This window comes from Salvelinus fontinalis, chromosome 30 (assembly GCF_029448725.1).
Source record: "Salvelinus fontinalis isolate EN_2023a chromosome 30, ASM2944872v1, whole genome shotgun sequence".
In the NCBI taxonomy this organism is placed as follows: Eukaryota; Metazoa; Chordata; class Actinopteri; order Salmoniformes; family Salmonidae; genus Salvelinus; species Salvelinus fontinalis.
In genome coordinates this window covers 8,967,036-9,092,550 of record NC_074694.1, presented here as the reverse complement: position 1 = coordinate 9,092,550, position 125,515 = coordinate 8,967,036, and the positions used below count along the sequence as shown (strand labels likewise).

The following is a 125,515-nucleotide window of genomic DNA, read 5'->3' as shown; positions in this document are numbered from 1 at the left end:
AACTGTATATATGATATGAGTAATGTAAGATATGTAAATATTATTAAAGTGGCATTGTTTAAAGTGACTAGTGATCCATTTATTGAAGTGGCCAGTTATTGAGTCTCAGTGTAGGCAGCAGCCTCTCTGAGTTAGTGATTGCTGTTTAGCAGTCTGATGGCCTTGAGATTGAGAGACTGAAAAACAGCAATCTCAGCTATGATGCACCTGTATTGACCTCGCCCTTCTGGATGGTAGCAGTGTGAACAGGCAGTGGCTCGCGTGGTTGTTGTCCTTGATGATCTTTTCGGCCTTCCTGTGACATCGGGTGCTATAGGTGTCATGGAGGGCAGGTAGTTGGCCCCCGGTGATGCGTTGTGCAGACCGCACCATACTCTGGAGCGCCTTGCGGTTGAGGGCGGTGCAGGTGCTGTACTAGGTGGTGATACAGCCCGACAGGATGCTCTCTATTGTGCATCTGTAAAAGTTTGTCAGGGTTTTGGGTGACAAGCCAAATTTCTTCAGCCTCCTGAGGTTTAACAGGCACTGTTGCGCCTTCTTCACCACACTGTCTGTGTGGGTTGGCCATTTCAGTTTGTCTGTGATGTGTACGCCAAGGAACTTAAAACTTTCCACCTTCTCCACTGCTGTCCCTTCGATGTGGATAGGGGGGGGGGGGGGCTCCCTCTGCTGTTTCCTGGAGGCCACAATCGTCTCCTTTGTTTTGTTGACATTGAGTGAGAGGTGGTTTTCCTGACACCACACTTCTATTGCCCTCACCTCCTCCCTGTAGGCTGTCTCGTCGTTGTTGGTAGTCCCAGCCCACTACTGTTGTGTCGTGTGCAAACTCGAGGATTGAGTTGGAGGCGTGCACGGCCACGCAGTCGTGGGTGAAAAAGGAGTGCAGGAGGGGGCTGAGCACGCACCCTTGTGGGGCCCCAGTGTTGAGGGTCAGCAAAGTGGAGAAGTTGTTCCTTCATCCACCTGGAGGCAGTCCGTCAGAAAGTCCAGAACCCAATTGCACAGGGCGGGGTTGAGACCCAATGCCTCCAGCATGACGATGAGCTTGGAGGGTACTATGGTGTTGAATGCTGAGCTTTAGTCAGTCAATGAACAGCATTCTTACATAGGTATTCGTCTTGTCCAGATGGGATAGGGAAGTGTGCAGTGTGATGGCGATTGTATCCTCTGTGGACCTGTTGGGGCGGTATGCAAACTGAGGTGGGTCTAGGGTGGCCGATACGGTGGAGGTGATATGATCCTTAGACAGTCTCTCATAGCACTTCATGATGACATAAGTGAATGCTACGGGACAGTAGTCATTTAGTTCAGTTATCTTTGCCTTCTTGTGCACAGGAACAATGGTGGCCATCTTGAAGCATGCTGAGACAGCAGACTGGGATAGGGAGCGATTGAATGTCTGTAAACACACCAGCCTGCTGGTCTGCGCATGCTCTGAGGACGCGGCTAGGGATGCCGTCTGGGCCAGCAGCCTTGCGAGGGTTAACACGTTTAAATGTTTTACTCACGTCGGCCACAGAGAGGGTGGGGCGCAGTCGTTGTTAGCGGGTCGCGACGGTGGCACTCTATTATCCTCAAAGCGGGCAAAGAAGGTGTTTAGTTTGTATTGAAGCGTGATATCGGTGTCCGCGGCGTGGCTGGTTCTCTTTTTGTATTCTGTCATTTCCTGTAGACCCTGCTACATACGTCTCGTGTCTGAGCCGTTGAATTGCAACTCAACTTTGTCCCTGTACCGGCATTTCGCTTGGTTTGATTGTCTTGCGGAGGAAATGTCTACATTGTTTATATTCAGCCATATTCCCAGATCTCTTTCCATGGTTAAATGCGGTGGTTCGCGCTTTCAGTTTTGCATGAATGCCGCCATCCATCCACGGTTTCTGGTTAGGGAAGGTTTTAATACTACATTCCACTACATTAATACTACATTCATACTTCATTCCACTACATTAATACCACATTCCACTACATTAATACTACATTCCGCTACATTCATACTACATTCCACTACATTAATACCACATTCCACTACATTAATACTACATTCCGCTACATTAATACTACATTCATACTACATTCCACTACATTCATACTACATTCCACTACATTCATACTACATTCCACTACATTAATACTACATTCATACTACATTCCACTACATTAATACTACATTCATACTACATTCCACTACATTAATACTACATTCCACTACATTAATACTACATTCCACTACATTAATACTACATTACACTACATTCATACTACATTCCACTACATTATTACTACATTCCACTACATTAATACTACATTCCTCTACATTAATACTACATTCCACTACATTAATACTACATTCCACTACATTAATACTACATTCCTAAAGAAAATAACATACTTTTTACTCCATACATTTTCCCTCACAACCAAAAGTATTGGTTACATTTTGAATGTTTAGCAGACAGTAAAATTGTTCAATTCACACTCTTATCAAGAGAACATCCCTGGTCGTCCCTACTGCCTCTGATCTGGCTGTCACGGCCTGACCTTAAAGATCCTTTTTTTGTCTCTATTTGGTTTGGTCAGGGTGTGATTTGGGGTGGGTATTCTATGTTCTTTAGTTCTATTATTTGTATTTCTATGTTTTGGCCGGGTAGGGTTCTCAATCAGGGACAGCTGTCCATCGTTGTCTCTGATTGAGAACCATACTTTGGTAGCCCTTTTTCCCCACCTGTCTTTGTGGGAGGTTAACTTGGTTTGTGGCACATAGCCCTTTAGCTTCACGGTTGTTTTGGATTGTTTATTGTTTTTGTCGGCGTCATAATAAATAAAGGAATATGTACGCTCACCACGCTGCACCTTGGTCTACTTCTGTTGACGGCCGTGACACTGGCATACTTCCTAAAGATAAATGCTTCGTTTGTAAATTATGTCTGAGTGTTAGAGTGTGCCCCTGGCAATCCATAATATTAAAAAAATATATATATCATGCCGTCTGATTTGCCTAATATAAGGAATGTGAAATTATTTATACTATTACTTTTACTTTGAATACTTAAGTATAATTTAGCAATTACATTTACTTTTTATACTTAAGTATATTTAAAACCTAATACTTTTAGACTTTCACTAAAGTTGTATTTTACTGTGTGACTTTCACTTTTACTTGAGTTGTTTTCAAATAAAGGTATCTTTACTTTTACTCAAGTATGACAATTGTGTACTTTTTCCACCACTGATTTCCAGGCAACCATCTGAATAGGAACTGAAAACCTTGACAACTTGTCTTTCATCTGTCATGCTTAAGTAGAGAAAATAGGCTACACAAGAAGGGACCATCAATCAATCAAATGTATTAAATAAAGGCGTTGTCACAAAGTGCTTTACAGACACCCAGCTTAAAATCCAAAAGAGCAAGCAACGCAGAGGCAAAAGCACATCCTACTTTGTCAACAGGGGTCCGGGACATGCTAGCACGACCGGTGAAAACAGGTAAGGGGTCCGGGACATGCTAGCACGACCGGTGAAAACAGGTCAGTGGTCCGAGACATGCTAGCACGACCGGTGAAAACAGGTCAGTGGTCCGGGACATGCTAGCACGACCGGTGAAAACAGGTCAGTGGTCCGGGACATGCTAGCACGACCGGTGAAAACAGGTCAGTGGTCCGAGACATGCTAGCACGACCGGTGAAAACAGGTCAGTGGTCCGGGACTTGCTAGCACGACCGGTGAAAACAGGTCAGTGGTCCGAGACATGCTAGTACGACCGGTGAAAACAGGTCAGTGGTCCGAGACATGCTAGCACGACCGGTGAAAACAGGTCAGTGGTCCGTGACATGCTAGCACGACCGGTGAAAACAGGTCAGTGGTCCGTGACATCATGCTGGTGCGACCGGTGAAATCATCTCAGGGGTCCGGGACATTTTTTTATTTTTTATTTATCTAGGCAAGTCAGTTAAGAACAAATTCTTATTTTCAATGACGGCCTAGGAACAGTGGGTTAACTGCCTTGTTCAGGGGCAGAATTACATAGTTTTACCTTGTTAGCTCGGGGATTCGATCTCGCAAACTTTCAGTTACTGGCCCAACGCTCTAACCACTAGGCTACCCGCCGACATGCTAGCACGATCGGTGAAATTAGGTCAGGGAAGGGACCATCAATCAATATGTGGACAGGAACAGCCAGGAATCATAAGGCCAGGTTGGGAACAGGAACAGCCAGAAATCATCAGACCAGGTTGTCAGCGCTATTGAGTTCTGTAAAAATGCACATATTCGAAGAGTCCGTAATTTGTTTTCTAATGATTATGATCTTTTCATTGAACAAGTTCAATGTAACAATTTGATCACAATTTTTACGTCAGAGCGCCTTCCACATACCTCAAGCTACCTTGAGAGGAACGTACATCTACCTCAACAAGGACTATCCCGAAGCTGTGTGCCAGAAGAGGAAAGAATTTATCCCAGCCATGAAAGCTGTCAGAGTGCTTGGGGACATTGCTTATGTAACGTGTATGCTGGGAGTCGGGAAGCAAGTTCATGGAGTGCAAATTGAATAATAAATAGAACATAATACAAAAAGAAGAAACACGAAAAGCGTACAGACTTGAAACACAGAGTTTCAGAGGGAAAGAACCAAAGGGAGTGATAGTTATAGGGAAGGTAATCAGGAAGGTGATGGAGTCCAGGTGAGTCTCATGAGGCGCTGGTGTGCGTAACGATGGTGACAGGTGTGCGTAATAATAAGCAGACTGGCGACCTCGAGCGCCGGAGACAGTACACCCTCCCTGAAGCACGGCCCCAGCCGCAGGACACCGATCAGAGGGATGGTCCCGGGGACCAGACCGTTCGCTTCTGCTGAGGTGCGGGAGCCTGACGAGCCGGTTGAGGCATGGGAGCCTGACGAGCTAGCTGAGGCATCCTCGGTAGCCTTGGCCACAGATGCTTGACGGACCAACCAAGTCTTGTAACCTCGACGAGCCGGCTGTGGCATGGAAGCCCAACGAGCCGGCTGAGGCATCCCCAGTAGCGAAACACAGACGTCACCTACAAAACAAAAAACAACTCCATGATGCTCCCCTTTGGTGAGGCGTTATTCTGTAACACGTACGCTGGGAGTTGGGAAGCAGGGAGTGAAAATGTAATAATAAATAGAACAAGGACCACGAAAAGCACACAAACAAGGACCACGAAAAGCGCACAAACAAGGACCACGAAAAGCGCACAAACAAAGACCACGAAAAGCACACAGACAAGGACCACGAAAAGCACACAGACATGAAACACATAAACAGAGTCAATGACACCTAGGGCGCCCTGCTCCCGATCATCCCCCCCTGGCGCTCGAGGACACCAGGCTCCCTGCTCCCGCTCATCCCCCCCTGGCGCTCGAGGGCACCAGGCGCCCTGCTCCCGCTCATCCCCCGTGGCACTCGAGGGCACTAGGCTCCCTGCTCCCGCTCATCCCCCGCGGCACTCGAGGGCACCAGGCGCCCTGCTCACGCTCATCCCCCTGGCGCTCGAGGGCACCAGGCTCCCTGCTCCCACTCTTTCCCCCTGGCGCTCGAGGGCACCAGGCTCCCTGCTCCCGCTCATCCCCCCCGGCACTCGAGGGCACCAGGCTCCCCGCTCCCGCTCATCCCCCCTGGCGCTCGAGGGCACCAGGTTCCCTGCTCCCGCTCACCCCCCCCCCTGCTCCCGCTCACCCCCCCCCCTGCTCCCGCTCACCCCCCCCCCCCCGGCGCTCGAGGGCACCAGGCTCCCTGCTCCCACTCTTCCCCCAGGAGGAAAAAAAAGAACTGAAAAAAATGTGCCCTCACCTCACCTTCTTTGTGAGTCTGGCCAGAAGACTTCATCCACTTCACATGCGATGTTGTCTTGAGCTAGGCAGCGTGGGAAGTATGGCCTGGAGTACCATATCCAGGCCTGGCATGACCCCTGATCCATGTCTCCACAAGCCTCCTCCATTGCCTGTAGAAGAGGTATGCGTTGGTGAGACTGGCGATCATACACCTTCCAACACCATGCAGAGAAGAATTCTTCAATAGGACTCAAGAACGGAGAGTATGGGGGAGATTGAGTGCGATGAGAAGTGGGTGACCTATGAACCAACTGCAGACCACAACAGCCTGGTGGAAACTACTCTGGCCCCTGGTCATTAGGGATTAGTCTGTTGTGGAGGGTGTCCATAAATGTGATATTGTGTGCAGTGTTGTATGGGCCTAGGATTGCATGATGGTGAAGGACGCCGTTTTGACTAATAGCTGCACACATTGTTATGTTGCCACCAAGTTGTCCCGGGACGTTGATGATGGCACGGTGTCCATCGATCAGGGGTCATGATATTTCTGCCGCGGCCCCTTGTTTTTGCAAGGTTGAAAACGACCTTGTCCACATACACTGCTCAAAAAAATAAAGGGAACACTTAAACAACACAATGTAACTCCAAGTCAATCACACTTCTGTGAAATCAAACTGTCCACTTAGGAAGCAACACTGATTGACAATACATTTCACATACTGTTGTGCAAATGGAATAGACAAAAGGTGGAAATTATAGGCAATTAGCAAGACAACCCCAAAAAAGGAGTGATTCTGCAGGTGGTGACCACAGACCACTTCTCAGTTCCTATGCTTCCTGGCTGATGTTTTGGTCACTTTTGAATGCTGGCGGTGCTTTCACTCTAGTGGTAGCATGAGACAGAGTCTACAACCCACACAAGCGGCTCAGGTAGTGCAGCTCATCCAGGATGGCACATCAATGCGAGCTGTGGCAAGAAGGTTTGCTGTGTCTGTCAGCGTAGTGTCCAGAGCATGGAGGCGCTACCAGGAGACAGGCCAGTACATCAGGAGATGTGGAGGAGGCCGTAGGAGGGCAACAACCCAGCAGCAGGACCGCTACCTCCGCCTTTGTGCAATGAGGAGCACTGCCAGAGCCCTGCAAAATGACCTCCAGCAGGCCACAAATGTGCATGTGTCTGCTCAAACGGTCAGAAACAGACTCCATGAGGGTGGTATGAGGGCCCGACGTCCACAGGTGGGGGTTGTGCTTACAGCCCAACACCGTGCAGGACGTTTGGCATTTGCCAAAGAACACCAAGATTGGCATGTGACATGTGACAGAGTCTGGAGACGCCGTGGAGAACGTTCTGCTGCCTGCAACATCCTCCAGCATGACCGGTTTGGCGGTGGGTCAGTCATGGTGTGGGGTGGCATTTCTTTGTGGGGCCGCACAGCCCTCCATGTGCTCGCCAGAGGTAGCCTGACTGCCCTTAGGTACCGAGATGAGATCCTCAGAGCCCTTGTGAGACCATATGCTGACACATGCACATTTGTGGCCTGCTGGAGGTCATTTTGCAGGGCTCTGGCAGTGCTCCTCATTGCACAAAGGCGGAGGTAGCGGTCCTGCTGCTGGGTTGTTGCCCCCCTACGGCCTCCTCCACGTCTCCTGATGTACTGGCCTGTCTCCTGGTAGCGCCTCCCTGCTCTGGACACTACGCTGACAGACACAGCAAACCTTCTTGCCACAGCTCGCATTGATGTGCCATCCTGGATGAACTGCACTACCTGAGCCACTTGTGTGGGTTGTAGACTCTGTCTCATGCTACCACTAGAGTGAAAGCACCGCCAGCATTCAAAAGTGACCAAAACATCAGCCAGGAAGCATAGGAAGCAGAATCACTCCTTTTTTGGGGTTGTCTTGCTAATTGCCTATAATTTCCACCTTTTGTCTATTCCATTTGCACAACAGTATGTGAAATTTATTGTCAATCAGTGTTGCTTCCTAAGTGGACAGTTTGATTTCACAGAAGTGTGATTGACTTGGAGTTACATTGTGTTGTTTAAGTGTTCGCTTTATTTTTTTGAGCAGTGTATATTAGCTCATGATGCACTGCATCTGCTTCAAGCTCCATGACTCTCTGAAAGAGACAAGACAATGTAGCACTGTAGGAAAAGACAGGGATCAGTCAATATGATGTAGTACCATACACTTCCAGAAGCAGTACCAATGATAGGATAGTATAGCTTACCTGCACATATTCATATCTCAGTTGTTTAACACGGTCTGAGTTTCTTTCGAAGGGGACTCTGTACAGCTGCTTCATCCTAATTCTATTGTGTTTCAGTAGACGAGACCGTGCAGAGAGACTCACTCTGTTGACGTTTTGGAATATGGTGTTATCTACCATTTTGTGGTCCTGCAGTTCTCTGAGTCTGATGCAGTTATTTGCATTGACCATATTTACAATGTGGGTCTCCTGCTCTGAGGTGAACAGTCGACCTCTTCCACCAGATACTGGTTTTCTTGCAGCTGTGTAAAAACATTTGAATGGTTTCAGTGATCCTTCTCATTATGAACGTACAGTACATACAACTATACCAGTTAGACTACAGCACTTAGTTATTTACCGGTTCTCATTTTGAAATATTTGGATAAATACCTGCAACAGTATAGCGGCTCAGATTTGGTTGAACCCGTTGCCCAGCCTCCCTCATGCTCATCCCATGGTTGACAACATGGTCAACCACAGACACTGTGATTTCATCACTTATTGTGTTCCTGACTCCCTCTTCCCCTTCCTACTTCCTCCTCCCTCTTACTTCTTCACCTCCTCTTCCTCCTGTAGTTCTCACCCCTCTTACTCTGTTCAATATTGGCCTCCATTGTTGTTCAAACCAAATGTTTACCTATGGCCTATTTATAGTGCTGAAGCTCTGATTTGTAACTGAACTCAGTATCTAAAAGTGTTTTGACATGAGTCAATGTGGAAAGGCAATTGGCGAAATAGTGTAGCAACGTAGAGACCAATGTTCACAGTTTTGCCACAAGTGTGATATAAAATTACAACCTGAGTGTAAAGCAGAGAATGTGCATTCAGTTTGGCAACACTTGGTAAATGCATTGGCTACAAGTCTTAATGGTTTCAGAGATAATGCTTCAATAATCACTATTAGTGTTTCAGCATTCAGGAAAAAAACTGTAATCAGCACAACAGTTTTCAGCTTTGCTAACATAATTGCAAAAGGGTTTTCTAATGATCAATTAGCTAATCCAAGTTTATAATTTTAAAAGGCTAACACAATGTGCCATTGGAACACAGGAGTGATGGTTGCTGATAATGGGCCTCTGTACACCTATGTAGAAATTCCATTTAAAAATCAGCCGTTTACAGCTACAATAGTCATTTACAACATTAACAATGTCTGCACTGTATTTCTGATCAATTTGATGTTATTTTAAATGGACAAAAAAAAAAAAAAGATTTTCTTTCAAAAACAAGGACATTTCTAAGTGACGCAACACTTTTGAACGGTAGTGTATATACCATAGAGGTAGGCTTCAGAACCAAGTGCACAATTAGTTTGTGCATCACTATTTTGAACTGTGATCAGTCGTCTTGAATGAATTGACCTTTTCCAAAAACTTATCAGTCATTCTGATTGTCTTTTTCGTCTACTTTTCTTTTCTTCCTAGAGTTTGTTGTCCTGCGTCTCATCACCCTTTATTGACTTGTCTTTTTTTCTTCCATTGGCTTTTTCAGCCCCTCTTATCTCCTTTTCTACTGTCTGTGGTTTATCTTGAAGTACTCAATGTGCAGTGGTGCTTTGCATTTCTCACAGGCATAGGTAGTGTGTTTGTCACAATGCCGACATCTCTGGAACCGGTGCATTGCGTTGATTGGCCAGTGAGAAGCTGTCATATCTTACCTGATCTTCAACAGTAGCAGCCAGTAGAGATCTCCTTCCGTGGCTTAGTGGTTTCGGGCCAAACTTTTGCATAAGAGACTGTGCCACTATCCGTGAAGAGGTGAGCAGGTCAATGGTCCTTCCCATAACGTCTCTGTAAAGTAAATGGCTGTTTACGAGTGCACTGTTAAGAGACCATGCAAAGATGGGCCACCACCACTTCTTAGACCAGATTGAGACATGGTATCTTGAAACCTGTAGGTCGTGAAGGTCAACACCACCCATGTGCTCAATGAGTCGGTCGATGCATTTTGGTTGTGGGACTTTGTCAAAGACACTTGTTCCATCTCTAGCCAGCGGTCTCAATGTAATTCTCCTCCATGTTTGTTTGTTACCACTGTGACAATGTTAATGTCTTTCCAATGGACCAGCAACTTGTCTCCTTGGGTCAGAACCTCAGAAGTTCCACGGGGTAACTTCATGAAGTCTTTCTCTGGCTTGAATGGGACATCAAAACAGACAATTTTGTTCCTCGTCGTTCCAGACTTCCCATATACTCTTTTTGTCATTACATCGACGGGGTGCAAGCGAAGTGAAGAGGTTAGGTCATAAAGGAACTTGCAACCTTGAGGCACCTGAGATTGCTCTGCAACACAGAGAACAACACTGGGTCCCTGACTCAACCAAGTCTCAGGGAGGAGAGTTTGGGATCCACCATATGGCTCCATGTGATACATGTAACCACTGGATGAGGCAAGGCTCCATAGCTTGTAACCAAACCGGATTGGTTAACCTCTTATGAATTACTATGGCCGACATGGATGTAAGCATCAGATCATGCTCTCATCCACTGACAGCCATTCCTGAAATGGCATGACTGATTGAGCTGGGAGAAGACGGGCCTAACCTTAAAAAAACAAACAAAACATTGGGTCGTCAGTGATCTTTGTGTTGTCAACCACATAAACTGAGGTCGTTATTTTATCAAATCGATTTCTCCAGATTTGCATCTGAAACGCTTTCATTGTGTACATCACTGTCAAGTGACCAGTACATGTGTCTTCTAGGAACAGAGATGTACCCAGATGGGACGAGGATCCCATAGAATGTAAGGAGCTCATCCATACTCAGATACAACTGCTTGTCCATTTTGTTCTGGATGGAGTAGAGGTTGGACATTTCAACGGTGATCTCAGTTAGGGTGGGTGGATACAAATAGTAGGAAAACATCCATTGGGTTGGGGCATTATAAAAAAAAAAATGGCCATAACTGATTATTATTATTATTTTTTTTACAGTCACTATTGTGACTGATGGGATCCATTGATGATCAATGGAAAAACTGTTATGGTTTAAGGAGATGGCTAAAGGAGTGGCTAATACAATGCCTTGCAAAAGTATTCATCCCTCTTGGTGTTTTTCCTAATTTGTTGCATTACAACATGTCATTTAAATTGATTTTTATTTGGATTTCATGTAATGGACACACACAAAAGAACCTGTTTAAAAAAAATCTAGAACATTAAAAACTGAAAAGTGGTGCGTGCATATCTATTCACCCCCTTTGCTATGAAGCCCCTAAATAAGATCTGATGCAACCAATTACCTTCAGAGTCACATCATTTGTTAAAAAAAGTCCACATGTGTGCAATCTAAGTGTCACATGATCTGTCACATGATATCAGTAAATACACACACCTGTTCTGAAAGGCCCAAAAATGCTAAGGGGGGTGAATACTTTCGCAAGCCACTGTATCCGATGCACTACTGGGGCCTTGACATCTTTAAGTTCAACTCAGCAACGTTCAGGAGATCCTGAAACACTTTATTCTTCTCCTGGGCCTGTACCGATGAAACATCCCGAAGCCTACATTTGTGGCTGACCCTGGCCATAACCCATTCTCAGAGAGCGTCTCAGGGAGAGTTGGGATATTTCCAATTCACACATACACACTTGTACATGTGTGAAATATGACAAATATAAGCACCTACCTAACTATTGTTTTATTTTTTTATTATAGTGTTCTACTCTGTTCTACTTTACTCAGCTCGGTTCTGCTCTGTTCTCCGGCTCTGTTTCCTCATTTTTGGCAACACCCTGTGACTCATATCCAGCTCCTAGAAGTTCAACATGGGATGCATCCCAAGCGGCACCCACCTGCCTATAAAGTTCACTACTTATGACCAGGGCCCATACGGTTCTGGTCAAAAGTAGTGTACTATATAGGGAATAAAGTGCCATTTGTGATGCAGTCATTGTGTACCCTTAACTCCCCCTTACGCAAAGCCTGCTGTTGGCTAACTTTGGCAAATGATACCATTATATCAGAAACAGTACTATAAACATTCAGTGGCCAGTTTATTAGGTACACCCATCGAATACCGAATCGGACTCCCACTTTGCCTCCAGAACAGCGTGAATTATTTGGGGCATGGATTCTACAAGGTGTGGCATTCAAAGGCTGTTCAATTGGTTTCAAGGGACCTAACGTGAGCCAGGAAAACCCGTTTCTGAAATACTAGATCTGCCACCCCTGGCACCGATGATCATACCACGTTCTTAAGTCACTTAGGTTACTCGTTTTTCCCATTATAACGTTTAATCCAACAGTAACTGAATGTCTCTATGCCTGTCTGACTGTTTTATATAGCAAGCCACGTGACTCGCTGTCTGTAGGAGCGATCCATTTTCGTGAATGGGGTGGTGTACCTAATAAACTGGCCAGTGAGTATTCACATGAAATCCACATGATGAAATTCATATGAAGTACAGTATTGATGCCCCAGAAAACAACATAAATATAGAGATTTTATGTGGACCAACAAAATAATGATTTATATCCTATATGTTTCTCATCAGCATTTATGTAGTGTTTTCTTGAGTATAATTCGACTTCTGATAATTTTGTCATGAGCAAACAGTATTATCAATGACGCAATACATTGCCTAGGCAGGGCACTGCAGGGCAGGGCAAACTAACCCGACTATCTGTAGTCGTGAAATACTGGCACAAACACACAGCACAAGTAAAATCATAGATTCATCTGCTGCTACCTTACATTATCCTAGAAACAAATACTACAGCCTATGTGTCTTTATAGTGTGTTATGGTCTGTACAGTTACTCTGTCACGTTTTACCCCCCATACAACACATTCGCACAAAACAGCACTGTGTCGTGAATAGTGAATTCCAACCACTGACAGACATTCTCTCTGATGAAGCAGACATTGTGGAACGGGGGCCTTTTTGGCATCTGCAAGACGTGAATACAGAGGCATATTCAGGTTGCATTGCTGGATTACAAAATGACTGTCTAAAACTGTTATTTCGCTCGTCGTGACAAGTCATTTCAGTAGTCGGTTTCACAAGGCTTCTTCTGCTCCAGGTGTATCTATTCAAGCGAGACACTTCACATGTTGTTTCGCAAGTTATGCAATTCAATTCAGGAAGACTCCTGAACATCTAATCAAATGGCTACCCAGACTATTTGCATTTCCCCCCCCCTTCTACGCTGCTGCTACTCTCGGTTTATTATCTATGCATAGTCACTTTAATAACTCTACCTACATATACATAATTACCTAGACATCGGAACCCCCGCACATTGACTCTGTACCGATACCCCGTGTATATAGCCTCCACATTGACTCTGTACCAGTACACCCTGTATATAGCCTCCACGTTGACTCTGTACCTGTACCCCCTGTATATAGCCTCCACATTGACTCTGTACCTGTACCCCCTGTATATAGCGTCCACATTGACTCTGTACCGGTACCCCCTGTATATAGCCTCCACATTGACTCTGTACCGGTACCCCCTGTATATAGCCTCCACATTGACTCTGTACCGGTACCCCCCTGTATATAGCCTCCACATTGACTCTGTACCGGTACCCCCTGTATATAGCCTCCACATTGACTCTGTACCGGTACCCCCTGTATATAGCCTCCACATTGACTCTGTACCAGTACCCCTTTGTATATAGCCTCCACATTGACTCTGTACCGGTACCCCCTGTATATAGCCTCCACATTGACTCTGTACCGGTACCCCCTGTATATAGCCTCCACATTGACTCTGTACCAGTACCCCCTGTATATAGCCTCCACATTGACTCTGTACCAGTACCCCCTTGTATATAGCCTCCACATTGACTCTGTACCGGTACCCCCTGTATATAGCCTCCACATTGACTCTGTACCGGTACCCCCTGTATATAGCCTCCACATTGACTCTGTACCGGTACCCCCTGTATATAGCCTCCACATTGACTCTGTACCAGTACACCCTGTATATAGCCTCCACATTGACTCTGTACCAGTACCCCTTTGTATATAGCCTCCACATTGACTCTGTACCGGTACCCCCTGTATATAGCCTCCACATTGACTCTGTACCAGTACCCCCTGTATATAGCCTCCACATTGACTCTGTACCGGTACCCCCTGTATATAGCCTCCACATTGACTCTGTACCGGTACCCCCTGTATATAGCCTCCACATTGACTCTGTACCTGTACCCCCTGTATATAGCCTCCACATTGACTCTGTACCGGTACACCCTGTATATAGCCTCCACATTGACTCTGTACCGGTACACCCTGTATATAGCCCCGCTATTGTTATTTTACTGCTGCTCTGTAAATATTTGTTATTCTTATCTCTTAATTCAAATACAATTTGAATTCAATTGAACTTTATTTATCCCACCAGGGGCAATTCCCACTGCACACCCTCATACCAGCATTATGCTCCATTTGCCATTGTGAGTGTTCATCACATCCAGATTGAATGTGGAGCTGAATTGTGCAACATACCGTGAGAAGAGAGGCATGGCGATAAGACAGGAGAGAGACACAGCTGATCCTAGCATCCTGCTCCCCGTTTCAGATTCCACTGTACCCTCTAATGCCCAGTCAACAGACTGTGAGAAGAGGGGCATACAGATAGGAGAGAGAGACACACAGCTGCATACAGGGATCGGCAGCCAGATGCTGAGAGGAAAGAACATTCCAGACTCTCCACCAATGCCACTATACTCTGCCAGGCCCGGACACACACACGGATATAAAACACACGCACGCATATACACACACACACACACACAAACACCCACACTATGCAGTGCACTACTGTTGACCAGGGCCCATGATGCACTGCCATGCGGTTCTCTTGACCAGATCTTTTCCACATCCTGGACTGGCATTCATTACTCTACTGGACTTCCTGACCTGACTTTACTTCCTGTGGCATAGCCCTGCAGACTACACAAAGGTCTGGATGTGTGTGTGTGTGTCATAAATGTATACAGCCTATCAGGAGCATTGGATGGTCATGGTTAACCATCTGGTACTGATCGATATAGAGCATCGGCAATGCCAAGGAGGAGCTTGGTACTTTAATGCCTTCAAATCAAAATCACCTTTCATTTGTCACATGCGCTGAATACAACAGTGAAATGCTTAGTCACAAGCCCTTAACCAACAATGCAGTCCAAGAAAGTGTTTGTGTGTCTGTGTATGTGCGTGTGTGTGTGTGTATGTGTGTGTGTGTGATCATAGATCAGCCAGCTCTGATAACCACGTTAATGGTTGACTTCCATCCTAGTAATACTGTAGGTTGCTCTTTGGATCTGTGCTCTGGTAAACAGACTGCCAATAACCTAGAGCTATTTTCAAGTGACATGCTCCAAACACATTGGTAAATTTGCTGTGGCTGGCTGGGTCACATGGGCTGGCAGATGACTGGGTCATAGTCATTTGGCGTCAAATGGAAAAAAGCGTACTGAAACACGGAAGAAAGCGGACTGAAAACAGGGCAGTACTAGCTACCTCAACTTCTCCAATAAGAAACACTTTTTGGGTTTTCTGTTGCAAAGTGTTTCGCTTCGGGGTGCACTAATGAATACGACCCAGCCTTGAACATGAACACACTACTGATGTGTAGAGTCCCTGTTAGTCATTAGTAGTTTGCTGTCACTGTTGCAGAGGTTCCTTCAAACTATCAACCACAGCTGGCTTTAGAAAATGGTAACTCTGACCCCGTGGTAACTCTGATCCCGCGGTGACGTTGACCCTGTGAGTCAGTAGCAGCAGGCTACAGTCAGGCGTGATCAGGCCAACCCAACTCAGGAGTCATGACACAAAGAGTATAGTGAGAGCTGGCTGTGTGCGTGTCAACAGTCACCTCACCCAAAAAAGCCAGGGAGGAGCATTCTTACTTAAATACAATTAAACTGCAATTACCAGTAAACAACACGTTTGACATGTTCCATGAAACGAGAGATAAGAGGTAACAATGTACTATTATTAAAATGATTTATTAGTGGAGTTAGAATAGGTGCTGACATGTCTCTTATGACGTCAGAGTACTACAAAGACTCTATGACAGCCTTGGCTACATACTCTTATGTTCCCACCATGGCATTGACTTTGGACGAGTTCATTGGACAGGACAGAATACGTCTATCAAATATGTAAAAAATAAATAAATAAGTAAAACAACTGTTCTAATTTACTCAAACACACTTAAATATCATCATGGCAACGTAGTTATCAGAACACTTTACCTGGGTGCTGATAGAGGTATGACTGTGTCACAAATGGACCCATATTCCCTATGGTTCCTGGTCAAACGTAGTGCACTATATAGGGAATAGGTTGCCATTTGGAATGCAACTATAGTCAGCACTTTCTGCAGTGTGATAGTGAGTGTTATTTGCCAGTCAGTCTAGTGTGGGAAATTACTGTTTGCCCTCCACACGTTAGTATAATGTTTGCTTAGGAAGTCTCGTCAAATCTCGGAGGATACCCTCACAGTGTAGCTGACACACACATGCACGCTTGCACAGGGAAAAATATTTACTGGGGTAAAATGCTGATAGACCAGAAACACAGCAGTTTAAAGTTCATAATACAAGGGACAGTGTAACATGAACAGTTCTGTAGATATAATCAGTTCTGTAGATAGTAGATAGCATCAGGTCTGTATAACATCAGTTCTGTAGATAGTAGATAGCATCAGGTCTGTATAACATCAGTTCAGGAGATAGTAGATAGCATCAGGTCTGTATAACATCAGTTCATTAGATAGCATCAGATCTATAGATAGCATCAGTTCAGGAGATAGTATCAGATCTATAGATAGCATCAGGTCTGTATAACATCAGTTCAGGAGATTGTAGATAGCATCAGATCTATAGATAGCATCAGGTCTGTATAACATCAGTTCAGGAGATAGTATCAGATCTATAGATAGCATCAGGTCTGTATAACATCAGTTCAGGAGATAGTAGATAGTATCAGATCTATAGATAGCATCAGGTCTGTATAACATCAGTTCAGGAGATAGTATCAGATCTATAGATAGCATCAGGTCTGTATAACATCAGTTCAGGAGATTGTAGATAGCATCAGATCTATAGATAGCATCAGGTCTGTATAACATCAGTTCAGGAGATAGTATCAGATCTATAGATAGCATCAGGTCTGTATAACATCAGTTCAGGAGATTGTAGATAGCATCAGATCTATAGATAGCATCAGGTCTGTATAACATCAGTTCAGGAGATAGTATCAGATCTATAGATAGCATCAGGTCTGTATAACATCAGTTCAGGAGATTGTAGATAGCATCAGATCTATAGATAGCATCAGGTCTGTATAACATCAGTTCAGGAGATAGTATCAGATCTATAGATAGCATCAGGTCTGTATAACATCAGTTCAGGAGATAGTATCAGATCTATAGATAGCATCAGGTCTGTATAACATCCGGTCTGTGGAAAGTAGATAGCATCAATAAGGCCTTACAAAAGCTTTTACCAAACCATTTGTTTTTAGTCCACCCTAACAAGCAGACGTGTGTAAAGAGCTTGGCCAGTGTATTTCAGGGGCCCAGCGTAGGGCTGTCGGCCCATTGGTTTGTTTAGTGGCGGTTGCTAAGCAGTGCTCACCAAGCAGGATATGTACAGTCACCGTGTGTGTGTTTTGGTGGTGACAAGTCCCTGAGGCACACTGGCATTTCCTTTTAACTCAACTACAGTATACTACACCAGACTGAACCCTACAGTATACTACACCAGACTGAACCCTACAGTATACTATACCAGCCTGAACCCCACAGTATACTATACCAGCCTGAACCCCACAGTATACTATACCAGCCTGAACCCCACAGTATACTATACCAGACTGAACCCCACAGTATACTACACCAGACTGAACCCTACAGTATACTACACCAGACTGAACCCCAACCCTACAGTATACTACACCAGACTGAACCCTACAGTATACTATACCAGGCTGAACCCTACAGTATACTACACCAGGCTGAACCCTACAGTATACTACACCAGACTGAACCCTACAGTATACTACACCAGACTGAACCCTACAGTATACTACACCAGGCTGAACCCTACAGTATACTACACCAGGCTGAACCCTACAGTATACTACACCAAGCTGAACCCTACAGTATACTACACCAGACTGGACCCTACAGTATACTACACCAGCCTGAACCCTACAGTATACTACACCAGACTGAACCCTACAGTATACTATACCAGACTGAACCCCAACCCTACAGTATACTATACCAGCCTGAACCCTACAGTATACTACACCAGGCTGAACCCTACAGTATACTATACCAGGCTGAACCCTACAGTATACTACACCAGACTGAACCCTACAGTATACTACACCAGCCTGAACCCTACAGTATACTATACCAGACTGAACCCTACAGTATACTACACCAGACTGAACCCTACAGTATACTACACCAGACTGAACCCTACAGTATACTACACCAGCCTGAACCCTACAGTATACTACACCAGACTGAACCCTACAGTATACTACACCAGACTGAACCCTACAGTATACTATACCAGGCTGAACCCTACAGTATACTATACCAGGCTGAACCCTACAGTATACTACACCAGACTGAACCCTACAGTATACTACACCAGCCTGAACCCTACAGTATACTACACCAGACTGAACCCTACAGTATACTATACCAGGCTGAACCCTACAGTATACTACACCAGACTGAACCCTACAGTATACTATACCAGACTGAACCCCAACCCTACAGTATACTATACCAGCCTGAACCCTACAGTATACTATACCAGACTGAACCCCAAAATACCAGATGACGCACGCGAGCATGTTGATTTTGTCCATCCACACCCAGACTCAATCTGAACACGCTGGTTGAAATATCAAAATGAACTCTTTACTATATTCATTTGGAGACAGGTGTGAAACATTCATGGCCATTTAGCTAGCTAGCTGTTGCTAGCTAATTTGTCCTGGGATATAAACATTGGGTTGTTATTTTACCTGAAATGCACAAGGTCCTCTACACTGACAATTAATCCACAGATAAAAGGATGAATGTAGTTAGTTTCTAGTAATCTCTCCTCCTTCAGGCTTCTTCTTCTTCTGTGGACTTTATGGCGGTTGGCAACCAACTTTAAGGTGCATTACCACCACCAAATGGACTGTGGACCTCAGTTCATCTGTCAATCACCCACGTGGGTATATGCTCCTAAAAACCAATGAGGAGATGGGAGAGGAGGGACTTGCAGCTCGTCAAGCTGCACAAATAGAACCAAGTTTTATTTTAGCTCCTGGCTACACAGACGCTCGTTGACGCGCGCGAGCAGTGTGGGTGCAATGATTGAATAACATGTATGTGTACATTTTTGGCAACGCTCGCGTCGCTAAATTAATTTACACGTGTTCAGCATGTAACTCTCAAGTGAATAAAATACTACACCGGACTGGGGGACATTTGTTATCAAGTAATTTTCCTCGGCTTATAAAGGAGTAATATTGGCCCTAGTGCATTAGTCTGATGGATTTATTCACAAAAATATATATTTAAATTGTGATTTATCAGGAAGTGCTGCAGCACTCTCAGCACCCCTACTTCCCGCGGTTTCAAAGCCAGGCAATTTACTCTTCCAGTTGAGTCAACATACGTTTCTGTTATAGTCCAAGGCAGCCATTCCTCTGCTACAGGACATTCACATGACACTCCCAAATATCTTATCAAATCAGCACTGCCGAAGGTAATCTTACAGTGAGCATGGAAACTCTGAACAGGCACATAGTCCTAAATAATCATTTTGGACCAAAAGCAATAGTAGTAACGCTCCGAGAGAAAGTACTGTACATTTATTTATGTAGGAGTATTGCGGTAATTATAGGGTCTATTCATGCAACGAACACATTCTGCAAAAACATTTTTTTCCAAATGTTGTGCATGAAAAGACCCTATCAATCCACACACGCACCCGACAGACTATGGTGGGATGAGAGAAGGCAAAGCAATAAGTTAAAGAACACTCCGTTCCAGATGTTATAGTAGTTTAGGTTTTTGGCGAGGTGGACTCAGCCAGGTCGTCCAAGATTGATGTCGAAATTGGACGTTTGGGAAATGCCTTCAAAACCAGCCGCTGGGCGGTAACAGTGAGCGCTATTAGCATCAAGTAGGCTTGGGTTTTGCTTGGGCATCTGGACAGGGGTAATCTCCTGACTTAGAACATGCAACCTTCTTATCCAATCACAGTAAAAAGAAAAACACTAAATAAAAGTAATTCACACAGAACTACTTTGAATGATCAATCCTATGACTCTTGATCAAAAGGTTTAAACCCTGTAGTGGAATTATTATAATTTTTTTTAACCCCATCCTAAACCTTAACCATTTGGACTGAGTGCCTAAACTTACATCTTTAACCTCGATATTTGACGTTTGGAGAAATGGAACGATACAGTGCAGCAGGTGCATTTCTCTAAATCAAATGTATTTATAAAAGCCCTTTTTTCATCAGCCAATGTCACAAAGTGCTATACAGAGACCCAGCCTAAAACCCCAAACAGCAAGCAATGCAGATGTATGAGCATGGTGGCTAGGAAAAGCACCCTAGAAAGGCAGGAACTTAGGAAGAAACCTAGAGAGGAACCAGGCTCTGAGGGGTGGCCAGTCCTCTTCTGGCTGTGCCGGGTGGAGATTATAACAGAACATGGCCAAGATGTTTAAACATTCATAGATGACCAGCATGGTCAAATAATAATAATCACAGTGGTTGTAGAGGGTGCAACAGGTCAGCACCTCAGGAGTAAGTGTCAGTTGGCTTTCATAGCGGATCATTCAGAGTTAGCGACAGTAGGTGAGGTAGAGAGTTGAAAAACAGCAGGTCTGGGACAAGGTAGCACGTCTGGTGAACAGGTCCATAGCCGCAGGCAGAACAGTTAAAACTGCAGCAGCGGCACGTCCAGGTGGACTAGGGACAGCAAGGAGTCATCAGGCCAGGTAGTCCTGAGGCTCAGGTCCTCCGAGAGGAGAGAGAATTAGAGGGTGCATACTTAAATTCACACAGGACAGCAGATAAGACAGGAGAAATACTCCAGATTTAACAGACTGACTCAGCCCCCCCGACACAAACTATTGCAGCATAAATACCGGAGGCTGAGACAAGAGGGGTCGGGAGACACTGTGGTCCCACCCGACGATACTCCCGGACAGGGCCAACCAAGCAGGATATAACCCCACCCACCTCACCAAAGCACAGCCCACACACCACAATGACATCTGCTAAACACTTGTATGTGACCAATACAATTTGATTTAAAAAAACAAACACTTTGAAATTTGACGTAAGGAGAACGTCTTAATTCTGCAGTGAGACAGCTTGTTGGGTGTACTCTCCCTCATCCTCTTCAGTATGCAGACTGCACCACCTGCTGGTGTGAGGGTACCATGGTCCTGGTAACAGTCGACAAACGTTTCAATAGTAATAATATCATCAGAATGATATCACACAAGGTTTATTAATAAGAGACTAACACATTAAGGATTTTGGAAAGTAGGACTTATTTAATGTAATTATTGCAAACGTTTAAAAAAAAAGTGATGCTCGGTAAGAAAAAAAACTAAGTAATTCACAGTTGGAATGATTTAGAAATCCATTCAATTATCAAAACACCACTTTATAAGACAGCCCTCTCTGGGCATGGAAATGATTGTTTAGTATTTACCACCATAGATAAAATGTACAAAATAAAAATCGCTCATTTTCCAAAGCAATTCAAAGAATTCAATCATTTTTGTTTCAATATGAACCCTTTTCTTTTACAGATGAATACATTTATGCCTGGTCCCAGATCTGTGGTCTCCTACAGCCTGGTCCCTGATCTGTGGTCTCCTACAGCCTGGTCCCTGATCTGTGGTCTCCTACAGCCTGGTCCCTGATCTGTGGTCTCCTACAGCCTGGTCCCTGATCTGTGGTCTCCTACAGCCTGGTCCCTGATCTGTGGTCTCCTACAGCCTGGTCCCTGATCTGTGGTCTCCTACAGCCTGGTCCCTGATCTGTGGTCTCCTACAGCCTGGTCCCTGATCTGTGGTCTCCTACAGCCTGGTCCCTGATCTGTGGTCTCCTACAGCCTGGTCCCTGATCTGTTTACCAACTCCATTGCCAAGTCAAAGATGGCATGACAAATCCATAAGGAGTAGGTAAGACAGCAGAAACAGACCGGCACCCAGGCTAACAGACAAGGCACCCAGGCTAACAGACCGGCACCCAGGCTAACAGACCGGCACCCAGGCTAACAGACCGGCACCCAGGCTAACAGACCGGCACCCAGGCTAACAGACCGGCACCCAGGCTAGTGTAACAATATAAAAAAAGGTTCCGTCAGTAACAAAAAGCAATTGGAGAAATAAGAACCCTAAAATGCAATTCTTCAAACCAATCCGGCACCAGCAGTACTAAGCAAGATGATTGGATGGGAGGATAGGTTAGTGTTGCTCAGTACATCTCCATAAGAGCAAGTGCACAGGAAGCCACACTAGTAAACACAGCAGGATATCAATGAAGTGCACAGGAAGCCACACTAGTAAACACAGCAGGATATCAATGAAGTGCACAGGAAGCCACACTAGTAAACACAGCAGGATATCAATGAAGTGCACAGGAAGCCACACTAGTAAACACAGCAGGATATCAATGAAGTGCACAGGAAGCCACACTAGTAAACACAGCAGGATATCAATGAAGTGCACAGGAAGCCACACTAGTAAACACAGCAGGATATCAATGAAGTGCACAGGAAGCCACACTAGTAAACACAGCAGGATATCAATGAAGTGCACAGGAAGCCACACTAGTAAACACAGCAGGATATCAATGAAGTGCACAGGAAGCCACACTAGTAAACACAGCAGGATATCAATGAAGTGCACAGGAAGCCACACTAGTAAACACAGCAGGATATCAATGAAGTGCACAGGAAGCCACACTAGTAAACACAGCAGGATATCAATGAAGTGCACAGGAACATCCTACTTATCTAGGTAGTGCACATTCATCCTGTACAAACAATTGAAAGCATTGGATCATTGGTGTAAGCATAGGAGTCTCCTCCATTTTCCTTACGCTAGTCAGTCCCTTTAAAATCCATGAAGGGAAGTGAACAAGTGCACACTTAGGGAAGCATGTGAAAGAATTGGGACATAGACAACAGCTACAAGCTGACGCTGAAGTACACACACACACACACACACATCAGTCACACTCCTCTGAATAAGTGCTGGGACCAGAGTTACTCTCCAATGGCCATGTAAGTCTATTGCTTAAAATGTTAACTAGAACCAACTGCATTCAGTCCTCTACTATGGGTGGACTTCACCGACAGTGTCAAAGGTCTCAGCCTAGTCCACTGAATATTGACTCACTTAGCACAGAAACCATAGCTGCCTGGCACTCACTAGTCACTCCTTAGTCTAGACCGGGCACACGGACCACTTAAGTATCATGTGTACGGCAGTAAACTTTGACAACTATCAGTGCTGACACTGACACGGTCTGTAGTAAAAACTAAAATCAACTGGTCCATATTATGTGGAAGTAAACTTGTCAAAAATATATGTATGTCTCAAATCAAAAACATTATTTGGCTCCAGTTATTACTGGCAGTAATGTAGACGAATATGCGGAAAGAGCCATGTTGCCATTCCTGAGGTACAGCCAAAGCATTTCTGTGTGGTACCACACTGTTGGACAAACTACCACACACTTCTTAAATCATGAAAAAGAGCATGTCTCTTCACTTGGCGGTTTGAGCGAGTTCAACCCAGCCTAATCTCAGAGTATGGTAATGGAGAGAGAGTATTAGGCCAAGTCCCAATTCTCCACCCTTCTCCCAAAGTGAGCATTTCCAGACTACACCGTCATGCATTTAACAAATGGTGGAAACTCCCTTCAACCAATGCTTACATCAACCTAATGCTTTTAAATCCATGACGGGAGTGTGAAAGTGAAGACTTTGGCAGAAGGGTGGACAATCATGACGAAGTCACAAGAACATTTATTTAGGCACTAAATTTGTATTTCCCCCCTTTTCCATCCTCTTTGTAAACAGTTGCTCCCATCTGGGTCCTATTCACTAAGGTACCAAATGGGAAGAAAAACAAGGAGGGACTATCTGAACTTGTCCAATAAGAAACGATTGTTTAAGTTTTCCATTGAAAAACATTTTTGTTACAGCGTGGCCTAATAGGACCCTGTAAAGGGTTCCATTACAAACCAGAGAGGCAGCAGCTGAGCTCAGCAGTCACTCTTCAGACTAGTATTAGAGAGAGTGGTTTAAAAGTGGCGTTGCAATGAGAAAACCTCACTATTCCATTATTGCTAGCTATGCCTGCACCATTAAAAACACCAGATTACTCCACTCTGCCTAGTTTAACTGTTATACTAGGACCAAATTCAACCTCAATTCTGGCTTTCTTTATATGTACAAGTGAAGGGCGTAACGGGGTTAGTGGGTGCATGCCTTGAAAAGCATCCAAAAGAATTATAAACATTATCACAATCCGGCAAAAAGTCCATAATTGTTACAAATAGAGAATCCAATACAAGAACAAGAGTAATCCATCCACAATACAAATAATTCAGATAACCCAAGATTCAGATAATCCATGATTGAAAAACAGATGGAGGAGGAAGGTCAGAAGATGCTGCAGGATTCTCCCTGTTCTGGAATGTTGTCATCACTAAAGGGGAGTGTTCCATGGGACACGGAGGGGGTAGAAGGAGACACGGAGGGGCAGGTGGACAGAGACTAAACATCCAGACAGACACAGAGACAGTCAAACAGACATATGCAGGTTTCTGAAGTGGCATTTTTGGGGTGGAGGAAGGGGCTATCCAGAATCGGGTTCAAGGCACGAAACACCCCGCAAATTAGTGAAATGGGGAGGGACTATCTAATCTTGTCCAATAAGAAATGTTTATTTTTGTTTTCCGTTGCAAAAGGGAAGTTTTTCAAACGTGTGCCCTGGATATCCAGGTTCCCCCGGGAGTAGAGGGGTGTCAAACTCATTCAAACGTGTGCCCTGGATATCCAGGTTCCCCCAGGAGTAGAGGGGTGTCAAACTCATTCCACTGAGGGCCCAGTGTCTGTGGGTTTTTGTTTTTTTCTTTCAATTAAGACCTAGACATCCAGGTGAGGGGAGTTCTTTACTAATTAGTGACCTTAATTCATCAATCAAGTACAAGGGTGGAGCGAAAATCCATTGTGGAATGAGTTTGACACATGTGGAGAATAGAGGAATCCAGATTCCCTTCTCAAAGCCTGCTGGTCAATATCCTGGTCCCAGATCCGTTTGTGATTTTCCTACTCCGGTCACGGTTCTGCACGACGATTCCATAAGGAGTTGACAAGAGAGCAGAAAGGGACTGACGCCAAGCCCGGCTGGTCAGTGTTCTGGGAGGGTTGGTAAGAGACCAGCGGCTCAGCTGCTCTTGAACAGCTCAATGCAGCCCTGCAGCAGAGACATGTTGTTCTGTTTTAAGAGAGAACAGAGACATCAGCATCATATCCATAACAACAGACATTTCACAAGGATTACAACACAATATACACACACCACGAACACATAACATGAACCACTACTAGGTTTTGGCGGACTGTCATACCGGGATATTCGATAATACCGGCACTGAACTGGGGTTCTGTTTTCAAACCCCACTGAGACTGTAAAACGAACGTTAGCAACGCTAACAAGTACATGTAAAATCCCATAGACTTTTTTTTTTTTTTTTTTACTCATTCAAACAGAATGCTAAGGAGCGCATTGTGAACATTTTACTGTCTCTGACCTAAACAAGTAACTAAAAACTGCTAGTCACAGATAGCTGCATGAGTAGATAACAAATATTAGACAGGAAGGCTCTTGATCCAGGAGGGAATACTCGGCTGTTACCTAGCAACGCTTGAATTTGGAAGAAGCTAACCACTTAGATAGCTAACTAGCTACTAAATTAGCAAGCCAACTGCAGAACATTTATCACATGTAAGACAGGTAACTTAATAGTTATAAGATATCCAACTGGCTAACATTTATTTGTGAATTCCCTACTGTAACTAGATCACCTGGAGCATGATGCACAACAGTGACCGACTCACAAGACTCAGGTCTCGTGTCGTTGTGTGCTTGTCAGCAAATACCACGTGATTGAGGACTACCAGGAAGCTTCATAATATAAACCATTATGTAATAGGTGAAATGAAGAAGGACGAAGATCTTTATCTCCTAACCTATTGCACAAGTTTACCGCGGGTACTGTATTTACTTTAAAAGTAGGTAAAACAAATATTCAAACGTATTAAAAAAAACTTTATTTTATTGTTTCAACAGTATTGGAAAAACTATCCCATGTCTCTTCCCTAATACCCAGTATATGGTACATACAAGTTATACCGCACAAGCCTAATCACAGCCACATAACATGGACCTCTAGCAAGGCAGTTGAACCCCGACAACAACTGCTCTCTGGACGGCGATGAAGTGGACGTAGATGAAGGCAGTCAGATGGGTTAAATGAGGAAGACATTTCGGGTTGAATGCATTCACTTGTGCAACTCACTAGGTATCCCGTTTCCAACAAAAAATGTAGAGTGTTGTGCTTAGGCCTGGTCTAGCAGGTAACACCACCTGCAGCGTGCACATGCATATAGTTGAAGTCGGAAGATTATACACACTTTAGCCAAATACATTTAAAAACTCCGTTTTTCACAATTCCTGACATTTAATCCTAGTAAAATTTCCCTGTCTTAGATCAGTTAGGATCACCACTTTATTTTAAGAATGTGAAATGTCAGAATAATTGGAGAGAGAATGATTTATTTCAGTTTTTATTTCTTTTATCACATTCCCAGTGTGTCAGAAGTTTACATACACTCAATTAGTATTTGGTAGCATTGCCTTTAAATTGTTTAACTTGGGTCAAACGTGTCGGGTAGCCTTCCACAAGCTTCCCACAATAAGTTGGGTGAATTTTAGCCCATTCCTCCTGACAGAGCTGGTGTAACTGAGTCAGGTTTGTAAGCCTCCTTGCTCACACATGCTTTTTCAGTTCTGCCCACAAAATGTTCTATAGGATTGAGGTCAGGGCTTTGTGATGGCCAATCCAATACCTTGACTTTGTTGTCCTTAAGCCATTTTGCCACAACTTTGGAAGTGTGCTTTGGGGTCATTGTCCATTTGGAAGACCCATTTACGACCAAGCTTTAACTTCCTGACTGACGTCTTGAGATGTTGCTTCAATATATCCACATAAATTTCCTACCTCATGATGCCATCTATTTTGTGAAGTGCACCAGTCCCTCCTGTAGCAAAGCACCCCCACAACATGTGGCTTGCAAGCCTCCCCTTTTTCCTCCAAACATAATGATGGTTATTACGGCCAAACAGTTCTATTTTTGTTTCATCGGACCAGAGGACATTTCTCCATGTGCGGTTGCAAACCGTAGTCTGGCTTTTTTATGAAGGTTTAGGAGCAGTGGCTTCTTCCTTGCTGAACGGCCTTTCAGGTTATGTCGATATAGGACTTGTTTTACTGTGGATATAGATACTTTTCTACCCGTTTCCTCCAGCATCTTCACAAGGTCCTTTGCTGTTGTTCTGGAATTGATTTGCACTTTTCGCACCAAAGTACGTTCATCTCTAGGAGAATGAACGCGTCTCCTTCCTGAGCGGTATGACAGCTGTCTGGTCCCATGGTGTTTATATTTGCGTACTATTGTTTGTACAGATGAACGTGGTACCTTCAGGCGTTTGGAAATTGCTCCCAAGGATGAACCAGACTTGAAGGTCTACAATTTTTTCTGAGGTCTTGGCTGATTTATTTTGATTTTCCCATGATGTCAAGCAAAGAGGCACTGAGTTTGAAGGTAGGCCTTGAAATACATCCACAGGTACACCTCCAATTGACTCAAATTATGTCAATTTGCCTATCAGAAGCTTCTAAAGACATAACATCATTTTCTGGAATTTTCCAAGCTGTTTAAAGGCACAGTCTACTTAGTGTATGTAAACGTCTGACCAACTGGAATTGTGATACGGTGAATTATAAGTGAAATAATCTGTCTGTAAACAATTGTTGGAAAAATGAATTGTGTTATGCACAAAGTAGATGTCCTAACCGACTTTCCAAAACTATAGTTTGTTAACAAGAAATTTGTGGAGATGTTGAAAAATGAGTTTTAATGACTTCAACCTAAGTATGTAAACTTCCGACTTCAACTGTATATACGCACACACACACACGATATTGTGGAATTGAATCTCTCGGAATCTCCCCCCCCAATACATATAAAATACAGAAAGAAAAAAGGACAAGGCTAGAGTCTCCAGTCTGACTCACCTTAGCATGCTTAATCTCCAGTTCAGCCATCTCTATTAGATTCTTCCGGAAAGCCACCACTCTCCTGCCCTTAAAACTGGTCAGCTCTGAGAAGAGAACACCATGCTGTTAACTCACTGTACTGTATTACGTTACAACATGTTTGCCCCAAACATACAGCCACACTGTCTAAAAAAAGCATCTGGATACAATAGGTACAGTTTTCTCCTTGCAGAACTCCACCCGGTGAGAAACGTCTGTGCTCACATACTCCCAAAAGGACCTTTGACTTAAAAACTAGATGAAATAAAAACAACAGTTTCGACTGGGAAGCAGAGCGACAGGCTTTACACACACACACACACCTCTTTTTCCCGACTCAGAAAGCGTGTTAAACTTCTGCAGACACTGTTGTTGGTGCTCCTCGGCTGGAGGAACGCCTTTACTCTTCAGCCGGGCCTTGTCCAGAGCCTTGTTACTGTTCTCATAGTCTGCCAGGGCCCTGGCCCGCCTGTACAAAAGGTCCTGACACACACACACACACACACACACACACACACACACACACACACACACACACACACACACACACACACACACACACACACACACACACACACACACACACACACACACACACGTTAGTAGGGTAGGGTGGTATGCAGATGTTCATAGCGTTTCTGTGCCATACCGGGGTTGACGGTATTACCAAATGTGCACACAACGGGGGTTATTTCAGAACAAATGTTTTTTTCTTATTTTTTTTGTGCGGGGGGGGGGGCAAAAAAAGAAAACATTACGCAACAAAGATGTTGATCCAGGAGGGGGGTGAATGTCTCTGCTGTAACCAAGAAGATTGATCTTGACATCTAGCCAACTTAGCTAGCAAGTTGACAAACCAAATACATAGCTGGAGTCCTGAGCTGGATCTCATTTATTTGACACATCTTAGGATTTCTATACTTAACTTATGGTTATAAGCAGAAATATCACTGATCTAGTGGTTTTCTATATGTGGTGACAATAAGCCTGTTATTTTCTATCCTTGAAAGAAGTAATGTAAATAACATGCACGCCTATCGTGTTTCCAGGTAATGTAAGTAACATGCACGCCTATCGTGTTTCCAGGTAATGTAAGTAACATGCACGCCTATCGTGTTTCCAGGTAATGTAAGTAACATGCACCCCTATCGTGTTTCCAGGTAATGTAAGTAACATGCACGCCTATCGTGTTTCCAGGTAATGTAAATAACATGCACGCCTATCGTGTTTCCAGGTAATGTAAGTAACATGCACCCCTATCGTGTTTCCAGGTAATGTAAGTAACATGCACGCCTATCGTGTTTCCAGGTGCATTTAGAATAAAACTATTCAATAGAATGAAATAAACTCCAGCACTCTGTTGGTCTTGGACGCTCCACCAACAGTTCGATGGATCTCATAGCAACGATTCAACGGTCAATAGAAGCTCATGGGGGTTTTGGAGAGAGAGAGAAACAGACTGGCAGACAAGAGGTGGCTCACCTTGGCTGCCTGGATGTCCCTCATGTAGTACCGGAGTAGCTCTGTGAGCTTCAGCTCCTGGTCCGACGCCACTCTACCCTCCACTTTCTACAGGCAGGACCAGACGGTTAGATAGAAATACAAATCTGTGTTCTATGACGTCACTCTACCCTCCACTTTCTACAGGCAGGACCAGACGGTTAGATAGAAATACAAATCTGTGTTCTATGACGTCACTCAACCCTCCACTTTGTACTGGCAGGACCAGCTCTGGAACCAACAGGACCCTGAACAGCTTCTACCCCCGTCATAAGACTGCTAGTTAGTTAAATAGTTAACCAATAGCTACCCGGACTATCTGCACTGACCCCCTTTTTGCACTAACTTTGTTGACACATCAGATACGCTGCTGCTACTGCCTATTATCTATCCTGCTGCCTCGTCACTTTACCCCTGGCTATATGTACATATCCACCTCAATGACCTCGTACCCCTGCAGATCGACTCTACTGGTACCCTGTGAATATAGCTAAGTTAACATGAGGAATAAATACACAGTGATTCATGTTATCTTTCCATTATTTCTCTCTGCATTGTTGTGAAGGGCCTGTAAGTAAGCATTTCACTGTTAGTCTACACCTGCTGTTAAGAAGCCTGTGACAGATACAGTTGGATTTGAGATGGGACACTACCACCATGCTCAGACACATACAAAATAACACCCTAGCCTTTCGTGAATGAACACTCGCACTTGACTTTGCATTACTAGCCGATGGCTACTTTGAGGAAAAATGTACTTCCTTCTGACTGAGAAATGTGGTAGTCTCACCTAGATATCTGAAGATGAATACACTAACTTTAAGTCGCTCTGGATAAGAGCATCTGCTATATGACTAAACATTTTAAATGTTAAAAAAAAGAAGCAAAAGCACACACAAGTGTTTAAATGTATTGCTGACATCACAAAATGAATGTTGATGGAAATGGACACTAAAGGGATGATATAAAAGAGAATTAAAATAGTAAATAGTTGAGGAGTGCTGAAGAACAGCACTGTGGTTCTTACCCGGAGTTTCTCAAACAGGTCCGCTAACTTCTCAAAGTGCCTGAAGGGGGACACACAAACCCATCAATAGTTGAGCAAACATTCTTTTTCTGGTTTGTTTTTTCCCTGATATTGGGTTAGAGATGAAAAACCATTAATTTAGTAACCTGTTGTTGGCTTGAGGTAACTACGGCCCCGTTCATAAACTTAGAGCTGTAATATATTTATATTGTTTACTCACTTTTTAAGTGCTGTGTTATCATCGACAGAGAGACTGTTCAAAGTAGAAGAGATGTGGATGTAATCGTCAGCAACATCTGACACAAAGACAGAAGACAAGATAATCAACACCCAGTATGGGTAACATAGTGGAAGAAGTTGCACCACATATCCTGCTCGTCATCTATGAACGTTCCAACGTCTTCAAACTATCATGTACTCTTAAAATCTCTACCCGGTACAGCCAGAAGAGGACTGGCCACCCCTCGGAGCCTGGTTCCTCTCTACCCGGTACAGCCAGAAGAGGACTGGCCACCCCTCGGAGCCTGGTTCCTCTCTACCCGGTACAGCCAAAAGAGGACTGGCCACCCCTCGGAGCCTGGTTCCTCTCTACCCGGTACAGCCATAAGAGGACTGGCCACCCCTCGGAGCCTGGTTCCTCTCTACCCGGTACAGCCAAAAGAGGACTGGCCACCCCTCGGAGCCTGGTTCCTCTCTACCCGGTACAGCCAAAAGAGGACTGGCCACCCCTCGGAGCCTGGTTCCTCTCTACCCGGTACAGCTAGAAGAGGACTGGCCACCCCTCGGAGCCTGGTTCCTCTCTACCCGGTACAGCCAGAAGAGGACAGGCCACCCCTCAGCCTTGCTCTTTGGGGTTTTAGGCTAGGTATCTTTAAAAGCACTTTGTGACAACTGCTGATGTAATAAAAGGGCTTTATAAAAATAAATGAGGGGGGAGGACACTGTTCTTATCAATAACACAAGAAAGCAAAGAGATATTTCCAATTCATATTTGACAACAGATGTTTGTTGGTGTTGCTATCATAGTCCTACTTTTGTGGGAGCGGGTCATCTTCTCTGCCCTGGCAGTGGAGTCTTTGATCTTGGACGAATAATCAAGCAGGAAGGTCTTCTCCTGCTCAAAGAAATCATCGACTTCCTGCAAGAAAAATAATGTAAAAAGCAAGGGTTGGAACTGGTTCAGGAAACAGAACCAAAAACAGGAAAATAAACGACATTTTTCAAGGAACAGAAAAACGGAACAGGGAAAGAAAGTGATCAATACTGTTCTAGAACAGAACCGTTATTTTAAAAGCATGTAGTCCCACAAAAGAAACGGTAACAAAGCGCCTATGCAAAGCCCTCACTGTCACTCAGAAACGTATTCCAGCAAGCTGGAAATCCTGGTTAGACTTCCTGCCCCACCCCCCCAAGGTCTAAGATTACTGTACTGTCGTTAGAATCGGGAGAAAGATTTGGATTAACGTTAGGCCTAGTTATCACATTTCACGTTGGATTTGTTAACTACAAAAAGGTAAGACGTGTTTTTCATTCTGGTGTCACTCTGCATGTTAGCGTGCTAGCTCAAAGAACATTCAAAGTTCCTTCATAGAAGCCACTCCTCCGTAGGTATACCTCTATGGAGCTAATTCATATAATGATGTCATAACAAGATACCCAGCGCTTCAAGCCTGCTCCTCAACCCTTCAGTCACATCTTGCACCATAGGTTACACTTGTCTGTCCATCACGCATGTAAACAACTAACTTGCTCTATCTACACTGATTGGTGAAGTTATTTAATGAGCTAAATGTTGTTGTTTTTTTAAACTGTTGATTTCACATGTTAAAAAGGAACAATATAAACCAGTACTTTGTTTTGGTTGGAACCGGTTCACAACTTTATTTTGCTGGTCGGGGGAAATAAATTGTGTGGTTCTGTTCAGAAGAAAAAGTTCCAACCAGCATCAACCTTCTGCCTAAGAGACACACATACAAAGTCATATGTTCATTGTGGATATGAAGGGCCCTGCTCGGCTGAACCGTGACGTTCTGGGTCTCTTTCAAAGAGTCTGCCGCTCTAATGCATCGTACGGTTTTCCTCTATCTAGTTTTTAAATGCACAGCAGACCTGACAAAATGGATTTCCACAGAAATCCACAGTAAAAGCATTGGGCTTGTTTAACATTGCAGCTGATAGCGCAGGCGACTACTACAAATCACCTTAAGTTAAAAAAAGCATTTACCCACAATGCATCATGGATTTGATGCTCTCGAACAGAGCTATTGTGTGATATGAGGAAGCCACACCCACCTTTATTCCTGAGATGATGACTTCGTCAGCACTCTTCACCATGTTCTTAAAGAAACTCCCAAACGTCTCCTTGGCACTTTTCCTCCGTACGCTCAGCTACACGGACCAATCACAGGAAGGGAAAGGATTTATTCAGAGACATGACTCAGCTAATGACAACAGTACAAGTTCGCAATGTAACATTGATTATGTGAACTGCAACAGTTCCTCTTGTAGAGCTCTTTTTGTTACAAATAGGAATGAAGAGGATTCATTTATAACACAATAAGCGTCACACTGAACATGCCTGTATAACAATTCCCAAACGGACGAACAGAAAACCATCTCAGCTGACTAACAGCTCCCCTGACAGAGAGAAAGCATCTCTCCCTCCTACAGTACCATCCCCCATCTCCCCGTATCCTCCTCTCTCCCTCCTACAGTACCGTCCTCCATCTCTCCCCCAATCCTTCTCTCTCCCTCCTACACTACCGTCACCCATCTCCCCCCATCCTCCTCTCTCCCTCCTACAGTACCGTCCCCCATCTCTCCCCCAATCCTCCTCTCTCCCTCCTACAGTACCATCCCCCATCTCCCCCCCCAATCCTTCTCTCTCCCTCCTACAGTACCGTCACCCATCTCCCCCCATCCTCCTCTCTCCCTCCTACAGTACCGTCCCCCATCTCTCCCCCAATCCTCCTCTCTCCCTCCTACAGTACCATCCCCCATCTCCCCCCCCAATCCTCCTCTCCCCCTCCTACAGTACCGTCCTCCATCTCTCCCTACTTCCCCCATCTCTCCCTCCTACAGTACCGTCCCCCATCTCTCCCTCCTACAGTACTGACCAGAGAGTAGTGTTCAGTAGGCACAAAACTATCTGAACTGTCCAATAACAAAACGTTCCTTTTCCATTGCAAAATGTTTTGCTACGGCGTGCTCTAATGAACGACGACCCCGGCAGCAAACCAGGAAGTCAGTAATACTGGAGAGTATGCAGTCTGTCTTCTCGGATTCCTTCTCCAAGTGTCAAACTCACATCCTGGTCATACTCCAGGAATATCTGGAAGTTTCTGTCCTTGCTCAGGATGGGGTGAGAAGATAGACGCTGCAGGAATACTTCGTGGACTTGAACAGTCTTCTTGAATACAGCCAGGTACTCACTGGAAGAGAGACGGTAGACAGACTATTACCAACTGACAGAGCGCACAGACTGAGACACACAGATTGAGATCACCAGAATCTTTACCACAGGAATCGTTAAGCACAAGCTTCAAGAGAAACATATATTTTTATTTTAAAAAATTGCCAATTAAGCTTTGGACACAATGACAAGAGTGGAAACTCACGCCTCTAACTCCTGCTTCATCTTGGTGTATTCCTCCTTGGTCATGGTGGCTTCGCCCTCTCCCAGTTTATGCATCTTCTCCCTGGGGCTCTCAAAGTCTGGCTTCGGGGGGGCTGGAGGGATCTGTACAGATAGGGAGGCGAGTGGATGAAGTTTCTGGTAAGATTTCTTACACCAGCTACCAGCAACCTATTGCCACCCACAGACATAATCCCTGTATGCAGAGCTGTAATAAAACTCAGTTGATAAGAGTCGATGCTATTAAAATCATGTGAGCAGACACTACAGAGTCCTCTGCACGTTCCCCTTCATCAAATAACATTTACATCAGTGGAGGTTGCTGAGGGAAGGACGGCTCATCATCCTCACCATCATCATCTGGAACGGAGTGAATGGAATGGCATCAAACACATGGGAACCACGTGTTAAATATATGTGATACCATTCCACTTCAGTCATTACCGCGAGCCCGTCCTCCCCAATTAAGGTGCCACCAACCTCCTATGATTTACATTATTATTCTACCTTTATTTCAACAAGGAACACAGACTGAGACCAAGGTCTCTTTTACAGCTGGGCCCTGCGTATACATGTTTACACATACAGTTTGGGTACAATGAATAAAAAACTAAACAAGACAAACAAAATGATCACAGATAACGCAAAAAAATACAGCAACAGATTACATGTACACAGGTTATTCCCCTAACAGCACAAGAACTTGCATTACCCGAAACAGTTACAAGCAATACAAAAATAAAAATCCTCCAATAAATATTTAAAATGAGCAACAGGGGGACAAGAGTCTCAAGTTTAAGTTTAGTCTGCAGGCTAAAAGCATGGATTACACTTGAGGCTCATGCGATTTCCACAGAGTTGGGTATGGCTGCCTATTCCTGTTATGCTCCTTGCCTACGCTCCTTGCCATAGGCAAGGAAAAGGCAGACATACCCAACTCTGTGGAAATCACATGTGCCTCAAGTGTAATCCATGTTGAGTCCTGGTTTTAGGAATTATAATTCTAATATTGATGAGTGATGATAAATAAGAAGGTAGCTTATTCAGAAGTGCTTTATAGACAAACACGAGAGCATGTAGTTCTCGTCTCACGGACAGCGAAGTCCAACCCACATTATGATATAAAACACAGTGGTGAGTTCTGTAGCTAGCACCCGTAATAAACCTAAGTGCGCAATGATAAGTAGCATCCAGCGATTTAAGTGTTGATGCCGTAGCATGCATGTAAATAATGTCACCATAATCTATAACAGACATAAAAGTAGCTTGCACAATTTGTCTTCTATTTGTAGAGGACAAACATGTCCTGTTTCTATAGAGGAAGCATAGATTGAATAATTAGCTGTTTACAAAGTTCGTCAATATGCATTATAAAAGACAGTTTATCATCCAACCATATCCCCAAGTATTTATATGCAGAGACCTGATTAATTTGACAACCATCGTAAGTGCAAGTGTATTTTCAGCCAACGTTTTGAACCTATTAAAAATCATAAAATGTGTTTTCTTTGGATTTAAAACAAGTTTCAGCTGTATAAAAGACCCTTGTAATATCTTAAAATCTGTCTCCAATAGTGATAATGCCTGGTCAGCCGTTGAAGCGATAGAGTACATGACAGTGTCATCAGCATAAAAATGAATTTGACACTTTCTTATCTCATCACCAATATTGGTAATGTAGAGAGTGAACAGTAATGGACCAAGTATAGAACCTTGTGGGACCCCTTTAACCAACTCCAATGGCTCCGACTGGATGCCGTCGACTCTAACAGCCTGACTTCTATCTTTTAGATAGTCATGAAAACAACGACAGGCATCCAATCCCAGTCCTATTGACGACAGCTTATCCAAAAGTAGCGCAAGGTCTACAGTGACAACAGCTTTAGATAAATCTATGAACAAGGCGGCACGGTACTTTCTATTATCTAGGGCATTAGTAATATAATTTACAACACGTACAGTGGCCGTAATAGTACTGTGTTTAGGTCTAAAGCCAGATTGATCACTAGAAAGAGTATTGTTAACAGTTAAAAAATATTGTATTTGGCTATTCACCAATGACTCTAGAATTTTAAATTTTAGCCAAACAGAAGAGCTTAGAGATGGGTCGATAATTATCCAATTCACTACCATCACCTCCCTTGAGGAGAGGTAAAACAAAAGCTGTTTTCCAAGATTTAGGAATCTTTCCTACGACAAATGTTTGATTAAAGATATGCGTCACTACACCAGCAATAATAGGTGCCGCACACTTAAGTAAATATGGATCCAGATTGTCAGCACCTAATGATTTCTTAGAATCTATAGCAAACAGTGCAGATAAGACCTCATCTTTTGTGACTTTTTGAAAATTAAAAACCGGCTTACTGTTTTCACATCAGCTGAAGGCCGAGGGACTGAAACAATAGACCGGTCAGGACCACGTTGGCCATTTTTTTCTTTCAAAAAGAAAACCAGCAGAAATAAAATGCTTATTAAAAACATCGCAAATTTTAGTTCGGTCAATGATGATCCCAGATTCCGATCACAGACAGTGAACTTGTGACATGACAGTCAACTATAAATAAGTGGTGTGTGTTCCGTAGACCAGCGATTCTCAACTGGTGGGTCACGACCTGCTTTAAATGGGTCACGGGTGTCTGAGAAAATGAAAATAAATACAAAACACAAATGTTTTACTTTTTTATAAAAAAATTGAGATTTTTTTTCTCCATTAAAAATTATATATATATATATATATATATATATAACTCAGCAAAAAAAAGAAATGTCCTCTCACGGTCAACTGCGTTTATTTTCAGCAAACTTAACATGTGTACCTGTCCCGCAGGTGTGATGCTCGGATGTACCGATCCTGTGCAGGTCTGCCACTGCGAGGACGATCAGCTGTCTGTCCTGTCTCCCTGTAGCACTGTCTTAGGCGCCTCACAGTACGGACATTGCAATTTATTGCCCTGGCCACATCTGCAGTCCTCATGCCTCCTTGCAGCATGCCTAAGGCACGTTACACAGATGAGCAGGGAGCCTGGGCATCTTTATTTTGGTGTTTTTCAGAGTCAGCAGAAATACCTCTTTAGTGTCCTAAGTTTCCATAACTGTGACCTTAATTGCCTACCCTCTGTAAGCTGTGTCTTAACGACCGTTCCACGGGTGCATGTTCATGAATTGTTTATGGTTCATTGAACAAGCGTGGGAAACAGTGTTTAAACCCTTTACAGAGATCTGTGAAGTTATTATTTTTTTTTTTTTTTTAAACAAATTATCTATGAAAGACAGGGTCCCGAAAAAGGAACGTTTCTTTTTTTGGTGAGTTTATATAATATATATTTCCTCCGACACATTGGTGCGGCTGGCTTCCGGGTTAAGCGGGTGGGTGTTAAAACTTCTTAGAACTAGGGGGCGCAGTTTTCACTTTTGGCTAAAAAGGCGTACCCATTTGAAACTGCCTATTTCTCAGTCCCCGAAACTATAATATGCATATAATAGTCCGATTAGGATAGAGAACACCCTGAAGTTTCCAAAACTGTAAATTTTTTGTCTGAGTTAAACAGAACTGATATTGCAGGCGAAAACCTGAGAAAAATCAAACCAGGAAGTGGCCCTGTTTTTGAGACCTCTCTGTTCCCATGCATTCCTATTGCCCATATAAAGGGATATCAATAAGACTTATTTTTCTATGTCTTCCCTAAGGTGTCAACAGCCTTTAGATATAGTTTCAGGCTTTTATTTTGAAGAATGATCGTGAAAGGGCACATTGCGTAAGTGGATAGGTGGGGGCTCAGTGATTTTTGCGCAAAAGTGAAAGGCAGCCATTGTTTCTCTCGATCCTAGTGAAAAGCCAACTGTCCCAGTTGATTTATTATCGAATAGATATTTGAAAAACACCCTGAAGTTGGATCAAAAACAACGTTTGACATGTTTCTGTGGACATTATGGATATAATTTGTAATTTTTTTCCGGAGTTGTCACGAACGCTTTTTCCGGTGGATTCCTGGGCATAGCGCAGCAAACAAACTGAGGTATTTGGATATAAAAAATATCTTTATGGAACAAAAGGAACATTTGCTGTCTAACTGGGAGTCTCGTGAGTGAAACCATCCGAAGATCATCAAAGGTAAACGATTAATTTGATTGCTTTTCTGATTTTTGTGACCAAGTTACCTGACGCTAGGTGTTCTTATTGTTTTGTCGAGCGATCGATATATTTACACAAATGCAAGTATTGCTTGCGCTGTAAAGCATAATTTCAAAATCTGAGACGACAGGTGGATTAACAAAAGGCTAAACTGTGTTTTGCAATATTGCACTTGGGATTTCATGAAATTATATTTTATTATATACCGTTCGCACTAGGCTACGCTAGTCAGTGTTTCTGATGACAAATATCCCGGATCCGGGATGGGTAGTCCAGAAAGGTCGCATAACTTGACCGTCGCCTCTCCAGAGCCCGTTGGGGAGTTGCAGCGATGAGACAAGATCGAAAAAGGGGTGTAAAAAACAATAAATAAATAAATACTCTAGTCTGAATTTAAACCCAGAAGTGTAAAAAATTATAATTAATGACCTTAATATAGAGCTATTAGCAACACCATTTTGGTAGATTTTTGTGGTTTCAAACCAGTGAGTTTAACATTCTTCAAGGATATTGACAAAATGGTATCGTTGACAAGGGGCAGGAATGTTGTTCCCTTGTCATATAGTTGCTACATGTAATATCAATATAGGATCAGAAACCGTTTTCCAGATTGTATTTTGGCAAACATTTTTTGCGATGTGAATATTGGGTCGCGACAGACAACCTGGTTAAATTTGGGTCCCGAGGCAAAAACCAGTTGAGAACCACTAATGTAGACTACTCAAGTCCCTCCCAATGAGACCAGCAGTCTCAAACCAGTGTGTGTGTGTGTGTTTGGTGGATTTAACAGGACACTCACAATGAGCCCCGCATAGTCTTCAGTTTCAACCAGCGTGTCATGGAGCCAGATAAAGTCCTCATGTTGCCTAGGAACAGAGAAGTCTGGCTTCTGGAAGGAGCTCAAGGTGGTCTGGTGAGACAGACAGACAAGACAATTCAAGTCAATTAAAGTGCATTAACAAAAAACAAAAAACACACACAGAACAAAAATATAAAAGCAGCATGTAAAGTGTTGGTCCCATGTTTCATGTTGCTCTCGAATGGAGCAGTGGTCTAAGGCACTGCATCTCAGTGCTAGAGGCGTCACTACAGACCCTGGTTCGATTCCAGGCTCTATCACAACCAGCCATGATTGGAGGCCCATAGGGCGCCGCACAATTTGCCCAGCGTCGTCATTGTAAATAAGAATTTGTTCTTAACTGACTTGCCTAGTTAAATAAAATAAATGTTCCATTCACACAGAAAAACTTATTTCTCTAAAATTTTGCACACGAATGTGTTTACATCCTGTTAGTGAGCATTTCTCCTTTGCCAAGATAATCCATCCACCTGACAGGTGTGGAATATCAAGAAGCTAATTAAACAATACACCGGTGCACCTTATGCGTGGATCAATAAAAGAAAAAAAAAATCTGCAGTTTTGTCACACAACACAATGCCACAGACGTCTCAAAATTTGAGGGACGTCATTTTAGAGAATTTAGCAGTAAGTCCAACCGGCCTCAACAGCAGACCACTTGTATGGCATTGAATCGGAGAGCGGTTTGCTGATGTCAACGTTGTGAACAGAGTGCCCCATGGTGGCGTTGGGGTTATGGCATGGGCAGACATAAACTATGGACAACGAACACAATTGCATTTTATCAATGGCAATTTGAACGCAGAAAAATACCACGACCAGATCCTGAGGTCCATCGTAAGACCCATTTTTTTTTTTAAAGATATCTGTGACCAACAGATGCATATCTGTATTCCCAGTAATGTGAAATCCATAGATTAGGACCTAATGAATTTATTTCAATTCCTCATATGAACTGTAACTCAGTAAAATGTATGAAATTGTGTTGCATGTTGCGTTTATATTTTTGTTCAGTATACTTCAGATCAAATAAATCAGAGGGATAAAAACAGTTAAATATTGTTTAATACATACCTTGGTGTGGACAGTGAACTTGACTTTGTCTCGTTCACAGAGTGCATCGGGAATATCGATGAGTAGAGAAGCGTCGTTGTTTAGGTCCACAGACACAGAGTGGGCCTAAAAGAGGGGAACAGAAATCAAGGACAAGGTTTCACATCTACCAGTTGGCAGAATAATTCATCTGTGAAATATGTTCCATTTGCTTGTGTGTGAGACAGAAATTCAACTGAATATCTCTCATCTATTCAAGATGAGGGATTTCACAGGAAGGGAATGCTGTCTGTTAGGCTATGTGAGGCCTGGACAACAAGTGGCCTAGACCCTACCTATGAGACATGGGAGTAGATTACAGCAGACTATGTCTCAGGGCTACCTAGTCCAAACTCCATAACACAATCTTGAAAACCTTACTGTTGACTACCCATGCACTATTGAATGTGACTGTAGACAGTACAGGACAGAGTGGAGAGAGGTGAATACGGGTAGGTCTAACAAAGGAAAGCTTTCTTTCACTTTAGAGTGGATTACCAGTAACTCCCATTACTCTTCACTGAATTCAAAGTCCTGTGATATGTGACTCATACTTTTGCAGAATAACTCCAGCTGTTTTCCCAAAACAAGTCAGTCAGAGTTTCCAAGAGTCTGCTAGCGTACATTTCTACTAGCCTGGTCCCAGATCTGTTGGTTCCATCTTACCACTCCCTATGGTTATTATTGTCAAGGCTAAATTTCTCCCATCTGAACAACTGTTTTTGTTTGAGTGGGTGAAACCTAATTTGATTTGAGAAACATAGATCATGAACTTGATACAGATGTTATGATTCAGAGATACAGGCTAGTACCGTGTGAATGATCCACAGCCTGTTTATAGTTTCACCATACCACTGCCCGAACTCTGATACTCAGCTTTGCAAAGTCAACAGAAATCAAAGGAGTGGAAGTTTCCTCTTTAAAGTTTCACAGGAAATGAAAAATAGGGGGGAAAAAACAAAAAAAACATGGCCTTTCAAATTCCAAGCAACTCCATATGTAAGCCATCTGAGTTCTTCTTTCATTGGCCAGGACAATATGCTTTGCACATAACATTGTGATGGATTGTGCACCAAAGAATATGCAATGCAAAAAATAACCTGTTAGTGCCACGTTGCAAGTCCCCCAAAGGCAATGGTTAGCTCACTGGTCTGTGCACCATACTCGAAAAATCAACAGCCATCTAGCCACATATCATTCCAAATATAGTGATTGGGAGGAAACTGACGGAGCATAAATTGAACCAGCAAGCCTGGTCTGACATTATTGAAGAAGCCAATGCACTGCCATAAAAGCCCAGCTTTTTGTAGAGCCTACATTATCAAGCATTTTATGTCAAAACTAAAGTAGCCTGAATTGGTGACAATACAATAACGCATAATATTGAGAAAATAACATTCAGTGATAAAGTAGCTAGCTAAACCAATACCAAAGAAAATAGAATGCTTTCTATACCATCTCTGCTAATAATACTAACGTTTATGCAGTGGAGGGAAAAGTACTCAATTCTCATACTTGAGTAAAAGTGAAGATACTTTTGTAGAAAATGACTCAAGTAAAAGTCACCCAGCAAAATACTACTTGAGAAAGTCTAAAAGTATTTGGTTTTTAAATATATTTAAGTATCAGAAGTAAATGGAAATGCTAAAATGTACTTAACAAAAGTAAAAAATATAAATAATTTAAAATTCCTTTTATTAAGTAAGCCAGACAGCACAATTTGTTTTTATTGACAGATAACCAGGGGCATGCTCCAAAACTCAGACATAATTTACAAACGAAACATTTGTGATTAGTGAGTCAAGTCAACAAGAACAGAGGCACTAGGGATGACCACATGTTCTCTTGATAAGTGTGTGAATTGGACCATTTTCCCGTCAAAGTGTAACGTTAATGAGTACTTTTGGGTGTCAGGGAAAGTGTATGGAGTAAGAAGTACATTATTCTCTTTAAAAATGTAGTGAAGTATAAGTATCCCAACAATATAAATAGTAAAGTACAGATACCCCCCAAAAAGTGGAGCGCAAAATAGACCCTAGCCTTAAGTTAAGTAGTACTTTCAGTACGTTCAAGTATTTTTACTTAAAACTTTACACCACTGCGTTTAGCACTACAGCATGGGGCGGCAAGTAGCCTAGTGGTTAGAGCGTTGGGCCAGTAACCGAAAGATTGCTGGAACGAATCACAAGGTTAAAAAATAAAAGATGTCGTCGTTCTGCCCATGAACAAGGCAGGTTCCCCCGTAGGCCGTCAATGTAAATAAGACTTTGTTCTTAACTGGCTTGCCTAGTTAAATGAAGGTTCAATTTAAAAACAAATGTACGTTATAGTTAAGTTAGCTAACGTACTAGTGTTTCAGTTCATTAGCTAGTCCACTAAAGTTATCATAGATAGCCGATTGTATGAATAACGTTAGCTAGCTAAGTAATGTACCGTTGAAGAAAGTGAGCGTCTCATAAACTTCCTAGCTAGCTAAATTGTCTTATCTAACTACAGCTAGCAACGTTTCGTTAATCAAATAGCTAACGATACGACGTTATTCACGTACATCGCTCATAACTTACCTTTTCTTTTTCGCTATCATCAATGGTAGATGTCATTATTATTATTATTTTTAAATACAATAAAAACCCGTACAGATCGTGCGCTGCAAATCTATATTAGCTAGCTTCTGAAAACACACCCCGTTTCGCTCCAACTGTCCCATAACAGATACATCCCGCCCACTGATTCGCACTGATGTTTGTGATTGGACAACGTTCTGAACGTCAATCAAAATAGTTCGTTGCTTTTTTTGTTGATTCAACGCACGTGGCATTTAGAACATACCGATACAACAATTAAACATCCTAAATTATTACTTATTTTAAAAAGGAACTGTATATGGCCACGGAATATGTGCACTTTTCAAACAAGCTTATTTTTGGGGGGGCTGCTTCCAGCTACAATACCAACGTTAACTTTGGTTCCATGTCATAAAAACACGGACCAGTTTCAAAGACACACCTTCAAAGGAATTACTGGACTTGTAGTTTTCATATTCTGTCCCACACAGGATTTACGTGAGAAAAAATACAAGCCCCGGCAACCTCTCGCTCTCCGGTCAAAAAGTTGTAACAAACATGGCGCGACTTTTGGGAGAGGTGACTACTATCATCTAACTTAATTCGTTATTTTCTGTCTTCATTAATTATTTAATGTAACCAAAACATAACCTAGGCGTTGCTGTCTTGAGTCACTTTAAATACCTAGCCGTAAACGCAGAGATAGAGCACACAGTGAAAGTTGTAGGATATATTTATTTAACTAGCTAACGTTAGCTAGCTAGAATGCGTTTACATCAGCTGTTGAGATGTGCCCAGCGTGTTGAGGAGTCATCTAGGGTTGTCAGTGGACTCTTCTCCCATTGTACCCGGACCTCCGTGAATACTTTCTCCACCTCCAATGTCTCTCCAGCTCGCAAGAAAAGCAGCCCATACAGTTCGGTGGACAGCGGACGCTACTCCTCACTCTTCAAGTCAGTTGTGTCCCACAGAGTCAGTGCTCAAACTCCCGACATCCTAGAGGAGCAAGATGCTCAAATCTACGGACCTGTGATAAAATCCCCAACACCATCCAAAGTGCCTAAAATCCTCCACCCGTTGCTCAACCAAGACAGGGTATTTGAATTTGGCGAAACTGAGCTTGGAGGGGCTCCAGCCAGAATTATCCTACGGAGGGGTCAGGACAGGGGCTCAGTGCCCAGTGTGACCCGTATCCTACAAGAGACTATGTCCCCGGAGCAACAGTTTTACCTGGAGAGATGGAGGAGGAAGATGATAGCTCAACTGGGAGAGGATGGCTTTAAGGAATACAGTCAGAGTAAGCAGGCAGAACCCTCTGATTCTAAAGTTTTTTTTAAGGCTCTAAAATATGAATGTTCTGCAAATGAGGATATGATACACACACACACACACACACAAACACACACAGTCATTCAAATGACCCAAATGTTTCTATGTTAGATCTCTTCAGGCAAGGGAAGCTTTTCCATACGGCCGTGGAGAGTGTTCTCCCGTTGACAACAAAGGAGGTACCGGGGGAAGATCCTGAGGAGGCACCAGAGGTACCATCGTCGGTAGAGGGATACATGGAAAGTGTACGCCATGTACTGGAGGACGTTAGGGGAGTGAGAGCCATCGAGAGCCGTGTACAGCATGAAAAACTAGGCTATCTGGGGATTGTGGACTGTGTGGCTCTCTACAGGTAAGGATGGTGATGATGGCCACGTTCCAGGCTAACTACATTGCAGACCACTAATAGATGTCTCTCTCAACAACTTGATAGGTGTTCAACATGTCAGCTAACCACATCACATGATGTAGTAATCTGATGTAATTCATTGTCTGCAATGTAGTCGACTCAATCTCTACCTGACCAGTCAGTTTATTTGGCCAAATCACACTTTTATTCATTCTCTCCACTTGTGTGATTTTATTTATTTGATTTAACTAGGCAAGTCAGTTAAGAACATTTTCTTATTTAAAATGACGGTCTTGAAGAAAGGCCTACTGTGGAGATGGGGGGCTTGCATTACAAATTAAAATATAGGACAAAACACACATCACGACAAGGTAGACCACAACACTACATAAAGAGAGACCTAGGACAACAACATAGCATGGCAGCAACACATGACAACACAGCATGGCAGCAACACCACATGACAACAACATGGCAGCAGCACAACATGGAAGCCGCACAAAACATGGTACAAACATTATTTGGCACAGACAACAGCCCAAAGGCAATAATGTAGAGCCAACTATACATAATGCGATGCAGCCACAACTGTCAGTAAAAGTGTCCATGATTGAGTTTTTGAATGAAGAGATTGAGATTAAACGGTCCAGTTTGAGTGTTTGTTGCAGCTCGTTCCAGTCGCTAGCTGCAGCGAACTTAAAAGAGGAGCGACCCAGGAATGTGTGTGCTTTGGGGACATTTAACAGAATGTGACTGGCAGAACAGGTGTTGTATGTGGAGGATGAGGGCTGCAGTAGGTATCTTAGATAGGGGGGAGTGAGGCCATAGAGGGTTTTATAAATAAGCATCAACCAGTGGGTGTATACAGAGATGACCAGTTTACAGAGTATAGAGTGCAGTGATGTGTCCTATAAGGAGCATTAGTGGCAAATCTGATGGCGGAATGATAAAGAACATCTAGCTGCTCGAGAGCACCCTTACCTGCCGATCTATAAATTATGTCTCCGTAATCTACTATGGGTAGCCAGATAAAGCCTAGTCCTGGACTATAAAACGTGCATGCTCAATGGAGAATCTAAATGGGAAGGGCCCTGGACTAGTTTTACATCTGTTTCTGGGAAACTGTCTCCTAAAGCTCAGCCTTCCTTCCTCAGGGGTGTGCTGTGTGTGATCGATTGGAAGACATCGGAGAGGTCTAAACCTTTCCTCAGCAACACCTACGACAACCCTCTACAGGTGGCAGCCTACGTTGGGGCCTTAAACAACGACGTGAACTACAACTACCAGGTAGGTATGATTTGAGCGAGACCCCCAGTGATGTAGTGGTAAAAAAAAATAGGTGGGTAAACGTTGACCGCAGTTCGTGGTGAGTTACAGTAACGCTCCCAGGAACTTTCAATGTATTTTTCAGCAGAAGATGGGTAATCGCTCACGGAAAATACAAAAGCTGCATAAATGTCCTTTACCCGTGTTTACCCTCCACTACACTACCACTGGAGATGGTATTACTATACTCTCTCAGCCTGTTCTAATTCGCTTTCTACCATTCCTCCTTGGCCCTAACCCTGCAATGTTTGCAGTTCTGGGTAGTTATAATTGCAAGCTTTGAAGGTTCTGGGTAGGTATAATTGCAAGCTTTGAAGGTTCTGGGTAGGTATAATTGCAAGTTTTGAAGGTTCTGGGTAGGTATAAGCAGTGTAGTGAAGGAGCTTCTAGTTCTTTAGGTTCTGGGTAGGTATAAGCAGTGTAGTGAAGGAGCTTCTAGTTCTTTAGGTTCTGGGTAGTTATAAGCAGTGTAGTGAAGGAGCTTCTAGTTCTTTAGGTTCTGGGTAGTTATAAGCAGTGTAGTGAAGGAGCTTCTAGTTCTTTAGGTTCTGGGTAGTTATAAGCAGTGTAGTGAAGGAGCTTCTAGTTCTTTAGGTTCTGGGTAGTTATAAGCAGTGTAGTGAAGGAGCTTCTAGTTCTTTAGGTTCTGGGTAGTTATAAGCAGTGTAGTGAAGGAGCTTCTAGTTCTTTAGGTTCTGGGTAGGTATAAGCAGTATAGTGAAAGAACTTCCAGTATTGCTGCCACCTTACAGATTTGCAAACGTCCAAGAGTTAGGGCCAAGGGGGAGGGGCAGGGAGCAAATTGGGACTGGCTGACTCCCTGTCTCCGACCATGAAACATGACCATATCTCTTTCCTACATGCTAAACTATGTGCTTGATTTCCTACATGGCTTACCCCCCCCCCCCCCCCCCCCCCCTTGTCCCTGCAGGTTGAGAATGGACTGATCGTGGTGGCCTATAAAGATGGTTCCCCAGCCCATCCTCATACACTGAGCTCAGAGCAGGTGCTACAGTACTGGGAGAGATGGCTGGTACGACTGGAGGAGTACACCGAGAGGAGGTGAAGGAATGGTGTCTTTGCTGCTTGATGTATCAGATGGACCTAGAAGTACTCTCACCCCCAGAAACAGAAAGTGCTTGGCTTTTCTGACACTCAGTCACATTTGACTGGTGACTTGGACAAACAAGTGTCACAGTCTGCTCAGAAACAGACAATTTAGCATGTTTTTCTCTGACCTGTGACTGTCTTTTTGCGTCATTGCCCGATTTTTTTAGCTTGACAAGTTTGAAAATAGTTCTTATTTTAGTGTAGAGTTGTGTTTACCTCAAGGTTGTATTCAAGCTAGAAAATGCATCGCTGACCCTTACACTGTGTTGAGAATGTTAAATTGTTGTACAGTACAACATTTTGTCTCGTCTAAACCTTTTGAGTTGTTTTGCTTTTAAAGTATAAAACATCACTTCTGAGGAAATCAAACCACTAGGTGGCAGCATCAGCCTGTGAAGTTCAGCAATCAACAAAGGTGAAACGAGACATAGTTTCTATTTTTAGTTTTATACAATAAAATGATTCAAAAGAAAAAGCACCCTCCATTTCAGTTATTGAATTAACATTTACCAATCAGATCTCTAAACACAACACTGATAAAAATGTTATAGCTAAGAATACATTTGAATGTTTTCCTTTGTGGTGTTCTACTGTAAACGACACAGCTTACACTAAAAATGAGCATGGACGAGCACAACTTAATATTTGCTAGTGTAAAAGACATTTGAATCATGTGCATTGATAAGATGCATATAAAAGCATAATATTTAATGACTGTTCAAAGTAATATTGGGTCAAAGTTCATCCTCTTGCAATGATATATACAGTTTTTATTTTATTTCACCTTTATTTAACCAGGTAGGCTAGTTCAGAACAAGTTCTCATTTACAACTGCGACCTGGCCAAGATTAAGCATAGCAGTGTGAACAGACAACAACACAGAGTTACACATGGAATAAAGAATAAACAAGCCAATAACACAGTAGAAAAAAATTAAGTCTATATACAGTGTGTGCAAAAGGCTTGAGGAGGTAGGCAATAAATAGGCCATAGTAGTGAAGAATTACAATTTAGCAGATTAACACTGGAGTAATAAATGAGCAGACGATGTGTAAGTAGAGATACTGGTGTGAAAAAGAGCAGAAAAGTAAATAAAAACACTATGGGGATGAGATAGGTAGATTGGATGGGCTATTTACAGATGGACTATGTACAGCTGCAGCGATTGGTTAGCTGATGTTTAAAGTTGGTGAAGGAAATATAAGTCTTCAGCGATTTTTGCAATTCGTTCGAGTCACTGGCAGCAGATAATTGGAAAGAAAGGCGGCCAAATGAGGTGTTGGCTTTGGGGATGATCAGTGAGATATACAGTGGGGCAAAAAAGTATTTAGTCAGCCACCAATTGTGCAAGTTCTCCCACTTAAAAAGATGAGAGAGGCCTGTAATTTTCATCATAGGTACACTTCAACTATGACAGACAAAATGAGGGGACAAAAATCCAGAAAATCACATTGTAGGATTTTTAATGAATTTATTTGCAAATTATGGTGGAACATAAGTATTTGGTCACCTACAAACAAGCAAGATTTCTGGCTCTCACAGACCTGTAACTTCTTCTTTAAGAGGCTCCTCTGTCCTCCACTCGTTACCTGTATTAATGGCACCTGTTTGAACTTGTTATCAGTATAAAAGACACCTGTCCACAACCTCAAACAGTCACACTCCAAACTCCACTATGGCCAAGACCAAAGAGCTGTCAAAGGACACCAGAAACAAAATTGTAGACCTGCACCAGGCTGGGAAGTCTGAATCTGCAATAGGTAAGCAGCTTGGTTTGAAGAAATCAACTGTGGGAGCAATTATTAGGAAATGGAAGACATACAAGACCACTGATAATCTCCCTCGATCTGGGGCTCCACGCAAGATCTCACCCCGTGGAATCAAAATGATCACAAGAACGTTGAGCAAAAATCCCAGAACCACACGGGGGGACCTAGTGAATGACCTGCAGAGAGCTGGGACCAAAGTAACAAAGCCTACCATCAGTAACACACTACGCCACCAGGAACTCAAATCCTGCAGTGCCAGACGTGTCCCCCTGCTTAAGCCAGTACATGTCCAGGCCCGTCTGAAGTTTGCTAGAGAGCATTTGGATGATCCAGAAGAAGATTGGGAGAATGTCATATGGTCAGATGAAAGCAAAATATAACTTTTTGGTAAAAACTCAACTCGTCGTGTTTGGAGGACAAAGAATGCTGAGTTGCATCCAAAGAACACCATACCTACCGTGAAGCATGGGGGTGGAAACATCATGCTTTGGGGCTGTTTCTCTGCAAAGGGACCAGGACGACTGATCCGTGTAAAGGAAAGAATGAATGGGGCCATGTATCGTGAGATTTTGAGTGAAAACCTCCTTCCATCAGCAAGGGCATTGAAGATGAAACGTGGCTGGGTCTTTCAGCATGACAATGATCCCAAACACACCGCCCGGGCAACGAAGGAGTGGCTTTGTAAGAAGCATTTCAAGGTCCTGGAGTGGCCTAGCCAGTCTCCAGATCTCAACCCCATAGAAAATCTTTGGAGGGAGTTGAAAGTCCGTGTTGCCCAGCAACAGCCCCAAAACAACACTGGTCTAGACGAGATCTGCATGGAGGAATGGGCCAAAATACCAGCAACAGTGTGTGAAAACCTTGTGAAGACTTACAGAAAATGTTTGACCTCTGTCATTGCCAACAAAGGGTATATAACAAAGTATTGAGAAACTTTTGTTATTGACCAAATACTTATTTTCCACCATAATTTGCAAATAAATTCATTAAAAATCCTACAATGTGATTTTCTAGATTTTTTTTCTTCTCATTTTGTCTGTCATAGTTGAAGTGTACCTATTATGAGAATTACAGGCCTCTCTCATCTTTTTAAGTGGGAGAACTTGCACAGCTGGTGGCTGACTAAATACTTTTTTGCCCCACTATACCTGCTGGAACGTGTGCTACGGGTGGGTGTTGTTATCGTGACCAGTGAGCTGAGATAAGGCGGAGCTTTACCTAGCATAGACTTATAGATGACCTGGAGCCAGTGGGTCTGGCGAATAATATGTAGCGAGGGCCAGCCGACTAGAGCATACAGGTCGCAGTTGTGGGTGATATAAGGTGATTTGTTAACAAAACGGATGGTACTGTGATAACTCAGCAAACTGGATGCAGTCTGTGTATTGGAAGCTATTTTCTAGATGACATCGCCGAAGTCGAGGATCGGTAGGATAGTCAGTTTTACTAGGGTAAGTAGTGAAGGAGGCTTTGTTGTGAAATAGAAAGCTGATTTTGGATTGGAGATGTTTAATATGAGTCTGGTAGGAGAGTTTACAGTCTAGCCAGACACCTAGGTATTTATAGCTGTCCACATATTCTAGGTCGGAACCGTCCAGGGTGGTGATGCTAGTCGGACGGGCTGGTGCGGGCAGCGAACGGTTGAAAAGCATGCATTTGGTTTTACTTGTATTTAAGAGCAGTCGGAGGCCACGGAAGGAGTGTTGTATGGCATTGAAGCTCGTTTGGAGGTTAGTTAGCACAGTGTCCAAGGAAGGGCCAGAAGTATACAGAATGGTGTCGTCTGCGTAGAGGTGGATCAGGGAATCGCCCGCAGCAAGAGCGACATCATTGATATATACAGAGAAAAGAGTCGGCCCGAGAATTGAACCCTGTGCTACGCCCATAGAGACTGCCAGAAGTCCGGACAACATGCCCTCCGATTTGACACACTGCACTCTGTCTGCAAAGTAGTTGGTGAACCAGGCGAGGCAGTCATTAGGGAACCCAGGCTGTTGAGTCTGCCGATAAGAATGTGGTGATTGACAGAGTCTAAAGCCTTGGCCAGGTCGATGAAGACGGCTGTACAGTAATGTCTCTTCTCGATGGCGGTTATGATATCGTTTTGTAACTTGAGCGTGGCTGAGGTGCACCTGTGACCGGGTGAACGTGTGCTACGGGTGGGTGTTGTTATCGTGAGCTGAGATAAGATTTAGTTGAAGTCGGAAGTTTACATATACCTTAGCCAAATACATTTAAACTCAGTTTCACAATTTCTGACATTTAATCCTTGTAAAAATTCCGTCTTAGGTCAGTTAGGATAACCACTTCATTTTAAGAATGTGAAATGTCAGAGTAATAGTAGAGAGAATGATTTATTTCAGCTTTTATTATTTTCATCACATTCCCAGTGGGTCAGAAGTTTACATGCACTCAATTAGTATTTGGTAGCATTGCCTTTAAATTGTTTAACTTGGGTCAAACTTTTCGGGTAGCCTTCCACAAGCTTCCCACAATAAGTTGGGTGAATTTTGGCCCATTCCTCCTGACAAAGCTGGTGTAGCTGAGTCAGGTTTGTAGGCCAACTTGCTCACACAGGCTTTTTCAGTTCTGCCCACAAATGTTCTATGGGATTGAGGTCAGGGCTTTGTGATGGTCACTCCAATACCTTGACTTTGTTGTCCTTAAGCCATTTTGCCACAACTTTGGAAGTATGCTTGGGGTCATTGTCCATTTGGAAGACCCTTTTGCAACCAAGCTTTAACTTCCTGACTGATGTCTTGAGATGTTGCTTCAATATATCAACACAATTTTCCTCCCTCATGATGCCATCTATTATGTGAAGTGCACCAGTCCCTCCTGCAGCAAAGCACCCCCACAACATGATGCTGCCACCCCCGTGCTTCACGGTTGGGATGGTGTTCTTCAGCTTGCAAGCGTCCCCTTTTTCCTCCAAACATAATGATGGTCATTATGACCAACAGTTCTATTTTTGTTTCATCAGACCAGAGAACATTTCTCCAAAAAGTACAATCTTTGTCCCCATGTGCAGTTGCAAACCGTAGTCTGGCTTTTTTTATGGAGGTTTAGGAGCGGTGGCTTCTTCCTTGCTGAGCGGCCTTTCAGGTTATGTTGATATAGGACTTGTTTTACTGTGGATATAGATACTTTTGTACCTGTTTCCTCCAGCATCTTCACAAGGCCCTTTGCTGTTGTGCTAGAATTGATTTGCACTTTTCGCACCATAGTACTTTCATCTCTAGGAGACAGAACGCGTCTCCTTCCTGAGCGGTATGACGGATGCGTGGTCCCATGGTGTTTATACTTGGGTACTTTTGTTTGTACAGATGAACGTGGTACCTACAGGCGTTTGGAAATTGCTCCCAAGGATGAACCAGACTTGTGGAGGTCTACAATTTATTTATGAGGTCTTGGATGATTTCTTTTGATTTTCCCATGATGTCAAGCAAAGATGCACTGAGTTTAAAGGTAGGCCTTGAAATACATCCACAGGTACACCTCCAATTGACTCAAATGATGTAAATTAGCCTAACAGAAGCTTCTAAAGCCATGACATCATTTTCTGGAATTTTCCAAGCTGTTTAAAGGCACAGTTAACTTTGTGTATGTAAACTTTTGACCCACTGGAATTGTGATACAGGAAATTATAAGTGAAATATTCTGTAAACAATTGTTGAAAAAAGGACTTGTGTCATGCACAAAGTAGATGTCCTAACTGACTTGCCAAAACTATAGTTTGTTAACAGGAAAATGTGCGGAGTGGTTAAAAAACTAGTTTTAATGACTAACTTCCGACTTCAACTATATATATGATCTTTCCATACACTTGCTTTTTATGTGGATCGAGTAGCTTTTATTGTCAACATTGATCTCTATGCAAGACCTTAGTTGCAAACTGTTAAAGGGGAACCATGCAGCCCTGTATTGAGGGTCTTTAATAAAGGCTAGAACTAGCTAACACTAATAATGGAACTGGTACCATGCAGCCCTGTATTGAGGGTCCTCAGTAAAGCCCAGGCTGGTGAAGAGACTGTAGGACAGTGTGTTCTCCTCTATGAAGCAGTACACTGAGTAGCCCTGAGCATAGAGCCTCCTGGACATGCTGCTGACCAGGGCTTTGGCCAGCCCCTGTCCTCTGTGCTCCGGCAGGGTGTACAGGATACCTGGGACAGGGTACGAACCATAGTTTTGGTAATTATTTTCAGAGGGGAACATGTCATATGTATAAAAGCACCCCTTGGTTCTGTTCAGGTGAGAGTTGTGTAGATGGTACATACCCATGACACTGGAGGGCTAGGTCAGAACCCTGGCTATGGGCTGCTGGCTGTCTGGATCCAGCACACAGCAGGATGGGTAGTTCTGGATCCTGTTCATCCCGACACTGTGCTCCGCGTTCCCGACCTTCCGGGTTTTGTTGACTAGATCACTGTGAGATTCATCCGGGGAGGATATCCTTTATTCAATTTCACTGTGGAATCGCCCATAGTCTAACCAGCTGGCTAAACCTTGTAATAATCATGGGTGAGTTACCAATACATGAAGGGCACGTGCCCAGGGGTCCTGACCTCCAGGGGGCTCCCATTGATCTTGTTAGTCACTTACTCAGATATCATATGAACATGGCATAAGTCATGGCATAATATGTAGAATTGCAGGAAATTTGCTTTAAAACTGAAAAAAAAATAACTCCACTACAAAATTGAGTAACTAAGAATAGAAAATGTAGCACCCTGTGTTTGTGGCTAAGTCCATCGCACCTGGAAGGTGGGATGAATCATGGAGCGTCATCATGTGACACATAGCCACTTTCATTCTCTGGCACCTTTCTCTCAGAATCCATCACCATATCCTCATTACTGGTGCCTGGAATAGGAGACGGCTGTACTGTTGGCAGACTACAGCTTTCATGTCATGTTGCAGAGTGTTTAGAGTAAACTGTTCCTTGCAAAACGTTGTGCTATGATGTGGGACTGATGAAAACACCCCAGATCCCAGCGGTCTATAGACAACCTGAACCCAGGGTCTGTATCTATCACCCAGATCCCAGCGGTCTAGAGACCACCAGACACCAGGGTCTGTATCTATCACCCCAGATCCCAGGGTCTAGAGACCACCAGACACCAGGGTCTGTATCTATCACCCCAGATCCCAGGGTCTAGAGACCACCAGACACCAGGGTCTGTATCTATCACCCCAGATCCCAGTGGTCTATAGACAACCTGACACCAGGGTCTGTATCTATCACCCCAGATCCCAGCGGTCTATAGACAACCTGAACCCAGGGTCTGTATCTATCACCCCAGATCCCAGGGTCTAGAGACCACCAGACACCAGGGTCTGTATCTATCACCCCAGATCCCAGTGGTCTATAGACAACCTGACACCAGGGTCTGTATCTATCACCCCAGATCCCAGCGGTCTATAGACAACCTGAACCCAGGGTCTGTATCTATCACCCCAGATCCCAGCGGTCTAGAGACCACCAGACACCAGGGTCTGTATCTATCACCCCAGATCCCAGGGTCTAGAGACCACCAGACACCAGGGTCTGTATCTATCACCCCAGATCCCAGTGGTCTATAGACAACCTGAACCCAGGGTCTGTATCTATCACCCCAGATCCCAGCGGTCTATAGACAACCTGAACCCAGGGTCTGTATCTATCACCCCAGATCCCAGTGGTCTAAAGACCACCAGACACCAGGGTCCTTATATATAAAGCACCTTACAATAGGCGTGCTGATCTAGGATCAGGTTCTACCTGTTCATAATAATCTGATTATCATGCACAACCTTGATGCATACGCCAGGTCTTACATTACTTGTACAATAGGCCTTTTTCTTACTTCAATGGGACTTCCTGGATAAAGCAATAAGTTAAATAAATTGAAAATAATTGGGAGCTCACTATCCCACTGTGCGGCAGCAGGGCAAGACTGAGTTTAGGGGGTAGTGCTAGTCCAGGCTGTCGGTGAGTTCCTCCGCTATGTTAGTCCACTCTTAGAAAAAGCATACTTATCTGTTCTGAGAGTGTAAAGGAACTCGCACTAGCGACCTGGACCATAGCGTGCATTTTAATATGTCTTGTTCTAGTTTCATGTAGTTGCCTGCTCACATTATGGTTTGTAGAGAATGACATTAAAACCCCTTCATGTGAGGTAGACTGATTTAAATATTTCATGAATCAAATGTTATGAAAAAAAGTTACAAAAATTGTAAAGGTAAAATACCTATCACATGACACATTTAGTAATGACTGCATTTGCTTTCCAAGCTACGTTTTAACTGCGATTGTATTTTGACATTTTCGAAAGGCAAACTGACAGCTGCAACCAAATATAGACATATAATTCATAGATGGTAGTTCTCATTCAAGTCAAGACTGTCAGACATTTTGTGTCTTTATCTGTCGTGGCCTAGTACAGTCTTTTTTACTAGCTAGGTCCATCTACTTTAAGTGCTGCCTGTCTTCCCAGTGGCCTGCTAACCTGCGGACTACCCATCAGTCCCTTGACTTTTTGATGTCTGTCTTTGATTCATTTCTTTCCAACTCTCTTTCCGCTCCTTGCCTCTTTTGACCTCACCCTTTCCCAATCCCTTCCCACTCACAAGGCAGGCAAGTCGCTTGCCTCTCATCTTTACTGGAGGCTGTTTGCCTAATAATCTCACTGCCTAATAATAGTCTCTGATCACAGCTTTGTTTCCTTTCCTGTGTCTCTTTCCTCCAACTCAACCACTCAGCCCCTACCCAGATGGTCATGTTGTTTCCTTCTCTGTCTCTTTCCTCCAACTCAACCACTCAGCCCCTACCCAGATGGTCATGCGCCATCATCGCTCTCTCCCTCCCACTACTCTCTCCTCTTCTATCCTGTCATCTCCCTTCTGCTAAATCCTGATTCTGCCTCTTTAACCCTACTCTCCTCCCTTTCCACATCCTATGACTCGCACTGTCCTCTTTCCTCTCGGTCGTCCCCTCCTGCTCTGTGGCTGAGCTGCCTCTAACCCTAGGAAACTATTTTCCACCTTCTCCTCCCTCCTTAATCCACCACCTCCTCCCCCTCCATCCTCCCTCTCTGCGGATGACTTTCAACCACAGGCTAGGGTGGGGGGGTTATAAATTGTGGTATTTTTGTTCAGTGGAGAAACCATTGAGGACAGGGAAGAATGACCTTCTATTTTCCAGCATAACTATGATTTGTTTTCTTTGAATAAAGATATTTTTCACCCCCTGATTTGCTTTGGGGTCTGTGTTATTGAAGAATAACATCCAATGTTAACAGTATCTTAAATAGTCCTCCTTCTCACCTCAACCCCCCTTCTCACCTCAACTCACCTTAACTTGCACTTTCCCTTTCTAGCTCTGACTCTGATGGCTACTTTGAGGGAAAATTGTATTTCTATGCCTGTGATATGTGGTTGTCCCACCGAGCTATCTTAAGATGAATGCACTAACTGTAAGTCGCTCTGGCGTCTGCTAAATGACAAACGTAAATTGCTAGCGTACCCATGAGTTTAACCAAAGATTATGGATATACTGACAAGATACATGTCTCTCCGCCCTTCAAATGGGAGTTGTTGTCCACAAAGCGACACGTAGAGCTGTCTAGCTCTCGCCTATAATTTCTTTGGGTTGGTGGATACATTTCATTATTGTAATCATTTTTAAAATATTCCATAAGGGTTGATCTCAACCGCCTGTATTCCATGGAGATAGACGCTATGCTACTAGCCTCATGCCATGAATATGCATAGCCATCTCGAGACAGCTCTGATATAAAGTGGGTGTTTTTTTCTCAAAGTTGCCGGGATGTCACGTGTCCTACTTATATCAGTACACTCAAAACAACTTAAGCATTGTGAAACTTTGAAAGATAACTATTCTTTCATTTTAATTTCTGCACAAACAATTATGTGCCACTGACTCGCCCATGGATTGATGTTTCAGCATTGTCTCAATGCTGGGGCGGCAGGTAGCCTAGTGGTTAGAGCATTGGATTAGTAACCCGAAAGGTTAGAAGATCGAAATCCCCGAACCGACAAGGTAAAAATCTGTCATTCTGCTCCTAAACAAGGCAGTTAACCCACTGTTCCTAGGCCGTCATTGAAAATAAGAATTTGTTCTTAACTGACTTGCCTAGTTAACCACTGTGAAGAAGCTTGCCATTTGGAGACAGTCAACAGCACAACAAATTGAGTGATTTGGTTACTTTGTATGACCATATTAACCTACTCTGTCGTGCAATAGGCCTAATCCTGCTGTGTCTCATTTCAGCCTGTGCGTGGGTGCTAGTTATGTTCACCATTGTTTTGCTCACAAATGAAGATTCTGAACTCGGATGAACTGCCGGTTGCTGAAAGAATTATGCTGTCACATTTACAGAAAAGTTTAAAAGTATGCTTGGCTGTAAGCCTAATATTCCATATTTTTGCTGTGCCTTTGCAGCCTACATGTCACGCCCTGACCTTAGAGATCCTTTTTATGTCTCTATTTTGGTTTGGTCAGGGCGTGAGTTGGGGTGGGCATTCTACGTTTTGTGTTTTACGTTTTCTATTTCTGTGTGTTTTGGCCGAGTGTGGTTCTCAACCAGAGGCTATCATTGTCTATCATTGTCTCTGATTGAGAACCATACTGAGGTTTCCTTTTCCCACATGTGTTTTGTGGGTAGTTGTTTTCTGTTTTTTTTTTGTGTGTCTGCACCAGACAGAACTGTTTCGGTTTCATTCGGTCTCTTTGTTGTTTTTGTTATTCAGTGTTCAGTTTTATTAATAAATCATGAACACTTACCACGCTGCGCTTTGGTCCACTTCTTCATGCAACGGTGACCGTTACACTAAAGGCACAAAGTGGGCTATCAGCGATTCAACCAGGAATTGTCTTTTGGCATTGTGCTGGGAGAGGACAGTTCTTGGTTGAACCGAAGGTGGTCGCCTCTGTCTTTCGTCTGTTTTCCGATATGGTCATGTGGGAACATTAACGCTATGAATGTGTGTAGTAATTTAACCTTAAAAAAAAAATTAATAATCTGGCTGATATGAACCTTATGTTTCAAATACAGTACTGTAAGTGATGGGTGTTAATGTTTACAGCAAACGTCGGGGCTCTTAACAAAAGTGCCCGTCAGAAGATCCTATCGTTAAGCAGTTACACGGAACCCAAACCGGCTGCGCGCGTGCGCCATCGTGCTCTATCGTGCATACATTTATTTTGTCCCCGTACACCAAACACGATCACGACACGCAGGTTAAAATATCAAAACAAACTGAACCAATGACATTAATTTGGGGACAGGTTGAAAAGCATTAAACATGTAAGGCAATTTAGCTAGTTAGCTTGCACTTGCTAGCTAATTTGTCCTATTTAGCTTGCTTGCTGTTGCTAGCTAATTTGTCCTGGGATATAAACATTGAGTTGTTATTTTACCTGAAATGCACAAGATCCTCTACTCCGACAATTAATCCACACACAAAACGGCCAATCGAATCGTTTCTAGTCATCTCTCCTCCTTCCAGGCTTTTTCATCTTTGAACTTATATGGTGATTGGCATCTAAACTTTCATAGTATTACCACGACAACCAGACAACCGGCAAAACAGTTAGTCTTTCAATCACCCACGTGGGTATAACCAATGAGGAGATGGGAGAGGCAGGACTTTCAGCGCGATCTGCGTCAGAAATAGAAAAGAGTTCTATTTTGGCTCTTGGCATCGCAGACGCTCACTGGCGCGCGAGCAGTGTGGGTGCAATAATTGAATAACATGGATTTCTAAATTTATTTTGCGACGCGCACGCGACGTGTCCGGTCTGGTCAACATGTTAGCATCTATGAGGGGTAGAAGTGGGCTAACTTTCCAGTGCCTAACTATACAACCTTATGAATCATACTTTGTTTTCACTGTGCTGTAGGTGTCTGGATTCCTGCGTAGTATCAACAGAAGTAAACCAAGCACGTTGGAAATAGTTGTCGACAGCTGGTCTGATTTTAAGGTTATTTCTTTGCAGACCAGATACAAAGGTAAGATTCATGGTGTCATAAGGTACACGAGTTTGGCATATGTCACATTTTGTAATTGTCTAGATTCTGTCATATCAAGTTTGTCATATCACTTCAATAAAAAGCCCTTTATGAATACATTTAGTCTTCATTATTAGAACAAACGGGACAGAGTTCATGAAAAAAATATATCTTTCTTCTGCATGGATGAAGAGAACTTGAAAATAACGGTGACTGAAGAAAATGCAGTTGACTGGAGCACATCATTTCCTCATCGGGGGAAAGAGTAACTAACTTGTCAATGCATTTCATTTAGGCAGTGCAGTTATTTTTTTGTGACATCACCATGCAGTAAATTAGTTAATAGACCAACAGGAAAGTTCCAAACCACTCTGCCAGTAACAGCTAATCTTCCGTTTTCCCCTCCCAACTCAGACCACTCCGCCATTCCTAACAAAATTCTTGCTTGACAAATTGTTCTCAGAATCTATTTTGTTTCTATTTTACCATTTTAATTGAAAACCATCACTGTAAAGTACTTAATTGTTACCCAGAAATGACTTCGACACTGAGATAAAAACAGCTGCGTTGGATGACAATGCTAGAATTCAATGACAGGTTCAACCAATGATTGAATTCTAACAGTGAGGAGGCAACAGCAACTCTTGACTTTCCTTGTCTTAGAGTAATCCTTTATATTAGTGTGAGGGATAAACAGGTGCCAAATACTTACAATACCGGTCAAAGAGCAACAAACTGAAGCAATAAGCTCGTTCATAAGAAAACACGAAAGCATGCCAACCTTATTACCCGCCTCTGTCAGACAAACAAAATGACAGGTGCTTAAATAGAAAATATCCATGAGAATCAGTTTCACATCAGGATACTCAGTTAACATTAAACTGCGCAAATTTTAATCCACACACATTATCAATCAATCAATCAAGTTTATTTTATATAGCCCTTCGTGCATCAGCTAATATCTCGAAGTGCTGTACAGAAACTCAGCCTAAAACAACAAACAGCAAGCAATGCAGGTGTAGAAGCACGTTATCCTTAGCACACATTCAATCAAAGTGCTAATCCATGTTTTGAGCATTATAAACTGGGTGGTTCGAGCCCAGAATGCTGATTGGCTGAGAGCCGTGGTATACTACGGGTATGACAAACCATTTAAGTTAGTAGCTAGTTTATAATAGCAATAAGGCACCTCGGGGCTTCCAGTAGAGCACAGAGCTGATCAGTCGCATCTTTTTAGCTCCGCTACAAATTTGAAATAAATCCTGAAATAAGTTCACCCTTAAGCTTAATGTACCAGGAAAGGCAGTAATAGTTTATTAGCTTCCAAAACCCACAATGCCGACAAAGAAGAGTCACACCAAAAAGGCAGACTGAACGAGTGAAAGTTTAGAGTCTGAGGACGAAGGGGCCGTGCAAGCTTCATGTGCTAGTGGTGGAAGCAAGACTGAGGAGATAAACATGTGCAGTGCCGTTACCTCCGAAGATAAAGGCCATCAAAGACATTAATGATATCAAATTCTAAAATATACTGTCTGCTGTGGACAACGTTAAAAACAAAGTCAAAGAATGTGCTGGGCAAATCTCTCAGGCTGAGGTACGCATCTCTTGAACTGAAGACAACATTATAGCCCTGCAGGCAACGATCACCGCTCTTGAGGAAAAAGTTGAATCGCTTACCTCTAAACTAGTTGATTTGGAGGGCGGCCGGCAGGAGATTGAACTTGAGACTAGTACATCTCCGCGAAGGTGCTGAGGGGAGCGATGCTTGCTCATTCCTAGAGAGGTGGCTTCCTGAGGCTCTGGAGATGGTGCCACTCTCCTTTGATCATTGAGAGAGCTCATCGGATTTCTGGCCCCACGATCCGACCCCAACGCACCCCGATGGCTCTGATAATGAAGTTCTTAAACTATAAAGATAAGATGCGTATGGTGAATGCAGCCAGGGCGAAAGGGAGAGTACTCTACGAGAATCGGCAAGTTATGTTCTTCCCAGATCTCTCCATAGAAGTCCAAAAGCAGCAAAAACTCTTCGACAGTGTCAAGCAGCGGCTACGGGCTAAGGCTATCCGGTATGGAAACATCTTTCCAGCAGGCTTAAGGGTCTCCCACGGCGATCGATCCTACATTTGTGAAACACCAGCTGGGGCGGTGCAGTTTCTTGAGAAGCTAGGCCGGCAGAGGTGTGGAAGCGGAGCAACGCTGAAGAAGAGGCAATAGCAACGTAAAGTTAAACTTTGACCAATTTCTTTTGACATTTTTCAAACTGTTGCTTTCGGTTTCATCTACAAAGAGTTATTTAAATTTGAGCCAGTTCACCGTGTTATAATGTATCTAGTAACATAGTAGCACTGTCTATTGAACTATAATAACAGGGCCGTTTAAAAGTAAGCCTTATTATAATTGAATGTACCATGAAACTTTTCTTTTATGCATTGGAACATCCTGGTGCGGGTTTGTTTTATTTAGGCCTATATGAGGCTAGATCACGGTGGTCTCATATTCTGGCTCACTCCTGGTATTTAGTTTGTTTTTTTGTTAAATGGTGAACACAATATGGTGCAATGACAAGTGGAGGGGCAGAAGGTGTAGTGATCTTCTTCTGTTGGCACTCAAAAAGGTCCCAGATACATCACAAATGGTCCATTTGTTCGATAATGTCCTTCTTTATATCAATAAAAACTTGGTTTAGCTGGCGCGCTTCAGTCAATTATCCATCCAGTTTCCCTCCTACAAAATGAATCCCAAACGTTATTAATAAACTTTTCCAAACAACTCAAACAACGTTTTTAATCAAACCTTAAGTACCCTAATACGTAAATAAACGATCAAATTTAAGATTAAGAATCGTTATTGTCTTTACCGGAGAAAAATAACAAAGTGTTTTTGTTTATGGTGGGAACGGAGGACTGTTGGTATATTAGGCTGATCCAATGTGCTCTTATGGGGCAAAGTTTTAGTTCAAGTGTCTCTGGTAAATTTGATGACTCATAGTGTTAAGGTTAAATTTACATCCTGTAACTGTAGGTGATTAAATAAAAACACCAAAATAAAACAGGTAATAAGTAGATTAACACCACTTCAGACGAAGATCATATTTTTGCAAGAATCACATCTATTATCTGGCGACGTTCCTAAGATACGCAAGAGGTGGCCTGGGCAGATCGTTGCAGCCTCATGTAGCTCACATGAGACAAGAGGTGGCCTGGGCAGATGGTTGCAGCCTCATGTAGCTCACATGAGACAAGAGGTGGCCTGGGCAGATGGTTGCAGCCTCATGTAGCTCACATGAGACAAGAGGTGGCCTGGGCAGATGGTTGCAGCCTCATGTAGCTCACATGAGACAAGAGGTGGCCTGGGCAGATGGTTGCAGCCTCATGTAGCTCACATGAGACAAGAGGTGGCCTGGGCAGATCGTTGCAGCCTCATGTAGCTCACATGAGACAAGAGGTGGCCTGGGCAGATGGTTGCAGCCTCATGTAGCTCACATGAGACAAGAGGTGGCCTGGGCAGATGGTTGCAGCCTCATGTAGCTCACATGAGACAAGAGGTGGCCTGGGCAGATGGTTGCAGCCTCATGTAGCTCACATGAGATAAGAGGTGGCCTGGGCAGATGGTTGCAGCCTCATGTAGCTTACATGAGACAAGAGGTGGCATGGGCAGATGGTTGCAGCCTCATGTAGCTCACATGAGACAAGAGGTGGCATGGGCAGATGGTTGCAGCCTCATGTAGCTCACATGAGATAAGAGGTGGCCTGGGCAGATGGTTGCAGCCTCATGTAGCTCACATGAGATAAGAGGTGGCCTGGGCAGATGGTTGCAGCCTCATGTAGCTCACATGAGACAAGAGGTGGCATGGGCAGATGGTTGCAGCCTCATGTAGCTCACATGAGACAAGAGGTGGCCTGGGCAGATCGTTGCAGCCTCATGTAGCTCACATGCAAGGAGAGTTATTATTCTTATCACTAAGTCCATTCCATATCAGATATTGCAAACAATTTGTGATCCCACCGGCAGATATATTATTATATGGGGTACCTTGCTGTCTGAGCAGTTGAATTTAATTAATGTGTATGGTCCCAACAAAGATGTCTCTAAATTCTTGAATGATTTGTTTTTAAACCTTTCCACACTTCCAGGTAATTATATTGTTGCAGGGGACTTTAATTTCACTTTAGATCCTGTTAACGATCGCACCTCGGGTTCGAACGACTCCCACACCCAATCTTGGAAAAACATACAGAATTTTATGAAGGATTTAAACTTAGAGATTTGGAGAGAAATGAAACCAGATGATGTGGAATACTCCTGTTAATCTAGCACTCACCAGACCTATTCCCGAATCTACATTTTTTTTTTTTTATCTCAGCAGCATTACGCTCTAAAGATGTAAGATTGCTTTTATGATAGCATTGTCATCTCTGACCATGCTCCAGCATCTCTTAAATATTTCGATTCTAATTTAGTAGGTGACCAACCTAAATGTCTCTTCCAACCAAAATGGCTTAAAGATACAAGTTTTACAGAATATATTGGACAGCAAATTGACCTATACTTTTCAATTGATACAACACAGACGTCAGCTTGTACTATAATATCTTATGCTTCACTGAGTCGTGGCTGAATGACGACACTATCAACATAGAGCTGGCTGGTTATACGCTGTACGGGCAGGATAGAATAGAGGTGTCTGATAAGACATGGGGCGGCAGACAATGTATTTTTGTAAATAACAGCTGGTGCATTATATCTATGGAAGTCTCGAGCTATTGCTCGCCTGAGGAAGAGTTTCTCATGACAAGCTGTAGACCACACTGCCTACCTAGAGAGATTCTGTATTTTCCGTAGCTGTTTACATACCACCACAGACTGAGGCTGGCACTAAGACAGCATTGAATGAGCTGTATTCCACCATAATCAAACAAGAAAACGCTCACCCAGAGGCGGCACTCCTAGTAGCCGGGGACTTCAGTGCAGGGAAACTTAAATCCGTTTTACCAAATTTCTATCAGCATGTTAAAATGTGCAACCAGAGGGGGAAAAAAACTCTGGACCACCTATACTTCACACACAGAGACACATAGAAAGCTCTCCATCGCTGACCATAATTCTATCCTCCTGATTCCTGCTTCCAAGCAAACATTAAAGCAGGAAGCACAAGTGACTAGATCAATAAAAAAGTGGTCAGATGAAGCAGATGCTAAGCTACACGACTGTTTTGCTAGCACAGACTGGAATATGTTCCCGGGATTCCTTCGATGGCATTGAGGAGTACAACACATCAGTCATTGGCTTCATCAATAAGTGCATTGATGACGTCGTCCACACAGTGACCGTACGTACATACCCCAAGCAGAAGCCATGGATTACAGGCAACATCCGCACTGAGCTAAAGGCTAGAATTGCTGCTTTCAAGGAGCGGGACTCAAAACCGGAAGCTTATAAGAAATCCCGCTATGCCTTCCTACGAACTATCAAACAGGCAAAGCGTCAAAACAGGACTAAAATCGAATCGTACTACACCGGCTGTGGCAGGGCTTGCAAACCATTACAGACTACAAAGTGAAGCACAGCCGAGAGCTGCCCAGTGACACGAGCCCACCAGACGAGCTAAACTACACTACCGTTCAAAAGTTTGTGGTCACTTAGAAATGTCCTTGTTTTTGAAAGAAAAGCACATTTTTTTGTCCATTAAAATAACATCAAATTGATCAGAAATACAGTATAGACATTGTTCATGTTGTAAATGACTATTGCAGCTAGAAACGGCAGATTTATGGAATATCTACATAGGCGTACAGAGGCCCATTATCAGCAACCATCACTCCTGTTCAAATGGCACGTGTTAGCTAATCCAAGTTAATCATTTTAAAAGACCAATTGATCATTAGAAAACCCTTTTGCAATTATGTTAGCACAGCTGAAAACTATTGTCCTGATTAAGCAGCAATTAAACTGGCCTTAAGACTAGTTGAGAATCTGGAGCATCAGCATTTGTGGGTTCGATTACAGGCTCAAATGGCCAGAAACAAAGAACTTTCTCCTGAAACTCGTCAGTCTATTCTTGTTCTGAGAAATTGCCAAGAAACTGAAGAGCTCGTACAACGCTGTGTATTACTCCTTTCACAGAACAGCGCAAACTGGCTCTAACCAGAATAGAAAGAGTGGGAGGCCCCGGCGCACAACTGAGAACAAGGTGTCGTGGAAAATTGCAAGATGATGTTATAATGCTTGTATTACATTATAATATTAGTTACATTCGACAGAATAGAGTATTGTGTTTGTTCCACTGGGGATGGGCCTCTATGAGATATAGCACTGACAGAGGAGATTTACGATGTCTTTGGGTAATGAAGCCTAAAGAGCATTCCAGATAGTAAAGGTAATGTTTTTGTGCTATACCGTACCAGGGTGAGACGGGTTCCAGTTTGGAGTAGGAGGGGGCCAGACACTGATCTTTACAATGAGAACTGTTAACACAGCAGTAACTGTCTGCTATGTTTTATAGATATCTTTCATACAAATCTTAACCTTTGTGAACTGTTCCTAAGATCTGTGGTTCATCATGTAAGTTCAGTGGGATGTATCTTGGTGTCACGTTCCTGACCTGTTTTCTGTTATTTTTGTATGTGTTTAGTTGGTCAAGGCGTGAGTTGGGGTGGGCATTCTATGTTTTGTGTTTCTATGTTTAGGTCATTGGTAATTAGCCTTATATGGTTCTCAATCAGGGACAGGTGCTTGACGTTTCCTCTGATTGAGAACCATATAAAGGTAGGCTGTTCACTGTTTGTTTGTGGGTGGTTGTCTTCCGTGTCTGTGTCTGTGCACCACACGGGACTGTTTCGTTTGTTCGTTCATTTGTGTAGTCTGTACCTGTTCATGCGTTCTTCGTGTATATGTAAGTTCGTTTTGTTCAGGTCTGTTGACTTCGTTTATTATTTTGTAAATTCTCAAGTGTGTTTAGTTTTCGTCTTGTTTAATAAATATCATGTCGTACAACAACGCTGCGCTTTGGTCCAATCCCTACTCCTCCTCTTCTTCGGATGAAGAGGAGGAGAACGACTGTTACACTTGGCTATAAAAGATCTTTGCATTTTTCTGTAGTCACTCTGAATGGTTCATTATAGATAGTGAATTGTTGAAAGTCAGGCTAAAGCTTAACGCTTATTAAAGATGTAGTTTAAGTATAGCACAACAGGAAGAAGCATAGCACTATTACAGCAGCCATGAAGGTTTTAAATGATATCATTGAAGCCCTTGACAAAAAACAGCACTGTCTCACTTTTTATTGATCTCTCTAAGGCTTTTGATACAGTTGATCATGATATACTAAGGCAGAGATTGTTGAGTGTAGGTCTTTCAGGGCATGCAGTTGCATGGTTTGCTAACTATCTGTCTGATAGAACTCAGTGCACTCAATTTGATGGGCTTATGTCTGTTAAATTGTCTGTCCTTAATGGTGTGCCCCAAGGCTCTGCACTTGGTCCTCTCTTATTCACTATTTATATAAATGATTTAGACAAATGTCCAAAATGCACAACTTCATTTTTATGCTGATGATACTGTTATTTACTGTTGTCCCTCGTCTCTTAAAGCTTTCCAGAACTTGCAAACTGCTTTTTATACTGTTCAACATACCTTGTGTCAATTGAAGCTTATCCTCAATAGTGACAAAACTAAACTAATGGTGTTTTCTAATGCAAAAAATAGACCTCTGAACCTTTCACCTATTACTACCTGTCAGGGCAAGGAGATTGAGGTTGTAACCTCATATAAATATCTTGGAATTCTAAGTGATGACAGCCTCTCTTTTAAATTGCATATTCAACTTACAAAAAATTGAGGCTGAAATTGGGATTTTATTTTAGGAATAAGGCCTGTTTTTCTTTTGAAGTCAGGAGGCTTCCGTTATACCTTTACTAGACTATGGGGATATTTTATATATGAATGCTTCCGCTCAATGTTTGAGATCAATTGACACTACCATGGCACTGAGATTTATTTTAAACTGCAAAACCCTTACGCACCACTGCACTTTGTATACCAGGGTTGGCTGGCCTTCTCTAGTCACTCAGGACTTTATCCTGCTAACTGTTCCAAATGTCCGAACTGAATTTGGTAAAAGGGCTTTTATGTACTCTGTGCCATCGTCTTGGAACACCTTAAAATACTTTTAAACTGGAAGAGCTTGTCCCGATTTGGTGTTTTTAAATCACTAATGAAGGATTTTGAGGCTGATTCCCTGACCTGTCAATGTTTTTAATTTGCTCTTTTTGATTTTGTTATACTCTTGTGAATTCAATGGTTTTTACTAGATTTCATGTCTGTCTAATTTTTGTAATGACTTGCTGCCTATCTTGGCCAGGACGCTCTTGAAAAAGAGTTTTATAATCTCAATTAGCCCTTCCTGGTTAAATAAATTAAATTACTCTGACTTGTGTGTAGTTTGTAACTCTCCTCAATTGGTAAAGCAGAAAGATAACTCCACAGAGGACAAGTACTTTAGGGTCTAGTTTGAGAAAGACGCCTCACAAGAACTCAACTGGCAGCTTCATTAAATAGTACCCGCAAAACACCAGGCTCAACGTCAACACTGAAGAGGCGACTCCGGGATGTTGGCCTTCTAGGCAGAGTGGCAAAGAAACCCATCAGACTGGCCAATAAAAATAAAAGATTAAGATGGGCAAAAGAACACAGAAACTATGTAGAAGGCCAGCGTCACAGAGTCAAAGTGACAGAGCTGGAGGGGGATCTGCAGAGAAGAATGGGAGAAAAGCCCTGTTAATACTGGTGTGCCACGCTTGTCGAGACATACAAGACTAGAGACTGTAGTGGCTGCTTCAAAGTACTGAGTAAAGGGTCTGAAAACTGAATAGCTATGCAAGTGTGATATCAATTTCATTTTTAATACATATGCAACAGTGTCTAAACCCGTTTCTGCTTTGTGTTGAATGCATGAGCCTTTATATAACGTATGTTGTCCGTCATGTCCCTGTGAATCATCGGGTGACTGAGGGTTATATTTCTCAACCTTGTGCCATTGTCACAAAACGTGTCCATCTAAGATTTGTTCATCTGGCAACAAGATGAAGTAAATAACCACATGTAGATGGAACAAACCATTTCTTTATTTAGTTCAACTGTTGCATAGAGTTTACAAACCATTTTAATACTACATTTTCAAAACAGAAGTTATTTTATTGGTGTGGGAATGCATAAAGTTAGAAAATTATTAGTTGGATTCTTGTTTATGATATTCAGAGTTGACCAGCATTAGTAATACATAACACTAGACCAAGTCTTCTCTCCTTTAGGTCTTTACGGCTGGCAGACATTCTTGATCAACTGGCTCGCTCCCAGCCAGGGGCGGCTCCACACCTCAAAGGTGCACTGGTAGGTCTGAGGAAACAGGAAGCAACACGAGTTTGTATGATCACACCCCTTCAGCAGCATACCACCTGACAAAAGTTGTTGGACATTGCAGTCTACTGCCTGAGCTACAAATCACATTACATCATAAACAAATGTATTATTTGTAGAGTAGTCAGGCAAAATGTACCCATAATGAATCATGGTTTTGATGCTCTCAAACACTGCCAACAGACATTCATCTCTAGAAATCTCACCTGAAACTTCCCTTTGCAAACAAAGCAATTTGTAAAAAAAACAATACTGAACCAATAGTGAAATGGGTAACACGTTAAAAGGATTTACTAACAGTTTATAAGTAGTTTATTAGTTACCAATGTGTTCCCTGTTGGTAACAGGTTATAAACTAAAAATGGACCATTCTTAAACTGTACATATAGGAAGCACTGAGCTGAAGTGTTAACACAAACAGATCTGGGACCAGACAAGCCTAGTAGTCCTTACCGCAGCTGGGGCCAGATGCACAGCGCAGTCCTTCACGCCTCCCTTCCTGCACAGGGTCCTGGCCATCTGCACTGTGAAGATGTACTTCATCCCAGCTACCACCTGTAAGCAGAGGATGGTCAGAATGTCAGACCACAGACATAGAAATCCCACATAGAAATCTTGAATGAGGAACCTGTTCTAGTGATTATATGTCTATGGCTAGAACTGAACTAATAAAAAACAGTGCAGATGACTGCATGGTTTAAAAATGAATCTCCTGCATAATGTCAAGTGAGCATTGTTCACTGAGCCAGAGGGTACATAGGGCAAATGGGCATCTTATAATTACATGAGTCCTAGCGACAATAGGCTCCCATTGTCTCCACTCATCACCAACTATGTAAGGGATCAACGAGGGGCTATGCGTTCTATGGAAAACAATGACCGACGTGGAAGGCGACACTATAGCGGAGTGGAACTGACCTTGACCGGAGATAATTTTCCAGAGAATGGATAGAACCCTGAGTTGATTATTCCTTTTACATCAAAGCTATAATTTACCACAACAAGTGTGTTCACCATCCAGCGAAGTAGCCAGCAAGTTGACTAGACGGCTACAGTAGTTGCCGTGGTAACCCAACAAACAGACTTTAGCTAACCATCAAACCTAGCTTGCTATTATGAAAACCAAATTCAACAAGACCAAAACTGTTTTCAATTTTGCGTTCAAAAGTAGCTCAAACTTTTTTTTACTATAGCAATTTAATTCTATGGTTCAAACATACCCTGCGTTATAGGGAATTATACAAACGGGTGGGTCTAATACTGGATAAACCGCATTCCAGACATTATTTATTCCACAAATTAGCACCAGCTAAAGGTAGGACGTTGACACGCCCATTTAATCTGTTCCATCTGACTGCGCAATCCACATTCTCGTAAACCCAGTTTCTCAGCCAGTCGAAATCATGAAGCAGCTGGTGTAAAGAGTGTTACTTCCGTCCCTCCTCACCCCTACCTGGGCTCGAACCAGGGACCCTGTGCACACAACAACTGCCTCCCACAAAGCACAGTTACCAATCGCTCCACAAAAGCCGCGGCCCTTGCAAAGCAAGGGAAACCACTTCAAGATCTCAGAGCAATTAACGACACCGATTGAGTCACTATTAGCGCGCACCTCGCTAACCATTTCACACCGGTTACACTGGCATACTTTTTAATGGATATATAAAGAAACACAGGTCAAATTAAATGCAGCTAGTTTGCTGGTTTTATAGCTTCGATTTGAAGTGATTGTGTTAGTTCCTCTGAACATCAGTGTCCTGACAAGAGAGCACATCACCTATGCCAGGTGAAATCGCACAGCATTATAGCTCATTATTAAGTGTGTATCCAAATTCAATGTCACAAGAAAATTTAAAGGCAAATCGTTTGCTCTTATTCTGTCTTCATTGTTTGACGTGACTAATTTAGCCATAGTTGGCTAGCAAGCAAGCAGGGGATAAGAACGTTACCAACTAGTATTGCAATGGGACATTTTTCTCATAGCCAGAGTGAATTTAGGTATTGAACAGCGGAATGAAAAACAAGAAAACTACGCTACACAACGAACGATCAACATTGACGTCATTCAACTAATGAAAGGGTGTATAAAAAGGGACTGACCTGTTTCTGAGCCTTGACAACTTTAGCCACCTGCCTAACATACATGTCGTTTGTTCCCTTGTTGTATTCGGCCACCGCGAACTTCAGCGCGTCTCTGGTAGCGGGGTCGTTAATATCTGCGTCCACGACGCCCCCCACAATTACATCGGCGCTCGTCACGATGAATGCCACCGCGAGCAAAGGACCGACGATCTTCCAATTCATGATCATTTTTCCCGTCTGATATCGGTCTGTATTGCAACTCCGATTGTATCAAGTAACGTTAAACCACAACAAATCCTCGCCTCCGACGACTTTTATATAAACGCGTTGACGTCACTTGTGCTTGTTGAGGGGTGGGGCTTGATATTGATTCCACTAATAATATCAACACAAAAGCGACCGCCTCTATCACACCGACAATGAATTTTGCGCGAAAAATGGGACGCATGCGTGCAGCAACAGTTAAACGTTCACCTTCTGTTACTACTTCTGTCAAGCCATTTAACAAATACAGTTCGGTGCAAAAGTTCGATAAATCCAACGTGTGCACCACATAATGAATTGCCTCTGCAACCCAATGCTGCAAGGCAAACGCAGCTCTCCATTGGAAATGAATGTACTTCTAGTGTACCAAAACGCAATAATAACTGTTGGTGTCCTCGAGGCCTAAAAGAGAACCCAAGAGATATCACGTAGCTAACTAGAGTTGGCCGTTTTGCAGAGCGGCTTACCCCGTTGATTTGCTTGGTTGTAGGCTAAGCTAAATAATTCATTATGGAAAAATATTATGAAACGTAATGAGAACCTGCACACCAATGGCTGTCAAAACTCTAAATCTCTGTAAGTGACACTAAACTAAAGAGGACTAGGCTTTATTGGCTTTAGGGATGATTGGCTATTTATACAGTCTAGCATTAAGCCTACTGTTAGACGTTCCCAGTGGATTGGGGGGGGGGTGGTCAAACTCATTCCACCGAGGGCGGAGTGTCTGCCGCTTTTATATTTCTTCTTTCGATTAAGACCTAGACAACCAGGTGAGGGTAGTTCATTAGGAATTAGTAACCTTAATTCATCAATCAAGAACAAGGTTAGAGCGAAAACCCGCAGACACTCTGCCCTCCTTGGAATGAGGTTTACATGGGGCTAGGCTATATTCGTGATTTGACTTCTGTGCTTGTTATTTAGCCTATGGTGACTGGCTTCAAGTTATTGATGATACAAACCTGGGAAATTAAATTAGAATTAAGAATTGTATTTTCTTATCATCCTGGTCATAATGTTAATAGTCTAGTGAAATGGTGCTTTCAAGACAACTGGCAACTCGGGGGAAAAAACGAGTTCAAATCATGACGTCAGTGGTCTGATTTTTAAAATCGTAAAGTCTGAGTTTGAGAAAGGTGCGCTGCGCAGTGTCCCGACTTCGAATTCCAAGTTGGATTACCGTTCAAAAAGATTTTCCCAGCCAGAGCTCATTTTCCCGAGTTTCCAGTTGATCTGAAAGCACTAAAGTCGAGAGATTTCCGAGTTCAGCTGATTTGAATGCCGCAAACGTCCAGACTTCGGTCAATGACGCATAGACAGGAGCGCACTTTGGAACTGCAGGACTCTTGAGTAACCATGCAGACAATTGAAGTTCTGAAGTGAGTACTTTTTTATGTGAATAAATAGGGAATATTTGATCAAACCATTGCTTAAAAGTATATTCATAGCCTATAGTTGTGGTTAAGACTAAAGAGGTCAATGGAACGCAGACAGTCGGGATAGAAGAAGGACTGCGGTTTGGCGGCGCACGTTCAACAAACAAACTGGATATTCGTCAAATCGTGATCGATGTATTGTAACAGGCCCACACTTTGGTTACCAATGTTCGATGTTGGATATATTTGGCTGTTTTCGATGCGTAAGGTTTAGAAATCGTCAATTTTCAGGTTTAGAAGAAGTGACCGCAAAATGCGAACTCACATTTGTATAAACTGGTAACATAGTTAGGATAGAGAAATCTGGGTTTGGAGGCGTGTCGTTTTTAAAGGTGCACATGTAGAAATCGCTTCGCCATTTTCTGGTTGCAAAACTTCTAATAGTTCGCCTAATGTCAGTTTTATTTGACTACAAGCAAGTATGGAACGATGATTTTCTACACTATTTAAACAGTTGTGAAATATATTTTCCATTACCACATATAGTAATATCAGCTGCTTGAACCTTGTGTACAAAACACTACGTAAAAAGATGCATAGAAATGTCGCACATAGAACATATCTACTGCTTCTTAGACTTGCTTTCATTGAGAATGACAGATTTTGGGTTGCCCAAAAAGTGATGTTTTGCAGCTTTAACTGTAATGCAGTTGATTGGTGATGACGACACGAAAATATATTAGGGTTGACATCCATACAAGCATTTTATTAAGATTTTTACCTCTGAAATACCTCAAAGTAGGTTTGGGAGGTTGAATGAAATAGTTAAATTCCCATGTGTCAAAATAAAAAACAAGTTCAATGGGTTTCCATCGCATTTTCAACTACTGATAGTTTTGTAAGAAATGTTTTGCTATATAGCGAATCTCTGGTTTTGGCAACAGCTCATAGATACGTTGTGGGTAGGCGCTGCCTACATGATGAGAGCAAGTTTGTTTATATGTAAGACGGAAGCCAAGATAAAAAACAAATTTGCCTACATGGTGAGATTATAATGGACAAAATAGCGAAATGTTTATTTGTCAAACGGCAGTTATATATTGGATCGAGGCATCAAATTCATCACCTTGCACTTTCATCATTGATTGAATCGCTAGCCTAATAAACTGTATGCTTTCCCAACGAGTAGTAGTGAACGGACCAAACGACATGGCATTGCTTGATTATGATGGTTATTATATCAATATTTGCGCATAAAAGCATTTCCACTGACATTTCTCGCATAATTAATTTTACAGACAAAAAGATCACACCTTGTCTAGCGTGTTTTGTCGATATTTAGAAAGTTTACCAACTAATGTTCTGTTTTCATCAGGCCTGTCGTTATGTTGTTTAAATATATACTTTACTCGCATAGAAAGGTTGAATTGAAACCTGGTTTGTGATGCGAACTTTTTTTATTTTTTAATTTCCCGGGTTGTTCGTGTGTTGGAATTCCAGACAGGCCCTCTCCAGCCTGGATCCTACCCAGCAGCAGCAGCTCTTGGTGGCCGGGTCTGCGGTGGCCGTGGGCGGGCTGCTGACCTGTTATTACTGGGTGTATCAAGGGACGAAGACCAAGCGCATTCCAATAGGGGATGGGTGGTGGGGGGCAGGAGAGAAGCCTCAGTCAGAGGATGAGAATGTTTTCCCCTTTCAGGTCCAAACTACCGATGAAGAGATACAGGTAGGATAATAAGGGGGTGAAACTTTATATCAAGTTCATAATTGCTGCAAGTCTTACTGTCAGTTTCCACTGGGCACAAACTGGTTCACTCCACTTTGTTTTAACTTAATTTTCTGACATATTGTGACATGGAATCTACATGTAAAATACTGTAATGAAACAGGCAGGGAGCAGGTCTCGAAACCTCGACCTTCTAGCCCGAGGTCCGGCGCGCTATCGACTGTGCCGCAAAAGCATGCTCCAGCGGCAGAGTCGATTTCCGTGCTTATAAACCCAGGGTCTGTACACTACTCCCTGCTTTCAAAGAGCGTGTCCTCGCGCTAGCTTGCGACTTTACGTCTTACAGGAACGCGCTCACCGGCCAAGCACACGCACTATCGTGCATGCGAGGTCCGATCACTTCTGACACCAGTGTAATGAAACAGGCAGGGAGCAGGTCTCGAACCCTCGACCTCCTAGCCCGAGGTCCGGCGCGCTATCGACTGTGCCGCAAAAGCATGCTCCAGCGGCAGAGTCGATTTCCGCGCTTATAAACCCAGGGTCGTTACAATACATTTAGATTTGAAAGAAGTAAACTGTTGTTTTGAGGGTGAAATTTCAACCACAGGATTATGTCATGGTAACCAAATTTCAACAGGCAATTGTATAACATATGTTTAATTAATTTGTATATTTAAAACAATGTCAGATCATCAACATTTCTATCCTCTGTCGGGGAAAAAACCTGTAAGGACAAAAACAATAGGCTGGGCAGCACCTCCTGTTGGAGAATTGATGTATCTACAGCTCCCCTTTGGTATCCCATCCAGGCCCAGACATTATATTTGTCACAGACTATTACAAATGTGCTATCTCAAAGGATATGCCAGCAGCATACCACCCTGCATACCACTGCTGGCTTGCTTCTGAAGCTAAGCAGGGTTGGTCCTGGTCAGTCCCTGGATGGGAGACCAGATGCTGCTGGAAATGGTGTTGGAGGGCCAGTAGGAGGCACTCTTTCCTCTGGTCTAAAAAATATCCCAATGCCCCAGGTCAGTGTGGGGACACTGCCCTGTGTAGGGTGCCGTCTTTCGGATGGGACGTTAAACGGGTATCCTGACTCTCTGAGGTCATTAAAGATCCCATGGCACTTATCGTAAGAGTAGGGGTGTTAACCCCGGTGTCCTGGCTAAATACCCAATCTGGCCCTCAAACCATCATGGTCACCTAATAATCCCCAGTTTACAATTGGCTCATTCATCCCCCTCCTCTCCCCTGTAACTATTCCCCAGGTCGTTGCTGCAAATGAGAACGTGTTCTCAGTCAACTTACCTGGTAAAATAACGGTTAAAAAAAAAAAAAAAAAATTGTTGTGAGATCTCCAGTTAAAAACGAAAAAGATTCACTGTCGCTATTAAAGTCATTCCAAAGGGAAGGTTTAACAGAGCAAATGAAACAGGACTGTACTTTATCTCTCATACATCATCAATGAGACTATTTAGACCGGTATAGCATTAGTAAAATCATCAACAGCTATTGTTTCAATTCAACCCAGAATTTAATTAAACATAGACAATAAAATTGGCCAAGTGTTCCAAGTTTATGTAAAATTTAGTGATATTGAATTGTTTGGTTGTCAACGCAATGTATCTTCTAGTTAGTTTGATAGTATAGTTTGATCTGTGCCAATGACAGGAGGGATAGTGACCAATAGCAGGATAAATAGAAACTAATATATACATGTGAACAGGATGAATAGTGATCAGTAGCAGGATCAATAGATGGATACTGATAGGAATATATACATGTAAACATTTACATTTACATTTAAGTCATTTAGCAGACGCTCTTATCCAGAGCGACTTACAAATTGGTGCATTCACCTTATGACATCCAGTGGAACAGCCACTTTACAATAGTGAATAGTACAATAGTGAATAAACAGGATGAATAGTGATCAGTAGCAGGATCAATAGATGGATACTGATAGTAATATATACGCGTAAACAGGAGGGATAGGGACCAGTAGCAGGATCAATAGATGGTAGTGGCAATCAATGATCAACAGCCATTTAACAGACTTATACATTTAATCAATGATACATTTAGCAGCAGCGTAAATTGACTGAGCGGGTGGACTCCTGTGGATGGACATATAGTCCGTGTGGATAGTCTGTGGGGGAGGGAGAACAGTATCTGTTAGCCATTTGATAGTGTCATGGCCAGGCGATAGAAGTTGTTTTGTAGTCTGTTTGACTGGGCCTTGATGCAACAGTACCCCCTGCTGGACAGGGAGCATGGAGAACAGTGATTCTCAACTGCAATCTTGGTCATTTGGTTCTGCTATCAGATGAAGCACAGTGATAATACTTTAATCTGTTGTATAAATAAACAAAATATCTGACATTGTCTTCCAAATTTGCAGTAATATACTTTTCGGTAACAATTAAACCAAAAATCCGACATTGTTTTTACATTGGAATTTGGTTGTGCTTTTAGATGATTGAAAGCGTAGTGATAACACATTAGAAATTCAACTAACTTTTATCTTTTTGAGTGGGTGAGTATAGGTTTTATTCTCATTGATCGACGTCTCAACTAAATATTACCCAATTATCCATGTTGAAATGACGTTGTTTGCCCAGTGAGTTATGGCTGAGTATCTTTTAATTTCATGTGAAAATCAAGGGAACATGTAACTTTGTATCACAACAGGCCTAACACAGGTCTTCTTCTTCTTCCTCCTCCATCATCATCTTCCTCCTCTACAGGACTTGTATGACCGTATTGACAAGACCCGGTACACTGAACCCCTGGAGGATGCAGGTTTCCAGTACGGCTTCAACAATACCTACCTGAAGAAGGTGGTCTCCCACTGGAGGCATCAGTTTAACTGGAAGAAGCAGATTGCAATACTCAACAAGTATCCTCAATTCAAAACCAATATCGAGGGTTAGTAGGCCTTGATGATCACATCATGATCTTTATAGTGCCAGTTTCTGTCTCTCACTCTGTTTGGAAATTTGTCAGACATAATCATAAAAGTCAGTTTAAAAATAATAATGTTGATATAAAGAATAAGGCCTTTTATAAAAGGCTCATACATGCTTATAACAAGTTCCCCCAATGTTTTACCCACTGCTCCCCATCCTCTAATCCCTGATTCCTCTTCCTTCAGGATTAGATGTACACTTCATCCATGTGCGTCCACCTCACCGTGAGGGTCAGAGGGTGTTGCCTCTAATGCTGGTGCATGGCTGGCCTGGCTCTGTCTATGAGTTCTATAGGATCCTGCCTTTACTCACTGACTCGCTGGACAGTCTGGCTTTCGAGGTCATCTGCCCCTCCATCCCAGGATATGGCTTCTCCGAGGCCCCTCGTAAGCAAGGTGAGGACTCGCTTATGGGGCATAAGCATTCTCTAAAGCAGGGGTGTCAAACTCATTCTGCCGCTTTCGGTCTTCAACGAGGTCCAAACGGCTGCACTGAAAATGTGTTATATATATATATATCCTCGCCGTCAATAACTGACTGCCTAGCTTTCATTTTGGTGAATATTCGCGAGCTGGACACAGTCAAGAAACTGTGTGTGTGTGTGTGTGTGTGTGTGTGTGTGTGTGTGTGTGTGTGTATATATATATATACACTGCTCAAAAAAATAAAGGGAACACTAAAATAACACATCCTAGATCTGAATGAACTATTCATATTAAATACTTTTTTCTTTACATAGTTGAATGTGCTGACAACAAAATCACATAAAAATTATCAATAGAAATCAAATTTATCAACCCATGGAGGTCTGGATTTGGAAATGGAAAACCACACTACAGGCTGATCCAACTTTGATGTAATGTCCTTAAAACAAGTCAAAATGAGGCTCAGTAGTGTGTGTGGCCTCCACGTGTCTGTATGACCTCCCTACAACGCCTGGGCATGCTCCTGATGAGGTGGTGGATGGTCTCCTGAGGGATCTCCTCCCAGACCTAGACTAAAGCATCCGCCAACTCCTGGACAATCTGTGGTGCAACGTGGCGTTGGTGGATGGAGCGAGACATGATGTCCCAGGCTCAGGTAGTGCAGCTCATCCAGGATGGCACATCAATGCGAGCTGTGGCAAGAAGGTTTGCTGTGTCTGTCAGCGTAGTGTCCAGAGCATGGAGGCGCTACCAGGAGACAGGCCAGTACATCAGGAGACGTGGAGGAGGCCGTAGGAGGGCAACAACCCAGCAGCAGGACCGCTACCTCCGCCTTTGTGCAAGGACTAGCACTGCCAGAGCCCTGCAAAATGACCTCCAGCAGGCCACAAATGTGCATGTGTCAGCATATGGTCTCACAAGGGCTCTGAGGATCTCATCTCGGTACCTAATGGCAGTCAGGCTACCTCTGGCGAGCACATGGAGGGCTGTGCGGCCCCCCAAAGAAATGCCACCCCACACCATGACTGACCCACCGCCAAACCGGTCATGCTGGAGGATGTTGCAGGCAGCAGAACGTTCTCCACGGCGTCTCCGGGCTCTGTCACGTCTGTCACGTGCTCAGTGTGAACCTGCTTTCATCTGTGAAGAGCACAGGGCGCCAGTGGCGAATTTGCCAATCTTGGTGTTCTCTGGCAAATTCCAAACGTCCTGCACGGTGTTGGGCTGTAAGCACAACTCCCACCTGTGGACGTCGGGCCCTCATACCACCCTCATGGAGTCTGTTTCTGACCGTTTGAGCAGACATATGCACATTTGTGGCCTGCTGGAGGTCATTTTGCAGGGATCTGGCAGTGCTCCTTCTTGCACAAAGGCGGAGGTAGCGGTCCTGCTGCTGGGTTGTTGCCCTCCTACGGCCTCCTCCACGTCTCCTGATGTACTGGCCTGTCTCCTGGTAGCGCCTCCATGCTCTGGACACTACGCTGACAGACACAGCAGACCTTCTTGCCACAGCTCGCATTGATGTGCCATCCTGGATGAGCTGCACTACCTGAGCCACTTGTGTGGGTTGTAGACTCCGTCTCATGCTACCACTAGAGTGAGAGCACCGCCAGCATTCAAAAGTGACCAAAACATCAGCCAGGAAGCATAGGAACTGAGAAGTGGTCTGTGGTCACCACCTGCAGAACCACTCCTTTATTGGGGGATGTCTTGCTAATTGCCTATTTCCACCTTTTGTCTATTCCATTTGCACAACAGCATGTGAAATTTATTGTCAATCAGTGTTGCTTCCTAAGTGGACAGTTTGATTTCACAGAAGTGTGATTGACTTGGAGTTGCATTGTGTTGTTTAAGTGTTCCCTTTATTTTTTTGAGCAGTGTATTTTTATAAAGTTATATGCGACCAACATATGCATATCTGTATTCCCAGCCGTATGAATTCCATATTTTAGGGCTTATTGAATTTATTTAAACTAACTGATTTCCCTTTTAGGAACTGTAACTCAGTAAAATTTTGGAAATTGTTGCATTTTGTGTTTTTGTTCAGTGTAGGTCCATTATCATTTCTACGCAGTTGTGATTTGGTGTTAGTAATTTTAAAGTATATCGAGTTTGTCCAACCCTTCGCTGGCCAGATTAGACGAGGGCTGTATGTTTGACACCCCAATTCTAAAGAACTGATGGCATAGACCAGTTTTTTGCAAACGGCCAAACGTTCTGTCACTTTGTTTGTTACAAGAATTTGAGCTGGACATATCCATATATCCTGCTAAGTGACTTGTTATGTATCTTTATCTGGTTCTATCAACTCCACACTACAGTAATACAGGGTTAGGTTACAGTAACCCCATCATGACATGCTGGAGGTTTTGTAGAACCTAGAATAGCAATAAATATCCCACTAATACTGTTTTTCTCCTTTTTTTATTACTCAAGCAAGGAGATTCAAGGTTTTGTTTTATTTTCTGATTGTGGTAATTTATCTTTTTGGCTTTTTAACCCAGCCCTATTTAGTAAAGTTACGATTAGTTCACTATACTAGGAATAGATGAGTTAAGGGCTATGGTCTTCTGTGGTGTCATACTAATGTATCTGCTCTTCTTCTGTGGCGTCCCTCCCTGCAGGGTTTAACTCTCTGGCTGCAGCGAGGGTCTTCCACAAGCTGATGGAGCGTCTGGGTTTCTCAGAGTATTATCTGCAGGGAGGAGACTGGGGCTCACTCATCACTACTAACATGGCCCAGATGAAGCCAGAGTAAGAACAATTCTCCTCTTTTCGAGATGTGCACTTGCACATTCCCCGTCATGGATTTTAAAGCATATAATTGATGTAAGCATTGGCTGGAGTGAGTTGCCAGCAGTGTCTAATCCATGAGGGGGGAAAAGTGTGCATCTGTACACTTTGGAAGAAGGGTTTAAAACCAGGAAGCAGCCTAAGAACTCCAGAGTGGCGCAGCGGTCTAAAGCACCGCATCTCAGTGCTAAAGGCGTCACTACAACCACCCTGGTTCAGCGGTCTAAAGCACCTCATCTCAGTGCAAAAGGCGTCACTACAACCACCCTGGTTCAGCGGTCTAAAGCACCGCATCTCAGTGCTAAAGGCGTCACTACAACCACCCTGGTTCGATTCCAGGCTGTATCACAACCGGTCGTGATTGGGAGTCCGATAGGGCGGTGGATAATTGGCCCAGCGTCGTCCGGGTTTGGCTGGGGAGGCCGTCCATTGTAAATAAGAATGTGTTATTAACTGACTTACTTTAAAAAAAAATAAGACAGCCGGCCCCAATTCTCTCTAGTCCTTCCCCTTGGAACTCAAACCCTTTTGATATTTGTTGATCTGTTAGTGGGAACAATATGGTGGAAGTGCCAACATTACACTGATTATACCTGTCCAGACCCTTCAGATACACAGCTCCACCACTACACTGATTATACCTATCCAGACCCTTCAGATACACAGCACCACCATTACACTGATTATACCTGTCCAGACCCTTCAGATACACAGCACCACCATTACACTGATTATACCTGTCCAGACCCTTCAGATACACAGCACCACCATTACACTGATTATACCTGTCCAGACCCTTCAGATACACAGCACCACCATTACACTGATTATACCTGTCCAGACCCTTCACATCTGCAAATATCGAAGGGTTACAGTGGCCTTTCCCAATCTCACTCCTGGGGACTCCAAGATGTACACATTTGGGTGTTTGCTGTACAGCACTACACAGCTGATTTAACTCATCAAGTTTGAGTATTTTAATTAAGAGCAAAGAAAAACACAACGTCTCCCCATTGTGGTCCCCGGGACTGAGTTTGGGAAACGCTAGGTCACGGTGACATTTAGTGTACACAGAATAACATGTCTTCAGAACATCAACACTGTAACCATCAAGCAGAAAGATTTCTCTGTTGGATGACCACACTCTTTATCTTCTCTTCCTGTGTTACTGTGTAGGTGTGTGAAGGGTCTCCACCTCAACATGTTAACTAGCAAACTGAGGGGGTTCGGGGTCCTGTTTTCCATCCTGATTGGCCGCTACGTGCCCTGGCTGGTTGGGTTCACCAGGGAAGATGTCAGAAGGTTGTTTGGTTCAGTAGGTTTCATGGAAAGGAACATCTATGAGATCATCAGAGAGACTGGCTACCTGCACATCCAGGGCACCAAGCCAGACTCCGCTGGTGAGAATGTCACAGCTTTATTTGACCTGATATTTCACCTGGCGTTTTGATGACCCACAACTCCCAGGCTTGTTGTTTGAGCATGAGACTGAATGGACTGCTTTGTTGGTCAGTTTTTACCATCGGTCTGTAGTACTCCTAACACCACCACCACACACATGGTGATATGCTTGATCCAGATTTGCTGCAGCTCGCTGTCCCCCTGATGGCTGAATCTTTAACCTGACGATTTATATCTGGTACTGTCACCAAGGTTTGGAAGACGGCCCATGTACTCCAACCTTAGAAGGTGGTGACCATTGTGCCCTAAATCATTATTGGCCTATTTATGAACTTTCTTGCCTAGCTAAAGTATTAGAATCCTTGATTAAATCTCAGCTAAGATCTTTTGTGTCTTTGAAAGGTATTTTAAAATGAAATAAGTCTGTTTAGACTAGGTCATAGCACTAACTCTTCTGCATACCTAGTTATAAATGATGTGGGTAACTGTATGGATGAAAGGCAACATTGTGCTGCCCTCTTCATTGACATGTCAAAGGCTTTTGATACTGTTGATCACTCGCTGCTAATTCAGAGGCTTTCCTCAATTGTCCTAGACCAGGCTGCATGTAACGGGTTAAAACATTACTTGACCGAACTTAATATTTTACTACACCGGCATAAGGCAGGGCTTGCAGACCTATTATGGACTACAAAGGGAAGCACAGCCGCGAGTTGCCCAGTGACACGAGCCTACCAGGCGAACTTAATGACTTCTCTGCACGCGTCGAGGCAAGCAACGCTGAAGCATGCATGAGAGCACTAGCTGTTCTGGACGACTGTGTGATCATGCTATTCGTAGCCGATGTGGGTAAGCCCTTTTAAACAGGTCAACATACCAGGATGTGTACTCCGAGCATGCGCTGACCAACTGGCAAGTGTCTTCACTGACATTTTTAACCTGTCCCTGACCGAGTCTGTAATACCAACATGTTTCAAGCAGACCACCATAGTTCCTGTGCCCAAGACACCAAGGTAACCTGCCTAAATGACTACCGACCCGTCGCACTTACGTCTGTAGCCATGAAGTGCTTTGAAAGGTTGGTCATGGCTCACATCAACACCATTATCCCAGAAACCCTAGACCCACCATAATTTGACACAGATCCACAGATGACGCAATATTTATTACACAGCACTTTCCCACCTGGACAAAAGGAACACCTACATGAGAATGCTATTCATTGACTACAGCTCAGCGTTCAACACCATAGTACCCTCAAAGCTTATCACTAAGCTAAGGACCCTGGGACTAAACACCTCCCTCTGCAACTGGATCCTGGACATCCTGACGGGCCGCCCCCAGGTGGTAAGGATAAGCAACAATACATCTGCCACGTTGATCCTCAAGACGGGGGCCCCTCAGGGGTGCATGCTCAGTCCCCTCCTGTACTCCCTGTTCACCCATGACTGCATGGCCAAGCACGACTCAACACCATCAAGTTTGCAAACGACACAACAGCGGTAGGCCTGATCATTGACAACGATGTGACAGCCTATAGGGAGGTCAGAGACAACAACCTCTGGTGCCAGGACAACATCCTCTCCCTCAATGTGATCAAGACAAAGGAGATGATCGTGGACTACAGGAAAAGGAGGGCTGAGCACACCCCCATTCTCATCGACGGTGTTGTAATGGAGCTGGTTGAGAGCTTCAAACTACCATGGTCCAAACGCACCAAGACAGCCGTGAAGAGGGCACGACAATTACCATTCCCCCTCAGGAGACTGAAAAGATTGATGGTGCTGATGTGAGCCATGAACAGCCTTTCAAAGCACTTCATGGTTACAGATGTGAGTGCTGTGGGTCGGTAGTCATTTGGCAGGTTACCTTGGCTGTTCTTGGGCACAGGGACTTTGGCGGTCTGCTTGAAACGTGTAGGTATTAGACTCTGTCAGGGAGAGGTTGAAAATGTCAGTGAAGACACTTGCCGGTTGGTCAGCGCATGCTCGGAGTACACGTCCTGGTAATCCGTCTGGCCCTGCGGCCTTGTGAATGTTGACCTGTTTTTAAAGGTCTTACTCACGTCGGCTACGGAGAGCATGATCACACAGTCGTCTGGAACACAGTCGCAAAGAATGTGTAAAGTTAGGTTAAATATAAAACTGGAATTTTTCCAATATGCCTACTGTTCTAAACCCCACATCAATGTTATAGAAAACAAATTGAAAATATAGATATGACAAAACATACCGTAGCTGGTCCTCTCATGCAGATTTTTGTTCCACAAATAAGGTCTAAGAACTATCTTCAAAATGTTTTTAAATTTTATGTTTTGGAGCCGCTAGGGCAATTCAGAAAGCTGAGTGATGACCTTATTACCGATGAATGTGTATTTTATGTTTCTTTCTGTATTTATATTTTGTGTATTGTATGTATTTCAGGGCTCATCTGTAAAAGAGACCATGGTTTCAGTATGACTCCCTTGTAAAATAAATAAATGCACGGACACACAGACCTCTGATAGTTTAGCTGTAGTAGTCGTTCTAATCATATTGTGAAATGTCTCCCCCTGCAGGTTGTGGACTGAATGACTCTCCAGTAGGCCTGGCTGCTTACATGCTGGAGAAGTTTTCCACCTGGACTGACTTCAACAACAGGGACTTGGAAGATGGGGGGCTGGAGAGGTACAAGCTACAGTTCAGATTGTTTACTTTGGGTTGTGAGTGGAGAAATATATACTTTTTAGGGGGTAAATATATTGCTGTCCCATCAATTACTCTTAATCAAATGATGGTCAGATCTGCCAAAACTGTAGGGGAAACATTCAATACAACTTTATTTGTCCCAGCAAAACAATGATCCTATTCTATTTGCATGAACATGTTGCCTTGGTAGCACCCATTCACAGTCCTATTCACTTGACAACAAATGGGAAAATCACAAACTGAAAGAGGGACTACCTTTGTTGTATTCATCAGTGCACAACGTAGCAAAACATTTACAACTGAAAAAGTGTTTCGTATTGGAGAATGAATAAAACCCAGGGCTGTTGATTGGTTCATTGAGAGCCTGGTTCCTGTCTTTTAGGAAGTTCACCCTGGACGACCTGCTGACCAACATCATGATCTACTGGACCACCGGCTCCATCGTGTCCTCCATGAGGTTCTACAAGGAGAACTTCAAGACCAACATTGAGAACAGACTGGATAATAAGTGAGTTTGTATGTGTGGTGTCATATGGTCCAGTATGACACGGGCTGTTCCTACAGGGTCTGTCCATTTAATATGACACGGGCTGTTCCTACAGGGTCTGTCCAGTTTAATATGACACGGGCTGTTCCTACAGGGTCTGTCCAGTTTAATATGACACGGGCTGTTCCTACAGGGCCTGTCCAGTTTAATATGACACGGGTGGTTCCTACAGGGCCTGTCCAATTTAATATGACACGGGCTGTTCCGAAAAACCAATAATAGACGCTATTTGATAATACATGCCAAGGGACGTATAGTACATTTTGTAGTTTTTTGTGATCCTTGCGGGACTTGAACCCATGATCATGCTTGCTTTGTGTTATGATAACAGGCTCCCAATAATGAGATGTTCCAGGTGGTTGTTTTCTACCTACTTTAGTTGAATGCACTGATTGGCAGACACGCTGCTAAAATGAGTGTCTGCTATGACTAAAAATGCAAATGTGTTGCTGTGTTTGTTAACCTGTCTCTCCTGTCCTCAGGACTGGGGTGTATGTGCCTACAGGCCTGGCCGCGTTTCCCAACGAGCTAATGCACGTGCCCCAGTCGTGGGCCAGAGACAGGTTCAGGAACATCTACTCCTACTCTTACATGCCCCGAGGAGGCCACTTCGCTGCCTTCGAGGAGCCACAGCTCCTGGCTGACGACCTGTTGCAGTTTGTGAAGAAGGTGGAGAAGTTGTAGAGTTGATGGATACAAGAGGTCGACTCTCCACTCCTGCCAAGTGCCTGGAAGAAAAACCAGCAGGACTGCAGAACGTGATAACACTACAGCTTGGAATTGTAGCTCTGTACTAAAAACATTTAAATGTTAGTCTAAGATAAATCAGAAGCACTGTCTGATTATCAGGTAAATACTTTGTCAATCAGTGATGTTAACACTGCATTATGATCATGCTCAGTGATTGTGTTGGTGTAATATTAAGCCTATACAGTCAACATAATGGACCAATACTGTAATCAAAAAATGAAATGATCACCACTTCAATACAGATTACAAATGTCTTCCAGATTCGCACAACAACCGTGTGAAAGCAGCCTCAATCACAGATGTCTGTTCTTCTCTTGTTGCAATAATGAAATACTAATTATTTGTGGGGCTGGTTTCCAGGAGTGATCAGGACACAGCTTAAGTTTAGTCCTGGACTAATAATATACTTCAATGTGTTCCATTGAGCATGGTTTTTAGCCTAGGTCTAGATTAAGCCTAGTCTGTCCCGGAATTCATCATGAATGTTATGTTTCTTTCTATGTCTGTTCTTGTTGTACTGCAATAATATACTACACTACTGCTGTACTGTTATAGCATGCTATACTGCTATAGTATACTACTGCTGTAATCATGTCTATTGTGACGACCCTGTAAGGCAGGGATGTCAAACTCATTCTACAGAGGGCAAAGTGTCTGTGGGTTTTCCTTTCAATTAAGACCTAGACAACCAGGTGAGAGGAGTCCCTTACTAATTATACTTCAATGTGTTCCATTGAGCATGTTTTTTAGCATAGGTCTAGATTTAGCCTAATCTATGTCCAGGAAACCATGATGAATTTTCTGTGGACCCCAGGAAGACTAGCAGTCACTAAGGCGTCAGTTTATGAGGAACCAAATAAAGAAATTAAACAAATTAACATCCAAGTCAATAACTCACAAGACTTCGACCTATGTATGCTGCAAAATGTGTATAATTCAAATTAACCTTATAATTTAGTGATACAGCTTAGATTTACATGCAGTACTGTATATTTCCCAAAAATTGTTTCAGAAAAACATTTTAAACAATAGAAAACCAAGACATTATACAGGTACAACCAGATGACAAGTAGGTATACAATGCACAAAGTAACTTAGTAGGCTATATACAGTCACAGCACCAACACTGCTTTCAGTACAGCACATACCCAAGCTACACCAGACAACATATTCATTACAATCATTCTGTACAGGTGATGCCAGTCATTCATATAAACCTCTATAGAAACATAGTACCTGGACTGGGCTCAGGGTTACAGAGAGAGAGTCGTCCCTGGACTGGGCTCGGGGTTACAGAGAGAGAGTCGTCCCTGGACTGGGCTCGGGGTTACAGAGAGAGAGTCGTCCCTGGACTGGGCTCAGGGTTACAGAGAGAGAGTCGTCCCTGACAGAGAGAGAGGGGTATGGTGTATACATGTCAATCCGCTCGGTCAACACCTCTGTCTGTAGTCACAAATCTTCTGAGTGCTGATCTAGGACCAGGTACCCTCTGTCCATATAATGTTAGTCTTTGTGACCTAAAAAGGTCAAACTGATTTTAGATCAGTAGGAGCAGGTTTATATAGACAGGGGAACCTGATCCTAGATCAGCGCTGGGCCATATGGACAAAAATCCTGGATAAAAATGAATAATACATTGATAAGATGAATATACACCACAGTTTAAAATGATCATTTTTAAACAACTAGTTTGATGGTTGTAGTCATTAACAATCCCCCATATTAGGAAACTGAATTCAAACTTCACATCTCTCTAGTATAGGCTACTTATCCTAATGAACGATAAGCAAAATGCCTCCGATAAGTGATTCAGACAACTTTATTGTCCTCAGAGGCAATTCATATGGCAGCGTCATAAAACAGATCACATTTAAAAATAAATTGCAAAGGATATTTACAAACAAATTGGCAGGATTTGATCAGTATGGTGGCTGTCAATGACTTTCAGTTCATCCCAGCTTTCTCCTAGATCAGCACTCCTACTCTGAGAAACGTTTTGTGATCATGGCCTCCTGGCATCTCATACTATGGCTGTGGTTAGGAATCCTTTCATTGTCACTTGCCTTTGATAGCCATGGGGGTCCTGAAACCAGACATAATACTGTCAGTCAGTCTGCCCTCCTCCCAGAGAGGGCCCAGACCCAGAGACACAAGAAAGCACCATTTCACTAAACTATTGACATATGTCCGCAGTGATAAGAAAATACACCAAAAATTTGCCTATTCACATAGGCTAAATAACAAGCACAGAAGTCAAGTCACGAATATAGCCTAGCCCCATGTAACCACTGTCTAATGTCAAAGACACTGGTAATTTGTAACTCTGGTCTAACAGTAGGCTTAATGCTAGAATGTATAAATAGCCAATCTTCCCTAAAGCCAATAATAGCCAATAAAGCCTCGTCCTATTTAGTTTAGCTTCACTTATATAAAAACAGAGAATTCGTTTTTTAAGAAATCCATTGCTGTGCAGGCTCTCATTTCATAATATATTTCCATTATGAGTTATATAGCTGTAGCCTACAACCAAACAAATAAAACGGGGTATGCCACTCTAAACTGGTTTGACAGAAATGGTAGCAGAAGGTGAATGGTTAACTTTTGCTGCACACATATCCAGACGATGCTACGTCCCATGTAGCGCAAATGCTCACTCTCGGTGTGATGGAGGCGTTAGGTTTTTAATTGAAGTGATTAGTGGAATCAGAATCAAGCCCCACCCCTCAACAATCAGAAGTGACCTCAACACGTTCATATAAAAGTCGTCGGAGGCGAGGATTAGTTGTGGTGTAACGTTACTTGATACGATCGGAGTTGCAATACAGACCGATATCAGACGGGAAAAATGCTCATGAATTGGAGGATCGTCGTTCCTTTGCTCGCGGTGGGATTCATCGTGACGAGCGCCGATGGGATACCGGGGGGCGTCGTGGACGCAGATATGAACGACCCCGCTACCAGAGACGCGCTGAAGTTCGCGGTGGCCGAATACAACAAGGGAACAAACGACACGTATGCGTGGCAGGTGGCCGAAGTTGTCAAAGCTCAGAAACAGGTCAGTCCTTTTTGTAATTCTTTTTATCAGTTGAACGAAGACACAATGTTGGTCATTCATTGTGTTGCGTAGTTTCCACGGTAGAAATATCGTAATATAGACCAGTGAATTTATTAACGCACTTCATCTACTCTGAATGCGGCAGAATGTTCAATGTTTTAGTTAATGTACGACACCTGTCGAATAGGACCGGTGTCGGTAAACGTCGGCCAAAAAAAAACAGTTTGTTGGCAGCAACAGTCATTAACGTTCTTAACATGAGGGCAGCCTGACCAACAATGCTAGGCAGTGGCGTTAACATGTTAAAGTACTAAAGTTATATTTTGGCTGTTTTACTTTACTATTCGACTTTTACGCCATACATTTTCCCTGACACCCGAAAGTGCTCGTTACATTTCAAATGCTTAGCAGGACAGAAATGGTCAAGTTCCCTTATCAAGAGATCATCCCTACTACTCTGCTCTGGAATACTCATTAAACACTAATGCTTAGTTCATTCATTGTTGGCGTGTGCCTCTGCATATCCATTAATGACAAATACAAGAGTCGTCATCTCTGGTTTGTTTATTTTAAGGAACATGAAATTATTTTGTACTTGAACTCAATTAGTATTTTTACTGGGTAACTAACGAGTAATTTTCTTCACTCTAGCTCAAGTGTGACAATTTGGGTACTTGTTCCACTGCTGCTAGGGCGAGTAAAATGGTCAGTGAAGTGTACACTAATTTGTCTCCGGAAGTAGCTAGCACGCTAACCAACTACAGTTCAATCGCACCGACAATTGTTTGAATGTTAAATGACGAGACCGAGGCATTGATGCGAGTAACCAGTCTTGTTCAGTACATTGCAATACCTCCGGGAATCTCAAGCACACCTGTAAAAACACTGGACTTGCAGTAATTAACATTTACCAACAGATGGCATCACTGTGCCATTATACACCCATAACAATCTAATTGCATTGGTGGTAATTTCCAATGTAACAGCTGCGTGTATTGTGTGGTGCATATATATTTGTATTTATTGAACGTATGCGTTGATTGCTCTACAAATGGTAGAAAGTGAATGTAACTTGTTGCGCACATCTAGATGCTGTCGGTGTGGTCTAGACGTTAACCTGGGTGCTTGACTGCTATTAGGTCTGAATGCTTGGATCAAGCCTGCTCACAGCAACACCCTCTGAATTACATGGACAATCTGACGACACTGCATTTATGAACGCCCAGACAGCGCTCTGGACGTCGAGATAATTTAGGAATACACCATAGCTACTTTATACAATGGCGTTGTGGAATAGGCCTTTGCTTGAAGGGTATTTCTACCGCATGCATTAAGTGCTAATCCCTGGGAAGCCGGTGTTTGGAGGATATATTGGCACAGGGGTTCGTCGAGGGCCGGCAACCATGCCAATATATCCTCAACACTGGCTTCGAGGGCATTGTCACTTTTTATACGGGTTACCAACAGTCAATTATTGAATGACATTTTTTAAATTAACTTTATTTTGGTAAAAGTCAACACTATTTCGTACTTCCACGAGATGTAGTAACGTCACAAACATAAGGTTGCTATCCAAGCCAGCTGGTAGTATCGGTTCGGTTGCAGGAGATGCGACTCAGTCATTGTATTTCTGTATTCATAAGTGATTCACTAGAACAGGTTCCTCATTCAAGATGGGTGATTTCTATGTCTGACGTGCTGACCCTCCTCTGCTTACAGGTGGTAGCTGGGATGAAGTACATCTTCACAGTGCAGATGGCCAGGACCCTGTGCATGAAGGGACGTGTGAAAGACTGCGCTGTGCATCAGTACCCAGCTGTGGTAAGGACCACAAGGCTAGCCTGGTCCCAGATCTATTTGTGTTAACACTGGCACTTATGCTCAGTGCTTCCTACATGTACAGCTTAAGAATGGTCCATTTTTAGTTTATAACCTGTTACCAACAATAAACACATTGGTAACTAATAAACAACTTATAAACCGTTAGTAAATCCTACTTGTAACATGTTACCCATTTCACTATTGGTTCAGTATTGAGTTGTTTGCAAAGGGAAGTTTTAGGTGACATTTCCATAGACGATTGTCTGTTGGCAGTGTTGAAGAGCATCAAGACCATGATTAATTGTGGGTACATTTTTGCCTGACTACTTCACAAATAATACATGTGTTTATGATGCAAGGTGATTTGTAGTCAGATGCAATGTCCAACAAACCTTTTGTCAGGTGTTATGCTGCTGAAGGGTTGATAATACCAACTCGTGTTGCTTCCTGTTTCCTCAGACCTACCAGTGCACCTTTGAGGTGTGGAGCCGCCCCTGGCTGGGAGCGAGCCAGTTGATCAAGCAAGCCTGCGAGGAGTAAAGACTTCAATTGTCTAGTCTACCCAATTAGTATTTATTACCAGTGGTGTTAGTCTTACCTAAGCAGATCTACCTCATCTATGATGTATTCAGAGAATCCAACTCATTTTCCTACTTATTGCATTCCCACACCAATATAGCACTTCAAATAAGAACTGCTGTGTTGATGATGGTTTGTCAGCGCTAAGCAACAGTGGAACTAAATAAAACCTGTTTTGTTACATCTACATGTTGGTTTCGTTTTGTTGCCAGATGAACAAATCTTAGGCCCATTATTTTGTGAAAAAATGGTTCAATGTTGATAAATATAACGTTCAGTCACCAGCCCAATGATTCACAGGACAGACCAATGTTAAAAAGGCTCATGCATTCAACATGGAGGTTGTCCATCACAACCTCTAAATAGGTCAGAGAAGGGACTACTGAAAAGGTGTTGGCTATTTATGCACTATAATAAACTGGGTGGTTGGTTGACAGCCGTGGTGTATCATTCTATAACTTATTTTTACTGGTCTAATTACGTTGGTAGCTAGTTAATAGCAATAAGGCACCTCAGATTTTGTGCTATGGCCAATATACCACAACCCCCTTGGCCATTATCACTTAATATTACTCTTAGGAAGTGTTTGTATGCAGGCTATAGCTGTGACTTGACATCAAATTTGTCTTATGCGCCAAAAACGGGTGTAAACCTTACAGTGAAATGCTTTCAAGCCTTTACAAGGGGGTACCATTTAGTGGAGGTAATTGGCTTGTGATAAATCGGTCTACTGCAGTGCTGAGTAACTGCTTAACTGTCAGTGATGCCTAATGCTTGGCAAATAACTGAAATCAAGCTTAATTTTGTGATTATACAAAATAGTGGTGTTAGTCTTGGCTTCATACAAGACTACAGACTCATATCATTCAAATTAGGCTATTTATGTTGCTGATAACATGGTGCACGGCCTGGCATTCAAGAAAAGTGTGACAGAACAAAACTCTAAATGTAAATAAGCTTCTGAAAGTTATAACCACTAGTGGGCCTACGGCTAATACCCCCACTAGAAGGCCTACAGCTAATACCCCCACTAGAAGGCCTACAGCTAATACCCCCACTAGAAGGCCTACAGCTAATACCCCCACTAGTAGGCCTACAGCTAATACCCCCAACAGTGGGCCTACAGCTAATACCGCTACTAGGCCTTCAAATCAAATGTCACACACATGGTTAGCAGATGTTAATATGAGTGTAGCGAAGTGCTTCTGGTTCCGACAGTGCAGTAATATCTAACAATTCCCCAACAACTACTTAATACATGCATCTAAAGGGGTGAATGGGAATAAGTAGATATATGGCCGAGCGGCATAGGCAATGTGCAATAGACGGTACAAAAAACAGTATAAAAATTAGTAATATAAGATATGCAAACATTAAAGTGACTAGTGGTCAATTTGTTAAAGTGGCCAGTGATTGTGTCTCCATGTAGGCAGCAGCCCCTCTCAGTTAGTGATGGCCTTGAGATGGAAGCTGTTCTTCAGTCTCTCGGTCCCAGCTGTACTGGATGCACCTGTACTGACCTGGCCTTCTGGATGGAAGCGGTGTGAACAGGCAGTGGCTCGGGTGGTTGTCTTTGTTCTTTTTTTTATCTTCCTGTGACATATCGGGTGCTATAGGTGTCATGGCGGGCAGATAGTTTACCCCCAGTGATATGTTGTGCAGACCGCACCACCCTCAGCCTTGCGGTTGAAGGCGGTGCAGGTGCCGTACCAGGCGGTGATACAGCCCGACAGGATTCACTCGATTGTGGATCTGTAAAAGTTAGTCCGGGTTTTGGGTGACAAGCTGAATTTCTTCAGCCTCCTGAGGTTGAAGAGGTGCTGTTGCGCCACCTTCACCACACTGTCTGTGTGGGTGGACCATTTCAATTTGTCGTTGATGTGTACGCCGAGGAACTTAACTTTCCACTTTCTCCACTACTGTCCCTTGGATGTGGATAGGGGGGTGCTCCCTCTGCTGTTTCCTGAAGTCCGCAATCAGCTCCTTTGTTTTGGTGACGTTGAGTGAGAGGTTGTTTTCCTGACACCACACTCCGAGTGCCCTCACCTCCTCCTTGTAGGCCGTCTCGTCGTTGTTGGTAATCAAGCCCACTACTGTTGTGTCGTCTGCAAACTTGATTGAATTGGAGGTGTGCATGGCCACGCAGTCGTGGGTGAACAGAGATTACAAGAGGGAGCTGAGCGCGCACCCTTGTGAGTCCCCAGTGTCATGACGTTGCCTGTTTGGGTACATCAAGCCCCATCCCCCTCTCCCTGCCTCCCCCTTTCCTCCTTCAACCCATGCTGTGGTCACAGAGAGACGTCGTAAATTCCTGAGAATCTCCTCATGGCCAAACAGTATTAGAGAGGGTAAACTTTCAGGACAAAGGGATTTCTTCCACCTCACAGAACCTGAGGTACGAACAGATTTCATGTTCCGGATAAAGTATAAAAGATCGGTGAAGATTCCAGCTATAAACTGGTCCGTTTGTCACAACTTGGGAGACTGTGTGGCTACATTACCATACCGCTGTTTATATAATAGCCTCAGATATGAGCTTTACATCTAATTGTTGTATAAGATGAATGAGTGAGTATGATACTGTTTGTATAATTGTGTAATATGATTTCGGACTGTTTAATGAAGAAAAATACAATTCCCTTTTGATTTGAACTAAATCAAAGGACTGCCCCTGAGCCCAGTTAGGGTCAGACATCCTGGGACAGCCCCTTTCTGCAATCCTAATAAAAACCCAACTCTGAGAAATTATCACTAGACCATGTTTTTCTCCATTAGGAGGAGAACGAAGGTTGTGTACCATTGCTGAATCTTTTAACCATACCACGTGGTTAAACTCTTAGACGAATAAGAACAAGTCTCTGATATTTACTACTAGTCTGCAGCTAGGAATTCGGTATTATTGAACGCGAAGAACGACAACCGCCGAAACATCCATTCTATAACGAGGGTCACTCTGAACTACCCACATTAACCAAGACAGACGAAACTCTCCAACAGAATCTAACTTTTCACCAGCGATCAACACGACACACTGAGCGTAAATATATATATATATATAGATTGCAATTGTTCCCGAATGAGTGAGAGTTCATGTTTAAAGGATTAGCATGTCAATTGTTATAATTATGAACTCTTTAGTGACTTCTTAGTCGACCCCCAATTTTCCCTTTGTCTAACAAGCCGCCATGCCGGTTCAGCCCACTAGGGCATATTTCTCCTATCATTTCATATCACCATTTTAAGTTTGTTTGTTTATGCATTTCTGTGAATTACTTAGTAATAAATAAATGATTTAAGACAATTGATGTATGGATGACTCATAGTGAAGACTGGGTTCGTGCAGATAACCAACAATTTACGACGTTTGGAATGAGACTAACGTGAGGTAAAATAAATAAATCATTAAATCAGCAGACTATTGATCAGATATGAAAATATCTGAAAGGTTATATTGGGAAATTATAACTTTGTAATCTGAATACCTTCCCTGGTGCCCCAAATTCATAGTTAATTAGTTACGTTATTAATCAGTTGATCGCGTAATCCCTAATTACAGGAATCTTTGATATAAACTATAAGTCTTCAATTTAATGACCGTAAAGACACGACACCATTTTTGAGGGTCAGCGTGGTGGAGATAATTACCCCCCTACCTTCACCACCTAGGGCGGCCCGTTAAGTCCAGGACACAATTGCAAACGGCGGGGTCCAGGCCCAGGGCCTCCAGCTTGATGAGTTTGGAGTGTACTATGGTGTTGAATGTTGAGCTGTAGTCAATGAACAGCATTCTTACATAAGTATTCCTCTTGTCCAGATGGGATAGGGCAGTGTGATGACAATTGCATCATCTGTGGACCTGTTAGGGTGGTATGTAAACTGGAGTGGGTGGCCGGTAAGGTGGAGGTGATATGATCCTTGACTAGTCTCTCAAAGCACTTCATGATGACAGTGAGTGCTACGGGGCGGTAGTCATTTAATTTATCTTTGCCTTCTTAGGTACAAGATCAATGGTGGCCACCTTGAAGCATGTGGGGACAGCAGACTGGGATAGGGAGCGATTGAATATGTCTGTAAACACACCAGCCAGCTGGTCAGCGCATGCTCTGAGGACGCGCTTGGGATGCCATCTGGGCCAGCAGCCTTGCGAGGGTTAACATGTTTAAATATTTTATTCACATCAGCCATAGAGAAGGAGGGGGCGCGCAGTTCTTGTTAGTGGGCCGTGACGGTGGCACTGTATTATCCTCAAAGCGGGCAAAGAAGGTGTTTAGTTTGTCTGGAAGCGTGACTTCGGTGTCCGTGACGTGGCTGGTTTTCTTTTTGTAGTTTGATTTCCTGTAGACCCTGCTACATACGTCTCGTGTCTGAGCCGTTGAATTGCGACTGCACTTTGTCCCTGTACTGGCATTTCGCTTGTTTGATTGCCTTGCAGAGGGAATAACTACACGTTTTATATTCAGCCATATTCCCAGACTTCTTTCCATGGTTAAATGAGGTGGTTCGCGCTTTCAGTTTTGCGCGAATGCCGCCATTCATCCACAGTTTCTGGTTAGGGAAGGTTTTAATAGTCACAGTGGGTACATCTCCAATGCACTTCCTTATAAATTCACTCACCGAGTCAGCGTATAGGTCGAGGTTATTCTCTGAGGCTGACCGGAACATATCCCAGTCTGTGTGATCAAAACAATCTTGAAGCGTGGATTCCGATTGGTCAGACCAGCGTTGAATGGTTCTAGTCACTGGTACATCCTGTTTGAGTTTCTGCCTGTAAGACGGTAGGAGCAAGATGGCGCTTTGGTAGGATTTGCAGAAGTGATGGCAGAGGAGGTCTTCGAATGCATGTGGTCGAGTTAATTACCCCCCGACAACATATCCCGAGAGAGCCATGTTGCCGTGAAACAGAATGTTACAATATCTGATGTCTCTCTGGAAGGCAACCCTTGCTCGAATTTCATCTACCTTGTCAAGAGACAGGACATTTGCGAGTAGTATACTCGGGAGTGGTGGGAGATCTACGGAGCCTGACCAGGAGGCCGCTCCGTCTGCCCCTTCTGCAGTGCCGTTGTCTTGGGTCGGCTTCTGAGATTAGATCGATTGTCCTGGGTGGTGGTCTAAACAGAGGATCCGCTTCTGGAAAGTCGTATTCCGGGTCATTATGTTGGTAAGTTGACGGTGCTCTTATATCCAATAGTTCTTCCGGGCTGTATGTAATCAGACTTAAGATTTCCTGGGGTAATAAATACATAAAAAACGAAATACTGCTTAGTTTCCTAAAGACTCGAAGCGTGGCGACCATCTGTCTGCGCTATCTAGCTAACACATGCAGGCCCTAAATGTGATAAAGATTAGACAAAACGACAAAAATAAGGCCCACAAATGGTTATAACTTTCCGAAGCTTATTAACATTTAACTAACTTTAAGTTCTGTCCTACTTTTCTTGAATGCCAGGCCGTGCACCATGTTATCAGCAACAAAAATAGCCTAATTTGAATGATGAGTCTGTAGTCTTGTATGAAGCCAAGACACTAACACCACCATTTTGTATAATCCCAAAATTAAGATCGATTTCAGTTATTTGCCAAGCATTAGGCATCACTGACAGTTAAGCAATTATTCACAGCACTGCAGTAGACTGATTTATCACAAGCCAATTACCTACACTAAATGGTACCCCCTGTATATATAGCCTTGCTATTGTTATTTTACTGTTGCTCTTTAAATGTTTTCAAACTGCATTTTTGGTTAGGGGCTAGTAAGCATTTCACTGTAAGGTTTACACCCGTTTTTGGCACATAAGACATTTGTTGACAAGTCACTGCTATAGCCTGCATACAAACACATCGTAAGAGTAATATTAAGTGATAATGCCCAAGGGTGTTGTGGTATATTGGCCATAACACAAATCTGAGGTGCCTTATTGCTGTTAATAACTAGCTACCAACGTAATTAGACCAGTAAATACACTGCTCAAAAAAATAAAGGGAACACTTAAACAACACAATGTAACTCCAAGTCAATCACACTTCTGTGAAATCAAACTGTCCACTTAGGAAGCAACACTGATTGACAATACATTTCACATGCTGTTGTGCAAATGGAATAGACAAAAGGTGGAAATTATAGGCAATGAGCAAGACACCCCCCAAAACAGGAGTGATTCTGCAGGTGGTGACCACAGACCACTTCTCAGTTCCTATGCTTCCTGGCTGATGTTTTGGTCACTTGTGAATGCTGGCGGTGCTCTCACTCTAGTGGTAGCATGAGACGGAGTCTACAACCCACACAAGTGGCTCAGGTAGTGCAGTTCATCCAGGATGGCACATCAATGCGAGCTGTGGCAAAAAGGTTTGCTTTGTCTGTCAGCGTAGTGTCCAGAGCATGGAGGCGCTACCAGGAGACAGGCCAGTACATCAGGAGACGTGGAAGAGGCCGTAGGAGGGCAACAACCCAGCAGCAGGACCGCTACCTCCGCCTTTGTGCAAGGAGGTGCACTGCCAGAGCCCTGCAAAATGACCTCCAGCAGGCCACAAATGTGCATGTGTCAGCATATGGTCTCACAAGGGGTCTGAGGATCTCATCTCGGTACCTAATGGCAGTCAGGCTACCTCTGGCGAGCACATGGAGGGCTGTGCGGCCCCACAAAATGCCACCCCACACCATGACTGACCCATTGCCAAACCAGTCATGCTGGAGGATGTTGCAGGCAGCAGAACGTTCTCCACGGCGTCTCCAGACTCTATCACGTCTGTCACATGTGCTCATGTGCTCAGTGTGAACCTGCTTTCATCTGTGAAGAGCACAGGGCGCCAGTGGCGAACTTGCCAATCTTGGTGTTCTCTGGAAAATGCCAAACGTCCTGCATGGTGTTGGGCCGTAAGCACAACCCCCACCTGTGGACGTTGGGCCCTCATACCACCCTCATGGAGTCTGTTTCTGACCGTTTGAGCAGACACATGCACATTTGTGGCCTGCTGGAAGTCATTTTGCAGGGCGCTGGCAGTGCTCCTCCTTGCATTATGGCGGAGGTAGCGGTCCTGCTGCTGGGTTGTTGCCCTCCTACGGCATCCTCCACGTCTCCTGATGTACTGGCCTGTCTCCTGGTAGCGCCTCCATGCTCTGGACACTACGCTGACAGACACAGCAAACCTTTTTGCCACAGTTCCCATTGATGTGCCATCCTGGATGAACTGCACTACAGGAGCCACTTGTGTGGGTTGTAGACTCCGTCTCATGCTACCACTAGAGTGAGAGCACCGCCAGCATTCAAAAGTGACCAAAACATCAGCCAGGAAGCATAGGAACTGAGAAGTGGTCTGTGGTCACCACCTGCAGAATCACTCCTGTTTTGGGGGGGTGTCTTGCTAATTGCCTATAATTTCCACCTTGTATCTATTCCATTTGCACAACAGCATGTGAAATTTATTGTCAGTGTTGCTTCCTAAGTGGACAGTTTGATTTCACAGAAGTGTGATTGACTTGGAGTTACATTGTGTTGTTTAAGTGTTCCCTTTATTTTTTTGAGCAGTGTATAAGTTATAACCTGATACACCACGGCTATCAGCCAATCAGCATTCAGGGCACCAACCACCCAGTTTATAATAGTGCATAAATAGCCAACACCTTTTCAGTAGTCCCTTCTCTGACCTATTTAGAGGTTGTGATGGACAACCTCCATGTTGAATGCATGAGCCTTTTTAACATTGGTCTGTCCTGTGAATCATTGGGCGGGTGACTGAACGTTATATTTATCAACATTGAACCATTTTTTCACAAAATAATGGGCCTAAGATTTGTTCATCTGGCAACAAAACGAAACCAACATGTAGATGTAACAAAACAGGTTTTATTTAGTTCCACTGTTGCTTAGCGCTGACAAACCATCATCAACACAGCAGTTCTTATTTTAAGTGCTATATTGGTGTGGGAATGCAATAAGTAGGAAAATGAGTTGGATTCTCTGAATACATCATAGATGAGGTAGATCTGTTTAGGTAAGACTAACACCACTGGTAATAAATACTAATTGGGTAGACTAGACAATTGAAGTCTTCTCTCCTTTGGGTCTTTACTCCTCGCAGGCTTGCTTGATCAACTGGATCTCTCCAAGCCGGGGGCGGCTCACCACCACAAAGGTGCACTGGTAGGTCTGAGGAAACAGGAAGCAACACGAGTTTGTATGGTCACACCCCTTCAGCAGCATAACACCTGACAAAAGGTTTGTTGGACATTGCATCTGACTACAAATCACCTTGCATCATAAACACATGTATTATTTGTGAAGTAGTCAGGCAAAAATGTACCCACAATTAATCATGGTCTTGATGCTCTTCAACACTGCCAACAGACAATCGTCTATGGAAATGTCACCTAAAACTTCCCTTTGCAAACAACTCAATACTGAACCAATAGTGAAATGGGTAACATGTTACAAGTAGGATTTACTAACGGTTTATAAGTTGTTTATTAGTTACCAATGTGTTTATTGTTGGTAACAGGTTATAAACTAAAAATGGACCATTCTTAAGCTGTACATGTAGGAAGCACTGAGCATAAGTGCCAGTGTTAACACAAATAGATCTGGGACCAGGCTAGCCTTGTGGTCCTTACCACAGCTGGGTACTGATGCACAGCGCAGTCTTTCACACGTCCCTTCATGCACAGGGTCCTGGCCATCTGCACTGTGAAGATGTACTTCATCCCAGCTACCACCTGTAAGCAGAGGAGGGTCAGCACGTCAGACATAGAAATCACCCATCTTGAATGAGGAACCTGTTCTAGTGAATCACTTATGAATACAGAAGTACAATGACTGAGTCGCATCTCCTGCAACCGAACCGATACTACCAGCTGGCTTGGATAGCAACCTTATGTTTGTGACGTTACTACATCTCGTGGAAGTACGAAATAGTGTTGACTTTTACCAAAATAAAGTTAATTTAAAAAATGTCATTCAATAATTGACTGTTGGTAACCCGTATAAAAAGTGACAATGCCCTCGAAGCCAGTGTTGAGGATATATTGGCATGGTTGCCGGCCCTCGACGAACCCCTGTGCCAATATATCCTCCAAACACCGGCTTCCCAGGGATTAGCACTTAATGCATGCGGTAGAAATACCCTTCAAGCAAAGGCCTTTTCCACAACGCCATTGTATAAAGTAGCTATGGTGTATTCCTAAATTATCTCGACGTCCAGAGCGCTGTCTGGGCGTTCATAAATGCAGTGTCGTCAGATTGTCCATGTAATTCAGAGGGTGTTGCTGTGAGCAGGCTTGATCCAAGCATTCAGACCTAATAGCAGTCAAGCACCCAGGTTAACGTCTAGACCACACCGACAGCATCTAGATGTGCGCAACAAGTTACATTCACTTTCTACCATTTGTAGAGCAATCAACGCATACGTTCAATAAATACAAATATATATGCACCACACAATACACGCAGCTGTTACATTGGAAATTACCACCAATGCAATTAGATTGTTATGGGTGTATAATGGCACAGTGATGCCATCTGTTGGTAAATGTTAATTACTGCAAGCCCAGTGTTTTTACAGGTGTGCTTGAGATTCCCGGAGGTTTTGCAATGTACTGAACAAGACTGGTTACTCGCATCAATGCCTCGGTCTCGTCATTTAACATTCAAACAATTGTCGGTGCGATTGAACTGTAGTTGGTTAGCGTGCTAGCTACTTCCGGAGACAAATTAGTGTACACTTCACTGACCATTTTACTCGCCCTAGCAGCAGTGGAACAAGTACCCAAATTGTCACACTTGAGCTAGAGTGAAGAAAATTACTCGTTAGTTACCCAGTAAAAATACTAATTGAGTTCAAGTACAAAATAATTTCATGTTCCTTAAAATAAACAAACCAGAGATGACGACTCTTGTATTTGTCATTAATGGATATGCAGAGGCACACGCCAACAATGAATGAACTAAGCATTAGTGTTTAATGAGTATTCCAGAGCAGAGTAGTAGGGATGATCTCTTGATATAGGAACTTGACAATTTCTGTCCTGCTAAGCATTTGAAATGTAACGAGCACTTTCGGGTGTCAGGGAAAATGTATGGCGTAAAAGTCGAATAGTAAAGTAAAACAGCCAAAATATAACTTTAGTACTTTAACATGTTAACGCCACTGCCTAGCATTGTTGGTCAGGCTGCCCTCATGTTAAGAACGTTGATGACTGTTGCTGCCAACAAACTGTTTTTTTTTGGCCGACGTTTACCGACACCGGTCCTATTCGACAGGTGTCGTACATTAACTAAAACATTGAACATTCTGCCGCATTCAGAGTAGATGAAGTGCGTTAATAAATTCACTGGTCTATATTACGATATTTCTACCGTGGAAACTACGCAACACAATGAATGACCAACATTGTGTCTTCGTTCAACTGATAAAAAGAATTACAAAAAGGACTGACCTGTTTCTGAGCTTTGACAACTTCGGCCACCTGCCACGCATACGTGTCGTTTGTTCCCTTGTTGTATTCGGCCACCGCGAACTTCAGCGCGTCTCTGGTAGCGGGGTCGTTCATATCTGCGTCCACGACGCCCCCCGGTATCCCATCGGCGCTCGTCACGATGAAAGCCACCGCGAGCAAAGGAACGACGATCTTCCAATTCATGAGCATTTTTCTCGTCTGATATCGGTCTTTATTTTCAACTCCGATCGTATCAAGTAACGTTACACCACAACTAATCCTCGCCTCCGACGACTTTTATATGAACGTGTTGAGGTCACTTCTGATTGTTGAGGGGTGGGGCTTGATTCTGATTCCACTAATCACTTCAATTAAAAACCTAACGCCTCCATCACACCGAGAGTGAGCATTTGCGCTACATGGGACGTAGCATCGTCTGGATATGTGTGCAGCAAAAGTTAACCATTCACCTTCTGCTACCATTTCTGTCAAACCAGTTTAGAGTGGCATACCCCGTTTTATTTGTTTGGTTGTAGGCTACAGCTATATAACTCATAATGGAAATATATTATGAAATGAGAGCCTGCACAGCAATGGATTTCTTAAAAAACAAATTCTCTGTTTTTATATAAGTGACGCTAAACTAAATAGGACTAGGCTTTATTGGCTATTATTGGCTTTAGGGAAGATTGGCTATTTATACATTCTAGCATTAAGCCTACTGTTAGACCACAGTTACAAATTACCAGTGTCTTTGACATTAGACAGTGGTTACATGGGGCTAGGCTATATTCGTGACTTGACTTCTGTGTTTGTTATTTAGCCTATGTCAATAGGCAAATTGTTGGTGTATTTTCTTATCACTGCGGACATATGTCAATAGTTTAGTGAAATGGTGCTTTCAAGACAACTGAGAACTCGGGAATAAAACGAGGTCAAAACATGATGTCAGTGATCTTCAAGTCGGAACTTCTGAGCTCTAGAAAGATGCGTGAGGTCCTGACTTTTTCCCAGTCGGAGCTCGTTTGTCCCGAGTTCCCAGTTGTCTTGAAAGCACTGAAGTCGGAGATTTACGAGTTTACAGCTGATTTGAACGCGACAAACGTCCAGACTTCAATCACTGACGCACAGACAGGAGCGCACATTGGAACTGCAGGACTCTTGAGTAACCATGCAGACTATTGAAGTTCTGAAGTGAGTACTTCTTTATGTGGATAAATAGGGAATATTTAATCAAACCATTGCGTAAGAGTATATTCATCGCCTATAGATGTGATTAAGACTAAAGAGGTCAATGGAACGCAGACAGTCGGGAGAGAAGAAGGACGGCGGTTTGGCGGCGCACGTTCAACAAACAAAGTAGATATTCGTCAAATCGTGATCACAGTTGTCTGGAACAGCTGGTGCTCTCCTGCAGCTTTTAGTTTTCTTGCACCATATTTGTGGAACTGTGTTTTAGGTTTGTTTTATGTTTTGGTGCCCGTAGGGCAAGGGGGGCAAAGTATCCGGCTTCAATCCGGCCCACGAGACTCAAAAAATTAAATATATATTTTCCCCCTTTTTTCAGAGTCGGGAGAGGCGTCGGGAGAGGCGGAGATCGAGAACCGTGCCGTCCTCCGAAACATGACCCAGCCAAGCCGCACTGCTTCTTGACACAATGCCCGCTTAACCCGGAAGCCAGCTAAAGTGTCAGAGGAAACACCGTACACCTGGAGACCTTGTCAGCGTGCATGTGCCCGGCCCGCCACAGGAGTCGCTAGAGTGCGATGGGACAAGGACATCCCGGCTGGGCAAACCCTCCCCTAACCTGGACGACGCTGGGCCAATTGTGCGCCGCCTCATCGGTCTCGCGGTCGCTGCCAACTCTGGCACAGCCTGGGATTGAACCCGGATCTGTAGTGATGCCTTAGACCGCTGCGCCACTCGGGAGGCCCCCACAAATTGATTTGAACGAACAATTGGTTCCCCCAAAAATGCGTCCCTCCGTTGAATTTCTAAATCCTGATGTGGCCCTCGAGCCAAAAAGTGCCCACCCCTGATCTATCAGATGATTTTATCTACATTGTGTTGTATCCATAGATCCTTCATCTTTAGACAGCACCTGCCAGGTGATCACGAGACCAGCCCAGACACAACCACCACTGCCCCCTCTATGGCCCCCTCCAAGCAGGCTGAGGCTGACAATGCAGAGATGCTGAAGAGGGTAAATTAGGTAGTGTTTCCAGGCTCAGTCACACAGTAGTGCTACTGCCGCTTCGTCAGTGATATACTGAAGTGTATCCTCTACCAGAGCCAACAGCTGCCTCTGACCTATGACCAGCTGGAGTACTCTCAAAAGAGACAGCAAGCTGCCATGCAGGTGAGTGCTGGGCAGTGTGCTTCTTCTGTCCTCAATTATGATTCTCAACATGATTCATCATACATGACTCTTTTTCACTTTGTCTTTCCCTCCATTCCTTGCTTCGTCTCTCCTTACCTTCTTGAAACACATTGGAGAAGGTCAGAGGGGATGAACCTTGGGAGCCTCCTCCAATACAGTTGAGAAGGAGGTGAGGAGATAAGAATCGATGGGACCATTTCAGAAAGAGCTCATGACTAGCTGCTATAATAGTCCTACTCTTAGCAGTGTTGTCTATGAGTTGCTGTTTAACCCCAGGCCTCTCTCTCATTCTCTCCCCCCAGAATGAGGAGGTGATGGGTTGGAGGCCCGGTCAGTCTGCCACAGGAGGCCTGGACTGGAGGTGGTGCCAGCGTACCTTCCAAGAACTTGAGGTTCTCTAACAACTGGAGGTGCTCTTCTCCCTGGGTCCCTGTGTGCTCCTCCTTCTCCTCCGTGAATCCTTCCTCCCCTAGGAGCTGTACGAGGTCAACATGGAGAAGGTGACACTAGCCGACGGTGACCAGAGCCTCCATCTCCTCCTGCCTTATGTAGCTCTTCCGCACGCTCTTCATGGCCAGCCTGTTGTCTGACGCTAAACCTGTCCGGCACAGGGCCATGGTTCTGGCCCATAGGGACTGTGGCGTTGGGTGGTTCCGGCCCAAACTGGATGTTAAGGTCCCCACGCGGGTGAAGAGACAAGTTACTGCTCTGTCTTGTGTCTCTGGGTCTGGGCCCTCTCTGGGAGGAGGGCAGACTGACTGGCAGGATTATGTCTGGTTTCAGGACCCCCATGGCTATCAAAAGCAAGTGACAATGAAAGGATTCCCAACCACAGCCATAGTATGAGATGACAGGAGGCCATGATCACAAAACATTTCTCAGAGTAGGAGTGCTGATCTAGGAGAAAGCTGGGATGATAAACTGAAAGTCATTGACAGCCACCATACTGATCAAATCCTGCCAATTTGCTTGTAAATATCCTTTGCTATTTATTTTTAAATGTGATCTGTTTTATGACTGCTGCCATATGAATTGCCTCTGAGGACATTAAAGTTGTCTGAATCACTTATCGGAGGCATTTTGCTTATCGTTCATTAGGATAAGTAGCCTATACTAGAGAGATGTGAAGTTTGAATTCAGTTTCCTAATATGGAGGATTGTTAATGACTACAACCATCAAACTAGTAGTTTAAAAATGATCATTTTAAACTGTTGTGTACATTCATCTTATCAATGTATTCAATTTTATCCAGGATTTTTGTCCATATGGCCCAGCGCTGATCTAGGATCAGGTTCCCCTGTCTATATAAACCTGCTCCTACTGATCTAAAGTCAGTTTGACCTTTTTAGGTCACAAAGACTAACATTATATGGACAGAGGGTACCTGGTCCTAGATCAGCACTCAGAAGATTTGTGACTAGAGGTGTTGACTGAAGGGATTGACATGTATACACCATACCCCTCTCTGTCAGGGACGACTCTCTCTCTGTAACCCTGAGCCCAGTCCAGGGACGACTCTCTCTCTGTAACCCCGAGCCCAGTCCAGGGACGACTCTCTCTCTGTAACCCCGAGCCCAGTCCAGGGACGACTCTCTCTCTGTAACCCCGAGCCCAGTCCAGGGACGACTCTCTCTCTGTAACCCCGAGCCCAGTCCAGGGACGACTCTCTCTGTAACCCCGAGCCCAGTCCAGGGACGACTCTCTGTAACCCTGAGCCCAGTCCAGGGACGACTCTCTCTCTGTAACCCTGAGCCCAGTCCAGGTACTATGTTTCTATAGAGGTTTATATGAATGACTGGCATCACCTGTACAGAATGATTGTAATGAATATGTTGTCTGGTGTAGCTTGGGTATATGTGCTGTATTGAAAGCAGTGTTGGTCCTGTGACGGTATATAGCCTACTAAGTTACTTTGTGCATTGTATACCTACTTGTCATCTGGTTGTACCTGTATAATGTCTTGGTTTTCTATTGTTTAAAATGTTTTTCTGAAACAATCTGTTGGAAATATACAGTACTGTATGTAAATCTAAGCTGGTTCACTAAATTATAAGGCTCATTTGAATTATACACATTTTGCAGCATACATAGGTCAAAGTCTTGTGAGTTATTGACTTGGATGTTAATTTGTTTAATTTCTTTATTTGGTTCCTCATAAACTGACACCTTAGTGACTGCTAGTCTTCCTGGGGTCCAACGAAAATTCATCATGGTTTCCTGGACATAGATTAGGCTAAATCTAGACCTAGACTAAAAAACATGCTCAATGGAACACATTGAAGTATATTTAGTAAGGAACTCCTCTCACCTGGTTGTCTAGGTCTTAATTGAAAGGAAAACCCACAGACACTTTGCCCTCTGTAGAATGAGTTTGACATCCCTGCCTTACAGGGTCGTCACAATAGACATGATTACAGCAGTAGTATAGTATAGCAGTATAGCAGTAGTATAATATGCTATAACAGTACAGCAGTAGTATAATATGCTATAACAGTACAGCAGTAGTATAGTATATTATAGCAGTACAGCATTATTACAACAAGAACAGACATAGAAAGAAACATAAAATTCATGATGAATTCTGGGACAGACTAGGCTTAATCTAGACCTAGGCTAAAAACCATGCTCAATGGAACACATTGAAGTATATTATTAGTCCAGGACTAAACTTAAGCTGTGTCCTGATCACTCCTGGAAACCAGCCCCACAAATAATTAGTATTTCATTATTGCAACAAGAGAAGAACAGACATCTGTGATTGAGGCTGCTTTCACACAGTTGTTGTGCGAATCTGGAAGACATTTGTAATCTGTATTGAAGTGGTGATCATTTCATTTTTTGATTACAGTATTGGTCCATTATGTTGACTGTATAGGCTTAATATTACACCAACACAATCACTGAGCATGATCATATTGCAGTGTTTACATCACTGATTGACAAAGTATTTACCTGATAATCAGACAGTGCTTCTGACTTTTTATCATAGACTAACATTTAAATGTTTTTAGTACAGAGCTACAATTCCAAGCTGTAGTGTTATCACGTTCTGAAGTCCTGCTGGTTTTTCTTCCAGGCACTTGGCAGGAGTGGAGAGTCGACCTCTTGTATCCATCAACTCTACAACTTCTCCACCTTCTTCACAAACTGCAACAGGTCGTCAGCCAGGAGCTGTGGCTCCTCGAAGGCAGCGAAGTGGCCTCCTCGGGGCATGTAAGAGTAGGAGTAGATGTTCCTGAACCTGTCTCTGGCCCACGACTGGGGCACGTGCATTAGCTCGTTGGGAAACGCGGCCAGACCTGTAGGCACATACACCCCAGTCCTGAGGACACGAGAGACAGGTTAACAAACACAGCCACACATTTACATTTTAGCAGAGTGTCTCACAATCGGTACATTCAACTAAAGTAGGCAGAAAACAACCACCAGGAACATCTCATTATTGGGAGCCTGTTATCATAACACAAAGCAAGCATGATCATGGGTTCAAGTCCCGCAAGGATCACAAAAAACTGCAAAATGCACTATTCGTCCCTTGGCATGTATTATTAAATAGCTTCTATTATTGGTTTTTAGGAACAGCCCGTGTCATATTAAACTGGACAGGCCCTGTAGGAACAGCCCGTGTCATATTAAACTGGACAGGCCCTGTAGGAACAGCCCGTGTCATATTAAACTGGACAGGCCCTGTAGGAACAGCCCGTGTCATATTAAACTGGACAGGCCCTGTAGGAACAGCCCGTGTCATATTAAACTGGACAGGCCCTGTAGGAACAGCCCGTGTCATATTAAATGGACAGGCCCTGTAGGAACAGCCCGTGTCATACTGGACCATATGACACAACACATACAAACTCACTTGTTATCCAGTCTGTTCTCAATGTTGGTCTTGAAGTTCTCCTTGTAGAACCTCATGGAGGACACGATGGAGCCGGTGGTCCAGTAGATCATGATGTTGGTCAGCAGGTCGTCCAGGGTGAACTTCCTAAAAGACAGGAACCAGGCTCTCAATGAACCAATCAACAGCCCTGGGTTTTATTCATTCTCCCCAAAAAAAACACTTTTTCAGTTGTAAATGTTTTGCTACGTTGTGCACTGATGAATACAACAAAGGTAGTCCCTCTTTCAGTTTGTGATTTTCCCATTTGGTGTCAAGTGAATAGGACTGTGAATGGGTGCTACCAAGGCAACATGTTCATGCAAATAGAATAGGATCATTGTTTTGCTGGGACAAATAAAGTTGTATTGAATGTTTCCCCTACAGTTTTGGCAGATCTGACCATCATTTGATTAAGAGTAATTGATGGGACAGCAATATATTTACCCCCTAAAAAGTATATATTTCTCCACTCACAACCCAAAGTAAACAATCTGAACTGTAGCTTGTACCTCTCCAGCCCCCCATCTTCCAAGTCCCTGTTGTTGAAGTCAGTCCAGGTGGAAAACTTCTCCAGCATGTAAGCAGCCAGGCCTACTGGAGAGTCATTCAGTCCACAACCTGCAGGGGGAGACATTTCACAATATGATTAGAACGACTACTACAGCTAAACTATCAGAGGTCTGTGTGTCCGTGCATTTATTTATTTTACCAGGGAGTCATACTGAAACCATGGTCTCTTTTACAGCCCTGAAATACATACAATACACACAAAATATAAATAAAGAAAGAAAAACAAGATCATAAAAAACACATTCATTGGTAATAAGGTCATCACTCAGCTTTCTGAATTGCCCTAGAGGCTCCAAAACATAAAATGAGAACATTTTGAAGATAGACCTTATTTGTGGAACAAAAGCTGCATGAGAGCACCAGCTGTTCCTGACTGTGTGATCACGCTCCCCTTGCCGATGTGAGTAAGACCTTTAAAAACAGGTCAACATTCACAAGGCCGGGGCCTCCCGGGTGGCGCAGTGGTCTAGGGCACTGCATCGCAGTGCTAACTGCGCCACCAGAGTCTCTGGGTTCGCGCCCAGGCTCTGTCGCAGCCAGCCGCGACCGGGAGGTCCGTGGGGCGACGCACAATTGGCATAGCGTCGTCCGGGGTAGGGAGGGTTTGGCCGGTAGGGATATCCTTGTCTCATCGCGCTCCAGCGACTCCTGTGGCGGGCCGGGCGCAGTGCGCGCCAACCAAGGGGGCCAGGTACACGGTGTTTCCTCCGACACATTGGTGCGGCTGGCTTCCGGGTTGGAGGCGCGCTGTGTTAAGAAGCAGTACGGCTGGTTGGGTTGTGCTTCGGAGGACGCATGGCTTTCGACCTTCGTCTCTCCCGAGCCCGTACGGGAGTTGTAGCGATGAGACAAGGTAGTAATTACTAGCGATTGGATACCACGAAAATTGGGGAGAAAATGGGATAAAAAAAAAGCCTTTGACATGTCAATGAAGAGGGCAGCACCATGTTGCCTTTCAACCAGACAGTTAACCACATCATTTATAACTAGGTATGCAGAAGAGTTAGTGCTATGACCTGGTCTAAACAGACTTATTTACTTTTAAAATACATTTCAAAGACACAAAAGATCTTAGCTGAGATTTAATCAAGGATTCTAATACTTTAGCTAGGCAAGAAAGTTCAGAAATAGGCCAATAATGATTTAGGGCACAATGGTCACCACCTTCTAAGGTTGGAGAACATGGGCCGTCTTCCAAACCTTGGTGCCAGTACCAGATATAAATCGTCAGGTTAAAGATTCAGCCATCAGGGGGACAGAGAGCTGCAGCAAATCTGGATCAAGCATATCACCATGTGTGTGGTGGTGGTGTTAGGAGTACTACAGACCGATGGTAAAAACTGACCAACAAAGCAGTCCATTCAGTCTCATGCTCAAACAACAAGCCTGGGAGTTGTGGGTCATCAAAACGCCAGGTGAAATATCAGGTCAAATAAAGCTGTGACATTCTCACCAGCGGAGTCTGGCTTGGTGCCCTGGATGTGCAGGTAGCCAGTCTCTCTGATGATCTCATAGATGTTCCTTTCCATGAAACCTACTGAACCAAACAACCTTCTGACATCTTCCCTGGTGAACCCAACCAGCCAGGGCACGTAGCGGCCAATCAGGATGGAAAACAGGACCCCGAACCCCCTCAGTTTGCTAGTTAACATGTTGAGGTGGAGACCCTTCACACACCTACACAGTAACACAGGAAGAGAAGATAAAGAGTGTGGTCATCCAACAGAGAAATCTTTCTGCTTGATGGTTACAGTGTTGATGTTCTGAAGACATGTTATTCTGTGTACACTAAATGTCACCGTGACCTAGCGTTTCCCAAACTCAGTCCCGGGGACCACAATGGGGAGACGTTGTGTTTTTCTTTGCTCTTAATTAAAATACTCAAACTTGATGAGTTAAATCAGCTGTGTAGTGCTGTACAGCAAACACCCAAATGTGTACATCTTGGAGTCCCCAGGAGTGAGATTGGGAAAGGCCACTGTAACCCTTCGATATTTGCAGATGTGAAGGGTCTGGACAGGTATAATCAGTGTAGTGGTGGAGCTGTGTATCTGAAGGGTCTGGACAGGTATAATCAGTGTAATGGTGGTGCTGTGTATCTGAAGGGTCTGGACAGGTATAATCAGTGTAATGGTGGTGCTGTGTATCTGAAGGGTCTGGACAGGTATAATCAGTGTAGTGGTGGAGCTGTGTATCTGAAGGGTCTGGACAGGTATAATCAGTGTAATGGTGGTGCTGTGTATCTGAAGGGTCTGGACAGGTATAATCAGTGTAATGGTGGTGCTGTGTATCTGAAGGGTCTGGACAGGTATAATCAGTGTAATGGTGGAGCTGTGTATCTGAAGGGTCTGGACAGGTATAATCAGTGTAATGTTGGCACTTCCACCATATTGTTCCCACTAACAGATCAACAAATATCAAAAGGGTTTGAGTTCCAAGGGGAAGGACTAGAGAGAATTGGGGCCGGCTGTCTTATTTTTTTTAAAGTAAGTCAGTTAATAACACATTCTTATTTACAATGGACGGCCTCCCCAGCCAAACCCGGACGACGCTGGGCCAATTATCCACCGCCCTATCGGACTCCCAATCACGACCGGTTGTGATACAGCCTGGAATCGAACCAGGGTGGTTGTAGTGACGCCTTTAGCACTGAGATGCGGTGCTTTAGACCGCTGAACCAGGGTGGTTGTAGTGACGCCTTTTGCACTGAGATGCGGTGCTTTAGACCGCTGAACCAGGGTGGTTGTAGTGACGCCTTTAGCACTGAGATGCGGTGCTTTAGACCGCTGCGCCACTCTGGAGTTCTTAGGCTGCTTCCTGGTTTTAAACCCTTCTTCCAAAGTGTACAGATGCACACTTTTCCCCCCTCATGGATTAGACACTGCTGGCAACTCACTCCAGCCAATGCTTACATCAATTATATGCTTTAAAATCCATGACGGGGAATGTGCAAGTGCACATCTCGAAAAGAGGAGAATTGTTCTTACTCTGGCTTCATCTGGGCCATGTTAGTAGTGATGAGTGAGCCCCAGTCTCCTCCCTGCAGATAATACTCTGAGAAACCCAGACGCTCCATCAGCTTGTGGAAGACCCTCGCTGCAGCCAGAGAGTTAAACCCTGCAGGGAGGGACGCCACAGAAGAAGAGCAGATACATTAGTATGACACCACAGAAGACCATAGCCCTTAACTCATCTATTCCTAGTATAGTGAACTAATAGTAACTTTACTAAATAGGGCTGGGTTAAAAAGCCAAAAAGATAAATTACCACAATCAGAAAATAAAACAAAACCTTGAATCTCCTTGCTTGAGTAATAAAAAAAGGAGAAAAACAGTATTAGTGGGATATTTATTGCTATTCTAGGTTCTACAAAACCTCCAGCATGTCATGATGGGGTTACTGTAACCTAACCCTGTATTACTGTAGTGTGGAGTTGATAGAACCAGATAAAGATACATAACAAGTCACTTAGCAGGATATATGGATATGTCCAGCTCAAATTCTTGTAACAAACAAAGTGACAGAACGTTTGGCCGTTTGCAAAAAACTGGTCTATGCCATCAGTTCTTTAGAATTGGGGTGTCAAACATACAGCCCTCGTCTAATCTGGCCAGCGAAGGGTTGGACAAACTCGATATACTTTAAAATTACTAACACCAAATCACAACTGCGTAGAAATGATAATGGACCTACACTGAACAAAAATCACAAAATGCAACAATTTCCAAAATTTTACTGAGTTACAGTTCCTAAAAGGGAAATCAGTTAGTTTAAATAAATTCAATAAGCCCTAAAATATGGAATTCATACGGCTGGGAATACAGATATGCATATGTTGGTCGCATATACCTTTATAAAAATACACTGCTCAAAAAAATAAAGGGAACACTTAAACAACACAATGTAACTCCAAGTCAATCACACTTCTGTGAAATCAAACTGTCCACTTAGGAAGCAACACTGATTGACAATAAATTTCACATGCTGTTGTGCAAATGGAATAGACAAAAGGTGGAAATTATAGGCAATTAGCAAGACACCCCCAATAAAGGAGTGATTCTGCAGGTGGTGACCACAGACCACTTCTCAGTTCCTATGCTTCCTGGCTGATGTTTTGGTCACTTTTGAATGCTGGCGGTGCTCTCACTCTAGTGGTAGCATGAGACGGAGTCTACAACCCACACAAGTGGCTCAGGTAGTGCAGCTCATCCAGGATGGCACATCAATGCGAGTTGTGGCAAGAAGGTTTGCTGTGTCTGTCAGCGTAGTGTCCAGAGCATGGAGGCGCTACCAGGAGACAGGCCAGTACATCAGGAGAGGTGGAGGAGGCCGTAGGAGGGCAACAACCCAGCAGCAGGACCGCTACCTCCGCCTTTGTGCAAGAAGGAGCACTGCCAGAGCCCTGCAAAATGACCTCCAGCAGGCCACAAATGTGCATGTGTCTGCTCAAACGGTCAGAAACAGACTCCATGAGGGTGGTATGAGGGCCCGACGTCCACAGGTGGGAGTTGTGCTTACAGCCCAACACCGTGCAGGACGTTTGGAATTTGCCAGAGAACACCAAGATTGGCAAATTCGCCACTGGCGCCCTGTGCTCTTCACAGATGAAAGCAGGTTCACACTGAGCACGTGACAGACGTGACAGAGTCTGGAGACGCCGTGGAGAACGTTCTGCTGCCTGCAACATCCTCCAGCATGACCGGTTTGGCGGTGGGTCAGTCATGGTGTGGGGTGGCATTTCTTTGGGGGGCCGCACAGCCCTCCATGTGCTCGCCAGAGGTAGCCTGACTGCCATTAGGTACCGAGATGAGATCCTCAGACACTTTGTGAGACCATATGCTGGTGCGGTTGGCCCTGGGTTCCTCCTAATGCAAGACCTCATGTGGCTGGAGTGTGTCAGCAGTTCCTGCAAGAGGAAGGCATTGATGCTATGGACTGGCCCGCCCGTTCCCCAGACCTGAATCCAATTGAGCACATCTGGGACATCATGTCTCGCTCCATCCACCAACGCCACGTTGCACCACAGACTGTCCAGGAGTTGGCGGATGCTTTAGTCTAGGTCTGGGAGGAGATCCCTCAGGAGACCATCCACCACCTCATCAGGAGCATGCCCAGGCGTTGTAGGGAGGTCATACAGACACGTGGAGGCCACACACACTACTGAGCCTCATTTTGACTTGTTTTAAGGACATTACATCAAAGTTGGATCAGCCTGTAGTGTGGTTTTCCATTTCCAAATCCAGACCTCCATGGGTTGATAAATTTGATTTCTATTGATAATTTTTATGTGATTTTGTTGTCAGCACATTCAACTATGTAAAGAAAAAAGTATTTAATATGAATAGTTCATTCAGATCTAGGATGTGTTATTTTAGTGTTCCCTTTATTTTTTTGAGCAGTATATATATATATATACACACACACACACACACACACACACACACACACACACACACACACACACACACACACACAGTTTCTTGACTGTGTCCAGCTCGCGAATATTCACCAAAATGAAAGCTAGGCAATCAGTTATTGACGGCGAGGATATATATATAACACATTTTCAGTGCAGCCGTTTGGACCTCGTTGAAGACCGAAAGCGGCAGAATGAGTTTGACACCCCTGCTTTAGAGAATGCTTATGCCCCATATGCGAGTCCTCACCTTGCTTACGAGGGGCCTCGGAGAAGCCATATCCTGGGATGGAGGGGCAGATGACCTCGAAAGCCAGACTGTCCAGCGAGTCAGTGAGTAAAGGCAGGATCCTATAGAACTCATAGACAGAGCCAGGCCAGCCATGCACCAGCATTAGAGGCAACACCCTCTGACCCTCACGGTGAGGTGGACGCACATGGATGAAGTGTACATCTAATCCTGAAGGAAGAGGAATCAGGGATTAGAGGATGGGGAGCAGTGGGTAAAACATTGGGGGAACTTGTTATAAGCATGTATGAGCCTTTTATAAAGGCTTTATTCTTTATATCAACATTATTATTTTTAAACTGACTTTTATGATTATGTCTGACGAATTTCCAAACAGAGTGAGAGACAGAAACTGGCACTATAAAGATCATGATGTGATCATCAAGGCCTACTAACCCTCGATATTGGTTTTGAATTGAGGATACTTGTTGAGTATTGCAATCTGCTTCTTCCAGTTAAACTGATGCCTCCAGTGGGAGACCACCTTCTTCAGGTAGGTATTGTTGAAGCCGTACTGGAAACCTGCATCCTCCAGGGGTTCAGTGTACCGGGTCCTGTCAATACGGTCATACAAGTCCTGTAGAGGAGGAAGATGATGGAGGAGGAGGAAGAAGACCTGTGTTAGGCCTGTTGTGGTCATACAAAGTTACATGTTCCCTTGATTTTCACATGAAATTCAAAGATACTCTACCATAACTCACTGGGACCACAACGTCATTTCAACATGAATAATTGGGTAATATTTAGTTGAGACGTTGATCAATGAGATTACAACCTATATTCACTCAAAAAGATAAAAGTTAGTTGAATTTCCAATGTGTTGTCACTACACTTTCAACCATCTAAAAGCACAACCAAATTCCAATGTAAAAACAATGTCTGATTTTTGGTTTAATTGTTACCGAAAAGTATATTACTGCATATTGGGAAGACAATGTCAGATATTTTGTTTATTTATACAACAGATTAATGTATTATCACTGTGCTTTATGTGATAGCAGAACCAAATGACCAAGATTGCAGTTGAGGATCACTGTTCTCCATGCTCCCTGTCCAGCAGGGGGTACTGTTGCATCAAGGCCCAGTCAAACAGACTACAAAACAACTTCTATCGCCTGGCCATGACACTATCAAATGGCTAACAGATACGGTTCTCCCTCCCCCACAGACTATCCACACGGACTCTATGTCCATCCACAGGAGTCCACCCGCTCAGTCAATTTACACTGCTGCTAAATGTATCATTGATTAAATGTATTAGTCTGAAATGGCTGTTGATTATTGATTGCCACTACCATCTATTGATCCTGCTACTGGTCCCTATCCCTCCTGTTTACATGTATATATTACTATCAGTATCCATTGATCCTGCTACTGATCACTATTCATCCTGTTTACATGTATATATTAGTTTCTATTTATCCTGCTATTGGTCACTATCCCTCCTGTCATTGGCACAGATCAAACTATACAAGCAGAAGATACATTGCGTTGACAAACAAACAATATCACTAAATTTTACATCAACTTGAAACACTTTGCCAATTTTATTGTCTATGTTTAATTAAATTCTGTGTTGAATTGAAACAATAGCTGTTGATGATTTTACTAATGCTATACCGGTCTAAATAGTCTCATTGATGATGTATGAGAGATAAAGTACGGTCCTGTTCCATTTGCTCTGTTAAACCTTCCCTTTGGAATGACTTTAATAGCGACAGTGAATCTATTTTGTTTTTAACTGGGAGATCTCACAACAATCCATCTCGCGATAGCACATTTGTAATAGTCTGTGTCAAATATAATGTCTGGGCTTGGTTAATACCCTGGATGGGACACCAAAGGGTAGCTGTAGATACATCAATTCTCCAACAGGAGGTGCTGCCCAGACTATTGTTTTTGTCCTTACAGGTTTTTTCCCCCGACAGTGGATAGAAATGTTGATGATCTGACATTGTTTTAAATATACGAATTAATTAAATATATGTTATACAATTGCCTGTTGAAATTTGGTCACCATGATGACATAATCCTGTGGTTGAAATTTCACCCTCAAAACAACAGTTTACTTCTTTCAAATCTGAATTTATTTTACATGTCGATTCCATGTCACAATATGTTGGAAAATTAAGTTAAAACAAAATGGACTGAACCAGTTTGTGCCCAGTGGAAACTGACAGTAAGACTTGCAGCAATTATGAACTTGATATAAAGTTTCACCCCCTTATTATCCTACCTGTATCTCTTCATCAGAAGTTTGGACCTGAAAGGGGAAAACCTTCTCATCCTCTGACTGAGGCTTCTCTCCTGCCCCCCACCACCCATCCCCTATTGGAATGCGCTTGGCCTTCGTCCCTTGATACACCCAGTAATAACAGGTCAGCAGCCCGCCCACGGCCACCGCAGACCCGGCCACCAAGAGCTGCTGCTGCTGGGTAGGATCCAGGCTGGAGAGGGCCTGTCTGGAATACCAACACACAAACAACCCGGAAATTAAAAAACATGTTAGCATCACAAACCAGGTTTCCATTCAACCTTTCTATGCGAGTAAAGTAAACACATTGAACTTGTTTTTTTATTTTGGCACATGGGAATTTAACTATTTCATTCAACCTCCCAAACCTACTTTTAGGTATTTCAGAGGTAAACATCTGAATAAAATGTTTGTATGGATGTCAACCCTAATATATTTTCGTGTCGTCATCACCAATCACAGTTAAAGCTGCAAAACATCACTTTTTGGACAACCCAACATCTGTCATTCTCAATGAAAGCAAGTCTAAGAAGCAGTAGATATGTTCTATGTGCGACATTTCTATGCATCTTTTTACTTGGTGTTTTGTACACAAGGTTCAAGCAGCTGATATTACTATATGTGGTAATGGAAAATATATTTCACAACTGTTTTAAAAGTGTAGACTATCATCGTTCCATACTTGCTTGTAGTCAAATAAAACTGACATTAGGCGAACTATTAGAAGTTTTGCAACCAGAAAATAGCGAAGCGATTTCTGCATGTGCACCTTTAAAAACGACACGCCTCCAGACCCAGATTTCTCTATCCTAGCTATGCTACCAGTTTATACAAATGGGAGTTAGCATTTTGCGGTCACTTTTTCTAAACCTGAAAAGGGACGATTTCTAAACGTTACGCATCGAAAACAGCCAAATATATCCAAATCGAACATTGGTAACCAAAGTTTGGGCCTGTTACAATACATCGATCACGATTTGACGAATATCCACTTTGTTTGTTGAACGTGCGCCGCCAAACCGCAGTCCTTCTTCTCTCCCGACTGGCTGCGTTCCATTGACCTCTTTAGTCTTAACCACAACTATAGGCTATGAATATACTTTTATGCAATGGTTTGATTAAATACGCCCTATTTATCCACATAAACTACTCACTTCAGAACTTCAATTGTCTGCATGGTTACTCAAGAGTAATGAAGTTCCAATGTGCGCTCCTGTCTGTGCGTCATTGATCGAAGTCTGGACGTTTGCGGCATTCAAATCAGCTGAACTCGGAAATCTCCGACTTCAGTGCTTTCAGGTCAACTGGAAACTCGGGAAAAATGAGCTCTGGCTGGGAAAATCTTTTTGAACGGTAATCCAACTTGGAATTCGAAGTTGGGACACTGCGCAGCGCACCTTTCTCAAACTCAGACTTTCCGATTTGAAAATCAGACCACTGACGTCATGATTTGACCTCGTTTTTCCCCCCGAGTTGCCAGTTGTCTTGAAAGCACCATTTCACTAGACTATTGACATTATGACCAGGATGATAAGAAAATACAATTCTTAATTCTAATTTCATTTCTCAGGTTTGTATCATCAATAACTTGAGGCCAGTCACCATAGGCTAAATAACAAGCACAGAAGTCAAATCACGAATATAGCGTAGCCCCATGTAAAACTCATTCCAAGGAGGGCAGAGTGTCTTCGCTCTAACCTTGTTCTTGATTGATGAATTAAGGTCACTAATTAGTAAGGAACTACCCTCACCTGGTTGTCTAGATCTTAATCGAAAGAAATAAAAGCGGCAGACACTCCGCCCTCAGTGGAATGAGTTTGACCCCCCCACTGGGAACGTCTAACAGTAGGCCTAATGCTAGACTGTATAAATAGCCAATCATCCCTAAAGCCAATAAAGCCTAGTCCTATTTAGTTTAGTGTCACTTACAGAGATTTAGAGTTTTGACAGCCATTGGTGTGCAGGTTCTCATTACGTTTCATAATATTTTTCCATAATGAATTATTTAGCTTAGCCTACAACCAAGCAAATCAACGGGGTAAGCCGCTCTGCAAAACGGCCAACTCTAGTTAGCTACATTCATTTCCAATGCGTTTGCAGTGCAGCATTGGGTTGCAGAAGCAATTCGTTCTGTGGTGCACACGTTGGATTTATCGAACTTTTGCAACGAATTGTAGGTGTTAAATGGCTTGACAGAAGTAGTAACAGAAGGTGGACGTTTAACTGTTGCACGCATGCGTCCCATTTTGCACAAATTGCGCAAAGTTCATTGTCGGTGTGATAGAGGCGGTCGCTTTTGTGTTGATATTGCTTCTACACCTGCATTGCTTGCTGTTTGGGGTTTTAGGCTGGGTTTCTGTACAGCACTTTGAGATATCAGCTGATGTACGAAAGGCTATATAAGTAAATTTGATTTGATATTGATTCCACTAATAATTAAGCCCCACCCCTCATCAAGCAGAAGTGACGTCACCACGTTTATATAAAAGTCGTCGGAGGCGAGGATTTGTTGTGGTGTAACGTTACTAGATACGATCGGAGTTGCAATACAGACCGAGATCAGACGGGAAAAATGCTCATGAATTGGAAGATCGTCGTTCCTTTGCTCGCGGTGGCATTCATCGTGACGAGCGCCGATGGGATACCGGGGGGCGTCGTGGACGCAGATATGAACGACCCCGCTACCAGAGACGCGCTGCAGTTCGCGGTGGCCGAAAACAACAAGAGAACAAACGACATGTATGTTTGGCAGGTGGCTAAAGTTGTCAAGGCTCAGGAACAGGTCAGTCCCTTTTTATAGACCCTTTCATTAGTTGAATGACGTCAATGTTGATCGTTCGTTGTGTAGCGTAGTTTTCTTGTTTTTCATTCCGCTGTTCAATACCTAAATTCACTCTGGCTATCTACTCTGATTTCAGGACAATCTCGTATGTGTGCCAGAGGCAGAATAACTAATGATGTGAATTCGTAAAATCATATGTCGAAATTGACCGGTGTCAGTTAACGTCGGCCAAAAACGTAATTAAATTGTTGCCAGCAGCACAGTTGGTCACCAACGCTCCAGATAACAGCCTAACCAGCTCAACCTGTGCAAGTGGAATGATCAGATGTTCTCTCATTAGTGTCTGGAAGAAGCAAGCTAACTAACTTCACGCCTAGATCACACCTGACAGGAATTTTACATTTTGCCCGAGAAAGCTGTGTTTGGATATTGGCACAGGTGTTAGACCCGAGAGGAAGTCGAGGACCGGGAAACCGTGCCAATATATCCTTAACACCGGCTTAGAGGACGTTCTCTTGTATACAACGGGTTACTAACATATTCAAATATTGATTGACATATTTTCATAACTTATTTTGATTATTCATACTATTTCACAAGATGTAGTCCCGACAAGTCTAAGGTTGCTGCCCAAGCCGGCTGGTCTTTCGTTCAAAATGTTCCATTGCAATACTAGTTGGTAACGTTCTTATCCCCTGCTTGCTTGCTAGCCAACTATGGCTAAATTAGTCACGTCAAACAATGAATACAGAATAAGAGCAAACGATTTGCCTTTACATTGAATTTGGATACACACTTAAATAATAATGAGCTATAGTGCTGTGCGATTTCACCTGGCATAGGTGATGTGCTCTCTTGTCAGGACATTGTTGTTCAGAGGAACTAGCTAACACAATCACTTCAAATCGAAGCTGTGAAGGCAGCGAACTAGCTGCATTTAATTTGACCTGTGTTTCTATTATATATCCATTAAAAAGTATGCCAGTGTAACCGGTGTGAAATGGTTAGCGAGGTGCGCGCTAATAGTGACTCAATCGGTGTCGTTAATTGCTCTGAGACCTTGAAGTGGTTTTTGTGGAGCGAAAGGTAACGATGCTTTGTGGGAGGCAGTTGTTGTGTGCACAGGGTCCCTGGTTCGAGCCCAGGTAGGGGTGAGGAGAGGGACAGAAGCAACACTCTTTACACCAGCTGCTTCATGATTTCGACTGGCTGAGAAACTCTCTTCCGGATGCTGGAGACAGACAGCAATGTTTATACAAATTTCAGCTGTTGAAAATCAAATGCCGATCTAAAAGAAATGGGAGATTTTTACAGTGGATCAAGTTTATAAACTGCCTGGCTGGGTTTACGAGAAAGGGGATTGGAGAAAGTGGATTGCGCAGTCAGATGGAACAGATTAAATGTCAACGTCCTACCTTTAGCTGGTGCTAATTTGTGGAATAAATAATGTCTAGAATGCGGTTTATCCAGTATTAGACCCACCCGTTTGTATAATTCCCTAGAACGCAGGGTATGTTTGAACCATAAAATTAAATTGCTATAGTTTAATTTTATTTTGAGCGACTTTTGAACGCAAAATTGAAAACAGTATTGGTCTTGTTGAATTTGGTTTTCATAATAGCAAGCTAGGTTTGATGGTTAGCTAAAGTCTGTTTGTTGGGTTACCACGGCAACTACTGTAGCCGTCTAGTCAACTTGCTGGCTACTTCGCTGGATGGTGAACACACTTGTTGTGGTAAATTATAGCTTTGATGTGAAAGGAATAATCAACTCAGGGTTCTATCCATTCTCTGGAAAATAAACTCCGGTCAAGGTCAGTTCCACTCCGCTATAGTGTCGCCTTCCACGTCGGTCATTGTTTTCCATAGAACGCATAGCCCCTCGTTGATCCCTTACATAGTTGGTGATGAGTGGAGACAATGGGAGCCTATTGTCGCTAGGACTCATGTGATTATAAGATGCCCATTTGCCCTATGTACCCTCTGGCTCAGTGAACAATGCTCACCTGACATTATGCAGGAGACTCATTTTTAAACCATGCAGTCATATGCACTGTTTTTTAGTAGTTCAGTTCTAGCCATAGAAATAGAATCACTAGAACAGGTTCCTCATTCAAGATGGGGGATCTCTATGTCTGTGGTCTGACATGCTGACCATCCTCTGCTTACAGGTGGTAGCTGGGATGAAGTACATCTTCACAGTGCAGATGGCCAGGACCCTGTGCAGGAAGGGAGGCGTGAAGGACTGCGCTGTGCATCCGGCCCCAGCTGAGGTAAGGACCACAAGGCTAGTCTGGTCCCAGATCTGTTTGTGTTAACACTGGCACTTCAGCTCAGTGCTTCCTATATGTACAGCTTAAGAATGGTCCATTTTTAGTTTATAACCTGTTACCAACAGGGATCACATTGGTAACCAATAAACTACTTATAAACTGTTAGTAAATCCTACTTTTAACGTGTTACCCATTTCACTATTGGTTCAGTATTGTTTTTTTTACAAATTGCTTTGTTTGCAAAGGGAAGTTTCAGGTGACATTTCTAGAGATTAATGTCTGTTGGCAGTGTTTGAGAGCATCAAAACCATGATTCATTGTGGGTACATTTTGCCTGACTACTCTACAAATAATAAATTTGTTTATGATGTAATGTGATTTGTAGCTCAGGCAGTAGACTGCAATGTCCAACAAACCTTTTGTCAGGTGTTATGCTGCTGAAGGGGTGTGATCATACCAACTCGTGTTGCTTCCTGTTTCCTCAGACCTACCAGTGCATCTTTGAGGTGTGGAGCCGCCCCTGGATGGGAGCGAGCCAGTTGATCAAGAATGTCTGCCAGCCGTAAAGACCTAAAGGAGAGAAGACTTGGTCTAGTCTTCCCTATAACTAGTGTTATGTATTACTAATGCTGGTCAACCTCTGAATATCATAAACAAGAATCCAACTAATAATTTTCTAACTTTATGCATTCCCACACCAATAAAATAACTTCTGTTTTGAAAATGTAGTATTAAAATGGTTTGTAAACTCTATGCAACAGTTGAACTAAATAAAGAAATGGTTTGTAAACTCTATGCAACAGTTGAACTAAATAAAGAAATGGTTTGTTACATCTACATGTGGTTATTTACTTCATCTTGTTGCCAGATGAACAAATCTTAGATGGACACGTTTTGTGACAAATAGCACAATTTTGAGAAATATAACCCTGTCAGTCAGTCACACCCAATGATTCACAGGGACATGACGGACAACATACGTTTAATAAAGGCTCATGCATTCAACACAAAGCAGAAACGGGTTTAGACACTATTGCATATGTATTAAAAATGAAACTGCTATCACACTTGCATAGCTATTCAGTTTTCAGACCCTTTACTCAGTACTTTGAAGCAGCCACTACAGTCTCGTATGACTCGACAAGCGTGGCACACCAGTATTAACGGGGCTTTTCTCCCATTCTTCTCTGCAGATCCCCCTCCAGCTCTGTCACTTTGACTCTGTGACGCTGGCCTTCTACATAGTTTCTGTGTTCTTTTGCTTATCGTAATCTTTTCTTTTTATTGGCCAGTCTGATGGGTTTCTTTGCAACTCTGCCTAGAAGGCCAACATCCCGGAGTCGCCTCTTCAGTGTTGACGTTGAGCCTGGTGTTTTGCGGGTACTATTTAATGAAGCTGCCAGTTGAGTTCTTGTGAGGCGTCTTTCTCAAACTAGACCCTAACGTACTTGTCCTCTGTGGAGTTATCTTTCTGCTTTACCAATTGAGGAGAGTTAAACTACACACAAGTCAGAGTTATATTTAATTTAATTTATTTAACCAGGAAGGGCTCATTGAGATTTTAAAACTCTTTTTCAAGAGCGTCCTGGCCAAGATAGGCAGCAAGTCATTACAAAAATTACAGACAGACATGGAAAAACAAGTAATCTAGTAAAAACCATTGAATTCACAAGAGTATAACAAAATCAAACAGAGCAAATTAAAAACATTGACAGGTCAGGGAATCAGCCTCAAAATCCTTCATTAGTGATTTAAAAACACAAAATCGGGACAAGTTCTTCCAGTTTAAAAGTATTTTAAGGTGTTCCAAGACGATGGCACAGAGTACATAAAAGCCCTTTTACCAAATTCAGTTCGGACATTTGGAACAGTTAGCAGGATAAAGTCCTATGAGTGACTAGAGAAGGCCAGCCAACCCTGGTATACAAAGTGCAGTGGTGCGTAAGGGTTTTGCAGTTTAAAATAAATCTCAGTGCCATGGTAAAGAGTGTCAATTGATCTCAAACACTGAGCGGAAGCGTTCATATATAAAATATCCCCATAGTCTAGTAAAGGTATAACTGTAGCCTCCTGACTTCAAAAGAAAAACAGGCCTTATTCCTAAAATAAAATCCCAATTTCAGCCTCAATTTTTTGTAAGTTGAATATGCAATTTAAAAGAGAGGCTGTCATCAATTAGAATTCCAAGATATTTATATGCGGTTACAACCTCAATCTCCTTGCCCTGACAGGTAGTAATAGGTGAAAGGTTCAGAGGTCTATTTTTTGCATTAGAAAACACCATTAGTTTAGTTTTGTCACTATTGAGGATAAGCTTCAATTGACACAAGGTATGTTGAACAGTATAAAAAGCAGTTTGCAAGTTCTGGAAAGCTTTTGTAAGAGACGAGGGACAACAGTAAATAACAGTATCATCAGCATAAAAATGAAGTTGTGCATTTTGGACATTTTTGTCTAAATCATTTATATAAATAGTGAATAAGAGAGGACCAAGTGCAGAGCCTTGGGGCACACCATTAAGGACAGACAATTTAACAGACATAAGCCCATCAAATTGAGTGCACTGAGTTCTATCAGACAGATAGTTAGCAAACCATGCAACTGCATGCCCTGAAAGACCTACACTCAACAATCTCTGCCTTAGTATATCATGATCAACTGTATCAAAAGCCTTAGAGAGATCTATAAAAAGTGAGACACAGTGCTGTTTTTTGTCAAGGGCTTCAATGGTATCATTTAAAACCTTCATGGCTGCTGTAATTGTGCTATGCTTCTTCCTGTTGTGCTATACTTAAACTACATCTTTAATAAGCGTTAAGCTTTAGCCTGACTTTCAACAATTCACTATCTATAATGAACCATTCAGAGTGACTACAGAAAAATACAAAGATCTTTTATAGCCAAGATACACCCCACTGAACTTACATGACGAACCACAGATCTTAGGAACAGTTCACAAAGGTTAAGATTTGTATGAAAGATATCTATAAAACATAGCAGACAGTTACTGCTGTGTCAACAGTTCTCATTGTAAAGACCAGTGTCTGGCCCCCTCCTACTCCAAACTGGAACCCGTCTCACCCTGGTACGGTATAGCACAAAAACATTACCTTTACTATCTGGAATGCTCTTTAGGCTTCATTACCCAAAGACATCGTAAATCTCCTCTGTCAGTGCTATATCTCATAGAGGCCCATCCCCAGTGGAACACACACAATACTCTATTCTGTCGAATGTAACTAATATTATAATGTAATACAAGCATTATAACATCATCTTGCAATTTTCCACGACACCTCGTTCTCAGTTGTGCGCCGGGGCCTCCCACTCTTTCTATTCTGGTTAGAGCCAGTTTGCGCTGTTCTGTGAAAGGAGTAATACACAGCGTTGTACGAGCTCTTCAGTTTCTTGGCAATTTCTCAGAACAAGAATAGACTGACGAGTTTCAGGAGAAAGTTTTTTGTTTCTGGCCATTTGAGCCTGTAATCGAACCCACAAATGCTGATGCTCCAGATTCTCAACTAGTCTAAAGGCCAGTTTTATTGCTGCTTAATCAGGACAATAGTTTTCAGCTGTGCTAACATAATTGCAAAATGGTTTTCTAATGATCAATTGGCCTTTTAAAATTATTAACTTGGATTAGCTAACACGTGCCATTTGAACAGGAGTGATGGTTGCTGATAATGGGCCTCTGTACGCCTATGTAGATATTCCATAAATCTGCCGTTTCTAGCTGCAATAGTCATTTACAACATTAACAATGTCTATACTGTATTTCTGATCAATTTGATGTTATTTTAATGGACAATTTTTTTTGCTTTTCTTTCAAAAACAAGGACATTTCTAAGTGACCACAAACCTTTGAACGGTAGTGTAGTTTAGCTTGTCTGGTGGGCTCGTGTCACTGGGCAGCTCTCGGCTGTGCTTCACTTTGTAGTCTGTAATGGTTTGCAAGCCCTGCCACAGCCGGTGTAGTACGATTCGATTTTAGTCCTGTATTGACGCTTTGCCTGTTTGATAGTTCGTAGGAAGGCATAGCGGGATTTCTTATAAGCTTCCGGTTTAGAGTCCCGCTCCTTGAAAGCGGCAGTTCTAGCCTTTAGCTCAGTGCAGATGTTGCCTGTAATCCATGGCTTCTGCTTGGGGTATGTACGTACGGTCACTGTGTGGACGACGTCATCAATGCACTTATTGATGAA

At 43.3% G+C, this 125,515-nt stretch overlaps 8 protein-coding genes and 2 pseudogenes across 8 annotated transcripts; 5 read left to right on the top strand and 5 right to left on the bottom strand.

Annotated features, from left to right (window-relative positions):
• Positions 1-21,572: 21,572 nt before the first annotated feature.
• On the bottom strand, positions 21,573-43,403 carry snx5 (sorting nexin 5). The gene is made up of 13 exons (XM_055889652.1): positions 43,256-43,403; positions 40,674-40,778; positions 39,540-39,650; positions 34,589-34,710; positions 34,279-34,402; positions 33,264-33,359; positions 32,004-32,109; positions 31,192-31,267; positions 30,972-31,011; positions 29,927-30,013; positions 28,768-28,927; positions 28,424-28,509; positions 21,573-25,560 (listed from the first exon to the last, which is right to left on the bottom strand). The coding sequence occupies exons 1-13, from the start codon at positions 43,289-43,291 to the stop codon at positions 25,510-25,512; spliced, it is 1,200 nt and encodes a 399-aa protein (XP_055745627.1). The 5' UTR covers positions 43,292-43,403; the 3' UTR covers positions 21,573-25,509.
• Positions 43,404-43,785: 382 nt separating this feature from the next.
• On the top strand, positions 43,786-47,844 carry mgme1 (mitochondrial genome maintenance exonuclease 1). Its single transcript, XM_055889651.1, has 4 exons — positions 43,786-44,552; positions 44,696-44,936; positions 46,088-46,220; positions 47,191-47,844. Exons 1-4 carry the CDS (start codon positions 44,021-44,023, stop codon positions 47,323-47,325), a joined length of 1,041 nt encoding a protein of 346 aa, XP_055745626.1. The 5' UTR covers positions 43,786-44,020; the 3' UTR covers positions 47,326-47,844.
• A 5,254-nt stretch (positions 47,845-53,098) lies between these two features.
• Positions 53,099-60,380, bottom strand: LOC129828446 (glycine N-acyltransferase-like; annotated as a pseudogene).
• A 7,874-nt stretch (positions 60,381-68,254) lies between these two features.
• On the bottom strand, positions 68,255-70,998 carry LOC129828596 (cystatin-like). The gene is made up of 3 exons (XM_055889648.1): positions 70,669-70,998; positions 69,022-69,123; positions 68,255-68,547 (listed from the first exon to the last, which is right to left on the bottom strand). The coding sequence occupies exons 1-3, from the start codon at positions 70,876-70,878 to the stop codon at positions 68,467-68,469; spliced, it is 393 nt and encodes a 130-aa protein (XP_055745623.1). The 5' UTR covers positions 70,879-70,998; the 3' UTR covers positions 68,255-68,466.
• A 1,031-nt stretch (positions 70,999-72,029) lies between these two features.
• LOC129828593 (epoxide hydrolase 1-like) lies at positions 72,030-86,466 on the top strand. The gene is made up of 9 exons (XM_055889644.1): positions 72,030-72,290; positions 73,788-74,013; positions 76,764-76,944; positions 77,171-77,380; positions 80,035-80,164; positions 81,380-81,603; positions 84,162-84,270; positions 84,674-84,799; positions 85,321-86,466. Exons 1-9 carry the CDS (start codon positions 72,268-72,270, stop codon positions 85,520-85,522), a joined length of 1,431 nt encoding a protein of 476 aa, XP_055745619.1. The 5' UTR covers positions 72,030-72,267; the 3' UTR covers positions 85,523-86,466.
• A 1,788-nt stretch (positions 86,467-88,254) lies between these two features.
• LOC129828597 (cystatin-like) lies at positions 88,255-91,226 on the top strand. The gene is made up of 3 exons (XM_055889649.1): positions 88,255-88,643; positions 90,363-90,464; positions 90,924-91,226. Exons 1-3 carry the CDS (start codon positions 88,434-88,436, stop codon positions 91,002-91,004), a joined length of 393 nt encoding a protein of 130 aa, XP_055745624.1. The 5' UTR covers positions 88,255-88,433; the 3' UTR covers positions 91,005-91,226.
• Positions 91,227-98,871: 7,645 nt separating this feature from the next.
• Positions 98,872-101,867, bottom strand: LOC129828598 (cystatin-like). The gene is made up of 3 exons (XM_055889650.1): positions 101,473-101,867; positions 99,652-99,753; positions 98,872-99,190 (listed from the first exon to the last, which is right to left on the bottom strand). Exons 1-3 carry the CDS (start codon positions 101,680-101,682, stop codon positions 99,110-99,112), a joined length of 393 nt encoding a protein of 130 aa, XP_055745625.1. The 5' UTR covers positions 101,683-101,867; the 3' UTR covers positions 98,872-99,109.
• A 776-nt stretch (positions 101,868-102,643) lies between these two features.
• Positions 102,644-105,174, top strand: LOC129828445 (MAD2L1-binding protein-like; annotated as a pseudogene).
• Positions 105,175-105,975: 801 nt separating this feature from the next.
• LOC129828594 (epoxide hydrolase 1-like) lies at positions 105,976-117,640 on the bottom strand. The gene is made up of 9 exons (XM_055889645.1): positions 117,417-117,640; positions 116,245-116,470; positions 114,405-114,585; positions 113,970-114,179; positions 111,291-111,420; positions 109,757-109,980; positions 108,243-108,351; positions 107,713-107,838; positions 105,976-107,175 (listed from the first exon to the last, which is right to left on the bottom strand). The coding sequence occupies exons 1-9, from the start codon at positions 117,437-117,439 to the stop codon at positions 106,974-106,976; spliced, it is 1,431 nt and encodes a 476-aa protein (XP_055745620.1). The 5' UTR covers positions 117,440-117,640; the 3' UTR covers positions 105,976-106,973.
• A 1,077-nt stretch (positions 117,641-118,717) lies between these two features.
• On the top strand, positions 118,718-122,111 carry LOC129828595 (cystatin-like). The gene is made up of 3 exons (XM_055889647.1): positions 118,718-119,044; positions 121,215-121,316; positions 121,802-122,111. Exons 1-3 carry the CDS (start codon positions 118,835-118,837, stop codon positions 121,880-121,882), a joined length of 393 nt encoding a protein of 130 aa, XP_055745622.1. The 5' UTR covers positions 118,718-118,834; the 3' UTR covers positions 121,883-122,111.
• Positions 122,112-125,515: the final 3,404 nt, after the last annotated feature.

Excerpts from the sequence above, each read along its gene's own strand:
- snx5 (XM_055889652.1), bottom strand. The coding sequence starts at position 43,291 with ATGACATCTACCATTGATGATAGCGAAAAAGAAAAG. Across the intron at positions 32,110-33,263 it reads TCATCATCTCAGGAATAAAG|GAAGTCGATGATTTCTTTGA; the intron begins GTGGGTGTGGCT and ends TTTTTCTTGCAG. Across the intron at positions 28,928-29,926 it reads GGGACATCCAGGCAGCCAAG|GACCTTTTGTACAGGCGGGC; the intron begins GTGAGCCACCTC and ends TGTGTGTGTCAG.
- mgme1 (XM_055889651.1), top strand. The coding sequence starts at position 44,021 with ATGCGTTTACATCAGCTGTTGAGATGTGCCCAGCGTGTTGAGGAGTCA. Across the intron at positions 44,553-44,695 it reads CTTTAAGGAATACAGTCAGA|ATCTCTTCAGGCAAGGGAAG; the intron begins GTAAGCAGGCAG and ends TTTCTATGTTAG. Across the intron at positions 44,937-46,087 it reads GACTGTGTGGCTCTCTACAG|GGGTGTGCTGTGTGTGATCG; the intron begins GTAAGGATGGTG and ends TTCCTTCCTCAG.
- LOC129828596 (XM_055889648.1), bottom strand. The coding sequence starts at position 70,878 with ATGATCATGAATTGGAAGATCGTCGGTCCTTTGCTCGCGGTGGCATTC. Across the intron at positions 69,124-70,668 it reads TTGTCAAGGCTCAGAAACAG|GTGGTAGCTGGGATGAAGTA; the intron begins GTCAGTCCCTTT and ends CTCTGCTTACAG. Across the intron at positions 68,548-69,021 it reads TGCATCTGGCCCCAGCTGCG|ACCTACCAGTGCACCTTTGA; the intron begins GTAAGGACTACT and ends CTGTTTCCTCAG.
- LOC129828593 (XM_055889644.1), top strand. The coding sequence starts at position 72,268 with ATGCAGACAATTGAAGTTCTGAA. Across the intron at positions 74,014-76,763 it reads CTACCGATGAAGAGATACAG|GACTTGTATGACCGTATTGA; the intron begins GTAGGATAATAA and ends CCTCCTCTACAG. Across the intron at positions 80,165-81,379 it reads ATGGCCCAGATGAAGCCAGA|GTGTGTGAAGGGTCTCCACC; the intron begins GTAAGAACAATT and ends GTTACTGTGTAG.
- LOC129828597 (XM_055889649.1), top strand. The coding sequence starts at position 88,434 with ATGCTCATGAATTGGAGGATCGTCGTTCCTTTGCTCGCGGTGGGATTC. Across the intron at positions 88,644-90,362 it reads TTGTCAAAGCTCAGAAACAG|GTGGTAGCTGGGATGAAGTA; the intron begins GTCAGTCCTTTT and ends CTCTGCTTACAG. Across the intron at positions 90,465-90,923 it reads TGCATCAGTACCCAGCTGTG|ACCTACCAGTGCACCTTTGA; the intron begins GTAAGGACCACA and ends CTGTTTCCTCAG.
- LOC129828598 (XM_055889650.1), bottom strand. The coding sequence starts at position 101,682 with ATGCTCATGAATTGGAAGATCGTCGTTCCTTTGCTCGCGGTGGCTTTC. Across the intron at positions 99,754-101,472 it reads TTGTCAAAGCTCAGAAACAG|GTGGTAGCTGGGATGAAGTA; the intron begins GTCAGTCCTTTT and ends CTCTGCTTACAG. Across the intron at positions 99,191-99,651 it reads TGCATCAGTACCCAGCTGTG|ACCTACCAGTGCACCTTTGT; the intron begins GTAAGGACCACA and ends CTGTTTCCTCAG.
- LOC129828594 (XM_055889645.1), bottom strand. The coding sequence starts at position 117,439 with ATGCAGACAATTGAAGTTCTGAA. Across the intron at positions 116,471-117,416 it reads CAGACAATTGAAGTTCTGAA|ACAGGCCCTCTCCAGCCTGG; the intron begins GTGAGTAGTTTA and ends TTGGTATTCCAG. Across the intron at positions 108,352-109,756 it reads CACCAAGCCAGACTCCGCTG|GTTGTGGACTGAATGACTCT; the intron begins GTGAGAATGTCA and ends CTCCCCCTGCAG.
- LOC129828595 (XM_055889647.1), top strand. The coding sequence starts at position 118,835 with ATGCTCATGAATTGGAAGATCGTCGTTCCTTTGCTCGCGGTGGCATTC. Across the intron at positions 119,045-121,214 it reads TTGTCAAGGCTCAGGAACAG|GTGGTAGCTGGGATGAAGTA; the intron begins GTCAGTCCCTTT and ends CTCTGCTTACAG. Across the intron at positions 121,317-121,801 it reads TGCATCCGGCCCCAGCTGAG|ACCTACCAGTGCATCTTTGA; the intron begins GTAAGGACCACA and ends CTGTTTCCTCAG.